The sequence below is a fragment of the Liolophura sinensis genome, chromosome 1, assembly GCF_032854445.1.
Source record: "Liolophura sinensis isolate JHLJ2023 chromosome 1, CUHK_Ljap_v2, whole genome shotgun sequence".
Classification (NCBI taxonomy): Eukaryota; Metazoa; Mollusca; class Polyplacophora; order Chitonida; family Chitonidae; genus Liolophura; species Liolophura sinensis.
Window position 1 is genome coordinate 51,276,322 of NC_088295.1, and position 123,559 is coordinate 51,399,880.

At 40.4% G+C, this 123,559-nt stretch overlaps 4 protein-coding genes and 1 non-coding gene across 7 annotated transcripts; 3 read left to right on the forward strand and 2 right to left on the reverse strand.

Moving 5' to 3' along the window:
* Positions 1 to 6,687: 6,687 nt before the first annotated feature.
* On the reverse strand, positions 6,688 to 13,748 carry LOC135469074 (ectonucleotide pyrophosphatase/phosphodiesterase family member 5-like). Its single transcript, XM_064747601.1, has 4 exons — positions 12,611 to 13,748; positions 11,082 to 11,258; positions 8,902 to 9,126; positions 6,688 to 8,273 (listed from the first exon to the last, which is right to left on the reverse strand). Exons 1-4 carry the CDS (start codon positions 13,482 to 13,484, stop codon positions 8,185 to 8,187), a joined length of 1,365 nt encoding a protein of 454 aa, XP_064603671.1. The 5' UTR covers positions 13,485 to 13,748; the 3' UTR covers positions 6,688 to 8,184.
* A 2,444-nt stretch (positions 13,749 to 16,192) lies between these two features.
* LOC135461934 (tenascin-X-like) lies at positions 16,193 to 29,931 on the forward strand. The gene is made up of 4 exons (XM_064739224.1): positions 16,193 to 16,600; positions 26,582 to 26,864; positions 28,485 to 28,754; positions 29,813 to 29,931. The coding sequence occupies exons 1-4, from the start codon at positions 16,568 to 16,570 to the stop codon at positions 29,929 to 29,931; spliced, it is 705 nt and encodes a 234-aa protein (XP_064595294.1). The 5' UTR covers positions 16,193 to 16,567.
* A 7,706-nt stretch (positions 29,932 to 37,637) lies between these two features.
* LOC135474348 (tyrosine-protein phosphatase 10D-like) lies at positions 37,638 to 84,605 on the forward strand. 2 transcript variants are annotated; one of them, XM_064754173.1, is made up of 23 exons: positions 37,638 to 37,948; positions 39,667 to 39,817; positions 40,943 to 41,067; positions 58,538 to 58,638; positions 61,150 to 61,330; positions 62,066 to 62,338; positions 63,027 to 63,317; positions 63,843 to 64,097; positions 64,838 to 65,107; positions 65,535 to 65,665; positions 66,537 to 66,641; positions 67,690 to 67,753; positions 67,957 to 68,436; positions 70,073 to 70,265; positions 71,613 to 71,697; positions 72,286 to 72,453; positions 72,770 to 72,904; positions 73,688 to 73,810; positions 74,307 to 74,455; positions 75,553 to 75,688; positions 76,302 to 76,404; positions 78,863 to 78,880; positions 81,814 to 84,605. In XM_064754173.1, the coding sequence occupies exons 1-23, from the start codon at positions 37,648 to 37,650 to the stop codon at positions 81,843 to 81,845; spliced, it is 3,870 nt and encodes a 1,289-aa protein (XP_064610243.1). In that variant the 5' UTR covers positions 37,638 to 37,647; the 3' UTR covers positions 81,846 to 84,605. The 2 variants fall into 2 exon arrangements, with proteins under 2 accessions (XP_064610243.1, XP_064610244.1); XM_064754174.1 differs by lacking the exon at positions 78,863 to 78,880.
* A 21,287-nt stretch (positions 84,606 to 105,892) lies between these two features.
* Positions 105,893 to 118,125, forward strand: LOC135461459 (uncharacterized). 2 transcript variants are annotated; one of them, XM_064738569.1, is made up of 7 exons: positions 105,893 to 106,361; positions 110,200 to 110,298; positions 112,568 to 112,663; positions 114,417 to 114,587; positions 115,722 to 115,793; positions 116,192 to 117,136; positions 117,479 to 118,125. In XM_064738569.1, the coding sequence occupies exons 2-7, from the start codon at positions 110,289 to 110,291 to the stop codon at positions 117,616 to 117,618; spliced, it is 1,434 nt and encodes a 477-aa protein (XP_064594639.1). In that variant the 5' UTR covers positions 105,893 to 106,361; positions 110,200 to 110,288; the 3' UTR covers positions 117,619 to 118,125. The 2 variants fall into 2 exon arrangements, with proteins under 2 accessions (XP_064594639.1, XP_064594641.1); XM_064738571.1 differs by lacking the exon at positions 105,893 to 106,361 and adding an exon at positions 108,368 to 108,422.
* Positions 118,126 to 121,462: 3,337 nt separating this feature from the next.
* On the reverse strand, positions 121,463 to 121,554 carry Trnak-uuu (transfer RNA lysine (anticodon UUU)). Its single transcript is given in 2 exon segments — positions 121,463 to 121,498; positions 121,518 to 121,554. It is a non-coding gene; the product is annotated as a tRNA-Lys (tRNA).
* Between the last annotated feature and the right edge of the window lie 2,005 nt (positions 121,555 to 123,559).

Here is a 123,559-nt window from a genome sequence, read left to right on the forward strand (position 1 = left end):
GGGGCATACTTAACACAGGTTGTAGGCCTACCTATCTAAGGACTTCTGGGAGCATACCTAACACAGGTTGTAGGCCTACCTATGTAAGGACTTCTGGGCTCATACCTAACACAGCTTGTAGGCCTACCTATCTAAGGACTTCTGGAGGCATACCTAACACAGGTTGTAGGCCTACCTATCTAAGGACTTCTGGGGGCATACCTAACACAGGTTGTAGGCCTACCTATCTAAGGACTTCTGGGCTCATACCTAACACAGGTTGTAGGCCTACCTATGTAAGAACTTCTGGGCTCATACCTAACACAGGTTGTAGGCCTACCTATCTAAGGACTTCTGGAGGCATACCTAACACAGGTTGTAGGCCTACCTATCTAAGGACTTTTGGGGGCATACCTAACACAGATTGTAGGCCTACCTATCTAAGGATTTCTGGGGGCATACCTAACACAGGTTGTAGGCCTACCTACGTAAGGACTTCTGGGCTCATACCTAACACAGCTTGTAGGCCTACCTATGTAAGGACTTCTGGGCTCATACCTAACACAGGTTGTAGGCCTACCTATCTAAGGACTTCTGGGGGCATACCTAACACAGATTGTAGGCCTACCTATCTAAGGACTTCTGGAGGCATACCTAACACAGATTGTAGGCCTACCTATGTAAGGACTTTTGGGGGCATACCTAACACAGGTTGTAGGTCTACCTATGTAAGAACTTCTGGGCTCATACCTAACACAGGTTGTAGGCCTACCTATCTAAGGACTTTTGGGGGCATACCTAACACAGATTGTAGGCCTACCTATCTAAGGACTTCTGGGGGCATACCTAACACAGATTGTAGGCCTACCTATCTAAGGACTTCTGGAGGCATACCTAACACAGATTGTAGGCCTACCTATGTAAGGACTTTTGGGGGCATACCTAACACAGGTTGTAGGTCTACCTATCTAAGGACTTCTGGGGGCATACCTAACACAGATTGTAGGCCTACCTATCTAAGGATTTCTGGGGGCATACCTAACACAGGTTGTAGGCCTACCTACGTAAGGACTTCTGGGCTCATACCTAACACAGCTTGTAGGCCTACCTATCTAAGGACTTCTGGGCTCATACCTAACACAGATTGTAGGCCTACCTATCTAAGGACTTCTGGGCTCATACCTAACACAGGTTGTAGGCCTACCTATCTAAGGACTTCTGGGGGCATACCTAACACAGCTTGTAGGCCTACCTATCTAAGGGCTTCTGGGGGCATACCTAACACAGGTTGTAGGCCTACCTATCTAAGGACTTCTGGGCTCATACCTAACACAGATTGTAGGCCTACCTATCTAAGGACTTCTGGGGGCATACCTAACACAGCTTGTAGGCCTACCTATCTAAGGGCTTCTGGGGGCATACCTAACACAGCTTGTAGGCCTACCTATCTAAGGACTTTTGGGGGCATACCTAACACAGCTTGTAGGCCTACCTATCTAAGGACTTCTGGGGGCATACCTAACACAGGTTGTAGGCCTACCTACGTAAGGACTTCTGGGCTCATACCTAACACAGCTTGTAGGCCTACCTATGTAAGGACTTCTGGGCTCATACCTAACACAGGTTGTAGGCCTACCTATCTAAGGACTTCTGGAGGCATACCTAACACAGGTTGTAGGCCTACCTATGTAAGGACTTTTGGGGGCATACCTAACACAGGTTGTAGGCCTACCTACGTAAGGGCTTCTGGGCTCATACCTAACACAGGTTGTAGGCCTACCTATGTAAGGACTTCTGGGCTCATACCTAACACAGGTTGTAGGCCTACCTACGTAAGGGCTTCTGGGGGCATACCTAACACAGCTTGTAGGCCTACCTATCTAAGGGCTTCTGGGGGCATACCTAACACAGATTGTAGGCCTACCTATCTAAGGACTTTTGGGGGCATACCTAACACAGGTTGTAGGCCTACCTATGTAAGGACTTCTGGGCTCATACCTAACACAGGTTGTAGGCCTACCTATCTAAGGATTTCTGGGGGCATACCTAACACAGATTGTAGGCCTACCTATCTAAGGACTTTTGGGGGCATACCTAACACAGGTTGTAGGCCTACCTATCTAAGGACTTCTGGAGGCATACCTAACACAGATTGTAGGCCTACCTATCTAAGGACTTCTGGAGGCATACCTAACACAGATTGTAGGCCTACCTATGTAAGGACTTCTGGGCTCATACCTAACACAGGTTGTAGGCCTACCTATGTAAGGACTTCTGGGCTCATACCTAACACAGCTTGTAGGCCTACCTATCTAAGGACTTCTGGGGGCATACCTAACACAGGTTGTAGGCCTACCTGTCTAAGGACTTCTGGGCTCATATCTAACACAGCTTGTAGGCCTACCTATCTAAGGACTTCTGGGGGCATACCTAACACAGGTTGTAGGCCTACCTGTCTAAGGACTTCTGGGCTCATATCTAACACAGGTTGTAGGCCTACCTATTTAAGGACTTCTGGGGGCATACCTAACACAGGTTGTAGGCCTACCTATGTAAGGACTTCTGGGCTCATACCTAACACAGTTTGCAGGCCTACCTGCACGCCAAGCACTACATTTCATTTGTTAGGCTGAAGTTTAAAAATCATAATGCTGGCTGTTGTCGTATAAACATCATTTATGAACAAGATGAGCTACAATTGAAGACTGGGAGTATCACTGACCTCTCTCCCTCAACCCTGCTTTTGATAATCACAAAGCAGATATACTCCACTGCATTCAGAGAGTATTAATCATACACAATTTTAAATGTTTCCTTGGCCAAAAGATATGCTTCAACCACAGGTGCCTAACGTATTCAATGTAACCTGTGCCTTTCATGATTTTCCTCTAATTCGGTTTCAAGATATCGAAATCAACTAACCTAACCCGAGTAATCTAATGACCAATCATATTTTCAACCTTAATTTTAAAAATTTCTAAATTTACAGAAGTTAATCATGGGATGTGTTAAAATCTGTGTATGGATCGGGGTTAGTTTTTGCATTTGACCTGGCAGTTTCATGACTGTGGGCTGTTGTGAGGATACAAGCAAATATCAATCACTACAACGCCCCCCTCCCCCTTTTATGAAATGAGGGCTAAATAAACACCAAAAATCCCTCCAGTCAAATATGATACACTCTTGAGTACAGCAATATGCTGCAATCAAATTGGACACAAATGATAAATACTAGCCCTACAAACATGACCTGATTGTAACTATTTTGATACACAACAGTAAAGAAATGATAATAAACAATTAAGCAAATTCAGCATTAAGCTGCAATCAAATTGGACACAAATAATAAATACTAGCCCCACCAACACGACCTGATTGTAACTATTTTGATACATAACAATAAAGAAATGATAATAAACAATTAAGCAAATTCAGCATTAAGCTGCAATCAAATTGGACACAAATAATAAATACTAGCCCCACCAACACGACCTGATTGTAACTATTTTGATACATAACAGTAAAGAAATGATAATAAACAATTAAGCAACTTCAGCATTAAGCTGCAATCAAATTGGACACAAATAATAAATACTAGCCCCACCAATACGACCTGATTGTAACTATTTTGATACATAACAGTAAAGAAATGATAATAAACAATTAAGCAACTTCAGCGAACACATATCCACTGTGATGTCCAGATGGACACACCCAAATTACAATTATCCCCCGGGTTTCATAAAAGCATGAGACAAGAATGTACAAATTAAAGAATTAATACAACACAGTAAATAATGATGTCAATTTATTTCAAAAATATTTTACATTTCTTAGTACGTCACCAACGTATAATCTGTGTTTAAACAATACCAATAACAGTGAAATCCTTGTATTAAAGTAGTCCTTTGTTCTGTTATTCAAATATAGTTGAAGACGATGATGATTTTAAAACACTAATTCACTGATACACAGATAAATTCTAATTAGAATTCAAAGAAGAAAAAAGTACAAGCATTTTCAGATCATGTGCAAAAAACATAATGTGAAATATCCAAAAAAACAAATACACTTCACAAGAACTAAAAACGTCCCAAAATTTTCTGAAATAACCAAAAATCTGACTCAATTATACAAAAACAGAGAAAAAAAAATTCACAAGAACGAACAAGAACAAGTTCCAAAATAGTCTGATTATATATATATAAACAGAAATATCACCAAATCTGAACTGATTATATATGGACACGAAAAGCAATTCTTTAATCTCGTTAATACTGTTAAAGAATAAAAACAATATAGCATTTAGATCTACATAGTGTTGACATACATTTTTCCATAATTCCATAATAATAATAATATTATGAGTAAAATAGTTCATTTAATTGTACCCAATAGCCTAATTACTACATACATAAACGAGTCATTGATAATCTGTACACTTCCCCTCACTGCACGTCTGGCAGGACATAATATTATAGCAGACCTTAACATTCAATGGAAGTGAGAAGCCCCCCCAACACAGATGAGCGACAATACTAGAATATATACTACCAGTTTCTTCTGACGTGTTCAGTGCCACGTCTATAGTCATGCAATTTAGACAGGAATGTAAGCCGTGCATATGCTTGTGATAAAATCGGATATTAAATTTAAACCCTACAAATATTCACTTCGGAATTGGTGAGTACTATTTACACAGCATTTTTTTTTTCTTCACACTTACGCCTTTTAATTAACTCTTTTAAAAAATAGATAACAGGGAATTCTGTACAGGTATCGAGAGCACAACGTCACATTACTGTACAAATGTTGATATGGTAAAGTTAGCTTACGCACATGCATAGACAAATCTGCTGGGTTCTTGGCAACGGATGGCACAATGAGAAATGATTCAAGGTAATCATAAAATATATGTTCAGAAGACATCCTGATGAACACAATGCCAGGATAGAAGCCGCAGCCAACATAACAAAATATTTTAATATAGACATCGTCATCAGATGAAGAGACAACTTTGAGTGAAATAGTACAGTGGAGGATGGGAGACAATTGCTATGAGTTAGCTCATGATATTCACTTTGCACAAAGTTGGGAATAGCGCTGGGAAACTGTTCCCAGATTATAAGTTGCTGGAAAAAACTGACTAGGGATACAAACACACAATACTATACACATCTTGAAAGTGTCTATTACAAAACCTATTTGTTCTGGCTGATTTCTTCTGTATGAAGAGTTGATTCACACAAAACATAAAGTGAGTGAAAGACAGGCAGATGCCTGTCACTCTCGAACTATTCCATCCTCTAAGACAGAGGACAATCACGGAATACATAAAATATGCACAACTTTGACACAGATCATGCTCAGGTTCCACAAAGTAAAACTGCCATTTAGAGCAGTTACTACATAGGCAGAAACCCACTGCCAATCTGATCAAGAAATTCATTAAATATGCAAATCGAGTTGGTTTAAAACAACACCTGATGTCTCACGTGCGCAGTATGACCTGTGAATTTCATGATCTGCCTTAGTTGGTTTTCAAGATATGAGCAAATTACAGAACCTGAGCCATATTAATAAGAAGAAAGAAGCAAATCATTAAATATGTAAAACTTAGGCACAGATCTAAATTGGTGTTTTAAACTTCATTTGAGTTTCAAAAAAGGAATATACACACAAAATTATACAAAAAAACTATGACTAAAGCAGATGAGCAACCCTGACTAATGGGCCCACTGATTATCAACACCATAGTCCCACTTCTGAGCAAGTGAAAAGGGGCAGGGCATTGTACGTAAATATATGTGCATCAAAACAGGTTACCTGATGATATAACATCATCTACCAGGTATGTAGCCTAACCAGACATTTCAGTGAACAAACATAGTGTAGCTACACAGCCAGATCCCAATGCAAAAAGCCTCTTCATTCTGTTCATTCAATTCCCACAGATTTATATACAATAACAAATTATTTGCTTTCATTTCCCTGTGAACAAATGACACCATGACCTCCTTACATAAATCACCAGTTGTAACTTCCTCACTTAGCGTTCAGCATGAAGGGAATAGTGCAACGACTAGTTGACTTGTATCAGTATACTGGCTCAGGCGGGGCGGCTTACTTACCTTAGGTAAGTCGTCTCAGTGAAGCAGCACTAGATACAAGAGTGGTGGAAATCCGTCCTGCAACAAGGAGGCACATTACATACACCCAAGGATTCCTTCGTCGTCATATGACTAAAAAATTGTTGAGCACGACATTAAACCCCAAGCACTCACTCCTTATATAAATACAAATGAAAAACGCGAAGCATTAAGTCTCAGTTTTATTTAGGAAGGGCATGCCTTGTCAAGACCCTCGAGAATGAATATTCACGCAGAAAAACTGTCCGAATACTGTCATGTTTGTGGTGAATGGGATGCTATATAGAAAAATCCAGCCCACAAGGCAAAATAACAGCATGACTTACTGAATTTCTTACTGCCCGACGTTCGCAATGATGTTTTTGGGGTGCATTCAACTTTGAAGCCTCGTAATTGGGCCTCCTGCTATTCTACCTCCATGCTCTACTGATATTCTCCTCACATACCATAGGTCTGTTTGTACGGAGTTACTACCCACTGTATTATTTACAACACCTTCAACTGGGTTTTAGTTCATGCTGTAAATAAATACTACTGTTATAATAAATAATACTGTTGGCTGTGAATATCTCTGACCGAGTTAAGTTCCCCTATGTGAAGTTGACCTTAAGTTCTCGCTGGATAGCATTACCCAATCCCCCATTTCACACCTGTGAAACTCATGCGCATTACACCTGGGGTAAAGCCCTAAAAAGTGGGCGGAGAATAACAAGATATGCGGTGTCTCAATTAGACGAAAAGGGTCAGTTTCACTGCTGCAAGAAACTTGGAGAAAACCACCATCCTTTGGTGAAATGCCTACAGGCCAGCCTAGTGTATCAGCAGTCCATTGGGTTGGAAGATTAAAATCATATCTCAGTTATGGGGAGTATTTTCACCAGGAAGTAAAAAATAAAGTGAGTAGAATGCGTAATATAGACTTATGTAGTTTCAGATTGCTAACCCTTTAGTTATATTATACTTTACATGATACCACGTTTTTTTGTTCAAAGGCATGAGAAATGCTGTTATATTATGACAGCGCAAATTAACTACAATCACATGCAAAGTTATTGGCATCAAGTGGAAACTTAGAAAGAAGAACAAGTTTACCTAAAAGAGGGGGGAAAACAGCAAATGAGTGTTATCAGAAGTCCATTACCCAGAAGTATGCAATTTCTCTATTGCTAGTCTCCACAGCACCTCTTAAGTGGAAATTGTAATCGGAATCCTGGGAAATCTAATGTAAACGGCTCCGAAACTCCGAAACGATTTCGCATATCATTGTTGCTATGCAGTTAAGAACCCACTGACCCATTTCCAAGCAACTCAACACAATTACTATCAAAGACAATGCTGTCCTTTTACAAACCTCTCCGTTGTTGTTATTTTTTTAAAGTCTATTTCACCACAACAGCGTTTTGAACATATTTTCCCATCATGCATCAGCAGTTTCTCAAATGTTTGCTGCCAAATAAAGAGAAAAAAATACATGGCTGTGCAGATACGTTACATAATGTGTTAGCGAAGCAGAATGTAAAATTCTGTGGAGACTAGCTATAGGGAAGTTGCATACTTCTAGGTAATGGATTTGTGATATTATGTATCTGTATTTGCAAGTACAAAACTTAGCATAAGCATTCTCTGCATGTGGCATGCTATGTTACTTATATATATATATATATATATATTTGATTGTTGTTTAATGCCATATTCATGAATTTTATACTCTGGCGGTCAGCTTTTTGGGTGGTGGGAAACCAGAATGCCAGGATACAGCGACCTTTAACAGTTACCAGCAATCTTTCTCATATGTAGTACACTGAAATGCACACCGTGCCAGGGGAAGACAACCTATCTTCAACAAACGTTGTACTGCATCAGAAAGGGCCACGCAGCATCGTCACCTCTAGGGTCTCACGTAGTCATCAGGGCTAAACTCTATCACCTATATGCCATGAATTAAGCTGATGTCCAGCACAAGGAGATCAGACATCTCCTAATTCCTCCTCACTGTCGGACATGAGTGACGTGTGCAGAGTGCTGCTCGGGTACCCAGGGTAAACCCCCGGGCCTTTCACAATCTGTGAGAGGATTTGCGATGACGACATGCTGCAACTGACAACAAGGCCGCCACACACAGGACAATGGGAATGACCACAAAATCTGAAAATAACGCAAAAAAGCAAACGTAATATAATACATTCCATTTCAAGAATAACATCCTTAAGTTCTCCTATTAGAAGTAAATCAAACAACTCTTTTAGTAGGAGGCGATAGTATGTACAAAACAAAAACTGTAAAAATAATAAGGTATGTACTGTTGAATGGCATTGAATTATCATTGTATAGCAACGGACGTCCCACACTGAGAAGCCTTATGTGTCAGTGAGTCACGTGACTACCAAATGACCTGTGTAGTCTGTTAAAATGCTGAACCACTGAATGGTTGTCCGCATTATGTTTCACCACTATAATTAACTTTTAATTAATTTTCTATCCAGAAAACCATGATGATTTTAGCATAGTAAATGTGCTGGCAAAGCATCAAGATATGTAGAAGGGAAAGCATGTTTGGGTGCTTGGGGGGGGGGGGGGGAGGCGTAGTAGGTCTGTGGCATAACCACTCGCTGATTCTCACATTGAACTCAAAAGTATACATAAGTCGCCAGTTCAAATCCAACTCCTGCCACCAGCCACTTTTATAATGCTGATACTCTATATTCACATGTTCTGTTTCCTTACTCATGAATGTGGGGCCTCTTCCTAGAATCCAAGGACATATTTTACTTACATGTGACAGTTATTCCCCCTGAAGATTCTCGTGGCTTTAACAAAGCCATCACTGCACTTAAAGAGCCATTGTTTGCGGCAGGGGGGATGTTCAGTACATAGGCCATCATCGCGTACACATCCGTGTTAGAGAAACCCTCCACAGTTACGTTTTTGAATGCTGGGCCATGTGCCATGAAAATTGGGTGCATATCTGAAAAGCTGTTGTTGTATCCATGGTTACCAACTGCAAATGAAAAAACTTAAAAATGTGAAAGTGAATAAACTTTTAGAAAACCTTGATTGCATTCCATTAGTGTTTAAACTGATTAGTTCTAATGGTCTACAAATGAAATCTATACTGCAGACTAACACAACTTGATAAAACATATATACATGTACATAAAATGGTGGCTCTCTGGAACACCTCTTCAAGCTTCCAACAAACTCGAGGAAGTTGCAATGAATTCTTGGGAAACGCTCTTTAACAGAAGGGCATTATCACCCTTGATCACAAATTACTGCCTGCACACTAAGCTCAGAATTTCAGCTCTTTGCTCTCAACTCAATTTTGAGTTAACTGCAATCTGGATAAGCTAGAAATACATGGCTTATACACTGTAGCAACTAATCATGATAGCATATGATGTCACTTCAAGGTTTGTACTTTGTATAAATTTTATTGACCAACAAAAGTTAACTAGGCACTGACTATAATATGCGCACACATCTTGAAAGACTAATGAAATGTAACTGTTAAAGCAAAAGGAAAGCTAAAACGTGAAGTAAAATTCATCATACAGACAACTGAAAACTATGCATAAAAATACTTTCATTTATTTTTTCAAATTTTTTTAAGAGTGTTCATATATTTAAATAGTAAAGTGGGCTTTATGAGCCATACTGACTGTATCTGGGACCTCTCATGTCACACAACCTTTTTTTCCTGATGTTCTCCAGAAGGAAAGAATTTCTGAGAATCTTTTATCAGTAATCTTTTACACTTGGGTGAAAAGAGTTATTCCAACATTCAGTGTCCTGATTAGAGTTGTAAAAACTTCCTCTGACGTTAGACTTCCTAAACTCTGACAGAATGGTCCATAAAGCCCACCTTAGAATCTAAATGTTGGAATACCTCTCTTTGAATACCTCTCTTCACAAAAATCTAAAAAAATAAATGAAGTTATATTTATGCATAGGTTAAGCGGTCTATTCAGTGATGCCTACTTTGATTTTTAGAGGACTTTTCCTTAAAATGGTGTCGGTAAATGTTCAGTGTTTAAGTTAATACAACAGATATAAAAAAAAAATGAAGAGCTATTTTTCAGTTTTGGGGAATATGTGGTATCTTGTAATTATAAACAATGTCCGTATCTGCCTGTGGCATCAGAGGCAAATCAAGGTCACTACAGCAACAGTACAGGTATGGGTAATAAACAAAGGCTTAATCTCCCCCTCAATTGTTCTTCCTTCAATATTTTTCACAGAGTTCATAATCCATTTCTTCTAATTTTTGGAACAGATATTAGACCATGCTGAAAACTGCACATTAAATTTCTTTTCCAGCTTTTGAGGAAAGTAAAGATATGAGTATGTTGTTCATTAGATGGTCTAACCATGTGAGAAAAAAGAAACTAAAAACTCCTGTTACAATTACATGTACATGTATACTGGCTAAAAAGAGCAGACCAGGTGTCCCAAAAATTTGAAGAAATAGGGTATCTCATTAAAGAAAAGAAAACTCTCAGATCAGTTTAACTGAAAATGCAGTTTAACTGAGAAGTATAGGGACTACCGCTGAGAGCCGATAAAGTCTTACATTCAAAGCCATATTTACCTGCTCAGATGAAGACTAAAAAGCTTATTTGTACCCATACATGTCACAACAGAAATATAGACCACATAAAATTCTATATTTAATGAATCATTTAAAACGAAAGACAACAGTAGGCCAAACGTATGTATGCACAGATAAAGTATCGCACATGAAGATTAAAAAGCATACATATATGTTGAAGTTCAAAGAAAACACAATCGTGCTCACTGAAAATCAAAAGTGCTGTGGTCAACTTCAACCCAGTGGCCGTTTAGGTCTGTTTTCACACCTCTTCCAAGTAGGCAACGTTATATTATTTCTTTTCTTCTTTTAAAATCAGATGCTGATATTCAGCCTTCTATGAATGTCTGTTTTTATACACTTACCAGTTTTGTTGACTACACTTTTGTTGAAGCTCAAGCTGTAATGAGGGTCAGCCACCACTAATATGGGGGTCACCCTGCGACTGTTTTTGTAGTGGTAATAGGCAGGGATGTCTTGCTTCTTGTACACCGTCACATGAGGCACCTTCTTCAAAGCTTCATCATCAGACTGGCTTTCATCTAAGCAATGATATATTTATCAAATCAGTATCTTATTAAGTTGTATTTATACCCTTAATGAACACATCGACCCTGCTTATTGATTCACCATTAAAACACAGGAACATGTATGTGTATGTGTTGTCACAGAAAATATGGTACAGCGCCTGCTAAACTCATGAAAAAGGAAAACACAAGTATTTCAAATTCGAAAGGCATTCTTCTTTGACATTCATGAACGCTGGAACCCAAGCTTAAAAGTATCACCACTACTGCGATTGATTTTGTTATGTTTTCCACATTTATTTACAAATTTTAGAATGATGAATGACCTTCATTTACATTCTCATAAACTGCAAAAAATAAAAACCATGCATTCACCTTATAGTGCGTCATGTATTTGTAGCTGATTAAGAATTATAAAGTATAGCCTTTCAAATGGCCGCTATCCAATTAACAGTGGACAGTATCCATTACCTAGCAGTGTGGAACCGATGGGGGCCCAAGGGCCCACGGTACCCACATTTTTTACATGCCAGTGAAAATTTGATCCAGCATTCAATGCAAAGTATACACTATAGTGCCTAATTCTAAAATTTCAAATCTTCCACATTTACTGTACTGAAATAAAGAACCAAGACTAGACAAAAATCATTATTTCTTAATCAAACAGATGAAGTGCATAAAAGATTGATTCATACCTATCTATAACTGTGGCTGGCTAAATATACAACTTTGGGCAGCACTTTAGCGGAATGGACGCATAATACCTTTATGCCAATAAAAGACACAGTATATGTACAAACACCTTTGACTCCTCGTAGTCATTTGACTGAAATATTATTCAGCATGATGAACAACCCCAAGCATACATATACATACATACCTACATACATACATACCTACATACATACATACATACATACCTACGTACATACATACCTACCTACATACATGTACATATATACAAAGCTACATGTGTAAAGGAAGCAGCTTTCCAGTTCTTATACTGGCATTAGCTGGTGGGAATTTCTCTTTAGCTCAGTAAGTAGAGCACTGAACTTCGGCTGCTGAGACCTGAGTTCAAATCCTCGTGATTTATTTATCTGATTGGTGTTTTACGCTGTACTCAAGAATATTTCACTTATACAATGGCATGAGGAAACTGGGCAAAGCCCGGGAGAAACCCATGACCATCCGCAAAACAGCTGGTCAAACCCTGGTATGACACACGTAGTAAAATCCTTCAACCATTACAAATGTACACAAATAGCAAACAAATTAATGAAATATTCACTACTTATTTACTAAATGTAATATAAACACTATACTGATAATATACTGGTACATGAATTTAAAAAAGACAATCTTACTTTTGTTTGGTAATACAAGAGCAACTGGGTTTCCCGTCCAAACTCTGTACTTGTTTGGAGAGATATAGTTGTCTATGTTGATGTCTTTTACAGCAGGTGTTGATGTCATCCCATGATCGCTTGTCACTATAATATTTATATCATCCCAGATACCATGCTTTTTCAGTTTATTAATAAGATAACCCAGGACCCCATCCAACTCTTTAATCTTCTTAACAAGGTTGGTGCTATTTGGTCCATATTTATGGCCTGTGTGGTCTGGCTCATTTATGTACAGCAGACCCAGGTTTATGGGCTCTTTTGAAACAAACCAGGATACCAAAATATCCACCCTGGTGTTGAAATCCATTCTTTTGTCAAATAATAAGTATTTTGATGGAAGTCGGCCTTTTTGAACAGCTCCACACCCAGGCCAAAAAACAGATCCGGAACGCCGCTCTTCCCCAGCCTTTTGATTTGTCACCCATATTGGTTCTGGTCCAGTGTCATACCACTTAGAATCCACCATTTGCGATGGATTATTAATTTCATAGACTTCTTTGAAATCGGGATCATAAAACTCATTTGCCACAATGCCATGACTTTCTGCATATAATCCAGTCACCAAAGTCACATGGTTTGGTAGAGTCTTAGTGGCAAAGACATTTTTCATACCTTTACTGGCCGAAGCACCGTTTCGTATTAAAAAGGTGAAATTTGACACATCTTTTTCTGGCAATTTAGTCAAGTAATCCCATCTGAATCCGTCCATTGACACTAATATCAGTTTTGGAATGGTTACACTGGAATGACATTTCACAAAACCATTCCAGTCTAACAAGCAAATCAGAAGCACAGACACCAAAATCTGCACACTCACTGACGTTCCCGGCATAATCAAACTTTGTGGCTGTCCGTTTTACACGATAACTATATCGTTGTAGTTGTTGTAGTTGTTGTAGTGCTAGTTGTTGATCTTATGTTCACGCTCATAACCTTAAACACGTAGCAACCCAAGTGTATGAAATTTAAACACAGTTCGACCACAAGATCTCCGACATGCATGCATTCAAAGAATATCCGATCCTTTCACTTTCACTTCACGTTGTTTGCGATGTCTACAAATCACTGGAGAGGGTCATTGCAAGATGGAAATCAAGATTTCATCGGGTCAAGCGTTTGGACCATCAGGTGCAAAACACGTTATCAAAATGATGACGTCACGCGAATGGCCGTTGATGTAAAATGCCTGTAACTCCGATACACTGAAACGCATATATTCAGTACGTTTCTGGGTAGGGGCGAGAGCATTTCTCAGCAGTGTATCATTAAATAAACGGGAAATGGGTTATTTGTACAATTTTAGGTAAATATGACTAGAATACACAGTCAATAAAGCGTATAGGCTATGGTGAAGAGACACTGCTGAAGAATTTCTAGACAGATGCACACGTGTTCACGGTTTCGCGTTTGGAACGTAAATTCAATAATCAGGATTCGGTTGTATTTTGGCTTAGTAATGTAGTTCTAGCTCTTTTCTGCATACTAGCTGACAGTTTGTTTATATTCTAAAGAATAGAAAAACTTGACTTATGATCCGACAATCTAGACTCGTGTCTAATGTGATCTAGAGGCCTACATTTAGGCCTATCCAAAAATTAATCTGTTAAAATTAACAGAAAGTCTGTTTCTGAGTAATGCTAGAATGTATTCTGTTATTATAACACAATATATGTTCAACGTAATATCCTGTTAGTATAATAGTATCGTCATGTTGAATAAATATAGAATATGTGTATGATATTTAACAGAATAATCTGCTGCAATAACAGAATACATTCTAGCATCCCTCAGATAACAAACTTTCTGTTAAATTGAACAGATTAATTCTTGGAATGAATACATGTATCTTGAATTAATATATTTTAAAGAGGAAATAGATTACAAAGCCGATTTTTTCGGCACTTTGAATTGCACAAACTTGTAAATTTCAGTCAGGCCTATGTACGGAGGACAGTTTTCCGAATTGACAATCAAGAACATGCATACTATGACGGCAATCTTGTTGTAAGTAGGTCAACTGGATGACGCACGTTCAACTTTCTGTGGCGTCATGAATCGTAAGAGCCTGCTTGGCACGAATTTTGCCAAGCGGCTTTCTACATCGATGTTCATTAATTTTCGTACATGCATTAATTTTACAGTTCGGCCATGAAACTACTAAAAAAAACAGTCAGTAATGTGTGAAAACAGAAAATCGCAAGATTTAATCTACTGAAATAAACATTTTCTGAAAGTGCACAAGTCGGGAAAATACAGAAAGTTCTGTTTGAATTGCTTTAGCCAAAAATTTGCTGCCATTCTCCCGTAAATAGTTGCATTAAAGTGTGATCGAAAAATAGTCCGGCTTTCTGTTGCATGTTGCTGTATGGGATTGCGCATATATTGTATATTTTCGGTGAATCAAATATAGTTAGCATCAAGTGCGTCAAGATCAGTCGCTCAACCTGTTTTTACGCCATAGTGTTGCACACAATTTGAACACAGTTGGTCACTGTAATCATCGCAAGCAACAGCTAGGTGACACACATTGTTATAGTTTGCTGAATGTAACTCTCTGTATCGACTAAGACTTCGTCTTATAACGCGGGCAATTACATTCTGCAGCATTACTTCGACGGGGGGGGGGGGGGGGGGGGGAGGAAATGCCGCCAGCCGTAGGCCTATTCGACCTACGTGCAAACAGACTGGATCTTCTCACACACTACCAGATGCTCTTGCACGATCGCATTCTGAGAAAGAACTGCCGTCATTTCATTTTTACAAAGGACGCTATTTTTTTCATGGTAAAAATATTTCCATTTGCGAAAGAAATATTTCCACAGCAGTAGAAATAATATATTTTTCACCAATGTTAAAATGTTGTTCACCATGGTCGAAAATATGATTTCCAATGCTAGGAAATATTTTTCTATGAAAGAATAATTTACTGTGTGTGAAAAAAGAATTTCCTATGTGCAAAAAAAAAAATCTGGACTACTTGAGCATTATGTTGTATATGTTGTAATAAATAAAGGATTCGTTATAAAAGAGCGGAAGTTTTGAAAAGGTAGCTAACCTTTTTTTTCACCCATATATTCGTATACGTACATGCATGATAACTTGCGTACAGCTTCAGTGGACGCAAGTCGTTTACAGTTTCAATGCACGCAAGTTAACCTATCTATGACATCATAAAACAAGTTGAGGACCACCATTCGTATGACGTCAACATTCTTGCCAGGGTTCTTTTCACCTGAAGAAAAATTTACACTCATCTTGTGGAGATATAGTTCTCGATCGGAGTCGACCGGTGTGTGCCGCGATATATGATAACTCGGTAAATTCTGCTTCAACTTTCTCGTATTATTCACTGATGAATAGAAAAACAACTACCAGTCGATCTTTAGTGGTTTTGAGACAATCACTTGCGATTGATAACATCTCAGGCCATCACAAAATCTCACAGACCGACTTATAGGCCGTGCCGCTGGGTGGATTGTCATTGGCTATGGTGGAAAGTTGAGAGGTCACTCTAAGAGGTCAGAGTCGCGGGAGGAAAGGACACCGCAAAGGCGACAAGGAGATCGGAACGAAGATAGTGACAACTTAAGGCGGAATTCTTCCAGTCATGGCCATCAGACGGTGACAAAACTAAACAGAACTGCGGCTCAGCGATATATAAGCCAGTATACTGTATATCCCAGATATGGCGATATAGCCTAGCTTGACGACAGTTACAGATTTTCCATCGTGTGAGTTCTGTGAGACATGGAATCCTGACAACAGAGGGTGTGACTGCGAACCCCGCCCCAGGATGACTGGGGACAAGTACTAAACCTCCCTCCAGGCTGCCACCCACATTTAACACAGGCTAATTCTGTGGCCTAGTAAGGTGACAGTTACTTTTCTGGAATAGTATGCTTTATAGTGGAAAGAATGAATGGAATAATTCGGATCCTACAGCTACAGGTGGGTACGCATACATGTAGTCTTCTTGCTTATACTTGTAGGCCCCTAGTCATTCATTATTGGCCCTCCCATATAGACCTTTAAATCCGAGAAAAAGCATTCACAGATATTTATTCCTTGTTCAATTGGCCTATATCACTAACTTTGAAATTTGCTGATGTATGGTATTATTAGTACTTACTTAAAAGATATATTATATTGCAACATGCATGCAGGCTGTATAAATACTGGTATTCCAGTTACTATTCGCACATGTTTATCTGTTTCAGAATATATAGTATTTCCCCTGACAACAGTGGGAATGCTTGGCAAAGTAAACACTGCCTGCATAATTCTGATACATGGTTTGTGGCTTGAAGCGAATGATGTTTTTTTGTTTTCAGTTTTGTTGATAAATTGAAACCTTTTAAGATAAGTGCACACACACCAGTCTGCCAAACTATCCCAGCTGAATTTATTTTGAAGCAAATTTAAGTGGGGAATGTGAAAACAGTCTTGATCTTAGCGGACTAGATTGCTGAACTAAAATCTGCGGATTATTTCAGCACACACAGGCCGAGTTTTATCGGCTAACTGTTTTTCGTCAGAAAATGTTGGCAAACTGGTGTGTGTACGCCTTGCCTATGTGAAATGAGAGTGACGTAAGGATATGACGAGTGACATTAGTAAATCCTCACTTGAGCCTGCCTTTGATCAGCACTATAAACCATGCAGTACATATAAACAGGCTAATGCAATCATTTATGTGTCCATGTAGTTGACTGCAATATTGTGTAAGTTTGTTTTTGTCACTTAGAGGAAAAACCTCTCAGATTCAAAGCAGGCATCACTAAGTAGAGCACTTAAAACTGTGCATAGATATACTGTCATTTATTGTTTTTTTAGATTTTTTGTGAAAAAGGGTTAAAGGTGCTGTTTTTGTGAAAAGAGTTAAAGGTGCTCAAGCATTTGAATTCTAAGGTAGCTTTATGGACCATACTATCAGAGATGAGAAGGTTTGTCACAGGAAGTTTATCCATTTCTAATCACGACAATGCATGTTGGAATAACTCTTTTTTTACCTGTGAGTAAAAGAATATTGAAATAACGTTCCCCAATAATTCCTTCCTTCAGGTGAACATCAGGAAAAAAGGCGATGTGACCGTCGGTATGGCTCATAAAGCCCACCATAGTATTCAAATGTTTGAATTATGAACCTTACTTCATACTTTAGCTTTCTTTTACTTTAACATGGGACAGTACTTATTTTATTGCCGATCTCAGTGGATTTTCATGGCCATATGGCTTGTGAAACTTTTGATGCACAGTCCGTTCACATACAGTGTCACTAGCATTGTTAGTTTGATGGATAAGAGACACAAGGGGTAAAATAAAGTAACCAAAGATTGTGACCATCAGTGCTCCCCAAGTCTACTTTTAATCATCGGACAGTTCATGATAATGTGTACACAAGTATGTTTTATACTGAGAGGATAATTTTGCAGACATGCCAAGCATTACGATTTGGGCATAATGATTACGATTTTACTGTGTTAATTACGCCATTATGCCCAAGTCATAAATTATTACAATTTCTAGCAAATTTCAAAATTTCCGTCAATCAGTGGAAACAATCTCTGTCCAGTGTTGTCAGCTCTTGGACTCGTGGCAATCTCTTCACGAGTTGTTGTTCCTTGCCAGCAAATGCCTTGGATTAGAGATTGTCAGGGGCAACGGAGTTTCCGTAAGTGTTCAGAGATGTAGTTTGTGATTGGCCAGTAGATGTAAACTGACCAATGAGATCTCTTCAGACATTCTTGGTTTTATCATCTACATTAAAACACGGCAGAATCTGAACATGGTGAAAAAGCACCACAAATCCAGTGAAAATACAAAAACTGTTGATCAAACGTACAAGTAGGAATACCACTGGGACTGAAAATACAAAAACTGTTGATCAAACGTACAAGTAGGAATACCACCGGGAGTGAAAATACAAAAACTGTTGATCAAACATACAAGTAGGAATACCACCGGGAGTGAAAATACAAACACTGTTGATCAGACGTACAAGAAGGAATACCACTGGGAGCATCCTGTTACTGTGCAGTTTAGTTGTATTTATAATAGTCAGTTTAGTCGTCACTCTTGGGTCAGTTTTTGAAATTTGAGCAATTTGGCTTTATACTTATTACACATGAAATAATTTTTTGTCATTAGATAATTATTATTGGTATAAAATAATCCAAAATATGCTGAGAATCTGAGATAAATAAGGTACCCTATGCTGGGTTCATACGCCTGCTGGACAGCCCTGAAAACTCCTGGACTTGGTTTACCAACCTGGAAAGTCCTTGAATGTCCTGGAAAATTAAATTAAACTGATACGAGGCATATGTGACATGTTTAATTTATAAAGTTGAACTCCTTGAAATTGTTTTGAAAGGTCTTCAAAACTCCTTAAGAGGTGCTAGAATTTGTTGACTAACTAAGTGCATGTAACCTGCCTTTATTACTGGTGATAAAATTTTGTCTCATTTTGATAAATAATTGTTGGTTTTTTTCCCCAGGTCAAAAAAAAAAAATTTAGAGGTCAAAAAAAGTTGTCACCTCCCTCCAAATGCCTACGACATTTGGGGTGACCACCTACACCATTCACATAAATCATTAGGATTTGAATGTTGATCATTGAATGTTGGCATGTCTGATTTTGTATGTCTGACTTGTTTGATGCACCCACTACAAGTTACTTAAAGACTCAATCTACACTTAAGCTGTCAGCTTCAGGACTTCCTTGTGATAAGCTTTCAAAATATATGTACATGTATGAGCAAATTTTAGGCAACCTGATGGATAAAACTCGATCTATTTGATCAAAACAGCACCAAGCACCTGCATCTCACATACATGTACCCTATGTAGGCTGTGAGCCATTAGTAATGTTGTCTGATTTTAATAAAATTTTGTGTGATGACTCATTTTGTGGTGCCTCAGATCAGTTTGAAGATGAGCTTGGTCAGTACAGTGCAAGATATTTTAGGTTGTGTTCACATTTTTTGTTCTGTCAGATTGATTTCTATCCATCTGTGGCTGATTATTTTTCCATTTGTCAGGTTTTCTGTAATTCACACTTTACAGAATCCTGAAGCTGACAGAGTATATGATACACTTACCACACTTTTGGCTGTAGCATGTCTTTAGGTATATCAAATGTATAGACCAAAATGATTTCGGAATGCTTTCATAATTTATCCAACTTGTCTGTTTGTGACAGTTAAAAGTAAATTGTAAAAAAAAAAATCAGAGCTGTTAATTTTTATTTTTGACTTTTTTTTTTTTTTTTTGCGGCTCATGTTCCACATTTTCAAACTCTCATGATCCAGGTTCATACTTTGCTATTCAAACTAAAAAACTGTTAGTCAGATTGGTGATTATGGCTATTTTTGTTTTAACATATATTTAAGGACCATAATGCCTGTGTGAGCTTAGGAACACATGTACAATCAGTGTTAACAGGAGACAATAAACATTTAACAGAGGCCTATCTCTTCACAGCAGGTAATCCCCTCAGTGTGTTGATCCCGCTAATCATTGGGAACTAAAATAAATAAGACTGCCATGGTTTACAACATTATACATTTGTCAGATTTAATATATTTATGATTTGAATTTAAATATATACATCCTTAAGTGAGCTGGTAGATAAGAAAAAGGAGAATTAAAATGTGATATAAAAAAATAAAAAATGGCCGAATTTCATGTGAGGCAGTCTAGTATCCAATTTCCAATTAATATCCTAACACCCAAAAAAACTTATCGGTTTTAGTTAATAATTTGGAAGACCAACCACATTTGAAACTCTGAGGTTCTGTCTGTAAAGCAAAAAGGATGGGGAATTGTAATATCAGAGGCAAGGATGAAAGTACAGGACTGTATCATACAAAGTTCAGTCTAAGGCCGTCTGCAGGTTTGACTCTGTTCTCTGTAGGAGCCTACAGGCCTGGGATAGGATAAAGGAAGTGTGGATCAGTGGTCTGTTCAAACATTAGCTAGGATCACATTTCTGTGTTTACTTTAGGAAGACAAACTACATTCATGTACTTCTCCTGATCAGGGGATATTTTAATGTGGAGAGAGCAAGATGGCTCTGGATCGTACTAAGCTTTGGACATTCCAGGCATTTTTGTACAAGTTAAGTGTGGTCTTAAAAAAGCCTGGACGGATTAGTGAGCTTCTGAACATATTACAATCTAACTGTTATTGCTGGATATGTATCAATATGTTCAGTTAATGAATGACTTGCATGGAAGATGTTCCATAATGAATGTGTCACTTAGCTTCCTTAGGCAAACTGCGACAATACTGGTTGCATGTGTTGTCAGCATTGTAGGCTAAAGGTCATGTGAGTTCACATGTATCAGAAAGAATATGAAAACCAGCCGTATTTACAAAAGAGAGATGTACATTTGTAGAAACAGTAGAAAAAACAGTAAGAGTCAGTAACTGTCCTGACTGTAAGTATGAATGGGGGCCTTCTTGGTTCTGTAGGTTAGTGCGTTAGCGCAGTGTAATGACACAGGAGTCTCTCACCAATGCGGTCGCTGTGAGTTCAAGTCCAGCTCATGTTGGCTTCCTCTTTGGCCATAAGTGGGAAGGTCTGCCAGCAACCTGCGGATGGTCGTGGGTTTCCCTCGGGGTGAGCCCGGTTTCCACCCACCATAATGCTGGCCGCCGTCATATAAGTGAAATATTCTTGAGTACGGCGTAAAACACCAGTCAAAGAAATAAATAAATAAATATGAATGCTGAAGTCATCTGGAGGTATGACCATACATGGATGAAAATGAAACAAATATTCAGTGCCATATATTTGAACTGGCCATATACATTTACATCATAATACTTACTGACAATGTTCTTACAAGATTTTAGTGTATTTGTTGCAATTGTTCAGCAGTTGATAGTCTATTCCATAAGGTTGGATTTGTCTTCAGGTTAATTAGTTCTACAGAGAGGTGTATCAAGAGTGTGATCACTAAGCGATCGCAAAGTGATCGCAAAGATTACTTAGCTACTTAGTCTGTTTTTGCTCTTTTTTTTTGTAAAAAGGAAGTCTGCGCAGTTTCCATGATACTGTTTCATGTGTAAAATACCAAGTAATACCAAGAATCCTACGCAATTCGTCATTCACATATGTGCATCCAACATTGTATTAATGTTAATCAGTCACTAGGCCCTAACCTCTGACCTTGACCAGAGATGACATTGTAATTGCCTCTTAGTACAGAGTTTCTGATATATTTAATGAGCCCGAATATGCACAATTCATGTTTTTTACAGCTATTTTCGTGTCTCGTAGATGGTTTGAATGCTCAAACATGCATGTTAGTTGGGATTATTTTTGTATCACGTTTTCTATATGTGTATAGTCACCGTCTTTGGGTTATGAGACCGCCTTGTATACTAGCACGCACATACACTGTATAGCTCTTTAGAACTGCCCTTGCACTATGTACATGTACCATTCTGAATATTTAAAGACATGGCAGGTCATCATGTAGCGGTTAAGCTGATTGCCTTTAAATGGCAAGGATACATGAGATGTAGGTTCAAAACTGACAAGGACAAGGAATTTTGTACATTCTCCACTCTCGCCAATTGTGGGCTTGTGGTGACAATCGGCTGTAGAGAATGCTCATGTGTGACTACTTACGCAGTCTATCCTTTTTGGATTTATTTATTTGTTTATTTGATTGGTGTTTTACGCCCTACTCAAGAGTATTTCACTTATACCACGGCGGCCAGGATTATAGTGGGTGGAAACCAGGCTGAGCCCGAGGGAAAACCCACGACCAATCCTTTTTTGAAGAGAACATTTCTTCCACCAGTATAGTGTGCTTATCTGCGCATCACATGTGCATTGGGGAAGTTAGCTGGAGGTTTACATTGGGCGATGCCGTGTAATTCACCCATGAAAGTAAAATTACATGTTTATTGTGCAGTGAGCTATTTTCTAGATCATAATAGTGTATGAAATCAGATATATTCAAATAACTTTATTTATAAGAGAAGTAAACCCTTAATAAAGTGATAATTGTTCATGTAATATGATCTGCAAAAGTCTCTCGTAAATACGTTCAAAGTTGCATAGGGACTTCATATAGCAGTTGCATTTGATGACCCATGAATAATGATATAATTGTAGCTTGACACATTTGAGGTGCATTTATGAGTGCATGTGTCTGTAAGTAACAAACAAGGTGAATGAATTCAACAGTTGGAAGAATTGTGAAAAAAAAAACGAGCAAAGTTAATGAGAAATCATCTGTATTCCTGCACATACAGTATGTAGATTTAAGGTGTAGTGACTGGAAGGTCTGTGTGCGTGTCGGCACAGTATAGTATAACCAGTATTCATTATTCACCTGCCCAAAAGAAGCAGATTAGAAGAGCTTTGTTCATCCGGATATTGTACATGTATGCAAATGTACTGATGATGTGTAGGACTTATAAATATACATATAGTACCAGTAATAGGCTCTGAGAAAAAAGAGAAAATGCGTTTGGAAATACAATGAAGCCTGCTGTGCTTTCTCAAGCAACTTATAAATTGTCAGTCAATGATTGCCATAAGGTAAAATTGGTGCAGGTTTACTCAATGCCAAATATATCTGAGCACAAGCTTGGGTCAAAACGCTGTTAAAGTGATTATACCAGAGAATGTATAATCAGAGAAATTTTCAGTTTAAGACATTCAGTTTTTTAAGACTCTGAATTTTCTGTATTTGTCCTCTAATAGCCGACTTAAGCAGTATTAGAAAATACCTCCCAAAGTTAGCTCCATGTATTTGCTCTGATCGTTTTAGACAATAATTTATGTTTTTGTTAGTTCCATTTTTACCAGAATTATAAAAGGTTATGTTTACATGAAACTAAGTGAATATTGGTATATATGGACATAGTTTAGCAAATGTTCTTGCAAAATAGACGCTCACTTATTTTACCATCTGAGCGAAAGAATAGACGCTCACTTATTTTACCATCTGAGTGAAAGATAAAACAAATTTAACCAATGTGTAGGACATCCAGTTGACACCTAAAGCTACAGTGTATGTTTAGTGGTGTCCTGATGAAGACATACAGCTAGGTATGTTTAGCAGTATCCTGATGAAGACATACAGCTAGGTATGTTTAGTGGTGTTTTGATGCAGACATACAGCTAGGTATGTTTAGTGGTGTCCTGATGAAGACATACAGCTAGGTATATTTAGTGGTGTCTTGATGAAGACATATGTTTAGTGGTGTCTTGATGAAGACATATATTTAGTGGTGTCTTGATGAAGACATACAGCTAGGTATGTGTAGTGGTGTCCTGATGAAGTCATACAGCTAGGTAATGTTTAGTGGTGTCCTGATGAAGACATACAGCTATTTATGTTAAGTGGTGTTGTGATGAAGACACACAGCTAGGTATGTGTAGTGGTATCTTGATGAAGTCATACAGCTAGGTATGTTTAGTGGTGTTTTGATGCAGACATACAGCTATGTATGTGTAGTGGTGTCCTGATGAAGACATACAGCTAGGTATGTTTAGTGGTGTCTTGATGAAGACATATATTTAGTGGTGTCTTGATGAAGACATACAGCTAGGTATGTTTAGTGGTGTCCTGATGAAGTCATACAGCTAGGTATGTTTAGTGGTGTCCTCATGAAAACATACAGCTATTTATGTTAAGTGGTGTCATGATGAAGACACACAGCTAGGTATGTGTAGTGGTATCTTGATGAAGTCATACAGCTAGGTATGTTTAGTGGTGTTTTGATGCAGACATACAGCTATGTATGTGTAGTGGTGTCCTGATGAAGACCTACAGCTAGGTATGTTTGATGGTGTCTTGATGAAGACATATATTTAGTGGTGTCTTGATGAAGACATACAGCTAGGTATGTTTAGTGGTGTCCTGATGAAGTCATACAGCTAGGTATGTGTAGTGGTGTCCTCATGAAAACATACAGCTATTTATGTTAAGTGGTGTCGTGATGAAGACACACAGCTAGGTATGTGTAGTGGTATCCTGATGAAGTTATACAGCTAGGTATGTTTAGTGGTGTTTTGATGCAGACATACAGCTATGTATGTGTAGTGGTGTCCTGATGAAGACCTACAGCTAGGTATGTTTGATGGTGTCCTGATGAAGGCAAACAACATGAACACGAGTTTGGTGTGTTATGATGAAGGCATACAACTGCATGTACGAAAATTTGGTGTGCTATTATGAAGGCATGTAGGTCCATGTACATTCCTCTATTGAACAGAGCAGGTTGCACTGTTATAGCAATAGTGTACGGGTGTGTTGGGCGAGGCTATTGCAGTCTGTCAGACAGGACTGACCATGTCAACAAGGGCCTGTGCCAGAGCTAGGGCATGTACAGGGTCTCACAATGCCACTGTATCCCTTCTACACCCTAACATTTGCTTGGTCAAATAAGGCCGCCTTTGTGCCTTGAACTTGCTGTAAGCTCTCAAACCTGGCCAACCTTGTGGCCATGCTGAGTTGTCAATACAGCCCTGTTTGCAGAGTTGTAGCCAGCAAACCCTGCCCCCTAAATCTGTCCCAGTGTTCAAGCTGTAATTATCCATGTGACTATATAAGCATAGAGTTACATTGACTGTTGTGTTATAGTTATCAGTTCTGTATGTAGAAATGCCTAGGCAGTCCTGGGCAGTCAGGGTACAGCCCATTTCCATACTTTCTCTGATAAACAAACCAGGAAGTGTGGGCTGACCTTTTTATCATGAACTAACTGTGAACATTGAACTGGATAGCATGAACCTTGCACTAATACCTCGAATACAAATCTCAGCTTACCTTGTATCACATGCTGCTAAATGTGCCTTGTTGACTTGTACAGGTACATTTATATATCTTCCTGTTATATAATAGTGTATGTATATATATAGGAAAAAAATAATAATAAAACGCCTTCTTAACATTTTACATTCTGTTATATTCCAACTGCAGTTTCAAACTTCATGTTATTTTCAAGGAATATTCCTTGAAATATACATATTCCTTGAGAATAACATGAAGTTTGAAACTGCAGTTGGAATATAACAGAATGTAGAATGTTAAGGTGTTTTATTATTTTTTTTTCCTTTGTAAATTCTCCTCACCAGGGGATCTTTCTCTATTTCTTCAAATATATATATATATATATATATATATATATACATACATAGTGCTGTGTTGCACTGTAGTGCTGGTCGCTGTTGTATAAATGAATTATTCTTGAGTATGGCATAATACATCAATCAAGTAAAAAAAAAAATAAATAAATAATCGCTTTGTTTTGAGATGTTCACATTTTTGAGAGGTTCATGTTTACAACAAGACTTAGGAAAATGTTTAAATGTAATTATCACGATTACTTGCACTTGAAATTTGTTTGTATAGTGTATGATCCTTTTTAGCTATTTCCGGAATTTGATCTTTATCCTAACTCCTATCCATTATTACTACAGCTTTATCCCTCTCTGCTTCTGTATGTACATGTTTACGTGTGTGTCTCAATCTGGGTTGTTACATACACATTGCACTCTTCCGAGGACAGGAGATATTTGGTATATATATATAAATTAAGAATTTGTGTGGGTGAAAATCTCTGTGCCATGTACGTCATTACTGTAATTTTATCCACTCATAAAGCTCCCTACCTTTGTATTTAGGGAAGTAAAAATCCTTGAGTACTGGGGTAAATGAAAAGAATAAAAAAAAAACAAACAAATGAATGTCATAGCAACATGGCAAACTTCTTTCTACAATAAATACAGGATAAATCTATTTCTCTTGCCGTTGTCCTGTATTGTAGCTGTTTTACAAAAAATCCTAAGTCATTGGATGGTTACATGAACGTGGTCTTATAATTCCATATATATGTATGAATTTATGCATCACTATATTTTTAAACACCATCATGTAATTTTTTTTTTTTTTTTTTCAGTTGCTGTTTGTAGTTTCCTGCTGTGGCGGGTTACCTGTGACCTCAGTAACAGAGACGACCATTACCCTCGCTTGGTCTGCTGGGAACTATGTGAACTTCACCATCAACTACAGCGGAGAGGATGGCCTTAACTACACCACAGTGGTGCCAGTGTCAGGGGATAACGTCACAGCCACAATTGATGACAACCTGGAGGCGGGGCAGTTGTACACAATTGACATCCGTGGACACACCTCATCTGGTGATACCAGTAGTGTCGTCCCAGTCTTCTCACAGGCCACGAGTAAGCATTGTTACATGAAGAGAAATGGCCCATTGCAGTGAAGTCTCCAGCCACAGGCTTTATAGAAAACAGGATATTTTGAGCTAAATACCTCACCATTGTGTTTTTGCTTTATGCACAATGCATCCAAAACCTTATGAAAAGGATTTGAAAGCTGAAGCCAAAATAATTCTTTAGCAAACAAAACTGCCCTCTAAATTCACATCTTTTGTCAGATTAAAATATAACTATTAATAATTCATGTGCAGAATGTGTTGTATATAAGGGGCGTAAAGTGTAGATACGGTTCTAAAATTAATACAGAGCATACTGTATGTGCTCAAAGATTTGTGTGTACGCCTAAGTTCCTGAAAGCTAGAGTACATGCAAGATTTAAAGCAGACAGTTCTGTCAAAATCAAAAGTATATCTCTGCAGTCGTGGAGAATGCAGTGAGATTCAATATGAAAACAGCTAGCAACATAAGCACACTTAGACTTAGACTATAAACACTGCATACTGTCAATAATTAAAGTGCAAAATAATCATTACTTACATTCAGGCCTTTATCAACAACCGTTTTATCATGTTTTGACCCCAAGACAGCAGTTGTTAACAAGTGTGTCTTAAAAAGACAGAAATGCGGAAGACAAATTTTATCTGTCATATTGGGCCAGGTTACTGTCGAAAGAATAATACTGCAACCCCTGCTATATTGTATCCAAACACAACAAATGAAACGGTAAAATTGTTGGTGAGTTGTTGAAACACAGGTTGATGGGAGATAAATGATTGTATTAGCGTCATTTAAATTCTTGCCTCTTGAGGGAGAGACAAAATAGCTATTTTATTCTGGAATGTTCAGTGTAACAAGTATGGGCAGGGTACATGTATGTCTACTTATAATCCTATGTGTACATAACTGCAAAGGACAGAATCCTGTGTGTACATAACTACATAGGAAAGAATCCTATGTGTACGTAACTACAAAGGAAAGAATCCTATGTGTACATAACTACAAAGGAAAGAATCCTATGTGTACATAACTACAAAGGAAAGAATCCTATGTGTACATAACTACATAGGAAAGAATCCTATGTGTACATAACTACAAAGGAAAGAATCCTATGTGTACATAACTACAAAGGAAAGAATCCTATGTGTACATAACTACAAAGGAAAGAATCTGTAGGCCTACATGTGTACCTATTTATACATGTCGGCCTATGCACGTGTACGTGTATGTCTTTTGATTTTCTTTGCCCCCTTTCACTCAGTCAACTTCACGCTTTGCAAGGCTGTTGCCGGGGACCCAAATTAGTACGGTGTTGTGTACATGTATTTGAAAAACTGTGTTCTGCAGTACCCAGTACTTCTTCTCTTGGACAGTAGGGAGTACTGTACTCCCTCTGAAAGAAAAAAATTATCTGTAACAGTGCATATGCATGTTGTTATAATTTGTAAAGTTTAATTATTTTTATCCCCTAGCATTGTAATGAGGTTGGGGACTTCAGCCACAGCAGACTAAACACATGCATAAATTCTGTATATGTAAAAATGAGACTAGAAAGGCTTCGTTTAATAAGTTTACCTATTTGATAGTTTTCAGGTTTTTATTAGTGATATATTTTCTGTTTGACAGAACCGAACCCTCCAACCTATGTGACTGTGACATCTGCAGAGACACACTCCTTAAAAGTTGTGTGGTTAGAAGAAAACGACGCCGTGTCATCTTATGTAGTACGCTATAAAGATCTGACCAATGACTCTGCCTTGATGTTGGAGCGCAGTGTCAATGACACTAGCTTGAATTTGACGCAGCTACAGCCAGGTCACACCTACTCCATAAGTATTGCAGCGGTGTATTATGGTGTAGAGAGTAACCAGACCATGCCTATAACTAACAATACAGGTGGGTACTGAAGCCTTCAATAGATTCTTGTTATCATTATCACATGCCAGATTAGGAACATATCTCTTCATTCCCTGATCAAATTCATCTATTACAAAAGAGCCCTAGGAATAGTGGTGATTTTTAGTCCCCTAGCTGTTCCGGAGGTTAAGAGGGACTGTATACTATTTGTTGCCATCTGTTAGTCGCCCAGTCCATCACAACAATTTCCCAGACTTTGTTTCAAAATGGTTTATTGTATTGATTGAATCTTAGTACATGGCTGCACCGATGTTACAGATCAAGTTTGTAGTTTCCTGTGCGGTTGAACGTGGTGAAAAAGGCGGCTACTTGTTGGGGTGGCTGCAGGTTTCACCCCAGAAACTCCCACGGTAATGCAGGCCATTGTTGTATAAGTGAAATTTTACTGAGTGCGGCATAAAATATCCATGAAATAAATAAATAAATCATTTGAGTGGCAATGCTTTACACTGTTTATGTTGTCAGGGTAGACAGGCCCAGTCTTAATCTCAGAGATAGGGCCTATGCATAAACTCTTTAGTACCCTTGCTACCTAATTTGCGTTTACCTGCTATGATGAAAACTGCAATGCTTCGCAACCATACATAGTAGAACATTCCGCAAACTTAATATAGAGTACAAATAATCTTACAATTAATAACTCCTTCAAGATTAGATTTCAATCCAATCTGTTATTAGTCTCTAAAGGGAGATAATTTATTTTGACATTTGTTGCCTGTAATTTTTTAAACACTTATGAAACAGACCATGAACCAACCAAAGTTTGAGTTGTTTGCTGTTCTGGGATAGGGTTTGTAAACACTTGGAATTTATGACTTAAGTTGTTTGATAAATATGAGCCCAGGTTTGTATTGATGAGTGTGTCTGTTCACATTTATTTATTTTTTTTTTATTTGTCTTTTACGCCGTACTCAAGAATATTTCACATATACCATAGTGGCCAGCATTATGTCAGTGTACAGTAAGACCAGCATGACCCTGTATGACATTTGTAATCTTTAACCAACAAATACATGTACATGTACCTTATGTTTCAGTTCCCCTCCCCCCAGTGAAGGTAACTGTACGGGCCCTCAATGAGAGTGCCCTGTATGTTATGTGGTACCCAGACTCGTCTAGCACACAGGTCAGTGACAGGCTAATAAGAACGTGCTAGTTTGTATAAAGTGTCTGTTTCAGTGAGTATTATGGGGAGTTCTACAATTTTTTGAACAATTTGGTTGACATGAACTCTCTGACAGAAGTGTGAAATAATCTTGAATATCAAATAAACTATCTGTGTGTGCAAAAACATACATGTAAATCTTTTTCATGGTGCATCTTTGATTTTATTGGAGGGATAACATTATGTGACAGATCTGTCTAAAATAGCCTTTATGTTATTCTTTTGATTTTTGTGAATGTACTAAAGTGGTGGTAAAATTTAGCTACATGCATTTGTGCACATAGCTACAGTATTCTGTACATCTGGAAGCAGAAGGCTTTGTCTTATCATGTATTGTAAGGAGACATTTACCTATTTGGCCCAAAAAGGCCGAGAGTAAAAATTAAATTGTTTTCAGAAACGACCGTCTGATTTTTTCCCTCCACACTGTCGGTTTTTTTTCGTGTTTGCTAAATAAAAAAAAAATATGCAGCTTAAATCCCACATCTCTGCTCAGATTTTTTGATCCCTTTCTTTTCACCCCCCCCCCCCAAAAAAAAAAATGAGTCCCTCGGTCTGTCAGATTTCTGTGTCTTTTCAATAACTCCAAATATTTTCTCATTTTGGAAAGTTTTTGTGTGCAGTTTAATTTTTAGAATTTTTTTTCCTGTTTGAAAAGCAGCCTAATCTGCGCTTAAGTATATATATATATATATATATATATATTTTGTGTGTGTGTGGAAAACTTTGTCTTCACAACCATTTTATTGTGTTTAGTTTGACCTCAAGATTGCTGTAGTATTGTTGATGTATTCATTTATAGGCGAAACCAATTTGAGGAAAACTTTCCGGAATTAGCATAGGAAAAAATTTGGGGAATTAGATTTACATGAACATATTTACTTTTTGTACAGGAAACTTTTGTTGTGAGCTACCAGGCAGATGGGGGTGTGGAGACTCCATTTACATGTGTGAATGACCCCCCCACAGAGTGTACCCTTCTGACTGCTAATGAACCCCCAGGCCAACTCTACAACATAACAGTCAAAGCTGTTCAAGGTCAACGAACCAGTTCTGCAAAATCAGTGTTTGCAAATACTAGTGAGTGGACTTTACTTACTTTTTGAATGCCCATACGTCCTAGGTGAGTCATGTATGTGTTCTGTTATAACAGCTTCTTCCTATGCATGTTTATGAAAGTCACTTACATTTTTTCCCATTCGTTTTTTCTAGAGGTAAACATTCTGCGAAGCATAGAGTTGTGTTTTAGATATCATATGTTGATGTCATTGTTTTTTTTCCAATATTTAATACTGATAAGTTGAATGCTCCTCAAAGTGTCAAAGATATACCTTACTGCTTGATCTATTCATTCCTTCAAGTGCTATCAAGGCGATAGGAAGTTTTGAGTGCTTGGGGTTTAACGTCGTACTTAACAATTTTTCAGTCATATGACGACGAAGGAATCCTTAGGGTGCATGTACGTGTAATGTGCCTCCTTGTTGCAGGACGGATTTCCACCGCTCTTTTATTTAGTGCTGCTTCACTGAGACGACTTACCGAAGGCAAGTAAGCTGCCTTTCCCGAGCCATTATACTGATACGGGTCAACCAGTCGTTGCACTATCCCCTTCATGCTGAATGCCAAGCGAGGAAGTTACAACTTCCTCTTTTAAAGTCTTAGGTGTGACTCAGTCAAGGATTGATCCTGGATCTACCAGTCCCGAAGCGGACGCTCTACCAACTGTGCTATCCGGGCCAGTCGGAAGGAAGTTTTGAAGGAGAGAAAACATACTTGTACATCTATAGATGACAAAAAAGGTTGTATCCAATTCCACCATTAGATGTATACCCTAACCTGTTGTGTTGAACAGAGCCATTGGCAGCTGAGGATTTGAAGCCTGTGAACATAACAACCCAGTCTATTGAAGTGTTATGGGTGGCGAATCCTGGTAGCAAACACACTGGCTTCCTGGTGACCCTTGACCCTGCTGATTCAAGTCAGAGTTCACAGTAAGTCACCAGAAATTTTTGATTTGGTCAGCATTTGTGCCCTGCTCAAGCTGAGCTGCAAAGGTTGTCACTTTGATATATTTTTTTTTTTTTTTTTTTTTTTTTTTTTGATTGGTGTTTTACGCAGTACTCAAGAATATTTCACTTATACAATGACGGCCAGCATTATGGTGGGAGGAAACCGGGTAAAGCCCGGGGGAAACCCACGACCATCCACAAGTTGCTGACAGACCTTCCCGCATACGGCCGGAGAGGAAGCCAGCATGAGCTGGACTTGAACTCACATCAACCGCATTGGTGAGAGACTCACCAATTACGCTGCGCTAGCGCGCTAACCAACTGAGCCACAGAGACCCCTTTTCACTTTGAAGCTGAAAGAAATCACAATAAATACATGGTGATCATTGTGTCATTTGTCTGTTATTTTGTAGCTTATATTTGGCCAAAAAACAAACCATTCAATTTGTGCAAAATTGAATTCTTCAAGGTTTCACCATTAAGAATTCTTGAGGGTTAGGGTTTTCGCTTGGTCTGTTTTGCATCTGGCAAATGGACCCATTCCTCTGGAAAAGCTGAAGAAAATTCCCCCAGACGTACAAAAACGTGAAATAAAGTAAACCTTTTTCAATCGCCAGTGGAATATTTGAATCCTTTTACAGATATATTGACGGTATCAATAGTTGAAGCACCAGACAAACCAATCTGCAGACTCGTCCAAGCATTTCATCCTAATTTCTATTTTTAGTATCTATGGGTCCGAGACTGATGACCTAATGCTCTCGGGGATAGTGCATGTAGCACTAATGGCCCAACATGCTCCAGCATAACAGCTAGAATACATAGGCCTATAGTTGCTTGAAAATTCGGTCTAAGGATTGTGTATGTGATTGACCTTGTACACCAATAATTTTGGGAAAGTGCTTTTAAAAATGACAAGAAATCAACATTTTAAGTATGAGACGATATACCTTGAGAGTTCAGAAAGGTCAGTGAAAGGTGTGCATGCATAGCATGCGAAAACAATCACTCCATGTGTAAATATCAAAGAGAGATGTCATGGAATTGCCCCTTGTATATGCCATTGTCCACAAGACTGCAGATCTGTTGGGGAATGCAATTTACCTGACTTTTGCACAAGACGTGTAAGTTTTGGCTTTCGCTTCACAGATTTGCTCGTATGAAGGCTCTGAAACAACACAGAAACTTTACCACAGACAGTGTTTGAACCATATGGATTTGAACATGTAACTTAACTGGTTAGGTGCCTGTCCTCTATATACTTAGAACAGCACCTTAGATGCAGTGTAACTAGTCCAAGCGGGTCAGTACGTCCTAATTAACAGATTTCTTATTTACCACTTTTATAAAATTAATTTTAGTAACTATTTCTTATATTTGCTTCGTTAAACAGATCTGCATTTATGTGAAGAAGTTGTTTGGTTAGATGCACTAAATGTGGTCTTGTTTTTCAGGAATAAGACTGATTTTAATGCTGTGTTTGATGGGCTGACATCGGGAAAGACATACCAAGTAACTGTACTAACCTTGGCGGGACAGGAGAAGAGTGACTCCCTGGCAGATGTATTTTGGACAGGTATACATTGGGTCATCGCTAAAAAATTCTCTGTTGGAAGCTACCCAACAATATCAATAAAAAATAGGGTTGGATGGTAGGGAATTTTGATTTTTCTTTTTATTCTGGCATTGAACAAGATAGGGATTTTAAAGAAATTAACATCGAGACATAAACGATAAAAAAAAAATTCCATAAAAAGCTGGCTTCCCCCAGGCTCTGCTGAGTTTTATCCCACCATATTGAAGGCGGCTGTTGTATAAGTAAAATATTCTTCATTACGGCGTTAAAGACCAATCAGCTAAATAAGTAAACAGTGATGCGCGTCATTGATGCTCTTTATGAATATTAAGTACTGTAAATTATCAAATTCACTACTTCAGTGCTTTGTGTATTGAGCTGAAGTTTTGCACTCGTTTGTCTCCTACAGATGAGTTCTGTTTATGAATTCTTGCTGGCCAATATTACATTGTCAGTGATACATTAGCCCTTGTGGTTACTGGATTGATATCCCATCGCCATTCAGATCCAACCAGTTAAATTTAGGCTTTTAGGCATTCATTTGAAGGCTTGAAAAGAGTTAACTCTGAGCCAATCATTCGTGTGACTTATTTTGTGTGCTTAATCAGGGGAGGTAACTACTGGTATGGATCACATACTTAGACGAGTACCTGGTGCGTAGTTATCTCCCCTGCTCTAACAACCCAGGAACTATGACACTACTTTCCTGTGCTAGTGTCTAAATTGTACATAGTTGACCCAGATACCATTGTATTTTACATGTAGGTGTATGTTCAATTCCTGCAGCGAACAGGAATTTTCAAGATTCCTGTTTGCTGACCCCACCCCACTCCGCTCCTGTTTCTACTCTTTTGGTGAAGTTGTTCATTGTCGATCACTAGCAGACACTTCAACTTCACTTAAATATTTAGCTCGATTTGATGGCGATGATTGTTCTGTTGCTGAGATAGTCCTTTGGTCACCAAACAATCTATCAAGGGAAAATATTACTTGTTCCTGCAGTGCCAGCGGCACCTGTGCTGAGAAGCAACACTTCAAATCACAGCATTGTGTTGACATGGGACAAACCTGCTGGCGAACGGGACAATTACAGCATCAGTGTCACAGATGAGAACCTGAGCAAATCTCAGGTGGTGGCAGGTACAGAGGTCAGTGGGGAGGTGCCTGGTCTGCAGGCTGGCTCCTCCTACAGAGTCACTGTCATAGCTAACAGTGGCAACCAGAAGAGTAAACCTGCCATCTTACCATCAGTCACCACAGGTTAGTTTTACAGTACTGGTGCTTGTTTATCAAATATCTCCTTCATGAATATTTAATAATTCTGCTTAGCTCTTTGTTTGTTGTGCAAGTTAATTATTATTTAGATCACTTGTACTAATGTTTGATTTGATTTGATTTGATTGGTGTTTTACGCCGTACTCAAGAATATTTCACTTATACAACGGCGGCCAGCATTATGGCTGGAGGAAACCGGGCAGAGCCCGGGCGAAACTTGTACTAATGTATGTACAGATGCAAAGAACAGGTGTAGCTTATGTCATACCCTGAGCATCAGTGTTGGGAGTCCAATAACAAGAAAAGCAATGTTAATATCTCCAGAAGTACTGCTTCTATTGCACTGAAGTTTATTTAAAATGACACAAGGGGGCCTCGCTGGCTGAGGTGGATAGCTGGCCAGCACGGTGCAATAACGCAATGCGCCAGGAGCCTCCCATCAATGTGGTCTCTGTGAGCTCAAGTCCAGCTCATGCTGGCCTCCTCTCCAGTGGCACATGTGAAGATCTGGCAGTAACCTGCGAATGGTTGGGGGTTTCTCCCAGGCTCTGCTCAGTTTCATCCCACCATATTGCAGGCCGCTGTTGTATAAGTAATATTCTTCAGTACGGCGTAAAAGACCAATCAGCAAAATAAAAAAACAGTGACGTGCGAGGTATTTTATATCGTTGATGCTCTTTGTGAATATTAAGTACCGTGAATTATCAAATTCACTCCTCAGTGCTTTGTGTATTGAGCTGAAGTTTTGCATTCATTTGTCTCCTACAGATGAGTTTTTTCTTAGCCTTGTTAGTTATAAGTTAGTGTATTACATGAGTGGCATGAGGCTGTAAGGTGGTAATGTAATTCTTCAACCTTTCACATGTTTACAAGATGTTTATTCAGTCATATTATGACGGTGTTATTCAGTGTGGACTTATAATATTATGCTTTTTGTGGAGCCAAGAAATTGTCCTACCAAAGGAGTGTAGTTTTGTCTTCGAAGTCAAATTGCAAAAGCGGCAAGGAATTATGGTGCAAGGGCTCATAAGTCATCTCAGGAAGCTGGTAGATGACACAAGTAATTTGTAGTTTATATGGGAATTCAAACTGTGAAAATATGATGTAAACAATGCAAAGGCACTGTCTTCTTTCGGTTGTTCTAGCTTTCATGAGGATTGTTCTGACAAAATAGCGTACGCAATGATTTATACGGCCATGTGTCTTTTCAAGCGGAAATCTGTCTACTGAAGTTATTTGGCCAAAGTCATGGATGGATGAATTGTAACGAAGTATTCCAGTTTTATTTGAATACATGGCATTGAACAGAACGAAAAAGTGTAAAACCTGAGTAAGCATCAGTAGAAAGGCCATCTGGAAATACATAGATGCATTATATATTATTATCACCAAGTTAAATGTAGTCAGAGACTTTGATATGCTTTATGTATGATGGGCTTTATGGGCTATATATTCATAACTCATCGTCTCCGTGATGTCACATAACTTTTTCTACATGTTTAAGTTCAGTTCTAGATAAAATTCTTATGAACCCTATACATGTGTTTGAAATTAAATGCCTGTTTTAGGACCAGAAAAGTTGCTGTGACAACATTGACCGCACACATAGCTAGTGATGGCATACACAGTTAGTAACAGCATACACAGTTAGTGACATCATATATAGTGATGGCATACATAGTTAGTGACGGCATACATAGTGAGAGCATACATAGTAAGTGAGGGCATACATAGTGAGTGACAGCATACATAGTGATGGCATACATAGTTAGCGACGGCATACATAGTGACGGCATCCATAGTGACGGCATACATAGTGACAGCATACGTAGTTTGTGACGGCATACATAGTGAGGGCATACATAGTTAGTGATGGCATACATAGTGACGGCATACATAGCTAGTGACGGCGTACATAGTGACGGCATACATTGTGAGGGCATACATAGTTTGTGACGGCATACATAGTGAGGGCATACATAGTTAATGACGGCATACATATTTAGTGACGACGTACATAGTGACGGCATACATACTTAGTGAGGGCATACATAGTTAGTGAGGGCATACATAGTTTGTGACGGCATACATAGTTAGTGACGGCATACATAGTGACGGCATACATAGTTACCACATACATAGTTAGTGACGGCATACATAGTGAGGGCATACATAGTTAGTGAGAGCATACAGAGTTAGTGAGAGCATACAGAGTTAGTGATGGCATACAGAGTTAGTGATGGCATACATAGTGAGGGCATACATAGTGAGGGCATACATAGTTAGTGACGGCATACATAGTGAGGGCATACATAGTTAGTGATGGCATACATAGTTAGTGACAGCATACATGGTTAGTCATGGCATACATAGTGATGGCATACAGTGAGGGCATCCACAGTTAGTGAAGGCATACATAGTTAGTGACGGCATACATAGTTAGTGACGGCATACAGTGAGGGCATCCATAGTCAGTGATGGCATACATAGTTAGTGACGGCATACATAGTGATGGCATACATAGTTAGTATGTCCACCAAAAATGATACTTGCACCTTAGTCTCATAGTTCCTTTGTCTTTAAGCAGCAATCAAATTGTTAAATAAACCTATTTATCATGCACAGGCTTTGAAGCAATGTTAAACTTAGCTGGTTGTATATTTTGTTGTAAATGTTAAAATTGTTTTGTTTTGAATTAAAGGTTCAGGTATGAGGTCATTGACTATCAAGAAAATAAAATGATTGATGTCATAAATGTGAGGTATACCAACATTAATCTGATTCTCACACAGGCCTACTGACCACATAATTTTATCAAACAGATCAAATGACATGCACTGTTGTTGGATGATAGTTAAACATCTTGTTTCTGCAGTTCCAAATGCGGTTGAAGATATAAGAGTGTCTTCCAGGGATCTGCACTTTGTACTGGTGATGTGGCGGCCTCCATCCTCTTCAGTAGTCGAGGAATACAAGGTCACAATCACTGAACTATCTGGGTCGACTCAGTACGTTAACCAAAGTGAAGAGTATGTCAGTTATAATGTCTCTGGCCTGGATGCTGGCACACACTACACAGTCAGTGTGCGGTCAGTCAGTGGGGGGAGAAGTAAGGAGAGTCCAGCCTCAACACTGACTATCACCACATGTAAGTTGTTAGAACATTAGTGGTCCGTGGATGTCAATTCTCCACATACCTACCTCAATATTCAGGAACAAATGTTGCGACAACCTGATGATGTCAAAAGCCAAATGATCTGGCACCTCAGAAATAGATCTGATTTTTTGTGACTATTTGCAGAGATCAAAGAAGCTATCTCAAATTCTTTTTGTGTGTCCCCTCCATTTCTACAAAGAAAAAAATCATCCTCAGATCTAATCAACGTAAATTTTACTTAGAATCAGCTGTCAATCATGTTGGTGATGAATATTTCTGTACAAGGGAGATAAGTCAACGCACAGTTTGTTTTGTGGGATATGTTTTGGAGAGGTTCAAATTGAGTTCATGCAAAATGTTGCATAATTCATTCCAGAACAATACAAATTGAATAAATATAACCAAAAATTCTGTTGATGGACCAGTTAATGGCCCATCCAGATGACTTTAAAGAACAGCTTTTTTACAGAAATACTGGAATCGCCCTGTCTGCCTGCCTGTCTATAGACATGTTTTTTTCCATGCATCTAATCCCAAAATACTGCGACTGCGATGAAACTTACCATACATCTGAACTTGTGCATGCTTAAGTTCAAGTTTTGTGTAAGTTTTCATAATTGCCGTCATTTAGGACTTTGCGTATTAGGGCTTTTCCATGTATTCAGATTTTGCCAGTGCATATTTCAGACATGTGAATCCCAGTATTTTTAGTCTGGTTTCATGTTAAAGAGATCATGGATGGTGTGTACATCTACATGTATATTATGGAAGGTTGAGCTTTCTTTTATTTGTTTTAGGTTTATTGGCTTTGTGAATGTTTTGTGTCATTTTGATTGATAGACATTGGATGTAAAAAAATTTATGTAAATTTCACTTTGTTCTCTGTGGTAAACATATCTTCTGTGGAAAGTCTCCACGCATGGCTATAATTTGTTGTTCACGGTCTCTGTTGGATTTTTTTTTTCAAGGATTACCTATTTCTTGTAATCAAGAAAACTTTCTTGTAGAGCTACAATTTTTACAGATTTACCTACTTACTTACAGAGAACAAGAGGTATTAATAGGTAAGGTATTAATAACCAGGGGTTCTTTTGTTGATTTTACCACATTTGTCATCATTTTTCTGATTTATGGACTCACTCTTCTCTCCAGTGAACACAGATTTCTATAAATCTTTCCTGGAGGCCTACAGTTTCTTACGCAAAACCTATCTTGATAATCTTATTGTCTTTCCAGCTACTTTACCAGATTTATTGAGTGTTAAAGTTTACCTAATTTTTGGGCTTCATTTTCTCTGGCATGCACATCATCTGTAGAAAGCTTTCCACATCTGTATTAGTACTAGGAGCCTATGACACTGGCCAATGCATGTGCCTTCCTAGACTGTGAGGGAATGTTTAAACCAATCACCTGGGCTTTGACTGTTGTCAGTTGGGTATTTTGCTCAGCCAATCATATTGCAGAGGCCACCCATATTACATGGATAGCCAATCGTGGGTAGCAGTTTGCATATAAAAATCCATTCCAGCATGTTGGTGCTGGAAATTTTTTACTACAATAGCTCAGCATTTGCTCTGTCTTTCAATGGGTTGCAGTTGTCACCCATAATACCTGGATTGCTTAATGCAGTGTGTGATTTGCATATCAAAGACCACTGCCCACAATGACATCTGTAGCACTAGCTTTATGTCTGTGTTTATGTGTTTTAGTGCCGGCCTCTGTGGAGAGTTTTGATGTGACAACGGACACTGACAGTGTCCATGTTAACTGGAGTCTGCCAGCTGACATCACCTACGACTTTTTGAACATCTCACTCTCCGCCGACTCAGGGGTGGTGGACTCGGTCTCCAGAAACAAGAGGTAATCTACATACATGCACTGAGTTTTGTCAAGTCTTATCTTTAGTCTGAAATTAAATTTATATCTAGTGAAAGGCCATTATACAGCTTTTTTATTATCCTCCCGAGGTATAATGCTAAGGGAAATTGCCTTCAGGTTGTTCATCCGTCCGTCCATTCGAACTTATTACAGTGTCAACACATCTCCTCTTACATTTTTGATTGGATATTCATGAAACTTTACCAGCATGGCAGAGAAAATGTGACAATAATGCATTCGGTATACGGGCTGTGTGCATCATTTATTTCCAATTATTGCCCCTATACCTAGAATGTGTAGTGAATTGGGTGGGGGGGCTTGATTTACTATTTATTTATTTATTTGATTGGTGTTTTACGCCGTACTCAAGAATATTTCACTTATATGATGGCGGCCAGCATTATGGTGGGAGGAAACTGGACAAAGCCCGGGGGAAACCCACCACCATCCGCTGGTTGCTGACAGACCTTCCCACTTATGGCCGGAGAGGAAGCCAGCATGAGCTGGACTTGAACTCACAGTGACCGCATTGGTGATAGGCTCCTGGGTCACTACGCAGCGCTAGTCTTCATTTACAGCTGTATCTCTGTCTGTATGTGTTAGTTTTCTTCAATCCTTTTTGAGATAGGACTTCCTATTTGCTATAGACATTCTCCTTAGATGATTGTCAGTTTTTCTATTTTGGGATTTCTAAATTTTACAGATTCTGGTCTGATTTTTACAAAGTATTTTTGATAGACCTTTAAGGTGCTTACTTACTTTGAAGAAGAGGGGGCATATGTGTTTTATGAACACTCAGCTTAGTGTCTAGGTGTGTTCAGATTGACTTTTTACCCTAACGTTGCTGTCATGTGTTTCCATTACATTGTAAACACATTTTCTCTTCCAGCTGTGCTTGTGGCTGTGAAATATTTAAGGCATTGCATGGGTTTTTTATTTTCTGTTTTTATTTTTATTTCAATTTATTTTTGTTATTAAATACATGCCTTTGATATTATCAAGTCGCACATGTGTTGGCTAATATTTTTTGAATCAATTATCCAGCTTTCACTTCAATACCTGTGATATTATTTGATTAAATGTTTGGTTTGATTGGTTTTGATACAGCTCTCCTGATGCTCCCAATCACAGATTTATCAATTTGGAGTCTGGCAGTCTCTATGTGGTTACCATAGTAACAACTCTCTCTAATGGCATCATGGGACATCCCATTAACAAGACAGCCATCACAAGTGAGTCAGTCTTCCTTCAGTTCTCATTGTGCTATATATTGTCTCTTGTATAACATTTATTTCATTGGTGTTTGATTTGTAGATTTCCCTGTTCACATATAGGTGGGCCCTTGATGGCAACAAGCAGTTGATGATACTCACGTGACTGTTTGCATAGTCCAACTATGTTTGCAGACCACTTGTCTTCCACCACTATGTGGGCATATATGTGTACATCACAAGCTAAGCCTTCGTCGTCATATGACTGAAAAATTGTTGAGCACGACGTTAAACCCCGAGCACTCACTCACTCACTCACTCACTCACTCACAAACTTGCCAGTAACACCACATATAACATGACATCAGTTCAAAGCTTTTGAACTACAGTGTAGGCAAAATTAAAATTATTTTCTTCATCTATCCTGCAAAATCGTATAAGATAAGACTTGCATATATTTATGCCCAGTTGCGAATGTAATGGATGCGTCATGATTTGTATCTTTCAATGTGTGTGTATTTGGCATAATTTTGCGAGCAAGTTATCTGAAAAACTGTTTAAGACTCTTTGAATTTGGTACATACTGTCTTACCATTATTCTCATGGTCTGAATAATTTTTTAAAAATGATGCTTTTTTTTTTGTCATCTCAACCCCATTTTACAGATTTTAGACATAGATAATGTCTATTTTTGTGTGCAGGCTTTGAAATAATTTTGTTATGTCCCCTTCTTGATATAGTAGAGAATCATATTTATAGCCATGTCAGGTCAAGTTTTTGTTATTTGCTTGTATCTTAAAACTGAAAGTAACATTTTACAAATGAATGAATGTCAAAAGCCAGGTTGGGGGCATCGATATCCATAATCTTTGATGAAGTTATGATGGCCTGAGCAGTAAGGTAAAGTGAAACTTACCTATAATCTTTGATGAGGTTATGATGGCCTGAGTAGTAAGGTAGAGTGAAACTTACCTATAATCTTTCATGAAGTTATGATGGCCTGAGCAGTAAGGTAGAGTGAAACTTACCCATAATCTTTGATGGAGTTATGATGGCCTGAGCAGTAAGGTAGAGTGAAACTTACCTATAATCTTTGATGAAGTTACGATGGCCTGAGCAGTAAGGTAGAGTGAAACTTACCTATAATCTTTGATGAAGTTACGATGGCCTGAGCAGTAAGGTAGAGTGAAACTTACCTATAATCTTTGATGAAGTTACGATGGCCTGAGCAGTAAGGTAGAGTGAAACTTACCTATAATCTTTGATGAAGTTACGATGGCCTGAGTAGTAAGGTAGAGTGAAACTTACCTATAATCTTTGATGAAGTTACGATGGCCTGAGCAGTAAGGTAAAGTGAAACTTACCTATAATCTTTGATGAAGTTATGATGGCCTGAGCAGTAAGGTAAAGTGAAACTTACCCATAATCTTTGATGAAGTTATGATGGCCTGAGCAGTAAGGTATGGTGAAACTTACCTATAATCTTTGATGAAGTTATGATGGCCTGAACAGTAAGGTAAAGTGAAACTTACCTATAATCTTTGATGAAGTTATGATGGCCTGAGCAGTAAGGTATAGTGAAACTTACCTATAATCTTTGATGGAGTTATGATGGCCTGAGCAGTAAGGTAAAGTGAAACTTACCTATAATCTTTGATGGAGTTATGATGGCCTGAGCAGTATGGTAGAGTGAAACTTACCCATAATCTTTGATGAAGTTATGATGGCCTGAGCAGTAAGGTATAGTGAAACTTACCTATAATCTTTGATGAAGTTATGATGGCCTTAGCAGTATGGTAGAGTGAAACTTACCCATAATCTTTGATGAAGTTATGATGGTCTGAGCAGTAAGGTATAGTGAAACTTACCTATAATCTTTGATGAAGTTATGATGGCCTGAGCAGTAAGGTAAAGTGAAACTTACCTATAATCTTTGATGGAGTTATGATGGCCTGAGCAGTATGGTAGAGTGAAACTTACCTATAATCTTTGATGAAGTTATGATGGTCTGAGCAGTAAGGTAGAGTGAAACTTACCTATAATCTTTGATGAAGTTATGATGGCCTGAGCAGTAAGGTAGAGTGAAACTTACCTATAATCTTTGATGAAGTTATGATGGCCTGAGCAGTAAGGTATATTGAAACTTACCTATAATCTTTGATGAAGTTATGATGGCCTGAGCAGTAAGGTAGAGTGAAACTTACCTATAATCTTTGATGAAGTTATGATGGCCTGAGCAGTAAGGTAGAGTGAAACTTACCTATAATCTTTGATGAAGTTATGATGGCCTGAGCAGTAAGGTATATTGAAACTTACCTATAATCTTTGATGAAGTTATGATGGCCTGAGCAGTTAGGTATAGTGAAACTTACCTATAATCTTTGATGAAGTTATGATGGCCTGAGCAGTAAGGTATAGTGAAACTTACCTATAATCTTTGATGAAGTTACGATGGCCTGAGCAGTAAGGTATAGTGAAACTTACCTATAATCTTTGATGAAGTTACGATGGCCTGAGCAGTAAGGTAGAGTGAAACTTACCTATGATCTTTGATGAAGTTATGATGGCCTGAGCAGTAAGGTAGAGTGAAACTTACCTATGATCTTTGATGAAGTTATGATGGTCTGAGCAGTAAGGTATAGTGAAACTTACCTATAATCTTTGATGAAGTTATGATGGCCTTAGCAGTATGGTAGAGTGAAACTTACCCATAATCTTTGATGAAGTTATGATGGTCTGAGCAGTAAGGTATAGTGAAACTTACCTATAATCTTTGATGAAGTTATGATGGCCTGAGCAGTATGGTAGAGTGAAACTTACCCATAATCTTTGATGAAGTTATGATGGCCTGAGCAGTAAGGTAGAGTGAAACTTACCTATAATCTTTGATGAAGTTATGATGGTCTGAGCAGTAAGGTATAGTGAAACTTACCTATAATCTTTGATGAAGTTATGATGGCCTGAGCAGTATGGTAGAGTGAAACTTACCCATAATCTTTGATGAAGTTATGATGGCCTGAGCAGCAAGGTAAAGTGAAACTTACCTATAATCTTTGATGAAGTTATGATGGCCTGAGCAGTAAGGTAGAGTGAAACTTACCTATAATCTTTGATGAAGTTATGATGGCCTGAGCAGTATGGTAGAGTGAAACTTACCCATAATCTTTGATGAAGTTATGATGGCCTGAGCAGTAAGGTAGAGTGAAACTTACCTATAATCTTTGATGAAGTTATGATGGTCTGAGCAGTAAGGTATAGTGAAACTTACCTATAATCTTTGATGAAGTTATGATGGCCTGAGCAGTATGGTAGAGTGAAACTTACCCATAATCTTTGATGAAGTTATGATGGCCTGAGCAGCAAGGTAAAGTGAAACTTACCTATAATCTTTGATGAAGTTATGATGGCCTGAGCAGTAAGGTAGAGTGAAACTTCTTACAAGGGAGTGAACACATGATCTCCAAAGCTGTATGGCCGTCAGAAGAGTTAAAGAGCTGGGAGATTTTGGTCAGCAAATTAATGTTAAAGAGAGACAAGGCCCAATTTTGAGTGTCCAACGAAAAACCCCACATTGATGGGTGTTGACGTTTTCAAGGTCAACAGGCACACGAAATAGGAAATGTAAACAGTAGGCAAGCATGCTGGCTGTGAACAGTTCGACATAGAGTGCAGAACCAAGATAGCACAAGGCTCTTTGAGACTAACATGGTGAGTGAAGTGTGGTGACAGAAACGTTTGATGTAGGACAGATTATGTAGCATTAAATATTCCCTCAAAATTAGAACCTCATCCAGTAGATGTGTGTTAGAGAGTGGAGCTAAGAGGACATAACTGAACATGCTTCTGGCTGGCCGCTGTCGTATAAGTAACATATTCTTGACTACGGCGTAAAACACCAATCAAATAAATAAATAAATACGTGCTTCTGAGAGAGAATTAAGCTGATGTGATGTTGATAAGCGTTGGTCTGATGAATTCTGTTATAATTTCAAATCAAGCTAAATTATTTATTAGAGCACTAGTTCATTAGAGCTGGAACAGAGACCTAGTTCTTACACTGTCACTGTCATGCTCATCACAAGGCATTGGATGCTGCTGTCATACTCAACACAATGCCATGTAGACCACAGTCATACTCAAGACAAGACCATGTAGACCACAGTCATACTCAGCACAAGGCCATGTCATACTCAACGGGAAGCCATAAAGGCCACTATCATACTCAAAACATTGTAGGTCACTGAAAGCCTATGTCATGTTCAACGCAAAGCCATCTAAGCCATTGTTATGCTCAGCACAAGCCATGTAGACCACTATCATACTCAACACAAGCCATGTAGACCATTGTCTACATGCCACCGTCATACTCAGCACAAGGCGTGAGTATGTGGTCGTATTCAAAACAGAGCCATTTAGGCCACTGTTATACTCAACACAAGGGCATGTAGACCACTGTCAAAATTAACACGAGGCCATGTAGACCACTGTCAAAATTAACACGAGGCCATGTATACCACTGTCATAATTAACACAATGCCATGTAGACCACTCTCATAATTAACACAATGCCGTATAGGCCACTCTCATAATTAACACAAGGGCTATGTAGACCATTGTCATACTCAACACAAGGCCATATATGCCACTGTCATACTCAACACAAGGCCATATATGCCACTGTCATACTCAGCACAAGGCCTTGTATGCCACTGTCATACTCAGCACAAGGCCTTGTATGCCACTGTCATACTCGGCACAAGGCCATATAGGCCACTCTCATGATTAACACAAGGGCTACGTGGGCCACCGTCATGCTCAACATAAGGCCATATAGGCCACTCTCATAATCAACACAAGGGCTATGTAGGCCACCGTCATGCTCAACATAAGGCCATATAGGCCACTCTCATAATCAACACAAGGGCTATGTAGGCCACCGTCATGCTCAACATAAGGCCATGGACCAAGTAGTGAGATAATGCAGGTTCGCATCTGATTTCAGCATAACAGCATACAACTGTAATATGAGAATGCATGCTTCTCTTGAATATGTGTACACTGTGGGGATTGGAAATCTTAGGCAGAATCACCGAAGCATTAGTTTTCTTGATTACTACATTACCTGTGATGGTCAACACCAGCTTTCCTCTCTGACACGGCATCTCGCTAAGAGCTCTGCCTACGCTAGTATGGGTCACAAACATGAGCGTGTAGTGCTTGGCAGTGGCAATATCTAAGTGTAAATACAGGTAAGTTTATACTGCAAACAGAATTAATTCTGTGGTGTGGAACTAATGGACATTTCAAAGATTTCCTAAGGTGATGTTTATTTTGTTGGTGATATTATATACATGTATGATGACCTGCTTGAAAAGATACCCATGCTTTGATACCTTGTTTAAGTACCAGCAGTGTATTGAGATAATGGTCTAACTGGCCTACCATACATCACTGATTCCCTGATTGTCATGGACCAATTGCCCGCGTCTTGTGAAAATGGATTGCTTGATACATAGTCAATCCAGTTAGTATCAACAAACAAAGATCCAGTGATAAATATAGAGGGTCTCCAGTGACTGATTCTGTGGCATCATTTTAATTAAATGAGATCCAGAGGCTTGGAAGAACAAAATGGTTGATTCCAGTGTAATTTGATCTGACAAAGGTGCCTGTTTCTGTTTATCCCATAAAATCAAGGTCACAAACACTACAAAATTTGTGGCCAGTATGTTTATTTATTTATTTATTTGATTGGTGTTTTACGCCGTACTCAAGAATATTTCACTTATACGACGGCGGCCAGCATTATGGTGGAAGGAAACCGGGCACAGCCTGGGGGAAACCCACGACCATCGGCAGGTTGCTGGCAGACCTTCCCGCATACAGACGGAGAGGAAGCCAGCATGAGCTGGACTTGAACTCACAGTGACCGCATTGGTGAGAGGCTTCTGGGTCATTACGCTAACCAACTGAGCCACGGAGGCGTGGCCAGTATGCTTTAAAAGAGCCCTTTTCTCGTGAAACAAGTATTACATAGTTAAGGAAATAATGAGATTCAAAAATGAACACCTTTGTCCCAGTCTGTCTGCTCTGTGGTGTGAGCTGAGGGTTAAGCTATATTTGTACTGCCAGTCTCCATTTTGTTTTCGATTTAGTAATCTGTGAAATGCAACATTTACTCCTAGAGAATTATCGTGGAGTTTTTTTAGCCAGTTTTTGCCAACATGCCCCTTTGATGTTTTCTTGGGGATTACTGCATCATGTCTGAAAATTGTATTGCTATGCCTTGCCGAAAGATGGAAAAGTGACTGCAAAGTTTGTGTAAAATGAAAACGCATGAATTTTTCAGCACATTTTGAAACTGAAACCGCTTAACATTTAGCTATTACCTTAAAGTAGAATAGCTACATGTATGTACGAACCATATAATGTCCAGTTATGTAGGATGATCATGTTCCATAGACAGATTTCGCGCGTAGCCCAGCAAGCTGGTTTCAGTGCAGAGTGGGGGCTACATGGCTATATTGCTGGGCAAACGATGGCCACATCAGATCCCTTTCCAGTCCATTCATGTAGTTAAGCATGGTCAGCTGAGTTTCTGAGTGGTAACTTCCCCTATATTAAACTGTTCCTAAGGATTACGTTAGGTAGAAATTTCAGCGCATATACCTGTCGTAATAAAGATTGTTTACTGTCTGCAACTGTGTCAAGAAGCAGACCTGAGTTATTCCCCCCGGAAACTCCCTCTGACAAACGAAATGGCTGATTCTGATGGAATGTTTGATGATTTGACTGAGTATATGTGAATAAATGGATTTCATTGCTTAGTGTTAGAACTGAAAAACAAATCTTCGGATTTTCTGTTATGCTGTTCTTGCTGATTCACAAAAAAAAAAAGTCATAAGACTGAGTTTTCCTCCAAGAGTTATACTGGAGCAGTACAAATAAATGATTCGAGTATCCATATTTATATCCATAAATCCATATTTCTGTAGTTTTGTCTCCAAATACCAGAGGTAAATATCGATATATGCTACCAAAATGTAAGACTTTTGCCTCAGAGTCGATAGAGATTAACTCGTGATTAACAGAGATCAGAGCAAAGCCTATATTCTTAATCTGTAGAGGTCTAAATATCAGCTGCTCTATTATAAAAAGTAAGGTCTCCTCATTATTGGATCAGCCTTGCCCTGTGTTTAGTGTGTGTAATGTTGCCATTGAAAAAAAACCTTGTTCCTGGATATATTTCTTTTAGGCTAGCAGGGTGTAGTGTATCTTGCCTTAATATGTATAAAGACTTGATTTAGCCAAAAAAAAATAATTCTTATTCAATTTTGTTGTTTGAAAAATGGCTGCAAGGAGACAAAACAGGATTTGCTTTTTTTAGCTAGCCTATACAAAATACAATGGGGGCTAATACATCGTCGAGGTAATTTACCATCAGCCAGTCAGTTACTTGTGAATTACAATTATCATTTTTGTGGTGGTATCTCAAAAACCGCTGCATTCATTGAGCTTATGTTTTGCTCACATGTACAGCACAATATTATGGGAAGGATATTCCTTTGTCGATGCCATGTATTTGTGTGATTAAATTAATTCCCAAAACTCTTGACTTATCTATGTTTAAGTTCATGTTAGGCTGAAGTTTGGCATTCATGAGTCTCCTGTAGACAAGCTCTGTGGTAGCCTTACTGTCAAGTCTATTTTTGTTTAACTTCATAACAAGATAATTTTATCTTCCACAAATGGATATAATATAGCCAGCATAAGGTAGCCATGCTGGATCTACAATGAGAGACTTGTATACATAACTAATTTATTACATGAAGTTCAGTGCCATACTCGGGATGTTTTTAATTTACATAAAGTTAGTCAGACTTACAGGCAAAGGAAAACATAATTCCCGGAGTAAACCACTGCTCTTCACCAGGTACAGCAAACATAGGAGTCACAAGCTGAGCCTAGAGCCTTGATTGTAAGTCAAACTCAACACAAAGCCAGTTGATTGTAAGTCAAACTCACACGGCTTATAACACAAAGCTAGATGAGTGCATTTAACATTGATATGAGCATAGTTTTCATACTTGTGTACACAGAAAACCTGTTGGACAGGATCCTGCAGCTATTGCCATGGTAACTTATATACTGAGAGTGCTAATATCTCCATGTAGGGAAAGTGTGTAGTGTTGATGTTGTATTAGAAAAGGTTCGTTCCTAGTTTTTTGTGTCATCAGTTTTTTGTGTCATCAGTTTTTTATTGCTGTATGATATGAGAAGTTAAGAGAGCAGCACTTGTACATGTAGAACTGATAGAGCACTGTCAGTTAAACCTGACATAAAGCATGGAGGAAATCAGAAAGATTTGCAATGTAGAAAAATTGTTTTTCTCTCTGAATCTTGTCATGAACCAATGCAGGAAATAATAATAGACCTTACAAGACAGAACGATACTCTCTACTAAAAAGAATATTACACTTTACTAGAAAGAACAATACACTTTACTAGAAAGAACAATACACTTTGCCAGAAAGAACAATACACTTTACTAGAAAGAAAACAGTACATTATACAAGAAGCAACAATACATTATACATGAAAGAACAAAACTCTACCAAAGAATCAACGGCTCACCAAAAAAATTGGAAAGTTAATTAAGGAAAAAACATGAAAATAATCAAAACAGAAACCTGAGAACAAAACATGAACTGCACAGTAATCAGCAATATACATACAGTAATTACAATGTATTGATAATACAGTGGATGTTCAGTGAAGCAAAAAACTACCCTAACGACCAGCCTTGTACTGTGGTTTCACAGTTTAGTCTCAGTTCAGTTCCCTCAGGTTCAGCAGGGTCACGCTTTAGCACATAGGCTATATCCCTATGTGTCCTCACACACTTATTTCTACTGTGATGTTGTGAATACTGAATGAGAAGTTGATGTTAAGCCTACACGTATAGTCAGCTATTACAAGAGTGTAATTAGCCATGTATTTTGTGGTAATACTGGAGCCTTTATGGCTATGTACATGAAAAATCAACCTATTACAGCTTAATAGTGCGTTATATATAGCTCTCATTGTGTAAATAAAATTAACCTTTTTCCTAGACCCTACCTTTTGTAATAACAATTCCATATTTGTTGATGGTTAAGGCCACATTCTCTGTGATTACCATTTAATGATTGGTGTTCAGTGAGACTCTTTTACACCAGCATTGCTTTTTCCATGGTTGGATGGATATGCAGAGATAAATTGTATCGCATAAACAGGATCCTGAAAATTTTTATTTACTTTAGCCAGCTGCACACATCTAGTTCTGTTGATCTGGTGTAAAACTCAGTGATGAGAAGGTCCAGCTTTATTTTTAGCGTACTTTTCACTGTAACTTACACACATTGCTTTATATAATGTAAAGACATCTTGTGTGTGAGGACATTTACAAAATGCCCTGAAATCTGTGAGGTTTAAGTGTACCTTATAGTCTTGTTTTTTGAGTGCATGTTTCTTGTAATCTTTAAATCTGAGTGCAGTTGGGTTGTCTTAGAGAAATTTTTGTTGAACGGGAAAGGAATGCTAACAATCTCTTTGTGAAGTAAATATATTCTGAAGGGAATGTTGTCACTATTTTACCACTTTAGAGTCTTTTTTTTTATTCTGTTGATAAATAGATGTACTAAAGTAGAGCAGTGGTTTGAACATGCTTACTTAGCCAATCATACATGTAACACCCCAACTTTCTGTGTGTGGCTATACATCAGTTAAAGATAAGATGTAAAAATAGTTTCATTTTGTTGGGGTTTTTTTCCAGTGTAAATGTTGATTTTGTGTAGCCTCAGAAACAAAAAGAGAATGAGACAGTAGGTGGCTGGTTTAATTGTTCTGCCTCATGTTCTTGTGTCGTGACAAAGAGCTAAGGTCACTGCTTAATAGAACCGCATGTAACTGTGTTCAGGCTAGAGTTACTGATTATTAGAACCGCATGTAACCATGTTCAGGCTAGGGTTACTATAGCGTTGTACACTGTTTATTTGTACAAGTAAATCTTTGTGGTAACTCAACAATAGAAAACACATTCAGATCTAGAAGGTAAAGATGTTAAGCGGCAAGTCAGCATGTATGTTCCAGGGGTGTGAACGAATATTTAATTCACATGGTAACACATGTTAAGATTCTCAAATTCAGGTAACCTTCATGGTAGACGTATTATAATGTTTCTGGCTACACCTGGCCACCTACTCCTGTTCATTCCCCTGTAACAGGTATGTAACCTCTAGGCCAAAGCCTTCAGGTGTTCTCCATTTATTCACATGCCTGTTGTTCATCTGATACATGAAATTGCATAAATTTTGTATAAAGTGCATAAGCACTGAATACATCATGAAGCTGTGTAATTTTCTTCATTATTAACGGCCCAAGTACTCATTCCATTTGAGCCACTTATTATTTTACATGTGCAAATTATTAGACTCTTTTGGCAGATTAAAGTAAAGTATTGGCCAATAATTTTTACTTCTCAGATAATTTAACAGGATGGTATTTGTTGTCATCCGGTACTTCAGCCTGTTTGTCTGTCCGCCTGTCACACCTACATTGTTACCAGGATATTTAAGAAAGAGTACGTCCAAAGTAAAGAAGCTTATATGTGACAGATGCATAAGTAATAGATTGAGTTGTTCAGAAATGGTTTGTCAGTTAAACCTAGTGTTCACTTTTAGTCTGAAACTCAGATCACATTATAAACTACCCGCAGATTAGACTAGGACTTTTGAATTGAGCTCATCAGATTTCTGGTTCCTAAAGCAACCTGCTAAAAATAAAAGAATTCCAGAGTATTACATTCAGGTTTTGTCATGGATTATTGGAGCCCTATGCACATTGACAAGGCACCTGGGACATACAAGTGTACACACTGTGCAATGTCTCTGTAATCAGAAGGTTAGCCATGTGGGGGTAGCCATGCCATACACCTTTAACGTCCACCAGATTACATTGTATGCTTCTGCTCACACTTACATTTATGTATATTCGCTGTAAAACATTGCCATTCAGAAATTGAAGCATTTTGCATTAGAGCACATCATTAATTCATAATGTACATGCTATCTGTGTGCATGTAGAGTAAGTGTATTAATAAGTTAACCAGTCAAGGTAAAATGCATGGAATACATCAGGCGTGGAGTACATCATGTGAACCTGCATACAGGCGTGGAATACAACACGTGAACCTGCATACAGGCGTGGAATACATCATGTGAACATGCATACAGGCATGGAATACAACACGTGAACCTGCATACAGGCATGGAGTACATCATGTGAACCTGCATACGGGCGTGGAATACATCATGTGAACCTGCATACAGGCATGGAATACAACACGTGAACCTGCATACAGGCATGGAGTACATCATGTGAACCTGCATACAGGCATGGAGTACATCATGTGAACATGCATACAGGCATGGAATACAACACGTGAACCTGCATACAGGCATGGAGTACATCATGTGAACCTGCATACAGGCATGGAATACAACATGTGAACATGCATACAGGCATGGAATACATCATGTGAACCTGCATACAGGCATGGAGTACATCATGTGAACATGCATACAGGCATGGAATACAACACGTGAACCTGCATACAGGCATGGAGTACATCATGTGAACATGCATACAGGCATGGAATACAACATGTGAACATGCATACAGGCATGGAGTACATCATGTGAACATGCATACAGGCATGGAATACAACATGTGAACATGCATACAGACATGGAATACATGCAGCAAGGATAAAGTATTGAATGACAGTTCCAGACAGCAAGATTCAAAAGGATTATACTGACATATTATAAGAATCTTTTTTTTTTTTTTTGTTATTGATTTTTTTAAAAAGAAAACAGAGCTGATTAATTTATAGACAAAGGCACACAAATGAGATGTTATGCCATATCACATCTGGTAGTCATGGGTACTCAGACAAGTGTGTGAGTGTCCTTTACTGAGCACTGTAGGACTAGGATGGTGGTCATCAATACTTGATAATCATTAATCAGCTTTGCTGGCATTAATTAGTGTTATATAGGGTGGTGGTCAGTAGTGGATGGTAAGTATCCTGTTGATGTGGCCTTGGACGCTGAACGGTTGTCGGAGTAATTATTGGTTAGAGTTGTAGGAGTAAAGTTTACAGGGTAGTGGTCAGTCCTGGGGAAGTTCTGAATAATATTGTGGATAATTTTATAAAGTATTAAAGTAGCTATCTGTACAAAATAGTTATTCATGAATTTTGTGGATTTTAAAAATGTAGGGTAGTTAATAGTTCTGAATAATTATTGATGAACATTGTTGACCTTAAAGCTAAAAGGTACGGTACGAGAGTAAGTAATTATGGATGAATATTGTTGACCTTTGTAAAGTTATAGGGTAGTTGTTAGTATGAGATAATTATTGGTAAACATTGGTAGCTTAAAGTTATAGGGTAGTTGTTAGTATGAGATAATTATTGGTAAACATTGGTAGCTTAAAGTTATAGTGTAGTTGTTAGCATGAGATAATTGTTGGTAAACATTGGTAGCTTAAAGTTATAGGGTAGTTGTTAGTATGAGATAATTATTGATGAGCATTGTTGCCCCGAAAGTTAAAGTGTAGTTGTTAAGTATGTGATGATTATTGATAAATATTGTTGACCTTAAAGTTATACGGCAGTTGTTAGTTATTATTGATGGACATTGTGGGCCTTTATGTAGATGAAGGTATGGGTAATTGTCAGTTCTGTGTAAATATAGGTGAGTAATTGGCGGGCTGGGGTAACAGTGGTTAAGGGGATAATTATGAATGAGTAGTGTGGGGTATGTGTATCTTTGGTACATGTAGTAGTCATGTCCTGGGTTTAAGCTGACATGTACATGTAGTTGTGTATTCAGCTGGGTAGGACAGAAGTATTAGGTGCACGTGTCTAGGTAGAAAGATGAGTTTTGTGTGGGCTTGCCTATTTACTGGGTGCCGTGAGCAGACTGACATGCAGTGATACGAGTATACCTACATGTATAGCTGTGGTAATGTGTGGTGATGTATGGATGAGTGTGCCATGTGACATTGCCTGACATACACCTGAACACCGGCTAATTATAACCTGCCGTTAGTGAGTAACAGGGGAGCAGTACACAGCTACATGCGTACACTGCCTGAGGGACAGTCCCATTTACATTCCCCCATTACTGTGATATCCCCTTGTGGACTGAGCTGTATACAGTGGGACAGGTAGGAGGCCATCACCTGAACAGGCTGCTGGTGGACAGATAGCTCTTGGATCTTCTGAGTTCTGTTCACGGACACTCCATGGTTAGGTCAGCAGGAAATGTATCTTTCAGGAGAGTTTTTCATGCCATTATAAACGTAGCCATTTGATTGAGGACAAGCATCAGCTTTACCTGACTATAATTGAATGCAGTATTAAGAGAGACGAGACAAGTTGTTACATGAAGTGTAAGTGTCCTAAACCGAGAGGATCTCAGGTGTCTGTGTACAGCTCAAGCGTCCTCTTTTGAGTGATCAGAGACAGCCTTAGACCACTGTAGGACATGTAAGAGAATTTGATGAAGTGATTGTCACTCAGTTCCAAAGTGCTTGAATTGGATGTTAAAGTTGTACACTGTAATGGAATACAGGACTGATGTGGACAGCTGAAAGTACAGATCTGGAATGATTTAATGACCCTGGCCACTTGTGCTATTTTATGTGTTTATTACAAGGAAAGTAAGATTAAAAAAAAGTTTTACCCGAGAACAATTAAGGAACTACTCAGAGCAGCTTACTAGTCGGAGGGGGACAGACTTGGTCTGACACAAAGCAGCCTGAAGTCTTTTTATTACATATAGATACTGTATTTATTGCAGCCAGAATTTACACTGTAGTCCAACCATAAATTTTCCCTTTGTTGATTGTTCTGTGTCTTGATGAGAGCTCACGGATGCATGTACACATGTGGAATGTTTTTATCCTCTAGAAAAGTTTGTCTTACATGAAATTTTTGCAGCAATTCTTGAGATCACATGTGGATTTGTGGAGATCACATGTGGATTTGTGGAGATCACTTGATTTGTGGAGATTACATTTGATTTGTGGAGATCACATTTGATTTGTGGAGATTACATTTGATTTGTGGAGATTACATTTGACTGGTGGAGATTACATTTGACTGGTGGAGATCACATTTGATTTTTGTGTGTGTGATACAGCTGTGTTCACAGACGATTCAAAGCTCAAAAAATTTCATCAGTTTACAAGGAATATGGGGAAACTTTCTCAGTGGTGCTGTGCTATGTCAGTATGTGTTTTTGTCTTCATTTGTCTGGGATTTACATGCACCAAAGCAATGACAACAGGTGACTCCACAACATTCAGTGCATTGTTGTCGAGTACTGTAGGTACTGTGGCTAGCACCAGTGTGACCAGTCTTGTTAATACCTCTACTACTGCTTCTACGACAACAACACCAGCACCAAGAACCACAACACCATTCCCTAGTAAGTCATTTGTAAAATTGCCTTTAACTTTGCCCTTAACATGTATTAATACCTGTTGACATTGTTACCTTTTATGATTATGACAGTAGAGAAGATGGTGTGATATGATTTCATCAAATTTATTTTATTAAAGCAACAGTGTAATTTTTACCCCAATATCTAATTACAGGACAACATCAGGTTAATGTTTCTGTCAATACGACAAAACTCCAGATTGTGAAGGTCGTGTAGAAGACTGCAGTTGTTACCCTGAGGAGAACAGTATCTGCTCTTTTCAAATGAATGATTGTATTCGGATTCTTCAGAGATTTAATTTTTGAGTGCATGTTTTACTTTTATGTGTTATTATTGTTATTGTCTTTTCTAATCCTAGTAGTTCCATGAGCTGTAGTATTGCAGCGTCAGTGTGACTCTTTTGGACTACCAGTCTTTTCATATATAAACAGAATGATCAATTGAAATGAACACCTGTGTTATGCGCATCTCATGATGCTACTGAAATATTGGTGATAATGGCATTAAAAGTCATCCATATTCATATCATTGTATAACAGGGTTTATTCTAGCCTTTGCGATGGGGGTGGGGAGATTGCTTACCTCCCTCTCAGAGTTACCATATCCGGGAAAAAAAAAAAGAATAGTCACGTGTAGTTGTCCCAGTCATGAGTTATCATGTAAAAGTCGTAGATTTTGATCACACTTTTTTTTTGGAAAAGTGTGAATTTTCTCTTCCCTGACGTTCTTCAAGTGTACATGGATGCATTGGTTTTTAGTACATTATTAGGCACGTTCAACACATCAGTGGGCATTTGGCCGATGAGTCTGACCTTGAAACATCTGACCTGCACTGTTGAATGGTGAAATACTGGCTTACAGTCTTTGTCATTTTGTGTGATATAAGTCACGAATTATTATTGTTGTGGGATATCTAAATATCCCTGCTCTTGCCTTGTGAAAAAAAATCATCTTAGTAGAAGAGTCTCAAGTTTAAACTCTTTTCACCTATAAAACATAGGACATTTTTAACCCTCAAGGTTCAAAGTCGAATCTCCCCTTTTTTTATGGTTAAAATTATCAGGAAGACAACTGTAGATGGCTATCCACACATATTGATGATGAAAGTACCGATACTACAGTTGTAACATTTACTGGCTACACATTTTGTCTATGGCCAAGCTACACATTTTGCCTGATTCTGACAGTTCTGATAATCTTAAATAAGAGTTTTATGTGTGGGGGGACATGCATGGCCAAGGTGGTTCGCATACCAGCACGGCACACTGGCCCAGGAGCCTCTCACCAATGATTTCTGAGTTCATCCAGCTCATGCTGGCTTTTTCTCTGGATATATGTCTGCTAGCAACCTCCGGATGGTCTTGGGGTTTTGCCAGGGCTCTGCCTGGTTTCCTCCCACCATAATGGGGGCCTCTGTGGCTCAGTCGCTTAGCGCGCTAGTGCAGCGTAGTGACCCAGAAGCCTCTCACCCATGTGGTCGGTGTGAGTTCAAAGTCCAGCTCATACTGGCTTCCTCTCCAGTCATATGTGGGAAGATCTTCCAGCAGCCTACGGGTGGTCGTGGGTTTCCCTCGGGCTCTGCCCGGTTTCCACCCACCATAATACTAGCTACTGTGTATAAGTGAAATGTTCTTGAGTACGGCAATCACCAATCAAATAAATAAAATAAATAAATAAAATCCCACCATAATTCTGGCTGCCATTGTATATGTAGTGAAATATTTTAGAGTATAGGAATAAAACGCCAATCAAATAAATAGATAGTATAATGTTTGTGTTTGATATCCAGCTGTGATTGGACAGTTACACATATACTTGTTATAGCTGGATAGTTGCCTATGCATTGATGTTGTCATGATCATCCTGTTCATGAGACTTGGCCAAAAAGTAACTTAAAATAAGACTTAGCCTTTGAGCATGATGAGGAAATAACCTGAATATGAACAATCCTGGGTCGAGTCACACCTAAGACCTTTAAAGAGGAAGTTGTAGCTGCCTCGCTTGGCTTTCAGCATGAAGGGGATAGTGCAATGACTGGTTGACCCGTATCAGTATAATGGTTTGGGCAGCGTGGCTTACTTGCCTCCGTTAAGTCATCTTAGCGAAGCAGCAGTAGATGAAAGAGCGGTGGAAATCCGTCCTGCAACAAGGAGGCACATTACTTGCACTCTAAGGATTCCTTCGTCGTCATATGACTGAAAAATTGTTAAGTATGAAGTTAAACCCCAAGCACTCACTCACTCATCTGAATATGACAAATTCAAAGGGAGGAAATAGGGATATCACTGCGCGCAGATTCAGTTGTGATTTTACAAATACTATGTTCATAGCAGTGAATTAAAGGTGAGGTTTAAAGTGGTTGAACAGTCAGATGGATTTTTATGCTATAAAGCTCATTTAGGGAAAACAGTAATCATGGTGATTCTAGCTCCTCCTCATTGCATTACATATATTATAACCCCACCCCTCCCCCACCAGATGCACCTAGTGTAGAGTGATATACAGTGTACAGCTTGCCCATCAATCTGCCCAGAATGTGGTTTACAGTATTCCCCCAATGTAGTAGTTCTTGGATAGTTTTACAATTGTGAAGGGATAAACTTTTGGACAGTAATATATTCAGTTTTTCTTTGAATGGTTTTGATAAGGGTTGCTTCATGTTAATTGCTACCTTTTCAGGATCCAAGATGGCGTCCAACGGCCATCTTTGACTTCTATTCATCTGTCTATGACCAATCCTTGCTGTGATAAAGTGATCAACTTCAGACAATACCATGTTGGTTAAAGGTAGCCCAGGTTGATGTATAGATGTTTGCTTCAAACTTTTTTTCGATGCGACATCTACTAAGGTTGTATCCTGTATGTTTGCCAGAATAGTAAGATTAGTAGCAAGCTGTTCTATGAACATTACATAATGTATCTATTATTTATTTCAGAACCTGTCCCTATTAAAGGCATCACCTTTTCAGGCCAGCCCAAGTCATACAGCCTGGCTTTCAGTTGGACCGTTTACCCCGCAGAAGCACATGGGTATATGGTGGGTACACTTCAAACAACAGTCTCTCTGTTCAGTTTATACTATAGTATATACAGTTCTTTTCATCTGTGATTGCTGAAGATGACCATGGCCAAGGGGTTGAGGTACTTGCCTTTCAGTCACTAGGACAGCCAACGCAGGAGTTCATACATTACAAAGGTGCACTCCCCCTCTCTCAATGTTTCTAGGGCCTTGGTGACAACAAGCCGTTAATGATACGTATGTGGCTTTTTGTGCTGTCTAACATTCTTTGAATACGACTTGTCTTTCACCAATATGGTGTGAAAATTTGTATGTGACATTTGATAGTGTTTATGATGTAATACACCAATGAAATAAATAAATAAATGTGGAAATGCTCATCACTAAAGGTTTGTGGGTTACCCCCGTACCACCCCCATGCCACCCCCCTCCGTCCCGTGCACTACCCGCCCCCCTCTTCTCCCCCGTGCACTCCCAGTTTCTTCCAACCTTAAGACTGACCACATCAGGGAAAAAGTCTTGACTATGATAATAAAAAACAATCAAGTAAGTAATGGTGTGATAGTCGAGTTGTGACTGGCAGAGTTCTGTGTGGACGATCTCTCAGCTGGACAACACTGGCCATCACATTAGGGGGATCTGTGAGGTAGAGCTTTATAAGTTATACCAGCATGTTATGTGTTGGGTGATTGCGGCATCTTATCCAACGCAGATTGACCAATCAGAAGCCTAGAATTTTCTCTGAATAGTGATAATTGTACATACATTTACACCTCCTTTGCTGAAAAAGCAGCTAAAGGTTAGTAATTAGTAAGCTATTAGTTCTTTCTACTTCATTTTTATTTTCACCGGTCCATAAACTGCCAAGACAATCCATTTCCTTGCACCGTGTCATTGTGCTCCCAATAAAAGGGTGTCCACCGGTCACCAATTGTTAATTTTTTCCAATGGCGTGAAAACAGTTGCAACTGACAGGTGTTTTTTTTAGCACACTGGTAGCCCAGTTAAAAGGCATACACAGATGTACACAAGCTTAGAAAAATAAATTAAAGAATGCTGAATATAGCTGAAGATTTACATATACTTTATGCACTTTGAGTTCCCCAAAACTAGTGTACATGCCAGATAAAGTCAACAGCTCTGTCAGAATCTGAAGGTGTAACTTTCAAGGCAATTTATCCACTTTGATCTCTTAAGTATAATGATAATCTCCTGTGGATTTGCTGACATCAGGGCCTCACAGAAAATATAATTTGTCAAATATCCTCTAAATATATTTTACAAATCAACACTCCTGAGCTTCATTGATTATGCTATTTATTAACATAATATAGTGTCATAACAGGTACATATTATCTACATTTGGCACTTGGGAACATTAATTACCCAACATGTCCAATTGCTGAATGCATTTACGTCTGGCTAGCTGCATTGACAGCCAGTCCTACTGGTTCATTGCTGTAGATCTGTAACAGGGTACATCGCAGGCCTGTTGAGTGAATGTACTCCTGTTGACCTGCTGATGAACAGGCAGTTATTGCAGTCGAACTGGGGACTGGCCCTGATAGCACAGTTGGTAGAGCGTCTGCTTTGGGAGAGGTAGATCCAGGGTTAATCCTGATTTGAGTCACATCTAAGACCTAAAAAGAGGAAGTTGTAACTTCTTAGCTTGGGGTTCAGTATGAAGGGGATAGCGCAACAACTGATTGACCAGTTTCAGTGTAATGGCTTGGGCGGGGTGACTTGCTTGCCTTTAGTAAGGCATCTCAGTGAAGCGGCACTAGATAAAAGAGCAGTGGAAATCCGTCATGCAACAAGCAGGTACATTACATGCACTGTAAGGATTCCTTCGTCGTCATATGACTAAAAAATTGTTAAATACGACGCTAAACCCCAAACACTCATTGGAACTTGGAGGTGGAGCAATGTCCCGGCCAGTAAGCAACTGCAGGGACATTGTAGGTGACAACTTCATCTGGAATTTCACCATGATTTTGACTTTCAGAAGTGTGAATGGTTACTCTTATGACATTTAATTTTTTTTTTCTTACTCTTATGACATTTAATTTTTTTTTCTCTTACTCTTACGACATTTAATTTTTTTTTTCTTACTCTTATGACATTTAATTTTTTTTTTTTACTCAAGAGTTTCCTGGTGTGCACATATTAAAGATTTATCTGATGCCTTAACATTGTTATAATAGTAGGGATATTATGTGTGTGTTATCTGTCCAGCCATGGTGTGATAGTTACACTTGTACTTGGCGTAGCTGAATTAGTCACCTGTACATTGATAGGCTTGTGATCATCCTGTCAATAGAGTGAGCTCTAACTTAGATTAAAACAAAACTTGTGATGATGAGGAAATAACTTGAGGAAATGACAAATGAAAAAAAACACTCAGAAATGGATAATCTTTGATTTCCTTCAATACACTTAACGTCCCAAACATGTCCGTCAGAATGTCTCTGTAGCCCTTGGTGTATATACACATAATGGTGTTGGATGGTTGTCTGTATATGTTACCAGGTGACAGTTACTGACTTGTCCAATGCATCAATCCCAAGATATGAGGAGACTGTCACAGGAAAAGATGCCAATGCGACAGGATTGTACCCGGGCCATTATTATGAAGTGGGCCTCCGTGCCTTTGTGAACTACACAGGAACTGTAGTGTACAGTGATAGTGTTACTAAAAACACTACTACCAGTAAGTACACATAAAGATTGTGTTTAATAGTGTGGACACTATAGTATACAGTGAAAGTGTTGCTGAAAACACTACTACCAGTAATTACATGTAGATATGGTGTTTAATGGTGTAGGCACTATAGTGTACAGTGATAGTGTTGCTGAAAACACTACAACCAGTAAGTACACATAAAGATGGTGTTTGATAGTGTGGACACTATAGTATACAGTGAAAGTGTTGCTGAAAACACTACTACCAGTAATTACATGTAGATATGGTGTTTAATGGTGTAGGCACTATAGTGTACAGTGATAGTGTTGCTGAAAACACTACAACCAGTAAGTACACATAGAGATGGTGTTTAATAGTGTAGACACTATAGTATACAGTGATGGTCTTTATGAAAACGCCACAACCAGTAAGATGGCATGCAATAGTGTAGGCACTACAGGTTACACAACCACTAAGTAGAGATGTACTCTTTATCTTGATTGTATCTTTTTTTATTAATTTTATTGATTATTTGTAGTCGGAAAGAAGGGAAAGACTGACAAGATTTTGCTTTGTAAACAAATCAGTCTAGTTTATTATACATAGAGATTTAGTAAGGAGGAAGAAGGATATAATCCTACACACATATAGGCCTGATCAGTTGATAGGCCTGATCAGTTGATAGGCCTGATCAGTTGATAGGCCTGATAGGTTGACAGGCCTGATAGGTTGATGTAAAGTTAATCCATGTTTGTCTTGTAGAGCCATTACCTGTGCTGAAGCTTAACTGGACAAGTTCTCCTGCCGACATCATCGTGTCTTGGCAGGCCAGTGCCGAGGCACAAAGTCGCCATGATGCCTTTGAATTCAGGTACCGTACTGTGCTCCGTGATCCCAACAGCTCCTGGATAATCAGTAATGAGACTCAACCTGAAGCTACCGTAAAAGTGTTCCCGGGTGAAAAGTATGATGTGGAGGTACGGACCCGCGCTGGTCACATCACCAGTGATGTCAAGCAAACATCTGTTATCATAGGTGAGTGAGCAGTGGAAACAGAAGGCAGAAAACCCTTTTAAAAAATCTATCTGGTCAAATATGGTGTCTGCTATATATGTTAGTACAGCGAGTACTGTAAAGCATATTTTGAGGGACTTGTCTGTGTATACTATAATTTTACTTTTTGTGAAGCTATACAATTGGCTAGACAACTACAAACATGAATATATTGGATTTCAATATTAGTAAATAGGCCTCAATTATTCTTGATCACAAAATAGTGACGAGTCACGACATAAGCACATTTTAGTCATAGATCTGGTGTGAATAGGACTTTAAGAACTTGTAGCTGGAAATTTAGATATTCTTTTGTACATGCACAGCTTTTGTTTCCTGTGCACTGAATATTCATATATGAAGTTCTGACTTACGGGAATAAAGAAAGAGATGTTCAGTAAGTGTTATCTCGCAGAATGCGGAATTTGAAGTAAATTGCAACATAGGAAGGAAAATGTTAACACGTATATACAGATGACTTTGCGCATGCTTATCTCCAAACGGATTTCAAAATGATTCGTAATGCCGTTTTCACTTTGATGTCTGATATAAATGTAATTTCGCGTTTTGTCTGACTATATCGCTTCATTTTTGTAAGTTGGATAATTTATAGAAATCTAGCTGTATGAAATTATGTGCAACATGAAGATATGTTCGTTCCTGTTTGCAGCGCCCAAAGCCCCTCAGTCTGTGTCGGTGATAACGGATAGGACCAGCACTGACAGCTTGTATGTGGACCTACAGGTAGACGAACACCTAAGTTATGCCACCCACTGGAATTTCACCTTAACACCCAATTCTCCTTCCTTCCCCGTTGTCACCAAGAGCATCGTCCACCCCTTTGTAAACCTCACAGAGATAGGCGGGCTGAGGCCGGGTGAAACATACACTATAGATGTATATTCGGTGACCGTGGGGGAGACAAGAAGTGAATCGTCTGCGGCAACCTCAGGAACTGTTCGTAAGTCTAAGCTGAATCACCATACAGATCCATCAGCCTCATTTATGCTGCATTGGGTTGAACAACTGGTGACGTTCAGTAATCTTTTTCCAGTATATTTTTGAGCAGACATAGCTTTACAAATTAAGCTAGACCAAAACATAAATAATCTGGACAACAGTAATAATTATTGAAGGTTTTTCAGAAACTTTCTTTAAAGCTAAGTATTTTAATGTTTTGAGTGTTAAACTTTGAACTTTTTTTGTTGCTTTGATCTGTTTTGCTCTGGTTAATAATACACTTTTCTTTTTGCTCATGCTGTGATTATTTCTGCCACACAAAAGTACAACTGAGTTTTGCATATTGTATTCTATATACTGGATCTGATCATTGGGTATTAGAATGATGTGTTAAGTATTGGAGTTCAGTCACAGTTTCTTGTTTCCACACTGCCACAAAATTAGATCAGTTCTGTTGCTCACTGGATGTAAATTTCGCATCACAGGTAACTGAACATGAATACATTGTTGTTATTTTTCTTCACAGGACCTGTTCTAGACACAGAGCTCGCAGAATCTGATGTGACAAACTCAACTTTGACACTAACCTACACAGAGAATTCTCCTGTGTTTGACAGCTACTATTTCCAGCTCATCGGAGACAAAGCTGTTGTGCGCAACGCGTCTCAGTCGCGGGAGATACACTTCGAGCAGCTTACCGGTGGTCAAATAGCGACCATCACGGCCTGGGTGAACAGTTCAGGTGTGACCAGTGAGCAGAAGACCTATCACTTCCAGACAGGTGAGTTATTTACCTGAGATTGAGCGAGGGTATTATGCTTCGGTTATTCTGTAGAATATTGATTTACATGAAAGTAAGGGTTAAAGAAGCAGATCCTTAGATACACACAGTGAGGTAATGAGGGGTTTGTTATTTGACAGCTACGTGAAGCGTAATTTATGCTTCTGAAGTGATGAAAAAAGCCCGGAAAGTGAACAACAGTTGTACCGATTAGTCAACCAAAAGCACCTCTCCATTGTCATTTCAAATAGGAGTCAAAATTTTGTGCCTGCCAAAGGGAGATAACTCAGATAACTGACCCTTCAGACGTTATTACAGGGAAACAAGCATAACACACAAGTGAAATACATACCTCCAGGAAGCCTCGAGCGAGATTTCACCACGATATGGCTGCAATATTGCTGATGTGACGTTCATTCATTTGAGTTCAGTTTGATTTATTTTGGCCATAGTTTGTTTAACTATCAAAAGTTCTTTTAATGATTTAAAAAAATAACAGTTTTTGATGGGACTTGCGTCTCTGGCCACTCATTGCACTACATTTTAGTAGTAGTGTTCAGACTCATACCAATGATTTTTTTTTTTTCCACACCTGTCATTAACTTTAACTAAGAAGTCCTAAACAGAAAATGCTTGTATATACATTTATGCAGGGCTGCAGGCTATGCTATCTACTGATGGCTCTTGTTATTATAAAACTGGATGACATTTTCAACTAATGTTGATTCCTTTTCCTTCAGATCCTAATATGGTGCTGACAGAGTTTGTTGTGCACGCTACAGAGATCAGCGTCATCTTGATCAAACCAGAAGGAAATGTTGATTATTACAACATAACATGCTACAATGGCTCAAACATATGTGGATTTTATCATTTAAATGCCTCTGAGAACCAGCAAGAAGTCAACTTCACAGATCTGACTGCTTACCAAGATTACAGCTTCACCATTATAACTGCCAGTGGCCAGAAGCATGTGAACAAAACATTTTCTAAACAGACTGCCCAGAGTGGTAAGGTTGCTGACACATTGTTATGACTACATGTGTATATCTTGAAGTACTTACACAACAAAGTCCGTGTGAAATTTAGACTAAATAAATCTGACTATGTTAATCAGTAGCATTATTTATTATTGTGGTGTTATGGGTAGTGGTTTTTATGTCCTTCTCTGGAATAGATAGCTATTTATGTTGTGACGATTGTGCAAATTTGTAATTCATTAAAGGATAGTTGATCTCAGAATCTATAGTATAACCATTTGTACAAAAACCTCTGGTACCTACAATAGTCTATACCACCAAAGTAGTTCTTTCATAACACGTATACATGTTTACAGTGTCTTATTGAGAAGAGGCCATGTGTTGTGGCTACACAGAGGCCTGAGTCTATATGCATATAACTTTCGCACTAATTGTAAATTGTTGTTTATTTTCCCAGCGCCATCAGTAGTTCGTAAAGTCAGTGCAATTGTCCTGTCTCCAAACACTGTCCAGGTACGTTGGGAGAGACCTGAGCTCTCCAATGGGGACATCACAAAGTACCAGGTGCGCTATGTCGGCAAGCTTGAGGTAAGCCTGCTCCACAACACACTTCTTGTAGCTCATTTCTTTAGTCTTACACATCCTAACGCAGTCTATTGAGGGAAGTGTTATGTGTAGATGGGATGTGATTGATACAGCCATACCTAAGGCACAAATTACTGTAAATAACAAATTTCACAACTTACGTTCTTGTGTAATGAAAACAATGTAAAGGTAAATGGTATGGGTAGTATCTCAAAAAATCTATTGAGGTCAGGTTTTCCCTACATGTAAACCACATTAACAGATGTTGCTTTTTAGAAACCAGGTGCAGATAAGTGTTAGTACATTATGTACCTGTAATGAACTGAAGTGTTGTGTCTCCTACAAAGCAAGCTCTTTAGTATTTATTTATTTATTTATTTATTTATTTGGTGTTTTATGCCCTACTCAAGAATATTTCACTTATACCACGGCGACCAGCATTATGGTTGGAGGAAACCGGGCAGAGCCTGGGGGAAACCTATGACCATCCGAAGGTTGCTGACAGACTTTCCCACGTACAGCCGGGAGGAAGCCAGCATGAGCTGGACTTGAACTCACAGCGACCAAGTTCTTTTGTAAGATTATCAAAATGAAAAAATTCTTTCATCAGCACAATACGTTTTTGAGACAAAATTGCATAACAGGTTGGATGCACTTATGGTTCAAGGCAGAAAGGGAAAGCTTGTGATGTCATCAATACCTGACTTACCAATATATTGTCCACACTCTTTTGTGTTCAGATATCTGAATGCCTTTAATTGAAGAAATTTTCATACAAAAAAGTATAGGTATTGAGGTGAAATTATGTTGATATACATTTCTAGTAGTGATAACCATTCTGTTGTGCTCAGACAGTGAATGTGTATGTTTGTAGGGTAAATCTAATGATGAGAAAACCCGCTGGTTGTCTGGCTGGGAGGTACCTCCCACTAACGTCACCTTGCCAAACCTACGAGCAGGCTATACGTACACCTTCTATGTAAGTATGTCATGCTCAAACCTTCTTAAGGTTTCTATGAAGCGTTGAAAACATTGAAAAGGCTGGAATTTGAAAGGTATTTTTCCAGACCTTGAAAAAGCAGTGAAATTTGGGGAGTGGTGGGAGGAGGGGGTGTTGTTGTTGTTAGGTCTGGAAAAGAACCAGCTGGAACAACTTTTTTATAGTATGCTGACAATTGTTTTCCTACACTTTGAAAAACATGCTTAATGCTCTGCTGAGTGAATGACTGAAAATTCAAGTAATGATGCTCATTTTACATCGCTTGAAGTGTGGAATACTTATTCCAAGTAGTTTGGAAAATTTGAATTTTGAGCCTGGAAAAGTCTTGGAAAAACCTAGAAATTTGAAATTTTTGAGGCATGTGAACACCTGCAGCGTGAATGTTGTCTGAAGTCTTTCCAAACCTCTGCTATAGGATGAACGTCATCTTACAGATGATACAGAATTGTTTCTGATTGACAGGTGTGTGAGTCCAATCTGTGCTTATATGCTAATCTGAAGTTTAGGTATGGCAGATTTATCAAGCCTGACCAAAGTTGTAACGTTTAACCCAGGAAATCCTATCTCCACTGTCAGCCAATCAGCATCTCCTGTATCCCTTTTAGTGCACTGTTAGTGACATGCAACTCAAGAAACCTGCCCCTAATTTCAGGCTGTCATAAAGTATGTGGGGGTATAGTGCGTGGGGTGAGCTAATCTTAACAGTTTTCACTACATCTTCATTAAACTTGACGCGCTTTTAGTCCATTTGGTCACATGGTTGTGCTTCATGGATCATCGTACAGTTTTCACTACATCTTAGGCTTTAGGAACATGCTTTGAAGATGTGCTCCCTTTTAAATATGTATCAATTGAGAAGATAAAAGGTACCAAGTGATTGAGGATTAGATATCTGTGTGTGTCTACAATATCCAAATGTCTGGTCAGCTTAGGTTACCATTTAAATTGAAGCACTAATCAGGCGTTGGGAGTCTCAGAACTTGTATTGAGTTTCGCTGAACTTCCGTTTGATTTTCTTCTTGTTTAGGTCAGTGCATACACTGTTACCTTAGGACCTGCAGGTGATACCACACTGACAGTTGCTGCTTATCGTAAGTATGACTCCTCCCACAGTAAGCATTAGAAGCTTCGGAAACTCACAGATTTTGTGCATTTTGTGACACTTTCAAGATGATGTTATCCCATATGATTGTTATTATTACTGGTGCTGGACTCAGGCAATATATTTTTAGCATGTTATTTTGATCTGGTTCAAGAAGTGTCTAAGTATAAATTCTGCTGTTTTTGTTGTCAGCACCACCATTCAAGGATAGTTTGAAGACAGAGGATCTTCTGCCCACAACAACGGAAGCCCCATCGCCAACCACAGCCAAGCTCAAATTCGTAAATGCCTTCTCTCAAAAAGGTGGTGAGGTCATTGCCTACACCATCATTGTGTCAACGGACAACAGCACTGAGCAGAAGATGCCAGTTGTCTTACCAGGTTGGCAGACAGCACAGAACGACCCGGCCATCAAAGCCTACCAGGCCATTGCCAATTGCACCGAGTTCTTCAGGGAGACCAGTGACTGTCACACACCAGCAGCCAGAAAGCGACGTAGTACTAACGAGCAGGCAGAATTTAATGTCTTCACAATAGGAACGGAGAAGGGCTGTGAGCAGAAGGTGTACTGTAATGGTCCCCTGAAGCCAGACACAGAGTATTACATCGCTCTGCGAGCTTTCACAGCAGGGGGCCCAAGTGACACACCCTACTCTAAAAAAATAAGGACTGGTAAGTGTCTTTTTTTTTGTCCAGATCCGAATGCGTGGATTTAAGGATTAGTTCCTTGTATGATTCCTTCATTTCATCAGATGAACAATGGGCAGACAATAGCTCAAGAAGGTTGCTTCCAGTTGCCTTAAGACTGGAACAAGATGTTCATTATACACTATGGCTGCCATAGTCATCTTTGTTATCCAGCTCATTAACTTTCTCTGTACAGTAACTCAAAGGATTAGTGTCCAGATTTATTATTTACTCATAATTAGAATAGAATGATAGTTATTGTGAAACGGGCACTGGAAAAGAGTAAATAAATATTAAATTTCTCTGCTCATCACGGGAAATGTACATGCATCGGCCACGTAACAGAGGATAAAGCTATAGCTTACCAGCCCCTATATTGTCTGCACATTCGCAAATTTCTCAACAAAGGTCAAATTCAATATCAGAGTCATTCACTAGGGGCTCAAATTAAAAAGGCGGTATATTTGCTTCTGTGTAGCTAGAATCCATCTCAAAAATGACATCGTGTTGATACAAATTCACAGGTTATACAGCCTTGGGTTGGCCATATGTAATGTCACCTACTGAGACATAGCGGCGGGGTTGTGGGAGTAAATCTATTGTTTTCAGTAGATTTAAAGTCATTATTACATTTCTCAGAAGCTCTCTTGGTAATATACTGTTTTTAAACAGGTTATCATCTTTATGATTAGGATAATACTTTATAATTATTTTCTTACTCCTGTAAGAAAATTACGACCCATTGCTATTTATTTCATCAGCTGGAAACATTTTCACATCCTTAAACAGATTTGTACTTAACCAGAGCTTAAAACCATGGGTATAAACTATTTAGAAACTGTAAAACTGCATGTAGTTTAAGTTATGTTAATATTTTTCCAGGTTTTACCTATGTATTTTACCTATGTATTTTGCAAACAGTTGTGTAGCATCTAGCTATGGTATGGCGTGTTTACTATGTACGTGTGCCGTTGCATGAAATTCTTCTTCTCATCATGATGAATTGTATCCCTTAAAACATTTTTGGTTCCTGAGGATTGCAGAGATGGAAATAAGATTATTGTTTTTAAAAAGGCTGTTCCAGAGATTTTTGGGCAAATCCAATCAGATTTATGCTATTATTTTGGAATAGCCCAAATACTTACTTTTCACAAAAATTTCAGCCTATGGACACGTTACAATTAAAGTGGTTGATAAAGATTCACATGCTTGCTTCCTCTCCAGCCATACGTGGGACGGTCTGTTGGCAACCTGCGGATGGTTGTGGGTTTCCCCTTGGGCTCTGCTTGGTTTCCCCCCGCGATAATATTGGCTGCCATCGTATAAGTGAAACATTCTTGAGTACCGCGTAAAACAGCAATCAAATAAATAAATAAACAAATAAATAAATAAAGTTCCAACAGTTTATAAAGCGGGTTTCATTACAACTTTTTCAAACCTTAAATCATTTCAACACTATAATAATTTACCTGTTCTTGCTAAATATTACAGGAAGGTACAAGGCCCAACTTGACTTGATGTTAATAAAGGGGGCTAACTCAGAAATGGTAGACTTGTGTTTGATATCTGCATGCAGGAATTTAGTGTGGTGTAGTTATAGCTGTTGATTTTCTGTTGACAGCTTCTATCCCGGCAGAATCTGACCCGGGCCCAGTGATTGGGGGCGTGGTCACCGGTGTGCTGATCATCGCCATCCTTGTACTAGCTGTTGTGCTCTACAGACACTGGCAGCGCAGACCCAACATGTACAAAAAAGAAGATCATGAGTTAGATTCGCATGTGAAGAGAAGCTCATCGCGACGAACCAAAGCCAGGTAAACCTGTTCTCAGTTACTGTAATTCTTCAACCTTTTCGCGTGTTTGCAAGGTGTTTATTCAAGCATATTCTAATGGCATTATTCTGTTCTGATTGATAAAATTATTCTTTTTGTGAAGCCCTGAAACTGGCTGAAATCTAACTAGTGTAGAAATACACTGGCTATGGCTTTCTTATGTACGTAAAGGTTGAGCAATTAGGTTAGCACATGTATTCCCTCATCCACACATATCAGCTCTCTGAATAACCCACCTGACTTGAAAAGTACCCCTGCAGGATGTGTAGGTGAGCTTAGGTGAGGCAGTACGAATTTGTGCTGTACTTTACTTGTAGATAAATATATTTAATGTAGAAGGGCTGATGAATGGTGAAGCCATGCTGGATGAGAGAAACTGTCTGTCTTCATAAAGTTAACCAGCTTAGCCTTTTTTCTTGTTTGTTACAAGTTTGAGAGATTGGCAAAATCTAGATATCAGCAGTTGATATATCTTGCTACAGTCCTTAGCCATGCCTGTGTGGCAATGGTTTTCATGTAATATGCAACAAGTAATATCGTATCACCCTGTATGATTAAATGACATTGGCTCTACCAGCTGCCAGTCTTCGCCAACATTGTAACCTCTAGTAGATGTAAGGGGTTCGCTCTACAGAGATAGAGCTGTTTGAAGATTGGATGATAAGTGGCCCTAGGAAGCTATCCATGTTAGATGCACTCACAGTAGCATATGGTTTCACGTATGTGGGTTAACTTGCCTGGGTTTTATATATAGATCAACATGTGGTGTAAATAGACATGTGTAGCCTTAAAATAGATTGTTGCTTGGCCAAATTGGCTGACTGGTACACTGTATCAAAATGTGAAAATCTAAAGCCAGGTTTATTTTCACTGTTATTTTTACTGTATAAACAATATATCATGTTTCTGTACATATGCAGGTTAGGTCCTGTACAAATAACATGATACTGTATAAAGTCACAGGAAGTTATGTGGTTTTGTTCTAAATTTAGGATTGTTTTTAATACCATGTACCAAATAAAAAAATACTGCATTTTTTTTTATGAAACAGTCATGTATTTTTTTCATTGAAATTTCTTCATGTTTTGTACCCTTGTGTGTGTGTGTCCTCATCTTTTAATTTATTGTATATTCCATCAGTATACAAATACCCTATGAACATTGGTCCAAAGCCGTTAGGCAGTCATGGAAACATGAAGATTCAGACTGTACAGTGTAGGAGAGCATATAAAGAATTTTAGAAATATATTGGGTAGACTATTATTTAAGTAAGTTTTGTAAGCTTTGTTAAACACTGATGTATGTGAATTCATTTTTTTTTTTTTCCAGCCGAATTGTAAAGCTGACAGACTTCCCTGACCACTTTATGCTCATGTCCGCAGACTCAGATTACAGATTTGCAGAGGAGTTCGAGGTAGTTATTTCAGTTATCTCAGAAAGATCAGATTGAACTTCAGTTTTCCCTACATGTACAATAATGTGAGGAGAATGTTACATCATTGATGTCCTCTGTGCGTATAAATGATTTTAAATTACAAAATTTCTGACTTAACCTCCTGGGTAATGGAATCAATTTTAAGGTGAGTGTAATGTGACGAGCGTGAAAAGTGGAAGAGACATTGTCCTACATCTGGGCACTGAAATGAAGATGTGAAGTGGAAGAGACAGTGTCCTACATCTGGGCGCTGAAATCAAGATGTGAAGTGGAAGAGACAACGTTCTACATCTGGGCAGTGAAATCAAGATGTGAAGTGAAAGAGACAGTGTCCTACATCTGGGCACTGAAATCAAGATGTGATGTGGAAGAGACAATGTCCCACGTCTGGGCACTGAAATCAAGATGTGAAGTGGAAGAGACAGTGTCCTACATCTGAGCACTGAAATCAAGATGTGAAGTGGAAGAGACAATGCCCTACATCTGTGCACTGAAATCAAGATGTGAAGTGAAAGAGACAGTGTCTTACATCAGTGTGTCATGTGTACTTATGTTTATGTTCCCCAGGAATTGCGGGATGTTGGGCGCGACCAGTCCTGTAACGCAGCAGAACTTCCACAGAATCGAGCCAAGAATCGCTTCACGAACATCCTCCCATATGATCATTCCCGAGTAAAACTACTTCCGACTGACGACGAAGAGGGATCGGATTACATCAACGCTAACTACATGCCGGTGAGTACGCAGACAGAACTGGGCTGTGTGCGTAGGGAGTGTAGGGCAGGTGGGCATGGTTCTTTTTTACACCGTACTGAAGAATATTTCACTTATTCGACAGTGACTATCATCATGATTTGAGAAAACCAAGAAAAGCCTGGGGGACAGTTCACACCCATGACAATCCGCAGGTTGCCAGATCATAACCTAGTGTGATCCAGGAGAGGAGAAGAAGAAGAGTTCATAACCATTGAGTACACGACAGCACAAGATAAGGGGATTTTGTTTGGAGGGGTAGCCTAACTGACTACATTGAGTTCTTTCTTGTTGCCAGGGTTACAATTCCAGACGAGAGTACATAGTTACCCAAGGCCCTCTGCACTCCACCAGGGATGACTTCTGGAGGTTGCTATGGGAACAGAATACTAGAAACATCATTATGTTAACCCGGTGTGTGGAAAAAGGAAGGGTGAGTTTGTAGTATCCCAGACAGAGGATATGATACATGTACATATATACTTTGTTAACTATGAGAGAGTAAAATGACAAACTTGGCTTATCTGATGGGGATATATCATTGTAGAAATACTTACAACAGAAATACCTGCTCAAGAAATATTTACAACTTTAATGCACTTCCACTTGGCCAAATTTTGTTTTAACATGAAGCTTGCTCAGAAGTCAGCAATAGTTTTAGTAATACCAGATGTACCAGCAGAAATGAAGCTGGACATGTTATACTGTTTACATATTTAGATTAACTATGATTCAGATTGCCATGTGCAGGATTATATGTATTATGTGTGTATGTATTCCAGGAGAAATGTGATCAGTACTGGTCTCAGTACGTATGTATGTATTCCATGTGTATTTATTCCAGGAGAAATGTGATCAATGCTGGCCCCAGTATGTGTATATGTGTTATGTGTGTATGTATTCCAGGAGAAATGTGATCAGTACTGGTCTCAGTACGTATGTATGTATTCCATGTGTATTTATTCCAGGAGAAATGTGATCAATGCTGGCCCCAGTATGTGTATATGTATTATGTGTGTATGTATTCCAGGAGAAATATGATCAGTACTGGTCTCAGTACGTATGAATGTATTCCATGTGTATTTATTCCAGGAGAAATGTGATCAGTGCTGGCCCCATTATGTGTATATGTATTATGTGTGTATGTATTCCAGGAGAAATGTGATCACTACTGGCCTGAGTACGTTTGTATGTATTCCATGTGTATTTATTCCAGGAGAAATGCGATCACTACTGGCCTCAGAACTCTGAAAACATGTTTTATGGAGATCTCCAGGTGGCTATATTGAATGAAACCAAGTTCCCAGATTGGACGATTACAGAATTCAGAGTTTCGCTGGTAAGAACACATTTGCACATTTTCAGCTGAGATCCATCAATGAACCAAGATTTTTAGATGGTCCTTTGATAGTATGGATAAGGTATTCACAGATGGGTGAGGTATTTACACCCACCATAATGCTGGCCGCCATCGAATAAGTGAAATATTCTTGAGTACAGCGTAAAACATCAATCAAATAAATAAATAAATAAATAAATCCCTGGTGTTATCCAGTGGGTAACAACAACATGCATGCATTTATAATGTCGACAAGGCCTGTGTAGTATCCCAGTGTTAATTGATCAGCAAACATGAGGCGCAGTTTAGGAAAGGTTATTGTGTGCCATCATGTTAGGGCCTGTGTCAGTGGGCAAACAGTGCATTCAAGATCATCATAAATGCCTATGTAGGCAGATATATTCTAGTTTATTAATGGTCATCTCCTGCAGTGCTTGTGTATGCAGTTAATTATTTTAATGAAGTTAATATATGGGCATATGTCTTGTGGTTTAAGGGAGACAACTCTAGGAAAGTGCGTCACTTTCACTACACGGCCTGGCCAGACTTTGGTGTGCCCGATAGGCCACTGTCGCTGGTGAAGTTTGTGACTACAGTGAGAGAGAAGATGATCCCTGAAGGAGGTCCACAGATTGTACACTGCAGGTAAGCAAGATACTCACCTGCCACAGACGCCCTTGTGGACTTGGGCAGTGGAAGTGCTGGCTCGCTGCAGGCAGTGAAAGTGCTGGCTTGCTGCAGACAGTGAAAGTGCTGGCTCACTGAAGGCAGTGGAAGTGCTGGCTCACTGCAGGTAGTGACAGTGGTGGCTCACTGCAGGTAGTGACAGTGGTGGCTCGCTGCAGGCAGTAAAGGTGTTGGCTCGCTGTAGGCAGTGGAAATGCTAGCTTGCTGCAGACAGTGAAAGTGCTGGCTCACTGCAGGCAGTGGAAGTGCTGGCTCACTGCAGGTAGTGACAGTGGTGGCTCACTGCAGGCAGTAAAGGTGTTAGCTCGCTGTAGGCAGTGGAAATGCTAGCTCACTGCAGACAGTGAAAGTGCTGGCTCACTGCAGGCAGTGAGAGTGCTGGCTCACTGTAGGTAGTAAAAGTGTTGGCTCACTGCAGGCAGTGAAAGTGCTGGCTCACTGCAGGCACTGGAAGTGCTGGCTCACTGCAGGCAGTGAAAGTGCTGGCTCACTGCAGGCAGTGGAAGTGCTTTTGCCATTCAGCTAGATCTGTAGGTCAGGAGGGTTTTCAGGCAAAAGTCGGTGGTTTATTCTGGGCAGACCCATTTCCTCCTGTGCGCCATCAAATGAGTAAAAAGTTCTTGAGTACAGAATTAAATCACCGATGAAATGAGTAAATCTGAGACAGCGGGAACTATTAATGATGTGTAATTTGGTCAATTCCGACATATACTGGAATCTTTGGAAAAATTGGTTTATATCAATAAAGAGGCACAGTGATACCAGATAAATATTTGAAACAATACATTATTGAGAACAAGAAATTGTCCAGTTCTTTCTATCTGTTTCCGGTCTGTTTGTATAATTATTAAGTCAAAGTTTAAAAGTATGTTGAATAAGAGGTGCAATATCCAGGTTTTGTAATGTGATATGGGCGTATTTTGTAATGTGATATGGGTGTGTTTTGTAATGTGATATGGGTGTGTTTTGTAATGTGATAGTATGTTTTGTAATGTGATATGGGTGTGTTTTGTAATGTAATATGTGTTTCTAATCCCTCATGTGTTCCCTTTCAGCGCTGGCGTGGGAAGATCGGGTACATTTATTGCACTTGACCGTCTGTTACAACATATCCAGCACAATGATTGGGTGGACCCGTATGGCATTGTCTATGAGATGAGGTGTCAGCGTGTCTGGATGGTTCAAACCGAGGTACACACAATCACAACCTGCACTCAAACCTTCAGTTACTAGTGAAAAAAAATTAAGGATCACAGCATAAACATACACTCGTTTTATTTTAATCTTGTAGAGTCATTGAAAAAAGGTCAAGTCTTGATGTTCTGTAGGTCAATAAACAACAACAGCATGGATTTGTTTTTTAATTTTATTGGGTAACTGTATTTTGTTAACCTTGGTCAACCTTGACCAAAGGGTGGTGTCATAGTCTTTTACTCTCCCTTCTGTCTGTTTCCAAATTATCTTGAGAACTGATCCATGAATTCTTATACAATTTGCTAAATTAGTTTGTCTCTGGTCGAGTATAAAGGGTTTTGAAAGCGAACATTGTCAAACAACATTTTCCAAACCTTTGACCTACTTTCATATTTGGATTGACAGCATTATATTACCAAAATTACATCGTCGACATTCAGTATTCAGTAAGATTCTATGTCTGGATTTATTGGTGGGTCTCCAACAACGTACGAAATTAACTGACAGTTGATATGTAAAATGCCAATATATACCTGAAATATTCGTGTAGTGCATCGTGTAATATTAAGTCTGTTTCAATACAACATTTTGTTACTGTTACATTTTGCAGCAACAATACATCTGCATTCACCAATGCCTGCTGAGTGTTCTACAGGGCTATGAAGAGGAACCAGTCTATTGCAACCAAGCTCACGATAATGTGGGATTTGAAGGTATAGCTCACTGATAACTTTCACTTGCTAGACCCATTTCACAAAACATAGATAACACAGGTAACTGACCCATGGCCACAACCAAAAACGACAAGTAGGACAGATTATGTAAAATGTGTGTTTTCACATTAGCTTGAGAGTCAGCAGAAATACTGTTTATGCATGGGGAACTTTGACTCGTTCTTGCGAATGCAATTTTGAAGCATCTTGGTGGGTGTGTCAGTTTGTAGTTCTCAACCAGGCTCGTATCATTGTAATAATCAATTTGATGCACATGTGAAACCTTAAATCCTGTTTCATTGGGAGATCTGTTACATACACAGTGCAGGGTGGTGAATACTAAGGCATCAAAAAACCTGAAACTTACATGGGTGAAGTTTTGAGTAACATTTTACATACTTTGGGCATTTGCTGTGAAACATTGTTTACAACATTGTTTGATCTTATTTGTTGTTGTTTGATCTGTATTCAGTACTTGTAGTTGAGTACTTGTGTCCTCCAGTAGTTTCGTGTTTGAACTCTCTTATTATACATGGTAAAAATATTCTTATTGTACCATGGAACCTGACAGAAATTCTATTTTTGACTAAACATACTGTAACATGAATGTCTGAAAAAAAAAACTATTAAGAATAGACTTATAATGGAGAAAACTGGAGAGCTGAATGTTTGTGAACGTACAAAATTGCTGAAGAAAAGAGGTGTCACTGATACCTTCCAAACACAATGAAACAGGCTGTCTATAAATTAGCATCAACAAAAGTTGCCTAACATTTTTAGTCACATGATATAGTAGACCATTTTTTACCTTGTGACAAAAAAGAGTTCCATCTCAAAACTCCCTATCTGGATCTTAGTAATAAAGAGATGCTGTAAGATAAGCTATGGATTACTTCTGTCCCAGTTTGGAATGATCTGACAAAAAGCAGAAAATGTTTAATATTTTTGCTAAAATTATTTAAAACAGGTTCCCTTTTAATACTTTTTAAGAAATACTGTTATGTCTGCATACTTTTACATCATCCCTTTTTGATGTATGAAACAGTAAACACCAATCAGTTAACCAATATCCCAGGAGCTGTCAAATGTTATTAAACACTTGTGTTACTGGTTTATTTATTTTATAACTACAGTCTTTAATATTTCTATAAGAATGAATATATTGTGCATGATCTGCATCGATTGGCTATGACAATACTTACATGTACATTATAAATCAATCTATGGTGCAGAATGTACCAGAAAGTTTTGCAAAGCCAAAAGTAAGCTCATGTAATACTAATTGCTCCGATACTGGGCATGGCTTATCTGACAGTTTATCTGAATTAGCTTGCTAGTTTCTTCAGTAATTATGATGTGACACATGTACAATATATGTCAGCTCTGAACTATGAAACAGTCTGTCATTCGAACACTCATCTGTCAGCTGTCTCTCTACTCTCAATGCATGATTCATTTTCCATGCAGTCAAGAAAGACACTCTGCCTCTGTGTCCCCCAGAAGTGGAAGGTAGAACATTTCTCCTCCAGTTGTTGTCTTTGTAGATATCAGAAGTTTTCCCCCTTGTTTCCCCCCTTTGTGTTGCACTATGAACCCCCGTGTATACCATATTTGCTTCTGTGCAGCAGGAGACACAGAGAGGAATGGTTAGGTGTCTGTACATAAAGTCGTGAAATGCATCCCAAATCTTTTTGTTTTTAAATAAAATTGCTTATGGTTCCCCTTTCGTCTGTTCACCACCCAACGCACTGGACACACCGCAATCATTAACTGCCACCACAATCCACACTGTGTCTACTGCAGATGTGATACATGTATGTACATATGCCACACTGGATGTTAGAGTCACTGTGTATGTCCCCTGCAGATGTGATACATGTATGTACATGTCACACTAGATTTTAGAGTCACTGTCAATGTCCCCTGCAGATGTGATACATGTATGTACATATGTCACACTGGATGTCAGAGTCACTGTGTATGTCCCCTGCAGATGTGATACATGTATGTACATGTCACACTGGATGTTAGAGTCACTGTCAATGTCCCCTGCAGATGTGATACATGTATGTACATGTCACACTGGATTTTAGAGTCACTGTCAGTGTTCCCTGTAGATGTGATACATGTATGTACATATGTCACACTGGATGTTAGAGTCACTGTGTATGTCCCCTGTAGATGTGATACATGTATGTACATGTTACACTGGATTTTAGAGTCACTGTGTATGTCCCCTGTAGATGTGATACATGTATGTACATGTCACACTGGATGTTAGAGTCACTGTGTATATCCCCTGTAGATGTGATATATGTATTCATGAGTCACTGTCTGTGACTTCAACATGTGTGATACATACATGTATATTGTATCATTTATGTCCATATACTATGGTTGACTTCATTGCACCCATATTTCTCACCTTGGTTTTCTTTCTTTGGTCTTTTTTTCACAGTTGACTGTGTGAACACAGGTTTGTTTTCAGTTTTCTCCAATCTGTCCCCGACACACTGACCATAATAGTCTTGTTCTTCCCTGCCCATACCATCAGCATATATACATATATAATATTTTACAAATTTTCGGGACTCCTATGTAACGTGATGGCTGGGTCTACAGGGCTCGAATTAGAAAATCTCATGTGGCCTGCAACTTTTTTTCAGTCATAAAGTTTTAGCAGGCACAAAAGCAGATGACCTGCAATTTTTAAACATGGCCGGCCAATTTAGCAGTTCATTTAAATTAAACGTTGAGGTCTATTTTGAACAACTTTCTATGATTTGCCTGCCTCGACGGTTAATCATTGAAGTCCAAAATCCAGTCCGTGCGTAACAAAGTGGGCTTTTGAATTCAGTCTAAAGCAGCAGAGAAGGGGACCATTATTACCACTTCTGCAAGTATCAGTCAAATCCCAAGTCAAAATGTTGTTGCAATCTACAGAAAATATTTCCTTCTCGGGCATCTAAATAATTTTTTGCGAGTCATGGTGAGTTGGGTCTACTAAAATTTCGGAACTGCGCGCCAAAAGACATGAAAATCATCCTAACAGGGCCCCCTAAATGACAAGTTTAGCGATGGTTTCATCAGTCATTATGGATTAAAGATAGAAAGAACAATTTGCCCAGTCAGTCGAATGAGGAAAGTTAACTCCAGAGGTTTCAGTCACAGTTTGAAGCTATCGTTTATCGTCTGTGCTGGTATCTCATTATCCATGTTTTCTGACCATGGCGTTAGATTCAGTCCAGACTTTGAAGAGGGAAATGTTAACACCTTTTCAGACTTTATGCATAAAACTAGTCCAAAATGGATTTAAATGTGTACTAGTTATTGAAAGGATTCTTTTATCTTCAATCCAAACAAGGAGTCAACATTGGTTTCGCTTTTAGTTGAGGCAAAAACCAAAGTACATGCACACACAAGAGAAAAGAGATAATTTTGTTTTTACGTAGCTTTCAGCACAGAGTTATTTGTTGTAACATCTCTCTGTGGTTTGCAATGGCCGCAAACGGTGTTTCCTACATTTTCGATGAATAATAAATTCGTTGTATCTTTATCATGCTGCCATGTGTTAGAAAGTAGAACTTAGAGTTGTCCATACATTGACATCTGATGCTTGACCTGCGATTTTATTTAATTTTTATTTTTGTCAGGCCGGTTTTGGCCTGTTATGGCAAATTTTCGGCCTGCTTTTTCACCATTCGCAGGCCCCGATTTCGAGCCCTGAACTAATGTAACATTTTATACCTGTCTCACAGTAGGTTGGTGAAAATTTGTTCATATTATGCTGGGTTGAGAGCCCATGTCCCATATTCTTCACTTTTCTTTGTTAGGGTATAAGACTTATACGTGTTGGTATAAAGTATTGTGTAACAAATGTTTCCCAACATTTTCCTCTCTCCTGTCTGAAGTTGCTTGCACAGCTATGATACCCTCATGTCTTCAGTGCGCCTCACCTGTCCTGTCCTAATTCTGTCAAAATTGAAGCGTACATTCATAAAAAGAATAAAGTACAATATAATTTAAATATAAATTCTGCACCAGATTCATCGGTGAATGTTTACAAATTTAAAAGATCATATATTAAATGGCAGGCAAAGCTAGATGCGTCCTTAATCTTTCCCACCTGCACCTTGCTACAGTGTGCCACCTTTCTTTGTACCATTTCAGTGTATACACATTCACTTGTGTGTTCATTTGTTGTATATGTACATGCTGTATACATGCAGCAGGGGGCTGGTTTACCCAGACCTGAAGGAAGTTTGCTAACCATTGACCAATGAGTCTTCTGGTTTGTGTGCGGTCCGGTTGGTTGGGTTATGGCTTGATGTCAGGGGATGTGTCAGGTGTCTGGCCAGGTGAAATGGTTTCCCCACGGGCTTCCCTTGCTTTCCTTCACCTATAAACCTGCCCTACTGTAGCTGTACACAGGAAATATTCTTGATTGCCGTGTAAAGCAGCAATTGTATGCATGTATAAATACTGGATGTATAAATTATTCCAGTTCTTTAAAGCCCGAGATGAGCGAGTCCCCTTTGCTAACATCTCAGCCTGTATTAACCCAACTAGACGAATTACGATATTGTTTTAAACCCATTATTCTTCTGTTATTGTGGATCTGTTCTTTGGTGTCAATAATGATAAATGTATGTATCTAGGCTACATGGTGGACACAGGTGGTGTGAAGGTATGGTGGCTGATGACAGCCCACACCTCTGTACTCAAGACCGAATGGCACCTGGGCCACATCATTTATCATCTACATATATCTTTACAATTAGAATCTGTGTCAGAAAAACTATCTCATTCAAATGACTTCCGTCTTTCAACATTGCTTTTATATGTGCCTGTATTAATGATATCAAAATGAGATGTATTCTCAACAGACAGAAATATAAATGGTGGGCTACAAAAATTATATTTGTGGATTTGTTCCATATTATTGAGAAAAGAGTGATGAAATCAGTACCCCAGGCATCTAGGATTTGATTATTATTTTTGTCTAGCACTGAATATTTTTAATATGAGAAAATGCCCATGCTTATATTCTTGTGAAGTCATTCAAGTTCACCAACATGAATTTGTTTATCAGTGTAAAACACACATAATTGCCTCAACCTGTAATTGGTATTATGACTATTTTGGTTAGTTCGTAATATGGGGTTTCATATTGCCTGAGAAAAAATATATTGTTAACTTGTTTTCATTAGACAGCATGCTGACGGGAGTTCATGACACGAAAACCGTGGAATAAAATGTTACACGCATCCACGTTATTGTTCTAAAAACTAGTCACGAGGAAGAAATCAAGACTCTTAATGAATGTCTTTCATTTGTGATTGTGAAAACCAGATACTGTTTGTCATTATTTTTCACTGTCCATCTGAGTGCATTATCTTTTGATTACAGATGATGAAGGAATCAATGTGGAGATCATGTGATGCAGTGGACCAATGGGATGCTAGGTGTTCAACCTTAATGAGGTCAGAGGTTAAACAGCAGTAGCTATCAGCCTGGACAGATCATATCTGCATGAATGTCAGGAGCTTGTAGATCTAATTTGAAAATATCGGCTTAAAAGTGTTTTGTCTGTCTCACTTTTAAAAACCCAAAGTTAAGAAAAGAATATATTTTGTCACATTTTTTACGGAGGCTGGACAAATGTGTTATATTTTGTAAGTGGTGATATTTGTGATGTTTTATAATCCCCTAGCTCTGAGTGTCCTATACATTTTGTACTCTATAGTAGTTTGTATTTTTATTCTACATTTAAAAAAATGGCATATCACTTATCATGTGAGATTTTCAGAAGAAGGTCTGGCTGTATGTAACTGAATGAAATGGAATATTTTTGTAAATAAAGCGGCTGACTTACATGTATGTACTGTAAACATTTACTTGTTGAAAACATAAAGGTAATTTTGCTATCCTTGTAAGCTGTAGGCCAGGCTTACTGTTATCGTGAATGGAGATCTGTATTTTCCACATGTTTTTTTCCATGCAATTAATCTCAGCAGTATTTTGTACTGAAGCACACATACCCAAGTTTTTTTTACACTGGGTTGTCGTAAAGTTGACAGTCTTTCAATATAAGGTGCTGCAAGATTGCAATCTTTAAGAAACAACTTTAATGCAAACTGGAACATGTGGATTAGTTGGATTAACGAGGATTTCAACAGGTGGACTAACAGTATTAGCAGTTTGAGTGGTTGAATATTTTATGTAAAAATAAATAAGAAAAGGTTTTATTTGGATGTTTGTGCTTATTACATTTCACTCTTTTTGAACACTCTTGTAAGCAGGGTTTTTTTTTTTTATCCCAAAAGATTTTATTCATGTGTATTTTTTAATGCAAAACAACAATCATACAAGTGGAGTACAAGTTTACTTCATGTTTCTGGTTTAGTGTTAGCCTTGTTGTAGATAAACTATCCAGTATACGGGTGTCTGATTATGAGATAGACAAGGTCATCATATTACAGTTATCTGGTGAATTTCTTGTAGTAAAAAAATCAGGTGTGAAAATGTCGCCGTAACTGTACGGTGCCATTTGTATGATTTGTTAATTATCTTTGTCATTAGTAGAATTAATTCTCTTAGGCTGGCTTCCTCTCAAGCTGTAGGTGGGAAGGTTTGTCAGCAACCTGCAGATGGTTGTGGTTTCCTCCCCCATGCCCTCCGGCTCTGCCCAGTTTCCTCCCACCATAATGCTGGCTGTCGTGGTATAAGTGAAATACTCTCAAAGATGGTGTAAAACACCAGTCAAGTAAATAAATAAATAAATATTCTGACAGTATAGATAATTAAGAATTCTTTGTTGACAAGGCACTAAAATTCTCTGATGCTCATCTTGTTGTTTTTTCTGCTTGATGTAACCAATCATAAGTGTTGATTTCACTAGAATTCTGAGATTGGAGGCAGTGCAATTTTTTAAAAGATAACAGAATTGAAATTTGCTCAGGTCTGCAGGCTTGCACACATATTTAGATAACAATTGTACAGTGCTCATCACAGTGATACACAGTGATCACAGTTCAAATTCTCAAATGACAGACATGTTACAAAATGTACCTTTGTCTATGTACATATCCAGTGACCTTAAAATAACACATTGTGAACACAAGTTTTCAGCTCACTATATAAAGTTTGCAAATACAAAATATATACATGTGATATTTAAATGCACTTGTACTGAGATACCTTTCCATAAAACATTATGCAGATACAAGTCATTGTTTACCTTAGTTCATTTGAGTATAAGAATGTGATCATTGGTAGCTCTTAGCCTGTCATTGGCTTGGTTATCCATGTATGAAATTATGTTGAAAACAATATTACAGTTTATCAGGATTTTGTGCAGATTAATGTTTCCAGTCAGTCACATTGTTATTTGTTTTTTTTTTTCAATTTTATTTCCTTGATAGTTATTTTTTTTTTATTTTCCTTTTTGCCTGATGTGTAAATTAGTGGTATTCTAGAACTACTTGTATGAACATATTTTGCAAGATAGCCCTATTTTGAACTCTTTACAAATTTACCATGTGAGCAACACGAATATGTACATATTCTGTTGAACAAATACAATACCCAAGATTTTGTTCTTCTTTACCATGATTATATCATAACTAATGATGCAGTATTTACTTTTTTAGATCCAAGATATAACCAATATCAGAATTACTGTAGAGAAAATAAGGGTATAACTATCAAATGTTCAACAGCTAAACCAGACACACGTTACGTTTATTTAGACATATAAATATATTACAACATATTAATGTTTGCCCTAGAAGTTTATACCATGTTGATGCAAGATGATCCTGATATAATTGTACAGGCACATGCATACATATACATGTATTTATGTTTAAATTACATGTAGTTTTTATTCTTGCCTTTACATTTAAAGTTGTCTTAGTAGGCTATATTGCTTTATCTGCCTTAGGTACTTTGTAAATATACACCTATTTGTGTGAATCTTTAAAACTTATTCTTCATAGTATTATTTTCAATTTTCCAAGCTCTTATGTAGTTGATCAAAATCATTCCAAGAAAAACTGTAGGCTCTTGTGATATTTATGTAGACCCCTGTGTTTGCTAAAGATACTGGTTGTCTCACTTGTAATGTTTATACAGTGACAAGTATTTCAAATACACAAATACAGTATGTATTAAATGTTCAGGTTGAACCCAAAACCCGTTATGTGTGTTCTGTCTTATGCTTATATTATACCTCGAGCCTCCGAGCTGGCGAATAACAATTCAACAATGTTAAGGTACGGTAAATGTTAAGGGTGGTATTTCAAAAAGCTTTGCATGGATTGAGCTCAAGTTTGCATACATCTGCATGTAAAGCACAATAACATGACGGCAATTTTCCATTGTTCATGCTTTGAGTGGATATTAGTTGTTGGATTGACCGAGCTACATAATATGAACCAATATTATGAAGATCCCGTCAACAAAAATGTCGTCTATCCCTATAATACGTATAAAACTTTTTAAAAGTCCATTTTTTTTTTTAAATTCAGGAAGGTGTGGAACCCAAACGGTCTTATTGATAACCGAGTCTAATCTCTGTGATTTTTAACCATGGTTATTTAGACTAGCTGCTCTTACGATGTATGCTTCACATGGTTTACAGCTTGATGGCGCGTTTCGGTGTGGCACATCTAACCGATTTGGGCCCCCTCAAGGTTATTAACGAACTCCACTTTCTGGTGTATTTATAACCATGAATCCGCTTGTTATTCTCTTCTTCTAGAGTTATTCTTCTCCGTAGTCAAAGTATAAGAGGAACAGATTTTATATTTATTTATTTATTTGATTGGTGTTTAACGCCGCACTCAAGAATATTTCACTCGTACAACGGCGGTCAGCATTGTGGTGGGTGGAAACCGAGCAGAGCCCGGGGGAAACTCACGACCATCCACAGGTTGCTAGCAGACCTTCCCACGTACGGCCGGAGAGGAAGCCAGCATGAGCTGGACTCAGCGCAGATTTTATATACTGTTACGCAATTATTTTTGAGCTAAGTACAACTGAATACTTTGCTTTAAAGTTACATCTAGTACCGGTGTTGATGCGGTCGACACCGGCGATATTTTACCCCTCGCCGGTCGGCTGGGGTGAAGATGAAAAGTGTTAACTTTCACGGTCGGTTGCAGCTTCATGAGAACACCCGAGTTGCCGGTTCTTGCGGACTCAACCGGAGTCACCGACGTTTCACGCGCGTTGAACAAACCCGCCAAGTGCAAGAGAAAGAGGCTTAAAGAGGAGACAGACTCCGGAGACCTAACAACTGTCCGTGTGTGCGAACTGAGGTACTGCATTCTGTATAAGGACAACTACATTTTTTCGGTATTTTAAGGTAAATTGATATTGACTATACCGTGCACTTCATGGAATGCAAAATCTCTGGATGTAAAAAGCCCACAATGAAGTAATGCATACTAAGGAGATTTATGCAAGAACGATATTAGCGTTTCTCAAATGGATGTGGTAAAATGCACTAATTTGTAAAATTATTCATCAAATACCGTGGCCGACTGCGTCATAACAACATAACATAACAGTTGAGATATCGTTTATTATTTCAAATGTTTTCAAACTGTGCACTAGCAGTCCCATGCAGGCTCAAGCATGGAGCATGACAAGTCGAATCTGATAGTACAGTTCTTAGCGCCTTTTTATGGCGTTCTCTGATGATTTCTAGAGTATCTGGAAAGAGAGGAAGAGTTTGAAAGGTAATCTGTAAGAAGTATTTATATATTCAAATGTCAAGGTAGCCTTTTGTGATGATTACATGCAGCTCGTTTTTAATACTTGGTCATGAAATTGATTCAGCATCCACATTTACGTACACATCGATTATTCAGTTTGCATTGTACATATCTCCAACCGCGCCATGCGTTACTTGCGCTTTTGTTCAATAAAGTTGTACAATATATACAATATATGATTCGGTGAGAGATGAGAGTTTTATGCGCAGTAACTAGCGGTACCTGTGTTTGTGCTTCCAACTCGGTCGACATGGCTACACGTACCTGAGGAGACTACGAGCAGATCTGTCACAGAGTTTTTCCTCTATGTTGAAATGTGTCACCTACAGACTGCCACTACTTCTCCACATACCCGTGGATGCTTCCCGCACAACAGGCACACTGGATGAGTTCTGTGTACTAGACCTGTCACGGATACTATACCGCAATATTAGGCCTATCATACTGAGGTGAAGAGTAAGGATGTGACGTACACTACATATACGTGTACCGGTACCTTGGCTTGTTTTCTCCGCTTTATCACGACCTATGAGATACAGCAACGAAGGTACTGGTATGCTTTTATTTTATCCCAGGCGTGTTCATATCTGGGCCGAGTTTATCGTCTGCTCCACCTAATGTTCTCTACTGCACCATGCAAACTCAGTATAGGCCTATGTAGTCTGTATAGGCTGAGAGTTGTCTGCTAGGTCCCCGTGCCGATAGTTCAGTAATTTCCCTATAGCAAACTCGTACATTTCCCCCTTCTGCGTCCTATTCAGGAACATGTCACCATCCAGAGCTGAGCTTAAGGAAACCACAGTAAAGTCCCCACGGGAGCGTGTACAGATTTGCGAGTTTGGGCTTATTTTAAACTGCCGTAGACGTAATCGCGTATCCGTTTCCCAGGGCTCTGTCATCCGCTGACCTGCTCATTACATCGACAGACTGGTTTTGAGTGAGTGAGTGAGTGATTGGGGTTTTAACGTCAGACTGGTTTTGAACAAAAATTCAAAGAATAAGTTTAAATGAGGTATCGTAGACCTGTAGGCCTTAGACGAGAAATGGTTTGAGTGAAGCAATGAGTGAATGTCAGATTGAACTAGCAATCTTGTTTTGCAGTAAAAGCTGGTAAACGCTTACGTTACTGTCTTGCCATTCACTCTCCATATTTACCCGCTTGCAGTTTCGTGGAAAAAACTAACTGAAATTGTTTCATGAAACTTGACATTTATATGTTGTGTAACTGTCATTAACTGTAACAAGTGTTTCATACATGAGAAACTTATAGATGTCCAGTTGTCATATTTCTTATTTACTCGGTGCATTATGTTGCAAAAGGCAATAACATGCTATCAACATGTAATCCAGGAGATACGGTAGCATGTACGCCGCTTTCAGAGCGCAAGTCTGTGTAAGACATAGGGTAGGAGTAGTATGCAGAGATGCAGAGTATAGGTTCTGGCGCCCCCTTCCCCCTTGGGGCCCTCCCCATAACAAATAGAGGCTCCCAACCCCCATTCCCTGAACACCCTCCCCCCGGCAAATAGGGGCTCCCAGCCACATCTCGAGGCGTATACACACTATAGGTTCTGGCGCACCCTCCCCTGGGGGCCCTCCCCAGAACAAATAGAGGCCCCCAGCCCCCCAGCGGAGGGTCTGGCGGCTATCGAAATTTCATATTAGAGAGACATCGCAACTAGGCATACGGCGATATTGCACAACGGTGCGTACAATGACCAATCACCAAGAAGCACGAGCACTACGGGAGGAGGATGAGACGCTCATAGCCGTGCGGCCCAGGTACCCACGGTCCCCGCATTGCCTTGGAAGAATTGCAGGGGTTCCTCGACAGGTATAAAACGGCTGGGAAGCAAGACAACATGCCTAAGAGTCTCAATAATTGCCGGTGGCTTCTCATCGGCTCCACGGAGCTCTGTTGTAAGAGTTGTCTGGGGGACTACCGCGGCTTCCACCTATACCGTCTGCGGAAAGGTCCTGGCACCCAGCCATGTATTCGCTGTGGTCGGGGCGTTAAAAACCAATTTCGGCTTTGCGGAACCTGTGGATATCATAATGTCCAGACGCGTGAAAGGCAGCGGAGGCGCAAGGCTTTCTTGGACGAGTTCAAACGGCTGGCGGCTATCGAAATTTCATATTAGAGAGACACCACTAGGCATACGACGATATTGCACAACGGCCAGTACAAACAGCTGGCGGCTATCATAATTTCATATTAGTGAGGCATCGCCACTAGGCATACGGCGCGTACAATGAGGCAACATCAAAAAGCGCGAGCACTACGGGAGGAGTTTGAGACGCTCCTAGGTGTGCGCCCCAAGTACCCACGGTCCCGCAATGCCTTGGAAGAATTGCGGGGGATCCTCGACAGGCATAAAACGCTGTGGTTGAGTGGAAGCGGCTGCAAGACATCAAGAACTCCCGAAGTAACGAGGAGTTGAAGCAAGACGTAAAGAACCCCCTCAGTAACGAGGAGTTGGATAAATTGCTAGGCGGAATACAGGGTGAAAAGAAACTAGAATTCACTAACACGGGCCGGGCCATAAGGAATCTCCCCCGGGTCTGGCAGATGGGCGTACCCGAAGGCGCTTGGACGGACCCAGTAGCCTTCTTAGAAGAAATTCGAGCCATTATTTGCCAGAAGCTAGAAGAAGAGATCCTCAACGGGGTTAAGTTCCAACTAGGCCTCAGGGTTCAGCTGCGAAAGGCCCACGCCGATGGCAGTGAAGAGTATAGCAGCCCAGTACTCCGCAGCAAACAGGAGGCCCTCCTAGAGGTGGGTGACATTGATGGGGCTCTAGATAAGGTCTTCCCCACCATCCAGGAGGCGCTAGAAAAATGGACGCAGCGAGGGTCAGGGTGGGCTGTAAATAGCGGCAAACACTGGCTTGACATTGCAAGGTATCAGCCGCTGAGAGGCGAGTCCTACATCCCCCTACCTGCAGCTGTGAGTAACAAGAAAGCAGTCATCAACGTGAAGAACAAAGACGACGACTGCCTCCGATGGGCACTCCGGTCTGCCTTATTTCCAGCCGCCCGGGACCCTCAGAGACCAACAAAGTATCCCACCAATGATGGTCTTGACTTTGGGGGGATCGATGCCCCCACGCCCATCTCTCAGATCCCTAAAGTGGAGGAAAAGAACGATCTCGCCATCAACATGTTCGGGTGGGACAAGGGTGTGATCGTGCACCGTCTCAGCAAGCAGCCCCGATTCAATCTGCTGCTGATTGAGAAGGCAGGCAAATTCCATTATACGTGGATAAAAGACCTCAATCGGCTCCTATACCAAGAAAGTAAGGCGCCAAATCGCAGACACGTCTGCGAGCGCTGCCTACACGGCTACAAAAGGGAGGACCTGCTCGAGGCGCATAAGCCGGAATGCCGACAGATTGGCCAGACGGCGGTGAGGGTGGAGATGCCCCAGGAGGGGGAAAGCAAGTTCTCCTTCCAGAACCACCACAAACAGCTACCAGCGCCGTTCATCATATATGCCGACTTCGAGGCAGAGGCGCGGCCCATAACGTATGCAACCTACGGGGCTACGACGGGCACCTCCTGATGCAAGCCATAAGTAAGGTGGAGGGACCTCGCAGCGATTCAGAAGACCTCTCCAAGCACCTGGTGTACGACTTCTACTACAACCACATGAAGGCCCAGTACGGAGAGCGCTGCCAGCTCCTCTACACTGACACGGATAGTCTGCTACTCGAGATTCAGACTGAGGATGTTTATAGGGATATGGCTGAGAATGCAAACCTGTACGACACCTCAGATTACTCACAAGGCCACCCCCTGCACAACGTAGCAAATATGAAGGTCTTGGGGAAAGTGAAGGACGAGTGCGCGGGGCGGCCGATCGCCGAATACATTGGTCTGCGCCCCAAGATGTACTCCATTCTGGAGGCCGGCGGAGCCAACATTAAGAAGGCCAAGGGCGAGAAAAAGGGTGTTGTGGAAAAGCACATCCGCCATAAGCAGTACAAAGAGGCCCTCTTCGAGAAAAAGACCTTCCGTCACGGTATGGACGTGCTGCGATCAGAGCGCCACCATATCTACGGAGAGCACCTGAATAAGATCTCACTGTCCCCCTTCGATAGTAAGCGCTGGATCGCCGAAGATGGTGTTCACACCTTGGCTTATGGCCATAGAGATGCGGCGCCCGCAGGATGGGCTGGAATGGACATCCTCATCGAGGAACTACTAGCGCCGTAGAAGCCCATCCGGGGAAGCTGAGTATCGGTAGGCACTATAAGCAACTCCTCACGAACGAATCCCCGTCGCGGGCCATCCAACGTATCGTCTAGATATTACAGCACGGGCACATTAGGCTTTGTGACAGAGCGCCCCAGCCGATATATCTCTAGAGACCACACAGGATCAGTCGCGCGACGGCGGCCGGCCTCCAGCTCTCCAGGCTGATAGCGATAGCGAACACCAACACCCTCAGGGATCTTCCGCTCATCAAGTCCAACGGGACGACCTGGAACCGTCGAGGAAGGCTTATGGGGCACCTCTTGTGCCGTGATGGCGTCTTTCGGCTTTTTACCGATCAGTCTCGTTGTCTCGTTATTCAGAGCGGCCACAACAGAGGGCAGCCGAGCCACCCATTCAGTAGACCGATGTTCGGGGGGGGGGGAGGCGCATCTCCTGGGCGTACTGATGTCCAAAGAGCCGCTCAGCCAGAGTACGGTTGAAACGCTCCACTATGCCTTGGTCTCGGTGGATATCCACGCGGCCTCGGCGGACTGTGACATCGTGTTTGGCCAGCAGTTGGCTCACTACACCCTTAAACTCGCGTCCAGGGTCAACTTGGAGAAGCTTCGGCCACCGAAGGGGTCCCCGCTTGTAAATGCGAGAGAGAGCATCAGCGACTTCTTTGGAATCTTTAGTAGCCAGAGGTTCCGCCTCATTGTAGCGAGAAGCGACATCAACAACTGTCAGCTCGTACTTATACAGCTTCCTGCCTCGCCGATCATGTGGTAGAAATAGAAGATCGGCTTGGTGGATGTCATTCGGCGTGGAAACATCGAACATAGGCCTCGGTATTTTTCTGGGACGACGCAAGTATATCTGCCAGATAGCCTGCTTTTCCAGCCAGGCCCGGACCACATCTTCGGAGACTTTAGCCGCAGTGGCAAGTTTCTGGATGGCCGTGCGTCCCTTCCAGTACCCACGAGGGCTGTAGTAGATATTTGCCAGGCAAGCAGACACCTTACTAGCCATGTCATCAAGGTATTCTAGCAGCCCTCTAACAGATTTGCGACGAAAAAGATGTTAATTGTCGCGTCGTATTTGCGTGCGCAGAACCACTTCACTACTAAGATCGTGCCTGCCATACGGCGAGGAGCTCGATGGTGAGTCCGGCACAGTCAGTTCGGATTACTTGGTGAGTTTTGGGATTCCGTAACTCACACCCCCAACCACCCACATTCCCAGGATGACGAAGGTCATCTCGCGGTGTTTTTTATCTTCACTAGGCACATAGAAATCGGAGAGCTGTGGCTCTGTACCCAGCAGCGCGTCGCGTGCAAGAGTTTTGCCCGTGACCCTAGAATACTCGCGGATTGCAGCGTCGACATCCCGGAACGTTTGGACAGCGTGGCCCTGGCGGCGGAGTTCATCGTTGATCCAGTCCAAGCGCTCAGTGCGCTTTCAGGCCCATTTTTCCTGGGCGGCTTGGAGCTGCTCTACAGCGCGGTCATAGCGCCTCCGCTCTTCGTCGACACCGGAACTCCTCAGCATCGAAAAATATAGCTCCCGCTGAAGGCCAAAGCGTTTACGAGGGCGCCGCCCATCATCATTGCGATGGAGGCCATTACTACTGAATTATATTGGGAGGAAGGAGCCCTTGTTTAATTAGCAGGTCCTTCGAAAACATGTCCAGGTCTACATCTGCATTGACCATGCCGACGTCACGGGGTGTTAAGTCCAGCTTCGGGAGGGCTCCTTTCGAAAACATCTGGCCGAGACGAGCGTACCCAGTAGCCAGGAGAGAGACCACAGCGGCGTGGTAGGCCGCGTTGACTAGCACTTTTCCGTCACTGGGTGGAGTAGACATGCTGCTCTATATAGAAAGGGTCGCAACGTGTATTCAAATGGACATTCTTTTCTTGCGGCGTCATATCTTTTTATGGCGTAATATCTGCACCTCGTGCATGTGCTGTATAGCGGCTGCGCCACACGCGTAGCAACACTAACACTGCAAGGCTGCCAACGCCTAATAATGCCAGGGGCGCCCTCCAGTGGGTGATTTGGTGTGCCTTCGTAGAATCCGGTTCCTTCGCAAAATCTGTGGCTCCCCCCTCCTTCGTAGAATCCGGTTCCTTCGGCTGTTTCTTGGTGGAATCAGTTGCGCCAAGCAAAGCAGCCTTTGCCCTGCGAAGCTCGTCCTTGAGCTTTTCAGCCTTGGCCTTTCTCGCTGCAGCACCTGCTCGACCCGCGGCGACTTTTTGGGGATTCTTCGCAGGGCCGTCATTCGTAGAATTCGCTGTCACCCCCTCCGCTTCCTTCGGGCCTTCCGGATTCGTTGTACTCATGTTCCTCTGGATCATACGGCTCATTTCTAGGACAGCAGCGGTGTTCAGATGAGCAGTGCTCAGCAGTGGTCAGCGCAATGGTTAACGATAACGAAGTACTTACCATAGCAGTAGTATAGCCAGCAACTAGCACTGCTAAGCGCCTGTTCAACAAATAGGTCGGTGGCGAGCTGTGCCATGAGCATTGGTCGATTCTCGGGTGGGATTGGTAGGAGCCAACTGGCCGCCCTTACATATGATCTCAAGAACATACCTCCGAGACCGTTAACCATCCGGGCACCGAGCTTAGCCTCGTACCTGGAGTACAGCCTTTCAACGTCTTCGTCGCTCATAGCGTCGATCTCAGCGGCTGTTACGCCTTTTCCCAGATATCGCTTGGCCTGCCCACCCACCGCAAGTGCCGCCAGCCTATCCCTGAGCTGCCGTGCATCATCTTGTTGGCTGGGGTCGGGCTGTTGGCTTTGGCCGGGCTGTTGGCTTCGGCCGGGCTCCTCCTCTGCGCCCAGAATCTCGTCTATTATAAGCTCGTCGGTATCCATGCATGTGGAACCGGTGGCCAAAGGCGCGAGCGATGGCATTTTCTCCAGCATCGTCGTCACTTGCGTCCTCCGCTCCGACTCGAAGTTTAAGCATGTTTTCGCAGCCGATGCCTTGGTAGGCCGCATTCTGCCGTTCGTTTTTGGTCAGCCATAAGTCGCCGTAGCAATGAAACACATCAGAGTCGTCGATAGACATAACCTCATTCCCGCTGATTCTGATCGTGGTTTTCTTGACTGCTGCGCGTCCGAGCTTCCCGACCATTGTGGCGTTTGGGTCGGATGAATTGATCGTGATCGAGAAGGCCAAGCGCACGGTACTGGGCACAATGACGTCATTTGCGCCGAGGTTGGGGAAGCGGACCAAGAGTTGTTGATTCTGGTCGATCGTACTCGGGTGACGACCAAGGACTGCCGTACACCTTGTACCCCGAGAGGCTTACGGAGTGTTCTGAAGGGGTTTAGCCTGCGTTCGTATGCATCCATTGTTGTATTGAAGGCATACCTTGCAATGTTCAATACGAAGATTATGGCAGACATTGACATTGGTGACCAGGCGATCGACGACGCCCAAGAGGACAACAACATCGACGACGAACAGAACACTCTCCGTGCAGGCGGTGATGTCCAGATCGGGGTGGTTCCCGAGCAACAACCCTTGGAGGTGGACCTCAAATCCCAAGATGAAAGGCTGTTAGTGTTCACCGTGAATGAATATTACGATGCCATGGCCAGGAAGTATCCTAACCTTACCAAACCCAAGCCCTATTACCCGGGTTTTATGATTGACGAAGAAGGGCGTTTGCGTCAAGTCTCGATAAGGACATCGCAAAACAAAAACAGAAGTTGGAGGAGGCCACTGATGAATTCTCCCGGCGCCGGATCGCAGACCGGATAAGGAATCTCGAGGACGAGAGGGTGGCCCGGCTCAAAGCAGCCCTGCGCACGCCAATACGCCGCATCAAGCAGACTGTCGATCGCATCCTACACAAGGATACCAGTCTGGCCGAGCGCGTCCGCACCCTCTTCCGGGAGCAGGGAATAACCGTGGTCTCCATTCTCACGGCAATTTGGATGGCGGTCTCGACACTGGGGCTAGCGATAAAGTTGGCGCTGACTGGCGAGTCCGGCGGTGGCATCCAGCCAACGCCACCTCCATCCGAAGGGCGTGGTCTTAAAGAATGGGTGAAAAAGCATCTCCAGTCCCTGGCGCACGCCCTTGGCAAGCTGGCTGGGAGGCTGCCGCTGCGATTCCGGGTATTATTGGCAGCATCATGTCCTGGCTACTGTTGTGGCTCAACGATCCCGTGGGAAGGTGCCCGCTTGTGCAAAGCGGGCGGCACTTTAGCGTTCACACCCTCATTGGCGCCTAGCTTCTGGTCCTCTGTGGCCACGACGATTTTGTTGTTGTATTCGCCACATGGCCGATCTGCAGAAGCATGTCGCTGGGGGCCATATATAGGCCTATGCCATACACAAAGTCTACAGCGCTCCCGGCATACTGTAGCACGTCCTGGTAGTGTTTGATAGCAGATGGAAGGTCGATCAGAGAGGAAATAGCGTCTTCAACGTTCGCGGCAAACTGTTTTTGCGCGTCGAAGGCTGTGCCCGTGCCTAGAATACGCGCCCTTGTTTGCGCTTGGGCGCCTAAAACAGCCCACACGTATGTCCGGATCGTTTAGGCGCTCTACGCCCGGCTGCGTGAATCCTTGGGATTTGTCGACAATGAACGACGCCCAAGCCTCCTCGGCGTCCTGCTCGATGTTGTCGACGTGGAGCGCTGTAGGCTTTCTAGAGAACGACATCCTGCTCGGATCGAAGGTCCCATCGCCAATTGGGCTGTAGCCCGTTCTCGTGACATAGTAATATGCCACTCCGAGGCCGTGATTCACCCCCCTGCGCCTCCAGTCTGTGTGCGTATCTACGTGGAACTCCCTACAAATCCTCTCATAGGCCCTCTTGTCGTAGGGGTTTTCTCATGTCGCCCACGCTCTGTCTTGCGGCAGGGTGGCCTGGATCTCTTCCAAGACCCGCCTAACTTGGTAATCCACATGGAACGTGTACAGGGCCCTTATTCGTTGGTCGGGGGCGAGAAGATGGTCTTTTACAGAGACGCAACAGCCCGTGGTTGCGCACCAGACCGCGAAGTTCACTTGGTTCTGCCAGAATTGCATAGGATTGGTGTTCCAGGCCCAAAAAATTTCATTGCTGGTTATCTTTGGCAGCCGGTACTTGGCCAACACATCTGTGAACTGGACTGGAAAGGCCTTCTTTTCATCGATGTAGATGTCAAATCGCGTGAGCTGCTCTGCGTGGGTTTGGATACTATGAAATGCCCCGGCCTTGTAAGTGGCCTCTCTATTGAACCTGTAAGCCTCGCTGTTCATCGTGGCTAAAATGTTCATCACATTGACTGACATTCTAAATGGGGCACAGCACACGCTGCCTCATGCCCTTAACAACCTCGACGGCCGCCTTAAAACCGCCCTTCGCGAGATAACATTCTACCCAGCCTGGGTGAATATCCCCTCCGGAGTGGGCTTCTTGCTTGAGGGCAAACGTGTTGAAGTGCCGACGGGCTACTACAATGTCTGTATGCCGGACAAGGACATATTCCGTCCGCATGGGGTTTCTCTGGGACTGAATGAAGCCACGGGCTGCTTAGTCCTTACCCTCCCTAGAAATGCCTTCATAATACTCCAAGAGCTTGCCCCCATTTTATGGTTCTCCGACGGGATGACGCCCGTAGGGGGGGGCTGTGGAGGGTGAAAAGCTATCTAACTTGGTCTCACACAAAGAAGTCTTCGTGCATTTAGATGAACTGAGCACCTCAGAAAAAGTGAGAATAACCTCAGATTTCAGTGGCGGTTCCACACTACTTAAAGCCATCGCCGTGACTGGTGAAGGGATTAACTGCGGGAAGACGGTTTCATTTCCCAACCCACAGTACAAAACCTTGCGCGCCGACTATATAACGCACTTGACCGTGGCACTTTTAGACAAAGACGTCAAGTATATTAATGTAGGGTACCTCAGTGCTACCCTAGAAATACAATGAGTATGGTGGACGCAGCCGGTCTCAGGTCTGCGTGCCTGTCTTTAGGCGACTTGGCAGATGTGTCGGAGTTCGAACTTCAAGGCCAGGAAGGTAAAATCTACGCCTTCCAGTTTCAAAATGGCAAGTACAACCGCAAAAAGATTACAGGTGGGGGGGGGGGGGGCAAGCAGAACCTGCCACGTTTGCTTCCCTTGAAAATGTCTCATCCTCTGCAGAGCAAGAGCGCAGGTCGCCGTCTGAGGTGATTGAAGAAGAAAAACTCTCATTAATCCGCCTTGAAGACCGTTTTGTTCTTACCAGAGCTTGCGACCCCGATTGGTTGATAGATGTGAAGGTGACCCCGATGTCGGTCCAGGCCACTATAACCGATGTGAAAAAAGTTTTCAACTCCGGAACCTATTTCGTGTCGTACGTACCAGCCGGCAGCTGTTATCTAGATTGGGACAGAAGAGGCCGCTTCGTACTAATGTCGGGGCTGGGAGAGCCCGTGCGTCTTACCGCTCAAACCGATTTTAAGGCCGCACTACCACTAAACCCTGGATCTATACTTATCTTCGACCTCATACTTGGCGCGGGCAGTCGCCGTTGCACTTTGATTACCGGGTTGAAAATAAGGTGGCCTGCGGAGCACGATACAAAGGATCTCAGACTTATGATCAAATCACCGGCCCAGGGCGACTCAGTCATCCGGAGCTCTCTCGAGGATATACGAGTCGTCACAGGGGACGTTTTAAATCTCGATGCAATCTATTTAGAGTGTGGCATAGGCCTTCGCCGCTTTCGTGTTAGTAGTCCCGATGACAATTTAGAGCTAACCGACGTTATTGATTCGTAGGATGGACAATATGGGGCGACTGTACCCGACGATCACGGATGAAGACTCCTTGCCGACGATTACGGATGACCACCACTTGGCCCCGACCGCGCCGACGATTATGGTTGAAAACCCCTTGGCCCCGATCGCGCCGCCGGAGGGCGTGGCGCACGACCATCGCCTGCAGTATATCAGCGAAATACAGAGGCAGCTGGAATCTGAGCGAGATCTCCGCCTTGTACAAAAAGTACAAAAAAGCGTGGTGTCTTGGCCACCGAGGCCCTTGATTCAGTCATGCTCACGGCCGGTTTGGGCCTAGGGGTTGCTGGCGTGGGGCTACTCACAACGATAATTGCAACCCCTGCTGTCTTGGCCATGGAAGCTGCGGCCCTAGCTTGCGGTGTCTTAAATGTCGCCGGAAAATTCGTTAGCCGCCGGCTTCACGCAAAGGCCAAGAAACATAACGATATACGGCTGTTGGCCGAGGCCAAACTTAACAGCATCCGTGCGCAGGTATCTGATGGTGTTATTTTAGACGTAGAGCTCAAGCAAATCGTTCAGGAGCTCAAGAACTACTCTGATCTGAAGCAGGAGATACGCGCTAAGTCTCGTAAGGCATTCAACGCCGTAGAGATCGATGAAAGCACGAAAAAACAGCTTATAGATCGCGGCCGAAAACTAGCTCGGCAAGAGGTTAAAAACGCTCTTTCTGAATGATGTTCTGGGGAGGTGCCCATGGGGAACTTGTTTGGAACCAGGGCAACCCCCATGCTATGTCTCGGGAGCCCCGGGGGTAAAAAAATCTGCCCAGTGTGGGGCTCGAACCCATAGTCCAAAAAAGCAAAAGGCCTGGTTTATAGCTCAACCAATTAATAACCACCCTAACGGCGGGCTCCGGATTTTTTGCGCTAGCGACCCACCGTTAGGGGGGTTAATTGGCGCTGACACATCCCACTACCACTGGGCCATCTACAACACCCCTTGGTAAGGTCTCTCTGCCTCCGAAACTGTCGAAAGTTGCAGAGATTCCTTAGAAGTGCGTAGAGCCCGGTGCCATATGCAGGTAATGCATTCATATACTACATATACAGGAAACCAAATCCGGATTTGAGCTAGCAAACATCCCCTTATATACGCAGTATATGAATACACCCCTTACATACAGCGCCTTTCCCACCTCTGTCAGCCGACTGAGCTATGTCCCAGACCCACGAAACATGGGCTAAATTGGAAGGGCTTTTCCGGATAAACACAATATCTCCAATCCTCCTAAAAATACTGGATCTTATCAAACAAGTCACGCTGAAAAAGACTGTCACATTTATTTTTCATAAAAACCCGTAGTTTAAGCCCTATCCTGGGGAGGAAATCAGCTGAATCACCCTGTTGTGAAACACAGCCGGCCTATATATAGGCTATACGCCTTATCTGTTAAATGCCAACTAGGTCGCCTCATATCAATGTGTGTGTGTGTAGGCTAGACTTGTAAATAAGCGTGTACGCCTTGGCTGGGGAGGCGCCTAAGGGGGGGGGGGGGGCTCTATTTGTTCTGGGGAGGGCCCCAAGGGGAGGGTGCGCCAGAACCTATAGTATGTATACGCCTCGAGATTGGGCTGGGAGCCCCTATTTGCCAGGGGGAGGGTGTTCAGGGAATGGAGGTTAGGAGCCTCTATTTGTTCTGGGGAGGGCCCCAAGGGAAGGGGGGGGGGGTGCGCCAGAACCTATACTCTGCATACTACTGTAGGTCAGGACATACGACAACAGGTTACCAAACAGAACAGAGAATAGTCCAGGAGATACGGCAACAGGTTACCAAAATAGAACACAGTGTAGGGCAGGAGATATGGCAACAGGTTACCAAATAGAACAGAATGTAGGACAAGAGATACGGTAACAGGTTACCAAATAGAACAGAGTGTAGCCAGGGCATACGGCAACAGGTAACCAAATGAACAGAGTGTACGTCAGGACATAGGACACCAGGTTACCAAACAGAACAAAGTGTAAGGCAGGAGATACGACAAAAGTTACCAAATAGAAATAGAACCAATTAGGCTAGGAGATACGGCAACTGGCTATACCAAATAGGTAGAACACAACAGCATGTAAACATAGGAGAGAGATAGATGATAAAGTGAAACTAGATGAATTTCATGTCAGGATTTAGTATTTAGACTACTTCAGAGCGCCAGTGGGTGTTTGGGGTAACTGAAACCCGTAACATGAAATAGTGGGTTTCGGTCCGTACACATTACTTCTTCATAAATTAAGTGACTTGTTCTAATCCGACTCCCGCTTCCAGTCAGACGGTTTGTCATGTTACTGGCCTGGTGCGGATATTATCCTAGGCTAAATAGGTTTGGTATATTGTTAATAGATTTTTGAAGGCAGCAAGTGATGGAACTCGGTGTGACTTACTCCTGTCCGAAAATGAAAGTCTTTTTGTCATCTTTTGCTCATTCTAACGGACTTATTCACTTTTGCAGGACACACATTTCAAAATCCTGAAGGTTAAGAGCTATACGATACGTCAGTGGTTTCACTGGTGGTTTTTTACCTTTTGCATCTACAATAATAAAGCTAACCAAGCAACCTGTATATATTTTGATGTGAAGTCATGTGGGAGGACGGTCGCTGTGAGTTCAAGTCCAGCTCATGCTGGCTTTTTCTCCGGCCGTAAGTGGGAAGGTCTGCTAGCAACCTGCGGATGGTCGTGGGTTTTCCCCGGGCTGTGCCCGGTTTCCACCCACCATAATGCTGGCCGCCGTCGTATAAGTGAAATATTCTTGAGTACGGCGTAAAACACCAATCAAAAAAAAAAAAAAAATGTGGGAGGATATATGTAGGATGGAAACTATTGTAACTGAACAGGTACACGACTGGACTCCACACATGGCACACAGGCTGGTTGTGACTATTACAGCGACACATGTTAGAAGCATACTTTGCCAAGAAAGTCATACTCAGTGATGAACTTAGTCTACGATTACTCTGTTGTGTGGGCAGGGATATGAACTTAGCCTACGATTGCTTTGTTGTGTGGGCTGGGGTATGACCTTGGCTTACGATTGCTTTGTTGTGTAGGCAGGGTATGAACTTAGTTTACGATTGCTTTGTTGTGTGGGCTGGGGTATGAACGTAGCCTACGATTGCTTTATTATGTCGGCTGGGGTATGAACTTAGTTTACGATTGCTTTGTTGTGTGGGCTGGGGTATGACTTTGGCCTAAGATTGCTTTGTTGTGTGGGCAGGGATATGAACTTAGCCTACGATTGCTTTGTTGTGTAGGCAGGGATATGAACTTAGCCCACGATTGCTTTGTTGTGTGGGCAGGGATATGAGCTTAGCCTACGATTACTTTGTTGTGTGGACTGGGGTGTGACCTCGGCCTACGATTGCTTTGTTGTGTGAGCTGGGGTATAAACTACGATTGTTTTGTTGTGTGGGCAGGGATATGAACTTAGCCTACGATTACTTTGTTGTGTGAGCAGGGATATGAACTTAGCCTCCGATTCCTTTGTTGTGTAGGCAGGAATATGAATTTAGGTTACGATTGCTTTGTTGTGTGGGCTGGGGTATGACTTTGGCCTAAGATTTCTTTATCATGTGGGCTGGTGTATGAACTTAGCCTACGATTGCTTTGTTGTGTGGGCTGGGATATGACCTTGGCCTACGATTGCATTATTAGATGGGCTGGGGTATGACCTGTACTTGCGATTGCTTTGTTGGGCTGGGGCATGAACTTAGCCTACGATTGCTTTGTTGTGTGGGCTGGGGTATGAACTTAGCCTACGATTGCTTTATTATGTGGGCTGGGGTATGTACTTAGCCTAAAATTGCTTTGTTGTGTGGGCTGGGGTATGAACCTAGCCTACGATTGCTTTGTTGTGTGGGCTGGGTGTAAAGTTAGCCTACGATTGCTTTGTTGTGTGGGCAGGGCATGAACTTAGTTTACGATTGCTTTCTTGTGTGGGCTGGGGTATGAACGTAGCCTACGATTGCTTTATTATGTGGGCTGGGGTGTGAACTTAGCTTACGATTGCTTTGTTGTGTGGGCTGGGGTATGACCTTGGCCTACGATTGCATTATTATGTCGGCTGGGGTATGAACTTAGCCTACGATTGCTTTGTTGTGTGGGCTGGGGTATGAACGTAGCCTACGATTGATTTATTATGTGGGCTGGCGTATGACCTTTGCCTGCGATGGCTTTGTTGTGTGGGCTGTATGAACTTAGCCTACGATTGCTTTATTATGTCGGCTGGGGTATGAACTTAGCCTACGATTGCTTTGTTGTGTGGGCTGGGGTTTAAACTTAGCCTACGATTGCTTTGTTGTGTGGGCTGGGGTATGACCTCGGCCTACGATTGCTTTGTTGTGTGGGCAGGTGTATGAACTTAGCCTACGATTGTTTTGTTGTGTGGGCTGGGGTATGACCTCGGCCTACGATTGCTTTGTTGTGTGGGCTGCGGTATAAATTGCACTTGCTTTGTTGTGTGGGCTGGGATATGAACTTAGCCTACGATTGCTTTGTTGTGTGGGCTGGGATATGAACTTAGCGTACGATTGCTTTGTTGTGTGGGCTAGGGTATAAACTACGATTGCTTTGTTGTGTGGGCTGGGGTATGACCTCGGCCTACGATTGCTTTGTTGTGTGGACTGGGGTATGACCTCGGCCTACGATTGCTTTGTTGTGTGGACTGGGGTATGACCTTGGCCTACGATTGCTTTGTTGTGTGGGCTGGGTGTAAACTTAGACTACGATTGCTTTGTTGCGTGGGCTGGGGTATGGCCTTGGCCTACGATTGCTTTGTTGTGTGGGCTGGGGTATAAACTACGATTGCTTTGTTGTGTGGGCTGGGGTATGAACTTAGCCTACGATTGCTTTGTTGTGTGGGCTAGGGTGTAAACTACGATTACTTTGTTGTGTGGGCTGGGTGTAAACTTAGCCTACGATTGCTTTGTTGTGTGGGCGGGGGTATGACCTCGGCCTACGATTGCTTTGTTGTGTGGGCAGGTGTATATACTACGATTGCTTTGTTGTGTGGGCTGGGGTATGAACTTAGCCTACGATTGCTTTGTTGTGTGGGCTAGGGTGTAAACTACGATTACTTTGTTGTGTGGGCTGGGTGTAAACTTAGCCTACGATTGCTTTGTTGTGTGGGCGGGGGTATGACCTCGGCCTACGATTGCTTTGTTGTGTGGGCAGGTGTATATACTACGATTGCTTTGTTGTGTGGGCTGGGGTATGAACTTAGCCTACGATTGCTTTGTTGTGTGGGCTGGGGTATAAACTACGATTGCTTTGTTGTGTGGGCGGGTATATGACCTCGGCCTACGATTGCTTTGTTGTATGGGCTGGGGTATGACCTCGGCCTACGATTACTTTGTTGTGTGGGCAGGGATATGACCTTGGCCTACGATTGCTTTGTTGTGTGGGCAGGGGTATAAATTACAGGCTATACGCAGAAATAAACTTCAGAAAATTAAACCAAAATCACCAAGCAAAAAACCCGTTGGTACAATGTATTGTTTAGAAGATGACGACAACATATATGCACCACGTCATAGTAATTGACAAAGCTGTTTTATAACGAGGTCCAGTAGCTTACCATATAGGTGTTTGTCAGGTAATTCAGACGCGAATTCAAGCGTGAAATTGTCACCAGTAAGAGGTTTCATTTACAAAACAGGAAACATATAATGTTTGGTTTAGTTTTATTTGCGCACCTGTCTTGTCTTTAAACAGACATGTAATAATTGTCTTTCTAACAGACATGTTGGAGTCGTCAGAGATATTGTGCAACTCGACAACACATAAAGTAATCTTTTATTAAGACAAGTAAACTTTCGAATCGGGTTTGCAATTATAAATTAGATAGATATCTGGCGCAATGAGGTCGAAAATTGCTGTCGACATTACAGTTTAATAACATGTCCATTGTGTTGTAAAGATCAAATGTTCATCAAAACGTTAACGTGTTATAAGATACAGCTCGAAAGTCACTTTAGCACGGCCGAGCAGTAATATCTGATCGTCTATTTTATTATTTCATTTATTTATGTAATTCAACCGTTTTAATAATATTGTCTGGGAAACATTTATCAAACAGCTTTTCAGACCCTTTTGTGGCTGAGAAATGTCGTCTCCTGGCGCTTGCGTCTTTGTATAGTTTAGAAAATTACACACGCTTGCATGTTTTCATTGGAGGCTGCGCACATCAGCATGCGCATGGTTTTTTAACGAGAAAAGACGCAAAGCACGTCAGCAATGTAAAGCGTTCAAAGAGGAGGACAACAAATTGTAAGAAGGAAAAAAACAACACACAAATATAAAAAAAAAATCACACAAGTGAAATCCTGATATATAAACACACTCTGGTGGACGCCATGGTACGAATGTCTTCAATTTCCTGCATAATACCGGTCGACATTACAATATATAACGCATACACATCAAACAGCAAGGAACGAGTCATGCTTGCAGAGGTCTTTTCAGGGTAATGGGAGAATAAAAGATAAGAAAGACACAGACGTGAAAAACTGTGTACTTGTCTATGATATTCTTGAACTTTGACTGTCACATTGACATGGATTTCTTGCATGTGTTGAATATTGCTTGGGCCTTTCCGGATTAGTTATAATGAAATAGAGAAGATGAGAAAACTGGCCAAGAAACTAAATGTTGAAGCATGACAATTCATTCTTTGCGGATGGAGGGTAATGGACAGAGAATTTCTAAATTCCACCTGGTAAGGAAAAGTTTCCACGGCACTCTTGCATATAGGGCCGTTTGTAGGTAACTTGCCAAAGATGTGTGATTTATCCCTGGAACTACTTGGCGTTCAACAACTATCAAATAAATAAATATACGTCTGTGTTTTTTTTTAAACCATAGAAAAAGCCAAACTGCACAGTCCTATAGAGCATGTGTTCAAGGGCACGAAAACTGACACACTTACAACGACTAAGCACTTACATGTACGTTTTTATTGTCTGGACATTCAATACCACACCTCATTGCTTCAAGTTTTACTCTTTACTGATATTACACGTGGGTGACAACGCACACATTTAAATGTCCCATAAACGGGACTTCTAAGGTAAAAATGTTGCACCGGTGATGCTTTATTGCCGTGAGTTTATTAAAGTTTCACATACGAGGACAGAAGTTGCAATACTGTCTCTTACTTTTCCGTATTATACAAAAAGAAAACACAAAACCCTTAGACTCACAAAGGCCATTTGTCCAAATGTATTTGCAGGACTTAAAGACACAATGTTAGGCCAACACTTCCTTATATAGCGTGCATGACGGTATTCTCATTAGACTGTTCCTTGTTAGGTTCTTTTTTGTTTTGTTTGTTTGTTCATAGAAGATACACTATAGATCTACCAAGCCAGGAGACGACAGAGAAAACTGAAACTGACGAGTTACAAAAGTTGTATGTAGTGGTATAGAACTTATATGAGTAAAGGAAAGGCAAATACTGTTAATGAAAACTTCTGATCCATAGCTGGATCGAAACGGAAATGCCTGCCGGTGTTCCATGTGAATGCCTGTATTGTCCCGTTCCAAGTAACTATGCGATAAGTGATAATCATTTTTTTCTAGCATTCAGTATCTTTGTATGATAGCCCCTATGAACCTATGATCCCTATGGGCTAACAGATGAAAAAACATCTGGTGAAAATGTTCTTTATGGAAAGCAAACATTTAGCGTCTCCCATTCAGTATCAAACATCTTAATTATGCACAGAAAAATCTATAGATGCCTGAAATCGGCTGTAATATCAGTGGTTTAGCATGACAAACTGCATGAAGCGGAGAGTACGCAAAATGTGCTTAGCTCGGTTCTCTAACTTACAGAAGTCAAATTCAAAAGCTTTAGATGAGGGAAGATAGACTAAGTGGATCACATATAGTGGCTCATGTATTTGCCCTGATCTTCACTCATCACACGTCCTTTTAAAACAGTGTAGCATCTTATACTTACCGGTAGGGCACAACCCTTCTAAAACCTCAAGCTCTTTGCGAATTAAGTCAACCCACTTAAAATTTGACGTGATTAAGCCGTCGTGCTTGGCTTTACCGCCGTGTTACTTCGCAGCGTTAGGTGTAAACTGTCACTAGCATCGTTTTTAGGCTTGAAAGTAGTACAGAATCGGAAAAATCGTACACTTCTCTATAATCTTTACCAGGTGGCATTTTGCGGGTTCATCTAGAAATAAAAATCTGGCTAATGCAACCATAGACGTGGAAAATAAACATCAACTATTAACACTTAAGTAAAATGTAAAGTCCTCACATAACGGTGAAAGAAAATTATTCTTACTGGCTCAATACAAAGAAAAGAAAAATCGGGCGGCGCAAAGTAGTGCTTACTGGTGCAGCTCACTGCGGTTTTCCGCGTCACAAGTGAAGTTGTCGTCTGCATTCTTCCATTGTCCTCATTACGCCAGGATCTCGTGGTATGTGAGTTTAAAATGTCTGTCAGTGTTGCAGTATTTACCAGGGGTTAACGTTGTTGGCTTGCTTTCCTTTACCTTCTTTCTCCGCCCCTGTCGGCAAGTGCTGTGGATAGAAGGGGCTGTTTCCTCCCTTTAGCACTGCTGTGTTGTTGACACCGTGTTGACCTGACTTGCCAAAGTATCGCCTGAGCCCTGCCTTGGCCGGCAGGTTTCCCCTCTCCACCACGTACCTCACCTGTGACGGATTACTTCTTACGCGACTTGTGGCTTAACCCGGACCTATACTCGAGCCTCTAGCTAATTACTTGACGATAGGAAAGCCATGGACTAGATGGTCTGACGAACACCAAGTGAGAAGTACACAGAACGGGACTTCAGCTTTAGGTATAGCCTACAGCATAGTTGCCATATGGAGGATTTCTCATCCAGGTGAATCAATCGTGCAGGGTGCACGGCAGTGTAATTTCACCAGGTGTATCAATCGTGCAGGGTGCACGGCATAAGCCAGCGAGTCAATCACTGATTTGGGAAAAAAGTCACTTTTGTGATTGGCTTTCCCTACAAACACAGGACAATATTTCTTACCTCATAGGAGTAAGCAGCAACTTGCAGTATTAGCTATACTATGGAACACTGTCAAATTCTGTGAGCTTTTCAATCATCCTGAAATTAATATGTAACCGATCATAACTGTCCTGTACTGAAGTTGCGGACATGATCTCGGCGGTTTGAATCCTTTACAGATTCAAGCAAGAGCAGGTAAGGCGTTAATTCACGGTATGAAACGTATGATAGAAATAATGGTAAGGGTTTCGTGTAATTGCATACGCAAACACGGTTATTGAGATAACATTATTCAGCCATAATCCTCACAATATAATTTAAATAAAATGAAATTTTAACACGGTTAAGTAGACACGGTTATAGCCGGTTCTTGCGTTTAAGTATAGGACTGCCCCATGAGCAGCAAATGTAGTACTGTCCCCCATGCATTTGCTGAGAGAAAACAAAAAGTTTGTTGAAGTATGTATATCTGTTGAATTTAATCTGTTACTGTACTAATGTCCAATTACTTACGTGATGACTACTGATTGTAGAATGGGACAACATGAATGTTCATTACATAAAATTTATTAAGAAAATTCTGTACGAAAGATAATCAGCTGTCATGCACCCGATAGTCCGGAACATTGTTCCGGAACAACATAAATGTCTGCATGTTAAATTCATTAAGAAAATACTGTACCAATGGGTTGTCGAACGCAGGAATAGCCTATATTATATTCTGTTGAATCCTTTGATTAGGAAACAAATGTTCCTTGCATGGTAGGTAACAAATTAACAACTGTATAGACAATTTTTCAAGGATTACTATGAAGCGAATTTGATCAAATGGCTGATAAACATAGCTTTTTACCGATGAGTATATATAACAAACATGGTCTCTTTCATGGGCTGTAGAGGTAACAGAGCTTTCATAGTATGCATGTAACAAAGGAACAGAAGATTCTTTGATAAACAGTGAAAGAGGATATCTTTGACTGGTGGATAAGAAGTAGAGCTACTCCAATCGAGAGCAAAAAATAAATAACTGTTTCCTATTGTTTATACCAAACAGCCTGAAATGTCGTGGTGAAAAGCAAGTGGACCGAAAGGATTTGTTTAACCATGCGCCAATGAATATTCCGTTCATCTGTCTAATAAATAAATGTTTAACTCAAGAATAATATTGACAAAATATTTATAGTCTGTGTACTGAATAAGGTTGTTTTCAATTTTAGTCAATTATAACCAACCATGCATATTTGCATGCAAAAAATTATGAGATAGGTTAAATTCCGGCAGGATTTGCATGGCGATGCAGGCATGTCTCGCCTTAGTAGAGTGTGATACACCTTATTTGGCTTTTTCATAGTGTGGAATGGGGTGTGATGGCGGCGATTAAATCATAGTGGGGTAGATTTCGCTGTGTTGTTAATCCTGGTTTGGTTTGCGGTCTCTAACTACGATTACTTAAAGGGCTGTGAATAAGCGAGCGCTGTGGGTATTTTCCCTGCTTTCGTGTCAATTTGTCGTTGAAATAAAAATGAACAGAATGGAATACACACACAGAATTTGCAGTGATAAATTTGTGAAGGTTAGAGAAGCCTATATTTTAATTGCAGACCGCAATGAATTCCTATTGCCTTCTCCGTATATATATATCAGATTTGTACACAAACGAAGCACGGCTTTGAATTGTTTATAGGGGCTAAACATAATACGAGGTTGTTTACTAACGGTAAATCGGCGAGTTAGCAAATATTTGCAAATTTAAAATTCGGTCGAGGGCAAGAGAAAAGATATAATACTAGCTTGACACAAAAAAATGGATTGTTTGTAGGTTATGAAAGTGGACTTCGTTTTAGGCAGGTGGCGTATTATGTGTGCATTGGGTTGTACACGAGAATTCAGCTTTTGGGAAGAAAAGCATTGATTCTTGACTTCTTGTGACTTCTGCTCTCCTTCACCTGTTGTATGTATGATACAGTTTGTGTGATGCGTGTCATCTCCATACGGGGATTAAGAGGAACAAGGCAATGGTGTCCATGTCCCACTATATATCCGTAATTACTCCTCAGATTGGCTTCCCGGCATTTATTTTTTTGAGATTGGTTCTTTTGTCTGTGATCTGAAGTGTAATGAATATGTTAATGACATCCAGCAGGCTGTGTCTTGTGTCTACTAGGACTTTAGAGGATAAGAGGACAATTTCTTTTGATTTCGATTGACCGGAACACAGTTCATATACATGTCTCAGAGCACCGCTGTATATCTGACGTGAGTACATCGTCGAACCTATTTTAATTGTCAGGCTTTAACATTATAATAGATTTTAAAGTCATTACTGATCTGTTTTGCAGGGCGGTCTGACGAACTATAAAGCCGGACAAGTTAATATAGGCTTTATGCATGTACATACGCCTGATAGAAACTGTTGTGTTAGACACAATCGTGTAGTCCAGGCAGTGTGCATGTGACTATCGTGTCATACAAGCTGTGTGCATGTGTCAGTCTTGTCATGTATGTTACAATCATGTGATACAAGGTGCGTGTGCATGTAACAGTCATGCCATGCAGTGTATGTGCATGCGACAATCATGTCATACTAGCTGTGTGCATGTAACAATCATGTCACACAGGCTGCGTGTGTGTGTAACAATCGTGCAATGCAGACTGTGTGCATGTAACAATCGAGTCACCCAGGTTGTGTGCATGTAACAATCGTGTCATACAGACTGTGTGCATATAACAATCGTGTCATACAAACAGTGTGCGTGTGACAATCATCCCACGCAGGCTGTGTGCATGTAACAAAATCCAGTCACTGTTCCAATGAGTCACTGTGAATATCTGTGAGTAATAGTTAAGGTGAATGTCTGTGTGTCCCACTGACGTCAGGGTGAGTGTGTGTATGTGTTACTGTGGAGTCAGGGTGAGTGTCTTTGTGTTACTGTGGAGTCAGGACGAATGTCTTTGTGTACCAGTGGCGTCAGGGTGAGTGCCTGTGTGTAACTGTGGATTCAGGATGTGTGTGTGTGTGTGTGTGTGTGTGTGTGTGTGTGTGTGTGTGTGTGTGTGTGTGTGTGTGTGTGTGTGTGTGTGTGTGTGTCTGTGTCTGTGTCTGTAACTGTGGAGTCAGGATGAGTGTCTATGTGTTACTGTGGAGTCAGGATGAGTGTCTCTGTGTTACTGTGGAGTCAGGATGAGTGCCTGTGTGTAACTGTGGAGCCAGGATGAGTGTTTTGTGTAGCTGTGGAGTCAGGATGAGTGCCTGTGTGTAACTGTGGAGTCAGGATGAGTGTCTGTGCGTGACAGTCGCGTCACGGTGAGTATATGTGTGTAAGAGACACGTCACGTTTAGTATCTTTGTGTAACAGTGCAGTCAGGGTGAGTGTATGTAACAGTGCAGTCACGTTTAGTGCCTGTTTGCAACAGTGCAGTCAGGTGCGTGCTGATGTGTATCTGTCGTGACACGTTTAGCGTCTGTGTGTAAGCGTATAACTGACCGTTTCAGTAGGGTCTAGGTCAGTGTTCTTTGTAACAAGTGGAGTAAGGTGAGTGTGTTTGGTATACCAGTGGAAATGAGCTGTGTGCAATCATGATATTGTTTCTCTGCGCACAGCTGTAATCACTATAAATGAGCGATTTTTCTATATATAAGCGGGAATCGCTGATGAGAATGTATGACAGGGGACAGAATATATATCTGTCCGTAGTGGAAAGTCATGATATCACACAGTATATCAGGGAAATGCACCTTTTACAGAGGATACATGGGATCGTGGTCAGCGTCTTGCAGTTCTAGCCTGATAGTTACATAGTAGTGTTTTCACTGGAGACCGGATCACATTTTGATTATGGCTAAACCCTGGCAATCCCACATCGCGACTTAACTGTATTATATACCGTTATTGAGTACTAGTGTTATTTAAATATGGTAAAATTTTGACTTCTCAGAAAAATCCTTAATGTCCTATTAATATTTTTGTACGTGAACTTTTGCGGTTTCACCAGGTTTTATTATATTTCATACGTTTTGTATCCATGTCATTAGAGCCCGAGTGAAAGCGGCCAAGCGTCTCATTCGCTAAGAGGCCCGGCGAGGAGAGAGCTGCCTTTACAGCAACCTCTGACTTCAACAGTATGGGACAAGGTAAGTGTTGACACCGGCTATCATGTTTAAGTGTGACGTCTAGCTCATATTTAGGACTATAGGTTCTCTTTTTATCTCTTCTTTATTCACATACTAAGGATTTACTCATACTTTTTCTAGATAGAACCAGCATTTTAATTTGTTGACTTCTGTAAAATTTTACGTGAATAGATATCGTATCTTTATATACTCGTGTAATAGCAAAAGATATCTGCATATAGCTGACTGGCTTTGTATGACTTTCATGTGTAGTGTGATTATGTTTCCAGAATTAATATATGGAGGAACTTATCTCAGGGGCATATTTGTACACCTGACTCATGCTTCCCTTGGTCCGCTAACTACAGTGCGCTGTGTTTATTGTATGTGCGTGTAATGAGTTCTGGAGAATTTGTACACGGTTTCTATAATGAGATCTTTTCACGCCTTACGCATATATAGTTTGCGCATATGAGCATGGTCATATATGCAGAATAGATATATGTACACTCAGCAACTGTTTCTTCTTCACCTCTTTGCAAACGTATACATAGGCCTACACTTGTATCGCTAATAATAATTCCACAGTTCCGGTAGTATTCTACTGAGTTATAAAGTTGTCCTATCTCATTGGCAGGACACCAGAAACTCCAAGTCGACGTTTTTCTGTTCTTAAACACTTCGCCGTATGCGTTCTTTTGTAAGCTGGTTCTGTGTATGTGGAAGACTAGGGTTAAACATGCAAGCAGTTCGATATCTCTACAGATTTGTTTATTTGGAGGCTGTTTATCAGTTAATCAGCGGATGTATGCATACCGGAAACAGGGTTAACCGGACAAACGTTTTCTTGTCGGCCCTCATGCGCAATGTATAAAAACTTTCGTCAGATGCCCATATTCCACGCCTGAAATGACAAAATTGCCCGCGAAAACATGTCAATGTGCCACAGTGGACAACATGCTATATACGGCGGAAAAGCCCAGCATGTAACATACTGGAGGAGTCCATAACCAAATCCATGGCATTATTATCACATCATGGAGCAGTATTTTTACGATTTAACAATTTGATAATGCTCTTTTGGGCCTATCCATATCACTCAGGTGAGGAAAATATTGCTGCCTCGACTATGTGCACTGAAACAACAAGTGGTGGAATGTGTTGTCAAATATTAGCCATATATGTGCAAATTAAATATTTGGGGAATATTTACACGTAATTGTTCAAGTATCACAAAAGACTATTTTTATTGTTGGAATCCAGTAGGCTACCATGTTAAGTAACGCATATTTTTTTCAATGACATAACTGTCATTTCCCGTACCAGATAAATGACTACATGAAAATGGTTTTATTAGCTTTAATATCAGGATGAAATTTTTCCGACATGATCGATAAATGAAGAGGACATTTGCTGTTATTGCGAAAGGCGTACCTTTATAGAGGAGGATTAACGTACCGTGCACATTCTGGAGATTCCATTAAAAAATGTGAAACGCGGGCTTTAATTACCGATCCTTCTCACCATATCCTCGGGGTGACGGAGAGATGGGAATTTCTAATCATTCACTCGCATTGGGCATGTGCATGCGGATTAGTTCCTTATTAAATCCACTTAATGGCTTCTAGTGTGTAGTGTTGGTGTGAAACATATTGGGCAATAAGTAAATTATTGCCAGTATATACATAATTACTATCACACATAGTTTCTTAAGGTGTTTTTAGTGATCGATTCCCAGCAGATCGAATGTATATTGTACCATCATCATTTAATGTCTTCGTGGAAATGTAGCACAATAAAACCCTGTGGTTTTCAGTGGCGCATCTGGTTTATGAGAATCCTTTTAGTATAAAATGTATTATTTAACGATTGTATGTGAGTGGTGGTGACGAGGAAAACCATACACGGCGTTATATACTCTCATCTTAGACGGCGTGTCTCTTGGGCATTTGAGATTGTATATATGTATACATAGTTATACGTGCTGGATGACCCTGAACAGATATTCTGGTATTTCCATATCATATTTTTAGTTTTATTAACATAAAGAGAATATGGTGGCTGTATAGATTGTGTCGAGGCCTCGTCCTAGCAATACCATATCTGTTCTTCAGCGTACATCCTATGCTGGTTATAGTGAACAATATAATTTGTCATGTGCACGATGACAGAGGGCATTCCGCACATCGTCTGATCCGCTCGCAGATAAGCGCATACAAGTTCGCCCTCCTGTGATATTCTCTCTGTCTGTTTCAATCTACAGATAACATATTGTTTTATTTTATGACAGCATCTTCACACGAGAAGAAAAAGAGGGGAAAGAAAGGACATGTCGATAGCGGACTGGGCGAAAACGATGTGCTTCGTCGGAGTCTAAATAAAAATGGTATTTAATAATCCACTCTAATCGCATTTTATTATAATATGCACATGCGCGTATGCCACGATAACAGCAAAGGTTAAGTTCTTGTTCAGTGGTTTCACATTGTACTATAATCATATCAACATATATTTTCCGATGCCAAATGTGCGATAAATCTACGAAAATCAACAGAATTGATATATTTGACGGCCGTGAAACCTATGTTCATTTAATTCAGTGTAATTGCTTTTATCCATGTAGATGGAACACGGCATTGCTCAGTGCTTTGCCGAGTGTGAACGTTTCCACACGTCTGTAAACATCTACCAGCTCACATCTTTATATGCATATAGAGACTTTCTGCGAAACCTGAAATTCCATGGTTAGGCGAATGCCAAAGGCTACGGAAGTAAAAGCTATATGTACTCAACGCTGTAGCCCTTCGTCTTTCTGTTCGGCTAGGTTAATCCATTAAGTAGCTTATAAGGGTTCTAAAATAAGCTCTCAGATAGACTTGTGTGAACGTATCTTCAGTTGAGGTAATGGATATCATAACAACTAGTCAAACATCCAATAATTAAATAATAAGTTATTTAATAATTCAGAATAAAATCATTGAATGAGAAAACACGATGATGTAATCCATTGTATTATGATGTAATAATTCCTGAGTTGATCTGCAAGTGAGTTATAGTATAAGTGGCTGAGGTACAATTCGTGATCATTGGGATGTATTTGTTACCTGGTGTTATATAGCGCTTTCATTATACGCACCAGAAATCTGTTAACTAGTTAATAACCAAATGCAGATAACAGACTTTTGCAACTGATTTCCTGAAATGGACTGAAGTTTCAGCAAGACATAAAAAAGACTTCCAAATGTGGTAAAGCAACTCGGTTCTGACGATCTATTTTGACCATACATATGGAGGGAATTCAATTTTCTTCTCAAACTTAGCTTTGTTTCCTGAAACCATGCCCATGCATGCCATACATAATCTCCCGGAAGAATCGATAGACGAATTCGAAATAGAAATGTTGATGTCACCTTTAACAAGAATTTAAACTTTTAAATATAGATGTATCGGCTGTTGATAAGGACATAGGCACTCAGCGGCATCGACCGCAGGCTGTCTTGATTACATGCACCTCCAAACAACGGCCGTAGCCTTTGCATGATTGGAGGCATATTTCACGTGACCTAGCTCATTCAGTTCGTGGTTTCAAATGCAGTAAACTATAGATCTCTCGGCAGAGGAGTGATCTTATGTAAGTTACAAGTTATAGTATCTGTACCGGTACGTCAATTTTCCTTTTTTATGACAACTTTTTTTATATAGAATTCTTGCATCTGCTATATCTACTCTTGATTTAATGCCTTCCCGTAATACATGGCTAAGCTATGCAAAGAATGTGATTTCATTAGAAAATACTAGCTCAAGAATGTAAGATGATCATTTTTGAGTTTATGAAATATCGTGAATATCTTACACCCAGGCAAGTTATACATGTAGATGAACTAAACTATCAATAAATCGGATGTATATAGACACTAATCTAATAAACCAGAGCTACGGACTTCCGTCTGTGGTGGGCGAGAGAATAACTGGTCTGATTTATAGCCGATACGATTTGTGGTATGATGGTTCAGTGATCCCACATTGTTTCACGCTGAAACATAGTTACCCCATTCAGCAACAGAAATTAATTTCTAAACAAGTCGAACCACAGTTGTTTTGAATTATACGAATCCATTCATCCATTTTTTTCACTCCAGGTAAGAAGCATACCACGGCAAGTAACAAGAAGGCCAAAAACCTTGTCTCAACAGACCCTGGTGAGAAGAAACACTGGCACAGACAACAAAGGCAGCCAAGGAAACCGAAACAGCAACCACCTAAGCCAGACTTGGCTGATGATGTGAAAGGCGTTCTAAGTCCACGATACGGTATGCAGATATAAATTCATCGGAGGACATCTCGCCCGTTGCAAGATGTCCCGCTAGATATATATATATATATCACCTTTGCGTATTTTTTCTTCATATATTTGATTGTTGTTTATTGCAATACTCAAGAATATTTCACTTATACAATGACATTCATTTTTATGGATGGGGGAAACCGGAGTACGCGGCCCACCTTTGGCAAGCTACACTGACGAACTTTTCCACGTGTGACGTATAGATATGCATACCATATTGATGGAAGACAAACGTTACAATGCGCAAACAGTCACACGGGCATGGTCCACCGCCATATCACAAAGGGCCCACAAGCAGTGAGAGCGGGAGAATCCACAGATTCTCTGTCCATGGCCGGGTTTGAACTCACACTTCATGTGTCCTGGCAACTGAAAGACGGGAGTGAGTGAGTGAGTGCTTGGGGTTTAACGTCGTACTCAACAATTTTTCGGCAACTGAAAGACAAGCGCCTCTAACCACTAAACCGCGTCGCACTTCCTACATCTCCGTTTGCTTTTGCCCTAAATCAGTTTGGAACGTGTTGTTAACAAGTGGTATATTTTGTCGTTTTCTGGCGAACAACAACAACCATTGCTTTCAATAAGTGACGTTTGAGAATTATGGTTGACTTGCTGCCTCGCTTTATAAATTTCTTCCATTTGCACAGCGAAACTAAGCCCACGTGTATGAAAACCAGTAGGCCAGTAAAATTACTCTGAAGTAATCGGCTAGAAGCAGTGCGTATTTTGGTGTGTATATGAATTCTGAGTGGCTTCAGATTGTTCGTTGAACGCCAGATTATGTGAGCCAGATAATGTGTGGCGGTGTAAAACGCCATATTCTCAACATTACTGACCTTGTTTCTCTAGCTCTATATAACTGATGTAGATGATACACGGTAAAATCACTTACAGTATTTTTTTGGTACATGTACTACACCTTATTCCCTCTTTCTTCTTGTTTTCTTCACGTATGTCTAATAATTTTAACTGAAGTTAAGCGACCAGTCAGTGTGTTAAATGTGGTAATCATTTTCTGACTGATCTCAGTCTGTAGAAAAATGTTTTTAATTAAATGCGTCTAGTTTGCGTTGTACTTGACTGAATCTGCCTCTCTCAGGTATATTTGATGACGTCAAGCCGACCGTGTGTTTGGATGAGGATGGAGTGTCCCTATCTTCGGCTTCCTCAGGTTAGAATCAGTCTTATTCTTTAAACTACTACAATATTAAGGCACACAGTCAATAATCACGGCGACAACTACGATCCTAACAGCCTATAGCCATCGCTATACATGACCCACCATATTATTAAATTAATTGAATACTGACCTTATGCCATACATTTCTTTCCCATTTGTCCTTTAAAACATTGCCGTGGTACTATATCCAACTTCTTTTACCACATGAGCCAATCCACCATGGGCTATACCACACTGAGTATATGATCTATACAAATCCACCCAACTCACCTTGTGACAGTTAAAAATGAGAATACGTAAATGTTATAATGCATCTCCTTATGCTTTATTTCGTTTTTAATTCACGTAGTTAAATCTGAAAAGGTCACACATGTTGTTTTTCATTCCAGACGAGGAGGAGACAATTCCACGGCGGAGCACTCCATCAAAACTGACACACCGCTCTTCTTCCCGTCGGCGCTTGAGACGAACGTTTTCGACATCGGGTAGACGACGATCAAGGGCAGCAAAAATGGCAAAAAAGAATCAGAAATCTAAGCAAACCGAAATGGTCAACAAGGGGAGTGAAGAGGTGAATGCCCCCGCAGTTGACTCTGAGCACAAAGAGAAGGGGACACTGAGCGCTGATGACTCTGTGATAATGCTATCTGCAGATGATTCGGGGTGTTCCACACTAGATGATCATTTGTTCCAAGATGACAGTCTCTCTGAGGAGGTGCTCGGTTGTTTGGTGTCCAGAGGACTGGAGTTTGATAGCGATACCAGCTGCCAACCTCAGACTCCTGTGCTGAAATCCCGGCGAGATGAAGGCTATGAGTCGCTACAAAAGATAGCACAGAGTACAATTCCGACAGAGCGCCTCGACGGAACGCTGGAACAGGTTCGACAAATTATCTTCTGCTCTTCCAGTGAAAACGGCAAATCGTACGATCCTCCAACAGAGATAGACATGACTCAGTGGACATTAAGACAATCGTCACCTACGAATGATGATCAGTTGAGTATTTCTTTCACATCAGAAATACCCTTGGAAGCTGACGGAAAATCCTCCATCGCAGGAAGCTTCTCGGATTCGGGATATTCCACCAATAGACAACTGTCTGAACGTGACCCCGAGATTTCCGACAATGTAGAAAACATTAACTCTCCGGATGAATCTCCGGCTTTTGTGGATGAATCTTTTAACGAACATTTTGCGCATGTGCTGACAGGGACGAAGACATCTTTGTTCTATCAGAATCCTATCAACAGTCCGACAGCGTCGGACACAGGCCATGTCACCAGCCCTCTGTTACATCTACAGAATGCTCTGGACACAAGTAATCAAACCATTGGTAAGATGTATACCATTACTAGCCTCAGTGAGATCAGACTCAGTTGATATGACTGGAGGACGAAATTATATGCTTAAGACCCATTCTTATCTCAGCGTAATATGTTAAGTAAAGAGTTGACCGATTCTTTTATTACCCATATAGGTGGGGTAATACTTGCGAGACTTTCATGACACAGAACAGTGTTCCTGTATTAAGTAGAAAGTGAGAGCTAGGATTTCTTTGAACCAATGGAACAGTAGATGATTTGCTAAAACGTTTAAAATTTCACTTTTATGAGCAATGGTATAGCTCAAGATTCTAATATTGATAACTGTAGCTTGATTTTTCTGTTTCTTGTAGATGCTGGTCTGGTGTTGGATGAGTCTGACGTGTCAGCAGGAACTCCCGTATCATCCGCCATAACCACAGACTCGCATGAGCATACTTGTGTTCAACTTGACGACACAAACAGACGTAATCCTTCAGAGGTGTACGTGTAAATACCCACTCCACTGTTGTTGAGCTGTGACTACATGAACGTTGTGTGCACTCAGTTTTTCTCGAGTGGCAGTCCAGTGGCATACGTTAACGTCTGATGTGCCGATATGCAATATAACAATGTTTATATATAAACCATTCTGTGACATGGCCATCGATTCGTCCAATGGAAGGGACGCCATATTTAATATCAGAAGCAACTTTACCAGTTGGTGTAACATTGACGATGCTACAAGTTAACTGAAGACATCTTTATTCCCTGTTATATAAATACTCAGAACTCCACAACGAATAATTCGAACATTATTGTGGCGTATAGTCATTTTCCATATGTACCTTAAGCGGTATGTAAGCATATGTTTGAGAGAATCCATGTTAATTTGAGATTTTAGTATGGGACAACCAATAGCAAGCTGTACTGTGCACAGGTGCCATTGATGGAAACTTCGTGGTAAGGTCAACAGGCCAGCGCACACTGCCGCTTCCACCAGCCGCGTTTACACGGTGCAATTTTTCCTATCGAGTCGTCATATGAAAATAAGACAAGCCTCATTTGATTTCATTTCATTTTTACCTTCGACTAAAATCAATTGCAGTTCACAGGTTTCGAATGTGTTAAAATCGTCAACTCAATACGACACATCGCACCACGTGAACGCGGCTTATTAACCTATATTAATGTGTATCAACATAAGAACGGTAGACATTTACGATTAAGCTTCTATATATGTAGCAATTATAAACATAACAGAAATGTATTCGATCACCGCTCACGTAATAATAATCGCCTCCATTTATGTTAGGATGTGAACGTGAAACATCTGATTGGTTGTCGTCGAGTTCTTTTGGTGCTTGTTCTGATGAAAATGTTATCTACATGCACATATACAATATATACATTGATGCCAGGAAGCATGTGAACGACACGCAAAAAATCGAATCGAACAATTTAACTGGCTGCATATCCCTTGACCCACGTGTGAAGGGATGATTTGGTGATCATTTACGAAGAATCGAAGTTTCGAAAACATCAGTAAAACTACTTGCTATTCGACCTTTAGCTGTTTGGTGGATTGGCCAGTCTTCGATCGATGTACATGTAAGTCACCTCAGAGATCAGAAAGCCGGAACTCATTATTTTCAGCTAATAACCTCGTGTGAAATAATCAATGGAATATTTTAAAATGTATTTTATCTCAAACAATGTCGTTGGATTTTTATTAGATTACGATCAAGTGGAGCTTTCGCTGTCTTACTGTCTGCTCAGCAAAAGCACTATAGAATGGCCAAATGATGACTAAGGTACTCACCATATAGTGACGTCAGCTGGGACATGGCTCTTGTCCCATGCCGGAATGACGCTATCTAGCGCAGAATCCCAACCTGGTCTGTCTGTCCGTCTCTCCTCCCCTGTCCGTCTGCATGCCTATCATTGTATCTGGGTATGTTATATACTTGTATACATGTATGATACGCAGTACATGATTAGCAAAAGCACGAGCACTGATTTTACTTGCCATGGGTTTAAGACCATATACTAGTAGTGCAGAAATGCGTAAGGGCCATGAAGGCCATGAATACGTATGGAAACCATGCAAGCATATCCAGACACCGGAACTCGAGAATCACCCTGACGAAATTCGAGCAAGAGACATCAGAAATTGGCACTATGTACAAAAACAAAAAAGAAATTTGATTAAAGTTGAAAATAATCACGTTTGTCAGTTGTATCTAGCCTTGCTCAAGTTATTCTGCACCAGCTATCACTTTCACAAATGTTTGCCCCGAGATTTTCTCACCCTTTGAGACTTGCAGATACATGAAGGCAGCGTATGTTTTCGGAGACAAATCCCGTGGCGCAACTTCGTCGTAGTGGTCCCAGACACTGAGAGGGGAATAATTAATTGTGGAAAATCAGTTGACAGCTTTGTGTCCCAAAGCAAGTACGTCGGGTCTTGTATGGACGCTGTGTTAGTCAACAGGGAGCGTTACACATTTTCTGATAGGTGTACTAAAGAAGCGTCACAGTATGCCTTTTTCGGTTATTTCATACATATACAAGGACTGAAGTTTGCACAAGTGTTCTCTAAATCCACTTTTTCTTTTCTACACTCCCAAGTGTAATAAAACTTTATTTTTCCGATAGGATAAATAAGAAAATCACGGTTCGTCATCTAAAATTAAACTTCACTCTGACAAATTACAAATGAAGTTGGGAGTTTTGGGCCTTTGGACAATATTATTTTGCCGTTTTAATTCTGATGCGATGCAGTTATGAGAATGCTCTAACCGGAATCCTTGTTTCAGTGGTGTTTCATTCCGCATAACTGGATAATACTTCGCTTATAATAGGACGTAAACATTCTGCATGTCAACATTCACAGGTGTATGTAGTATGCATATATATAGAGCTGTCTTGGAGATTGTGTATCGCAATTATGTAGCATCGATAATTATGTAGCATTGACAAGGGTGAGCATACGTATACAGGAGCAAGGTGTCTTCATATATATGCCAACGGAAGTTTAAAGGAATCATGGCATAGATATCTAGATATAGCACAGACAAGACTGTTTCATCGTTTCGTTTTACATATAGATCAACGGTAGCATTAATTCTTTATTACATGGATACTTTAATATTCATACATTGTTAAAAATCTGTTGCAATGAAAATTACCAGTGAAACCCGTGTTATTGTATCTGGTCATGCTCATATATATATATATGGAAGTTACCGATGCATACTATGTTGAGTGGAAGAAGCGACTGATTGTGAGATAGCCGTGCGAAGGCATAACTATTGAACCGTCAAAGCACCTGACCGTGGCGTGGCGTGGCGTAGTGTATATAGTTCTAACGTCATTGCGCTGGAGCCAAATTTTTCAAGCGTTTTAAACCTTTAATCAAAATTTCAAAACACAGGTACAATTAAGAAGTTTTCCTCTTTGGAGTTTAAAATGTGTAAATCGAATCTTTACTGTACAACAACGTACCAACCACTTTTTGAAACTTAGAGAAACTGGCCAATAGAGGGTTAGATTTGTGTGTTTACACCAAGATGCCGCATGAGATACATTTCCATTTATATAGGCCTATCACATTAAATCATAATTTTTTATCAGTTCACTACCTGATGCCTGTGCCTACAAACCTCCCCTCTATGTACCTATATGCATACGGTCAACTTTGCAATTAAAGCATTCGAAACATGTTTGTCTAACAAGACTACTCACCACATACACAAATGACCATCGACTAATCTACGCCAATATGTGTATCCAGAACTTGAGCTGAACACATGCAGTACGTTTTATTTATATATTTATTTGATAATGATTGGAGATTTACGGCGTACTCAATACATGTATTTCACTTATACGACGGCGGCCAACATTATTGTGGAAGACTTTCCCACAGCAGAGGAAGCAAGCATATGAAGCAAGTATATGAGCTGGACTTGAACTCACAGCGACCACACCTGTAAGTGGCTCCGGAGTGTGAAGAAGTGAATGCATGTACACGTCTAAACATTTTAAATTTACGTGGAGATGCCTTCTTTTCCATTGTATATGCCTGTATAGTTGAGCTGGTTGCAACAGCAATTTTCGGACATGCTTAAAACCGGTGAGCGGAAAAACCGGGCACCACCCAAATTAATGGGCGAAATGTGTCCAAAATGTGGTGGCCGAAAATACTAGAAATGAGGTCTTCAAAAATGAGACCAGCACAAATGCTGCTAGTGATATATTGTGAAATATTTTCAGTATATAATGCCTATAATGCATACATTCATACTGTGCCAAATAGTTCATTTGAAAACGCATCATTAGGAAAAAAATGCTAGCGCCCGAAATGGGACTCGAACCCACGACCCTCAGATATCATCTAGAGATGTTACTTAAAAGTCTGATGCTCTACCGACTGAGCTATCCGGGCAGCTTACAACGATGGCGTCAAAATTGACATAAATCTTCTCTGGTTTCAATTCTCCTCATTCATGTGCCATACTGTACCGACTATAATACTTTTTCTGTTTGATTCCGTTAAATTTTACAGCACAAACCACGCCCCCACAATGCGACTTCGGACTTACATGCGCAAATATGTAGCCGTAACACTTGTGAAAATCCTATACCGTGACAGTCTATTAAACGCTAACTGCTGGCCCAAGTGCAGCTCTGACAGGCCGACTCTTCATTCTAAAGGATAACGTTATGTTTAGAACGAGACGGCCCGTCAGAGCTAGTCTAAGTTTAACATTGAATAGTGATCACAATTGCCTCCGTGTCCATCTACTAGGCCTCGAATATTCTGTTTCCATGACCTTGTTGATGCTGTTATTTTTATAAAGGTGGTAAGCAGTTATTTGGGCGCACTCAGTTCGAAATAGGATCACTCCGACATAGCACCTGGGGCCGGCACACCACCTGGGACCGCCACAAACTGACGTCATACTCATAGTCCTATTTATTGAACAGATGACACCTAGTGTTCCGCGCGCGTGCGGCTGAACTACAGTGTGAAGGGGAACAGACCTCGCGAGCAGCGGCAGAAGTCACCAACACTGTGTAATCTGCTATCTGCTACACACCGCTATTAAAGTTCGATTGCTCCAGAATCACAAAAGCTTAAATCAGTTCATGGAGGCGGACTACCTACGCATAGTCATATGTTTTTTTAACTCACCGGTGATTAAGGCAGGCCTACATGTATTATTTCTGAACTCAGATTTGCCGAGTCGATGAAAGTCTAACTCATCTCTAAATGCTTAGTAGGCCTACCAGTACTAAAATAAAAATAAAAAGATGTACTATGATAAGTCACAATCATAGTGCAGTAAACGGTTTCAGTTCAAACTTGAGCAGTCATACACGCCAAGCCTAATTAGTTAAGCTGGGCTGTGATATAGAATCTCCTAGGTCTAGGCAGCTTTGTGATCCTGTGGCCGAGGTGTGAGATACAGCTTCTTGGGTATGGATTTCTGGATTCTTTGTATAAGATTGTTTGCAGCAAGCTCAAAAACAATAGAGGTTGGCGTACAATTTTCAAAACATTTTTAAGAGTGAAATAAAGTTCAGGATTTTTTGTTCAGCTAAATTTGATTTTTAAGACTCAGAAATGGACTTAAGACTCATTTTTTTTAAACAAATGGGTTTTCGAGGCGTGCTGATTGCCAGAAGTCCAATGGACATGGATCAAGCAATACTTTTTTATTTCTTTACTGGATTGGTGTTTTACGCTGTACTCAAGAATATTTCATTATGGTGAGAGAAAACTAGGCAGAGCCCGAGGAAAACCCACAACCATCCGCAGGTTCCTGACAGACCTTCTAACTTACGGACGGAGAGGAAGCCAGCATGAACTGGACTTGAACTCACAATGACCACCTTGGTGATCAAGCAACATTTCATTCAATTTGTACTTTTCAACTGAAATCAACTGAAATTTCACATACATGTATTACAATTGTTTTGATTTCAGTAAATCAGTGCATCAAGTTATTGTGTGTAAATATAACAGTCCATGGTCCAAAACATCAAAACAAGTGAACTTAGAGGAACACCATAAAGGTAACACTAAACTCTCAAGTTCAGCTGAGCTCAGAAAAGCAGCCAAAATAATATCATTAAAATAGGCATGTTTTATTTTGCACACAATAGAGGTTAGAAAAAAAAGAACCAAAACATACCTGTTTTTTTTTTTTATAATAAATTCATTCATGAAGCCAGTGTGACAGGAATGTTGAACAATGAATTTTGATGCAATTACCACAGCCAGGTATATCCTGGGTCACATAATCAATTGTGTATCTTACACCCAAGTGCTCATTTGATTCAAGGCTGCAAGACACATACAAATATCATCCTAAAATAGGTACCACTTGAATTTCTGATATTTAGAGACCATGCGAAGATGTGAAAACAAAATGTTTACTTAGTAT

Coding starts and splice junctions, on each gene's coding strand:
- LOC135469074 (XM_064747601.1), bottom strand. CDS start 13,484: ATGCCGGGAACGTCAGTGAGTGTGCAGATTTTGGTGTCTGTGCTTCTG. Junction 11,259..12,610: donor TCTTGTATTACCAAACAAAA/GTAAGATTGTCT, acceptor ATCATTGCTTAG/ATGAAAGCCAGTCTGATGAT. Junction 9,127..11,081: donor AAGTGTAGTCAACAAAACTG/GTAAGTGTATAA, acceptor TTTCATTTGCAG/TTGGTAACCATGGATACAAC.
- LOC135461934 (XM_064739224.1), top strand. CDS start 16,568: ATGAATGGAATAATTCGGATCCTACAGCTACAG. Junction 16,601..26,581: donor TTCGGATCCTACAGCTACAG/GTGGGTACGCAT, acceptor TTTTTTTTTCAG/TTGCTGTTTGTAGTTTCCTG. Junction 28,755..29,812: donor GCCTATAACTAACAATACAG/GTGGGTACTGAA, acceptor CTTATGTTTCAG/TTCCCCTCCCCCCAGTGAAG.
- LOC135474348 (XM_064754173.1), top strand. CDS start 37,648: ATGATAGTTAAACATCTTGTTTCTGCAGTTCCAAATGCGGTTGAAGAT. Junction 58,639..61,149: donor CAGAAGCACATGGGTATATG/GTGGGTACACTT, acceptor ATATGTTACCAG/GTGACAGTTACTGACTTGTC. Junction 67,754..67,956: donor ACTGACAGTTGCTGCTTATC/GTAAGTATGACT, acceptor TTTTGTTGTCAG/CACCACCATTCAAGGATAGT.
- LOC135461459 (XM_064738569.1), top strand. Junction 114,588..115,721: donor CGTTCTAAGTCCACGATACG/GTATGCAGATAT, acceptor TGCCTCTCTCAG/GTATATTTGATGACGTCAAG. Junction 115,794..116,191: donor CCTATCTTCGGCTTCCTCAG/GTTAGAATCAGT, acceptor TTTTCATTCCAG/ACGAGGAGGAGACAATTCCA.